At 43.4% G+C, this 144,179-nt stretch overlaps 1 protein-coding gene and 1 long non-coding RNA gene across 3 annotated transcripts; both read right to left on the reverse strand.

The window, feature by feature from the left end:
* Positions 1-20,916: 20,916 nt before the first annotated feature.
* On the reverse strand, positions 20,917-22,478 carry LOC135516935 (uncharacterized). The gene is made up of 2 exons (XR_010451988.1): positions 22,429-22,478; positions 20,917-22,355 (listed from the first exon to the last, which is right to left on the reverse strand). It is a non-coding gene; the product is annotated as an uncharacterized LOC135516935 (long non-coding RNA).
* A 9,262-nt stretch (positions 22,479-31,740) lies between these two features.
* LOC135516936 (lysophosphatidic acid receptor 1-like) lies at positions 31,741-89,451 on the reverse strand. Of its 2 annotated transcripts, none has more exons than XM_064941002.1 (3): positions 89,165-89,451; positions 58,208-58,967; positions 31,741-32,217 (listed from the first exon to the last, which is right to left on the reverse strand). In XM_064941002.1, exons 2-3 carry the CDS (start codon positions 58,944-58,946, stop codon positions 31,910-31,912), a joined length of 1,047 nt encoding a protein of 348 aa, XP_064797074.1. In that variant the 5' UTR covers positions 58,947-58,967; positions 89,165-89,451; the 3' UTR covers positions 31,741-31,909. The 2 variants fall into 2 exon arrangements, with proteins under 2 accessions (XP_064797074.1, XP_064797075.1); XM_064941003.1 differs by lacking the exon at positions 89,165-89,451 and adding an exon at positions 72,089-72,191.
* Positions 89,452-144,179: the final 54,728 nt, after the last annotated feature.

Genomic DNA, 144,179 nt, shown 5'->3' on the forward strand with positions numbered 1-144,179 from the left:
GAATAGGGGATGAGGTGTAATTTGATTCCCTAGTAAATCATAATTGTTGTATCGGTCAACATGTATGTTACAGATCTTGTATGATAGATGGCACTGTTTCACCACAATCACCCTCAGTTCAATAAACCTTTGGTCCATAAAGAAAGTCTAGGGCACATAATTGTTCCAGCATGTGCTCTTTCTCTGAAGTGAACATAGACAACGTGGACACAATAGAACTCTTTACCAAACCGACACACAGGATTCACCACCTCCACCAGACAAACCAACATAAATGTTCCTCTAATGATTTTAACAGTTTGCAAAAAAAACTGGATTCAGAAAGTGAAGAAAAAGGCAACATGCTCAACCATGAGGAATTACTGGAGTTTCTAGCTCTCCGTCGGTTTCCACCACTTGTTAGCTAGCTGAACATCCAAGTGTCTTGGCGAGTTAGTGGACTAGCGGTACCACTGGTGTTTCAGTTAGCAACCTCTTGGCTAAACCTCCATCCGGTTTGTTTGGCTGTTTCTTCAGCATGTTACCCAACCATTCAAACACCTTTTACCTCGAGTTACTTGGTTTACAAACCACGTCTTGCACTTGGTTTCTCATGCTACGGCTCGACTAGCTGGCTATCATCACTCAGGCTAATTATCTAGCATCCCTGTTGGCTCTACTTTAATAATACCGCCACCCTGGTAAATAAAGCTTTCTGGTTCTGCTTCCCTGGCTCCTGGGGTACACTCCATTCTGGATTTACGGCACCTCAACAAGCATCTGAGAGTCTACACATTTCAAATGCCAAAGCATTGCATGCTGTCAGATTGGAACACGTGGTTCACCACAGTAAAGCTTAAGAAGTTTATCCTGCATGAGATATCTAACGTTTCCCTTCAGGGGCATAGCCTACAAATATCTCACCTTACCATTCGGTCTGCCCCTTGACCCATGGACATTCACCAAGTGTGCCGAAGCCCCCTAGCCCCCCTAGCCCCCCTAGCTACCCTACAGGAGAGAGGCTTAAGAGTCCTGACGTACATCGACGACTGGTTGATCTGGACATTTGGGCTCAGGCAACGGAGCACACAGCCCAGCTGTTGTCGCACCTGCTTGCTCTAGGCTTCAGGATAAATTGTGCCAAAGGCTTGCTCTTACCGACCCAGCAGAAAATGATTAGGGGATGGTCTCTGGACTCCGTAGCCTGTCGAGCAGCCCTCACCATAGAGAGAGCCATGGCTTTTCGCCACTTCCTCTGTGTTTTGCCTGGGAACATCAGTCACGTACTGGATGTGTCGTCACAGGCAATCAGTGTGTTTTACAAGTGTCCCATAGTAAGATGTCGAACCGAGTGGACTGAAAGAGTACTTTGGGTTATGGTGTGTAACCCAGGTTCTCTGAAGGAGTTCAGGGAGACATCAAACCAGATCTCTTGTAAGACTCATGTAAGAGGTAGTCCTTAGAATGAGGAAACCAGAGCAGTGCAGGGTGTTATATAGACAAGAGGGGCATACACCCACAATCTCTGATTGGCCTGTTAAAACATTTCCTTTCCTTGTTGATTAACTTTGAAAAAAATCTACCAGTCAAGTTTGGACACCTACTGATTCAAGTTCCTTTTTCTTTTTACTATTTTCTACCTTGTAGAATAATAGTAAAGACATCAAAACTATGAAATAACACATATGGAATCATGTAGTAACCAAAACAAGTGTTAAACAAATTAATGTATATTTTATATTCTTCGAAGTAGCCATCCTTTGTCTTGATGAGAGCTTTGCACACGCTTGGCATTCTCTCAACCAGCTTCATGAGGTCATCACCTGGAATGCATTTCAATTAACAGGTGTACCTTGTGAAAAGTTAATTTGTGGAATTGCTTTCCTTAATGCGTTTGAGACAATCAGTTGTGTTGTGACAAGGTAGGGGTGGTATACAGAAGATAGCTCTCTATTTGGTAAAATACCAAGTCCATATTATGGCAAAAACAGCTCAAATAAGCAAAGAGAAACGATAGTCCATCATTACTTTAAGACATGAAGGTCAGCCAATCGGGAACATTTCAAGAACTTTGATAGTTTCTTCAAGTGCAGTCGTAAAAACCATCAAGCGCTATGATGAAACTGGCTCTCATGAGGACCGCCACAGGAAAGGAAGACTCTGAAATACCTCTGCTGTTGAGGATAAGTTTATTAGAGTTACCAGCCTCAAATGTCAGCCCAAATAAATGCTTCACAGAGTTCAAGTAACAGACACATTTCCACATCAACTGTTCAGAGGTCGAATTGCTGCAAAGAAACCACATCTTAAGGACACCAATAAGCAGAGACTTGCTTGGGCCAAGAAACGCAAGCGATGGAAATTTGTCCTTTGGTCTGAGTCCAAATTTGAGATTTATTTGTTCCAACCACAATGCTTTCAGAAAGTATTCCGATCCCTTAACTTTTCCACATTTTTTTTTAACGTTACAGACTTATTCTAAAATTGTTTTTCCCCCTCATCAATCAACGTATATACCCCATAATGACAAAGCAAAAAAACGTTTTTTAAATATTTTAGCAAATATAAAAATAAATGAAATATCACATTTAAATAAATATTCAGACCCTTTACTCAGTACTTTGTTGAAGCACCTTTGGTGTCGATTATAGCCTCAAGTCTTCTACAAGCTTGGCACACTTGTATTTGGAGAGTTACTCCCATTCTTCTCTTCAGATCCTGTCAAGCTCTGTCAGGTTGGATGGGGAGCGTATCTGCACAGCTATTTTCAGGTCTCTCCAGAGATGTTCGATCGGGTTCAAGTCCAGGCTCTGGCTGGGCCACTCATGGACATTCAGAGACTTGTTCCGAAGTCACTCCTGCGTCGTCTTGGCTGTGTGCTTAGGGTCGTTGCCCCAGTCTGAAATTCTGCGTGCTCCAGAGAAGATTTCCTCAAGGATCTCTCTGTACTTTGCTCCATTCATCTTTCCCTCAACCCTGACTAGTTTCACAATCCCTGCAGCTGAAAAACATCCCCACATTATGATGCTTCCACCACCATGCTTCACTGTATTTGTATTTTGTATGTATTATGGATCCCCATTATTTCCTGCCAAAGCAGCAGTTGCTCTTCCTGTGGTCCAGAAAAATTAAGGCAGTTTATACTATTTTAAAACATTACAATACATTCACCTGTTTCACAAAACAGTGTGTGCCCTCAGGCCTCTACTCCACCACTACCACATATCTACAGTACTAAATCCATGTGTATGTATAGTGCGTATGTTAGTGTGTGTGTGTGTGTGTGTGTGTGTGTGTGTGTGTGTGTGTGTGTGTGTGTGTGTGTGTGTGTGTGTGTGTGTGTGTGTGTGTGTGTGTGTGTGTGTGTGTGCCAATGTTTGTGTTGCTTCACAGTCCCTGCTGTTCCATAAGGTGTTTTTTTAATCAGTTTTTTCAAATCTAATTTTAATGCTTGCATGAGTTACTTGATGTGGAATAGAGTTCCATGTAGTCATGGCTCTATGTAGTACTGTGTGCCTCCCATAGTCTGCTCTGGACTTGGGGACTGTGAAGAGACCTCTTGTGGAAAGTCTTGTGGGGTATGTATGGGTGTCTGAGCTGTGTGCCAGTAGTTTAGACAGACAGCTCGGTGCATTCAACATGTCAGTACCTCTCATAAATAAAAGTAGTGATGAGGTCAATCTCTTCCACTTTCAGCCAGGAGAGATAGACATGCATATTATTAATATTAGCTCTCTGTGTACATCCAAGGGCCAGCCATTATGCCCTGTTCTGAATCAATTGCAATTTTCCGAAGTCCTTTTTTGTGGCACCTGACCACATGACTGAACAGTAGTCCAGGTGCGAAAAAACTAGGGCCTGTAGGACCTGCCTTGTTGATAGTGTTGATAAGAATGCAGAGCATAGCTTTATTATAGACAGACAGACTTATCCCCATCTTAGCTACTACTGCATCGATATGTTTTCACCATGACCGTTTACAATCTAGGGTTACTCCAAGCAGTTTAGTCATACCAATTTGCTCAATTTCCACATTATTTATTACAAGATTTAGTTGAGGTTTAGTGAGTGCTTTGTTCCAAATACAATGATTTTAGTTTTGGAAATATTTAGGGCTAACTTATTCCTTGCCACCCACTCTGAAACTAACTGCATTTCTTTGTTGAGTGTTGCAGTCATTTTAGTCGCTGTAGTAGCTGACATGTATAGTGTTGAGTCTGCATACAGACACTCTGGCTTTACTCAAAACCAGTGGCATGTCGTTAGTAAAAATTGAAAAAGCAAGGGGCCTAGACAGCTGCCCTGGGGATTTCCTGATTCTAACTGGATTATGTTTGAGAGGCTTCCATCAACTTCTTATCGTCTAGGGGACGCTTGCGTTCCACTTGGCCAAAAGCTAGGGAAAATGCAGCGCGGCATATTCAAATAAAATTATATAAAAATCTAACTTTCATTAAATCACACATGTAAGGTACTAAATTAAAGCTACACTCGTTGTGAATCCAGCCAACATGTCAGATTTTAAAAAGGCTTTTCGGCGAAAGCATAAGAAGCTATTATCTGATGTAAGGGAATTCACCCCGTAGTGGACAAAAATGAATGGCAAATTATTGGCATAGGACAAACCATGTACACATTGGCCAATACCACCCAAAGTGGCGTTGATTCATGCAAAGTTTACTTCTATTGCCATATGGGTATTGCCAGTTGTAACACTTCAAAAATCCAACAGGTGGCGATTGCACTCCACCATGGTTTTTCATATTGATATTGGACTCCAAGTCAACATCCAAAAGCCAAATTTTGAAAAAAAACGAATTTTTGAAAAAAACGTATCACCCCTTAAAAAAGTGCTTTCTGGACCGTTTTTGAAATTCTTTCGCTTTTTTGACAATTACACATGTATAAGAACTGTGTGAAAATACTTTTGTCCAATTTTATTATCATAATTTTTTAAATTTTTTTACTTGCGCATATTGCATATGTTTTGTCCATCTGCAATATGATTTCATAGGAAGTCAGAAGTCAAAAGTCAAAAATTATTAAATTTCATAAAAAACTTCACACACCCCTAAAAAAGTGCTTTCTGGACCGTTTTTCGAATTTTTTTTCGCATTTTGTGTCAGTTACACACGTATAAGAACTGTATCAACATACTTTAGTCATATTTTATTATCATAATTTTTTTTTTTTTTTTTACTTGCGCATATTGCATGTGTTTTCTCCATCTGCAATATGATTTCATAGGAAGTCAGAAGTCAAAAGTCAAAAATTATTAACTTTCATAAAAAACTTCACACACCCCTAAAAAAGTGCTTTCTGGACCGTTTTTCGAAATTTTTTCGAATTTTGTGTCAGTTACACACGTATAAGAACTGTATCAACATACTTTAGTCATATTTTATTATCATATTTTATTTATTTTTTTACTTGCGCATTATTGCCTGTGTTTTGTCCATCTGCAATATGATTTCATAGGAAGTCAGAAGTCAAAAGTCAAAAATTATTAATTTTCATAAAAAACTTCACACACCCCTAAAAAAGTGCTTTCTGGACCGTTTTTCGAAATTTTTTCGAATTTTGTGTCAGTTACACACGTATAAGAACTGTATCAACATACTTTAGTCATATTTTATTATCATAATGTTTTTTTTTTTTTGCTTGTGCATAAGGCATATGTTTTGTGGGGGCCAAATGTCATAAGAAATTTGACATGCTCAAAAATCCTTCAGAAATGCAAAATTGACTGGCCTGATGAACTCGGGATGGCCGGGCAGTGATTGTTGTTCCTTTCAATCACTCGTGGTGTTGATTTCATCATGTCCATTTGTTTATGTTTTCTCACTTTTGCAAAGTCACTGTGCATTTGCCATATGGTTAACTGGGCATTCACCATCACCAATTTGTCATGCCATAAAAATCATGCAGGAATGCCAAATTGACTGGCCCGATGAACTCGGGATGGCTGGGCAGTGATTCTGGTACCTCTCCATCGCTCGTTTGGGTTGATTTCAGAATGTCGCTTTTGGTGATGGTACCTCACCGCTTAAACATATTGCTAATGGACAAGAGTCACCTGCAAGTCACCGTCCATCAGTCAATTTGATATCATTCAAAGCTAACTATTGGAGGCACTGTCAGTCTCTACGCACCCCAATGATACGTCCCTCCATCCATGTTGTGTATCTGTGTGATTTAGTTTTCCTTTGAATTTTTATGGAAAAATGACTGATTTACAGTTCATGGGGTTGCCTAATCATATATATGAAGTTTTGGAAAGATCTGATATTTTTAACCCCTCCAAACAGCCCATGAGACACCAATTATGGCACTTCCGGTTGGCACAGGAAGCTGTTGCTCAACATACATCCTCATTGGGGTATTCCATTAGAGAATCCTGAGTTTTAAGTCTTTACCATGAAAACTGACTGATTTACACAGGGTTCAATGCACTATGTCCATCAAATTGCAGGCAGTGTATGGGTATACACTTTTAGGGCGATTTGGACCACTTCCGGTTGGTCCAGGAAGCTTAGAATCGACACAGGTAGACCTTATAGTGGTCTGATGGACTGGTACCAAAGACAGGTTCATACAACATTCATAACCCATATAGACTCCAGGTTGTATTTAGTGGAGCAGCCAATATATTCCTATGGGGAGAGAAGTCAATGAACACTGTTTTTATGTAAACACCTTCTTTTGACTGTGAAGGGTTAATGTCACACGGTCAAGGATAGGCTTGGACAGATCAGGAGGACCTTAGGAACAGTCCTGTGGTTGAATTGTCTTTCTAAACCTAACGGTTCCGCCGCTGTCACCCAAAATCAAATGACGTACTGGTGAAGGCTTCATATTGGGCCTATTTTTCTCATGGTCGCCGCGCTCAGACCGAGCGAGCTACGGTCAAGCGGGGCAGCTCGTTGGACTCGGCACAGTCTGGACACTATGGTCATGCCATTGTTTGTGTTGATTTCAGAATGTCCATTTGGTCATGTTTTCTCACTTTTGCAAAGTCACTGTGCATTTGCCATATGGTTAACTGGGCAGTCACCATCACCAATTTGTCATGCCATAAAAATCATGTAGGAATGCCAAATTGACTGGCCCGATGACATAGGGATGGCTGGGCAGTTATTCTGGTACCTCTCCATCGCTCGTTTGGGTTGATTTCAGAATGTCGCTTTTGGTGATGGTACCTCACCGCTTAAACATATTGCAAATGTTCCTTACTTTTGCAAAGTCACTGAAAATTTTTGCAGGAATGCCAAATTGACTGGCCCGATGACCTCGGGATGGCTGGGCAGTGATACTGGTACCTCTCCATGGCTCGTTTGGGTTGATTTCAGAATGTCGCTTTTGGTGATGGTACCTCACTGTTAAAACATATTGCAAATGTTCCTTACTTTTGCAAAGTCACTGAAAATTTGTGCAGGAATGCCAAATTAACTGGCCCGATGAACTCGGGATGGCTTGGCAGTGATTCTGGTACCTCTCCATCACTCGTTAGGGTTGATTCCAGAATGTCCATTTGGTGATTTTTCTCACTCTTTCAAAGTCACTGTGCATTTGCCATATGGTTAACTGGGCAGTCACCATCACCAATTTGTCATGCCATAAAAATCATGCAGGAATGCCAAATTGACTGGCCCGATGAACTCGGGATGGCTGGGCAGTGATTCTGGAACCTCTCCATCGCTCGTTTGGCTTGATTTCAGAATGTCGCTTTTGGTGATGGTACCTCACTGTTAAAACATATTGCAAATGTTTTCTCACTTTTGCAAAGTCACTGAAAATTTTGCAGGAATGCCAAATTGACTGGCCCGATGAACTCGGGATGGCTTGGCAGTGATTCTGGTACCTCTCCATCACTCGTTAGGGTTGATTCCAGAATGTCCATTTGGTGATTTTTCTCACTCTTTCAAAGTCACTGTGCATTTGCCATATGGTTAACTGGGCAGTCACCATCACCAATTTGTCATGCTATAAAAATCATGCAGGAATGCCAAATTGACTGGCCCGATGAACTCGGGATGGCTGGGCAGTGATTCTGGAACCTCTCCATCGCTCGTTTGGCTTGATTTCAGAATGTCGCTTTTGGTGATGGTACCTCACTGTTAAAACATATTGCAAATGTTCCTTACTTTTGCAAAGTCACTGAAAATTTTTGCAGGAATGCCAAATTGACTGGCCCGATGACCTCGGGATGGCTGGGCAGTGATACTGGTACCTCTCCATGGCTCGTTTGGGTTGATTTCAGAATGTCGCTTTTGGTGATGGTACCTCACTGTTAAAACATATTGCAAATGTTCCTTACTTTTGCAAAGTCACTGAAAATTTGTGCAGGAATGCCAAATTGACTGGCCCGATGAACTCGGGATGGCTTGGCAGTGATTCTGGTACCTCTCCATCACTCGTTAGGGTTGATTTCAGAATGTCCATTTGGTCATGTTTTCTCACTTTGCAAAGTCACTGTGCATTTGCCATATGGTTAACTGGGCAGTCACCATCACCAATTTGTCATGCCATAAAAATCATGCAGGAATGCCAAATTGACTGGCCCGATGACCTCGGGATGGCTGGGCAGTGATTTTGGTACCTCTCCATCGCTCGTTTGGGTTGATTTCAGAATGTCGCTTTTGGTGATGGTACCTCACTGTTAAAACATATTGCAAATGTTCCTTACTTTTGCAAAGTCACTGAAAATTTGTGCAGGAATGCCAAATTGACTGGCCCGATGAACTCGGGATGGCTGGGCAGTGATTCTGGTACCTCTCCATCGCTCGTTTGGGTTGATTTCAGAATGTCGCTTTTGGTGATGGTACCTCACCGCTTAAACATATTGCAAATGTTCCTTACTTTTGCAAAGTCACTGAAAATTTGTGCAGGAATGCCAAATTGACTGGCCCGATGAAGTCGGGATGGCTTGGCAGTGATTCTGGTACCTCTCCATCACTCGTTAGGGTTGATTCCAGAATGTCCATTTGGTGATTTTTCTCACTCTTTCAAAGTCACTGTGCATTTGCCATATGGTTAACTGGGCAGTCACCATTACCAATTTGTCATGCCATAAAAATCATGCAGGAATGCCAAATTGACTGGCCCGATGACATAGGGATGTCTGGGCAGTGATACTGGTACCTCTCCATCGCTCGTTTGGGTTGATTTCAGAATGTCGCTTTTGGTGATGGTACCTCACCGCTTAAACATATTGCTAATGGACAAGAGTCACCTGCAAGTCACCGTCCATCAGTCAATTTGATATCATTCTGACACCAAACTGATACAAACTGACACCAAACCCACTTTTCCCAACTCATTTAGGAGCCAAGTATAACATACTTCAGAGCTGGCCCAAAATTCACAAGGCCTTCGGTACAAAACATTAAAAAACCATAAAACACATAGTTACTTTCTAGCTGCGGGGCCAGTTCGGACATTATGTGTAGTCCTATGTGAGGCGACCCCGAATCCCGAGTTTCGGCTCGATAGGTCATTTGGTGTCCGAGTAAAAGCCTAATTGGTGCTGAAAATCCACTTTTTTCCATGCCTTGCTACGGGGTCCTTGAATGAGCTATCGGACCGAGATGTTGGGTTCTGTCTCTATGGGCCGAGACGGTCACAATGCACCTAGTCTTGTGTCTCTGGGACATTTCTAAATGTCGCCATTTTCGTAATGGTCAAAATGAATTGAAGTCATTGCAAATGTTCGACGCTGTTTCTCGGTCCGAGAACCTCCTAGAGCGCCGTAACTCACCACGCACTATCTACCTGAGGTCTAGAACAGGATTCTAAAGTTTCGGAACTCTAGGTCTGACGGTTCTTTTTTAGCTCGAACAAAGCTAACTATTGGAGGCAGTGTCAGTCTCTACACACCCCAATACGTCCCTCCATCCAAGTTGTGTATCTGTGTGATTTATTTTTCCTTTGAATTTTTATGGGAAAAATGACTGATTTACAGTTCATGGGGGTTGTCTAATCACACATATGAAGTTTTGGACAGATCTGATTTTTTAACCCTTCCAAACAGCCCCTGAGACACCAATTATGGCACTTCCGGTTGGCACAGGAAGCTATAAATACACACATGTCTTGACTGACATAGAAACCTAGGGAATCCTGAGTTTTAAGTCTTTAAGTTAGGAGTCCTGTGTGGCTCAGTCGGTAGAGCATGGCGCTTGCAACGCCAAGCGTCGTGGGTTCGATTCCCACTGGGGCCACCCATATGTAAAAGTAGTGGCCCCAGCCGACTTGTAAGTCGCTTTGGACAAAAGCGTCTGCTAAATGGGATATATTATTATTATTATTAAGTTGAGAATTGACTGATCTACACAGGGTTGAATAATGCAGAGGCCTCGGCACCTTTCGAGGTGATGTACATCCAAATACCTTTTGGGTCAATTTAACCACTTCCGGTTGCTCCAGGAAGCTTAGAATCGACACAGGTAGACCTCATAGTGGTCTGATGGAATGTCATAGAAGACAGGTTCATACAGCATTCATAACCCATAAAGACCCCAGGTTGTATTTAGGGGAGCAGGCAATGTATTCCTATGGGGAGAGAAGTCAATGCACACTGTTTTTGTAAACACCTTCTTTTAACTGTGAAAGGTTAATGCCACACAGTCAAGGTTAGGCTTGCACAGATCGGGAGGACCTTAGGAACAGTCCTGTGTTTGAATTGTCCTTCTAAACCTAACGGTTCCGCCGCTGTCACCCAAAATCCAATGACATTGTGGTGCAGGCATCATTGTGGGCCTATTTTTCTCATGGTCGCTGCGCTCAGACTGAGTGAGCTACGGTCAAGCGGGGCACCTCGTTGGACTCGGCCCTGCCTTGGGATTATGTTTATGCCATTGCCTGCTCTCTGTGTCTTTAAACACCACGCTTTGTCACTCCATCCTTGCTGTGTGTGTGTGTGAGAGCTTTTCTTTGACATCTGTTGGGAAAAATGACTGATTTACAGTTCATGGGTGTTGTCTAATCACACATATGAAGTTTTGGACAGATCTGATTTTTTTAACCCTTCCAAACAGCCCCTGAGACACCAATTATGGCACTTCCGGTTGGCACAGGAAGCTATAAATAAACTCATATCCTCATTGGGGTATGCCTTTACAGAATCCTGAGTTTTAAGTCTTTACGTTAAGAACTGAGTTATTTACGGAGGGTTTAGTGAGTGTGTGTTATTTCAGAAAATCATAGAAAATCACAGAAATGTCGCAGAGCTCCGCAGCACATTTTAAAAATACTCATATGAACACCCTGCAACTGGATCTGTAACCGTTGAAAAAAAAACACCTATATCTGAACATCACGATCTGGTCACCGTACGATTTTCGTAAATGACGATAGATAAATGGCCGATTTTTTTTTTTATTGACACCGGAGGCTCCTTGACTTTGACGTGAAGTGAAAAAATCTTTTCTCTATTTTCATTTTGGACCTTTAATCCCAGAAATATGGCCATAACTCAAAAACCGTTGAGGCCTAGATGCCATCTTGTTCGGGGCCATCTTCCCATAATGCCAAACCTACGCTCACCAAGTTTCGGCTTCGAAATATTTTCAGTTTCCGAGATATGGCACGTCGTGATTCGGGATGTTTTGTCCAATAGCAATATGATTGCTTATGCCCTCTTGTGGGATATTCCGGCATAGCGCAAAAATGGGCTAAAATTTGTTTATTTTATTAAACGAAAACTGAATGTCCGACAAAGTTCATTTGATGACTTCCCGGTAGGTCTGGCCCTACCGCTCGGCCCGACGCCGTCCCGAATTTCTAAAATGTTTTCGGACGTCTAGTAAGGGACCGTACAGTTCCAATAGGGACTTTCTCACTAACCATACGGTGATTGTCGAAATGTTCCCTTAAGGTATGATAGCACAACAGTAAACAAAGAGGGTAGCATATTTCAACTCTGCAGGCGCTACACAAAATGCAGAAATAAAATATAAAACATGCCTTACCTTTGACAAGCTTCTTTTGTTGGCACTCCAATATGTCCCATAAACATCACAATTGGTCCATTTGTTCGATTAATTCCGTCCATATATATCCAAAATGTCAATTTATTTGATGCGTTTGATCCAGAAAAAAACAGCTTCCATATTGCGCAACGTCAATACAAAATATTTCAAAAGTTGCCTGTAAACTTTGCCAAAACATTTCAAACTACTTTTGTAATACAAGTTTGGGTATTTTTAGACCCGTCTACAACATTATTAACGTTTATCTGTGTTCAATACAGGAAGACAACAAACCAAGCTACTTTTCAAGTCTTGCGCAACTCTCAACATTGTTACGCAGTTTCTAGATGGCCTTACTTCTTCATTGCACAAAGGAATAACCTCAACCAAATTCCAAACACTGACATCCAGTGGAAGCGGTAGGAACTAAACACGAGTTCCTAAGAAATATTGTTTCCCAATGAGAACTCAGAGAACAGAAAGAGACCTCAATAAAAAATTATTCTGAACGGTTAGAGTCCTCTGGGTTTTGTCTGCTACATAAGTTATGTTATACTCACAGACATGATTCAAACACTTTTACAAACTTCACAGTGTTTCCTATCCAAATCTACTAATAATATGCATATATTAAATTCTTGGCATGAGTAGCAGGAAGTGGAAATTGGGCACGCTATTTATCCAAATGTGAAAATGCTGCCCCTTATACCTTAAGAAGTTGAAGAACACCTATGTTCTGTTAGACATGTAACTCTTTATCAGCATTATAGCAGGGGGTGTAAAGCCATAACACATACGTTTTTCCAGCAGCAGACTATGATCAATAATGTCAAAAGCTGCACGGAAGTCAAACAAGACAGACCCCACAATCATTTTGTCATCAATTTCTCTCAGTCAATCATCAGTAATTTGTGAAAGTGCTGTGCTTGTTGAGTGTCCTTCCCTATAAGCATGCTGAAATTTTGTTGTCAATTTGTTTACTGTAAAATATCTAATGTATCTGGTCAAACACTATTTTTTTCCAGAAGTTTACTAAGGTCTGGTAACAGGCTGATTGGTCAGCCTTCTGAGTCAGTAAAGGGGGCTTTACTATTCTTGGGTAGTGGAATGACTTTAGCTTCCCTCCAGGCCTGAGGGCAAACACACTCTAGTAGGCTTCAATTGAAGATGTGGCAAATAGGAGTCGCAATATCATCTGCTATTATCCTCAGTAATTATCCATCCATATTGTCAGATCCCGGTGGCTTGTCATTGTTGATAGACAACAATAATACTTTCACCTCTTCCACACTGACTTTACGGAATTCAAAAGTACAATTCTTGTCTTTCATAATTTGGTCAGATATACTTGGATGTGTAGTGTCAGCGTTTGTTGCTGACATGTCATCCATAAGTTTGCTTATCTTGCCAATGAAAAAGTCATTAAAGTAGTTGGCAATATCAGTGGGCTTTGTGATGAATGAGCCATCTGATTCAATGAATGAAGGAGCCAAGTTGGCTTTTTTTCCCCCAAAATGTCATTTAAGGTGCCCCAAAGCTTTTTACTATCATTCTTAATATACTTTATCTTTGGTTCATAGTGTAGTTTATTTTTCTTTTAATTTAGTTTAGTCACATGAGTTCTCAATTTGCAGTGCGTTTGCCAATCAGTTGGGCGGCCAGACTGATTTGCCAGTCCTTTTGCCTCATCCCTCTCAACTATACCATTTTTCAATTCCTCTTCAATCCAAGGGGATGCAACAGTTTTTACAGTCATTTTCTTAATGGGTGCGTGCTTATTAGTAACTGGAATAAGTAGTTTCATAAATGTGTCAAGTGCAGCGTCTGGTTGCTCCTCATTACACACTACAGACCAGCAAATATTCTTCACATCATCAACATAGGAATCACTATGACAACTTCTTGTATGACCTCTTATACCCTGTATTAGGCCCAGCCTTTGGAACTTTGGTTTTCCTAGATATGGTTAATATATTTTGATCACTACATCCTATGGATTTTGCAAATACATGCAGTGTTAGTAAAGATGTCTTAAATCCCATTTGATTTTATTCCTGTGCTGTTTGTAACTACCCTGTTAGGTTGACTGACAACCTGATCTAGGTTGCAGGCTCTAGTTACAGTTTAAAGTTTCCTGAGAGGGCAGCTTGATGATATCCAGTCAATATTTAAATCACACAGAAAACATACTTCTCCGTTGATATCACAAACATTATCAAGCATTTCACACATATTATCCAGATACTGACTGTTAGCACTTGGTGGTCTATAGCAGCTTCCCACAAAAATGGGCTTTAGGTGAGGCAGATGTTTCTCACCATAGAGCTGCCTATGATGACAGCTGGTGATGTTGAATGGGCCGGTCTCTCAGGCAGCCTCACGGTCTGGTGAGGGTGGGAGCTCCGAGGATCTGAACCAAGGTAGAAGCCACCGGAGAGGGAGACAGAGCTGAGGATGAAGACACAGGTACCTCCGGATCCAATCTTGATTGGGAAGCCACTAAGGAAGAAGGCACCAGAACTTCTGGATCCAGGGAGGCAAAGCTGTTTCTGGTCTGTGCCAGCAGTTCCGGGCTCAACATCTCCATTGAGACCCTATTGCCAGGGGACACCTTCTCCGACATCCGCTGCGAGTGACGTATCTACATGGCTGGTCGAGATCAGCTCCGTTCTCCAGGAAAGCGGGAGACCCCTTCAGGGATGGAACCCTGCCAACCACCGGCCAGTCGGCTGTGGAGAGCCAACACGGCGCCTAAACTTCCTCCAGACCAAAGCAGCGTCTGGCTACTGGGAGGAAGAAAAAAAAAGTTGGCGGGTGTCGGTCCTCCAGTAGCTTGTGAAGGTTGCTATCTACTTGCTAAGACTAGCCACTTCACTCCTGTAGTCCTCCGTAAGCAAGCAGTTGCTACATTGAAAATCAGCGCGGTCCACATTGTCCTGGAAAAAAGCAAAGTAAACGTACCTCCTGCAACGTTGGAAATGTTCAATAGCGGCCTCATTTTGACATCGCCGAGCCAGCTAGATGAGCAGGGCTTTCGCGTCTCTCCCCCTATACGGAATCTGGCAGGATCACGGGACAGAGTTTTACTTCCGGCGCCGACAGAGATGGCCGCCTCGCTTTGCGTTCCTAGATAGCAGTTCTCACAGCAATATGACATGCTCAAAGATCAAAACAGTTTTGAGTTTTGTCCCAATTCACCTTCATAACATAACAGCCTGATGGCTGCGTTTACCATTCTATTTCACAACACGTCATGATATCTGAACGAAAGGGAAAGCAGCGATCAAGTTGGTTCCATCATCCAGCACTCTGCGTGGACAGAGACCCGGCACTCTGCGTGGACAGAGACCCGGCACTCTGCGTGGACAGAGACCCGGCACTCTGCGTGGACAGAGACCCGGCACTCTGCGTGGACAGAGACCCGGCACTCTGCGTGGACAGAGACCCGGCACTCTGCGTGGACAGAGACCCGGCACTCTGCGTGGACAGAGACCCGGCACTCTGCGTGGACAGAGACCCGGCACTCTGCGTGGACAGAGACCCGGCACTCTGCGTGGACAGAGACCCGGCACTCTGCGTGGACAGAGACCCGGCACTCTGCGTGGACAGAGACCCGGCACTCTGACTGAACAGAGACCTGGCACCCTGAATGGACAGACACTCTGCATTACCATTTTACTAGACACAGCATTTCCTTGTATTGTATTTTTTTAATGATTCAAGTGAATGTTATTCGTCAATATGGGGAGGGAGAAACCCTGTGTATTCTGAACCAGGATCAGGTATCAGTAAATATGTATTCTGGACCAGGAGGTCAATAGAAACCCTGTGTATTCTGGACCAGGATCAGTCAATATGGGGAGGGAGAAACCCTGTGTATTCTGAACCAGGATCAGTCAATATGGGGGGAGGGAGAAACCCTGTGTATTCTGGACCAGATCAGTCAGGAAACCCTGTGTATTCTGGACCAGGATCAATATGGGGAGGGAGAAACCTGTGTATTCTGAACCAGGATCAGTCAATATGGGGAGTGAGAAACCTGTGTATTCTGGATCAGGTATCAGTCAATATGGAAATCAGTCAATATGGAAACCCCTGCCTGAGAAACCCTGTATATTCTGAACCAGGATCAGGTATCAGTCAATATGGGAGGGAGAAACCCTGTATATTCTGAACCAGGATCAGGTATCAGTCAATATGAGGAGGGAGAAACCCTGTGTATTCTGAACCAGGATCAGTCAATATGGGATGGAGAAACCCTGTGTATTCTGGACCAGGATCAGTCAATATGGGGAGGGAGAAACCAGGATCAGTCAATATGGGGAGGGAGAAACCCTGTGTATTCTGAACCAGGATCAGTCAATATATGACCAGGAGTCAATATGGGGATGGAAACCCTGTGTATTCTGAACCAGGATCAGTCAATATGAGGGAGAGACAGAAACCCTGTGTATTCTGAACCAGGATCAGGTATCAGTCAATATGGGGAGGGAGAAACCCTGTGTATTCTGAACCAGGATCAGTCAATATGAGGAGGACAATATGGTGGAGAAACCCTGTGTATTCTGGACCAGAACCAATATGGGGAGGGAGAAATCAGTATTCTATCAGTCAATATGGGGAGGGATAAACCCTGTGTATTCTGGACCAGGATCAGTCAATATGGGGAGGGAGAAACCCTGTCAATATGGGGAGGGAGAAACCCTGTGTATTCTGAACCAGGATCAGTCAATATGGGGAGGGAGAAACCCTGTGTATTCTGAACCAGGATCAGTCAATATGAGGAGACAGAAACCCTGTGTATTCTGAACCAGGATCAGTCAATATGAGGAGGAGAAAGGTTCTGGACCAGGATCAGTCAATACAGGATCAGGGAGGGAGAAACCCTGTGTATTCTGAACCAGGATCAGTCAATATGGGGAGGGAGAAACCCTGTGTATTCTGGACCAGGATCAGTCAATATCAGAAAGGTATGGACCAGGATCAGTCAATATGGGGAGGGAGAAACCCTGTGTATTCTGGACCAGGATCAGTCAATATGGGGAGGGAGAAACCCTGTGTATTCTGGACCAGAATCAGGTATCAGTCAATATGGGGAGGAGAAACCCTGTATTCTGGACCAGGATCAGTCAATATGGGGAGGGAGAAACCCTGTGTATTCCAGGATCAGTCAATATCAGTCAATATGGGAGGGAGAAACCCTGTGTATTCTGGACCAGGAATCAGGTATCAGTCAATATGGGGAGGGAGAAACCCTGTGTATTCTGAACCAGGATCAGTCAATATGGGGAGAGAGAAACCCTGTGTATTCTGAACCAGGATCAGTCAATATGGGGAGGTGAGAAACCCTGTATTCTATTCTGAACCAGGATCAGGTATCAGTCAATATGGACCAGGAGACAGAAACCCTGATGTATTCTGAACCAGGATCAGGTATCAGTCAATATGGGGAGGAGAAACCCTGTGTATTCTGAACCAGGATCAGTCAATATGGAGAGGAGAGATACCCTGTGTGTATTCTGGATCAGGTATCAGTCAATATGGAAAGTGAGAAACCCTGTATATTCTGAACCAGGATCAGGTATCAGTCAATATGAGGAGACAGAAACCCTGTGTATTCTGAACCAGGATCAGTCAATATGGAGAGGGACAAACCCTGTGTATTCTGAACCAGGATCAGTCAATATGGGAGGGAGAAACCCTGTGTATTCTGAACCAGGATCAGTCAATATGGGGAGGGAGAAACCCTGTGTATTCTGAACCAGGATCAGTCAATATGGGGAGGGAGAAACCCTGTGTATTCTGGACCAGGATCAGTCAATATGGGGAATCAGTCAATATGGGGAAGGAGAAACCCTGTGTATTCTATCAGTTGGGGAGGGAGAAACCCTGTGTATTCTGGACCAGGATCAGTCAATATGGGGAGGGAGAAACCCTGTGTATTCTGGACCAGGATCAGTCAATACCCTGTGTATTCTGGACCAGGATCAGTCAATATGGGGAGGGGAGAAACCCTGTGTATTCTGAACCAGGATCAGTCAATATGGGAGGAAGATTAAACCTGTGTATTCTGACCAGGATCAGTCAATATGGGGAGGGAGAAACCCTGTGTATTCTGAACCAGGATCAGTCAATATGGTGGAGAAACCCTGTGTATTCTGGACCAGGATCAGTCAATATGGGGAGGGAAACCCTGTGTATTCTGGACCAGGAGGATCAGTCAATATGGGGAGGGAGAAACCCTGTGTATTCTGGACCAGGATCAGAATCAGGTATCAGTCAATATGGGGAGGGAGAAACCCTGTGTATTCTGGACCAGGATCAGTCAATATGGGGAAGCATTCAATATGGGGAGGAGAAAGTGTATTCTGAACCAGGATCAGTCAATATGGGAGGGAGAAACCCTGTGTATTCTGGACCAGGATCAGTCAATATGGGGGGGGAGAAATCCCTGTGTATTCTGGACCAGAATCAGATCAGTCAAGGGAGAACCCCTGTGTGTTCTGGGGAGGGAGAAACCCTGTGTATTCTGGACCAGGATCAGTCAATATGGGGAGGGAGAAACCCTGGACCAGGTGTATTCTGGACCAGGATCAGTCAATATGGGGAGGGAGAAACCCTGTGTATTCTGGACCAGGATCAGTCAATATGGGGAGGGAAAACCCTGTGTATTCTGGACCAGGATCAGTCAATATGGGGAGGGAGAAACCCAATATGGGGAGGAGTGTATTCTGGACCAGGATCAGTCAATATGGGGAAGGAGAAACCCTGTGTATTCTGGACCAGGATCAGTCAATATGGGGAGGGAGAAACCCTGTGTATTCTGGACCAGGATCAGTCAATATGGGGAGGAGAAACCCTGTGTATTCTGGACAAGGATCAGGATCAGTCAATATGGGGAGGAGAAACCCTGTGTATTCTGGACCAGGATCAGTCAATATGGGAGGGAGAAACCCCCTGGTGTATCAGTCTGAACCAGGATCAGTCAATATGGGGAGGGAGAAACCCTGTGTATTCTGGACCAGGATCAGTCAATATGGGGAGGGAGAAACCCTGTGTATTCTGGACCAGGATCAGTCAATATGGAGAGGCAGAAACCCGGTGTATTCTGAACCAGGATCAGTCAATATGGGGGAGAAACCCTGTGTATTCTGGACCAGGATCAGTCAATATGGGAAGGGAGAAACCCTGTGTATTCTGAACCAGGATCAGTCAATATGGGGAGGGAGGGAATCCCTGTGTATTCTGGACCAGGATCAGTCAATATGGGGAGGGAGAAACCCTGTGTATTCTGGACAAGGATCAGTCAATATGGGGAGGGAGAAACCCTGTGTATTCTGGACCAGAATCAGGTATGGACCAGGATCAGGTCAATATGGGGAGGGAGAAACCCTGTGTATTCTGAACCAGGATCAGTCAATACCAGGGGGAGGGAGAAACCTGGACCAGGATCAGTCAATATGTATTCTGGACCAGGATCAGTCAATATGGGAAGGGAGAAACCCTGTGTATTCTGGACCAGGATCAGTCAATATGGAGAGGCAGAAACCCGGTGTATTCTGGACCAGGATCAGTCAATATGGGGAGGGAGAAACCCTGTGTATTCTGACCAGGATCAGTCAATATGGGGAGGGAGAAACCCTGTGTATTCTGGACCAGGATCAGTCAATATGGGGAGGGAGAAACCCTGTGTATTCTGAACCAGGATCAGTCAATATGGGAGGGAGAAACCCTGTGTATTCTGTCCAGGATCAGTCAATATGAGGAGGGAGAAACCCTGTGTATTCTGGACCAGGATCAGTCAATATGGGGAGGGAGAAACCCTGTGTATTCTGGACCAGGATCAGTCAATATGGGGGAGAAACCCTGTGTATTCTGGACCAGGATCAGTCAATATGGAGAGGAGAAATTCTGGACCTGTGTATTCTGAACCAGGATCAGTCAATATGGGGATGGAGAATCCCTGTGTATTCTGGACCAGGATCAGTCAATATGGGGAGGGAGAAACCCTGTGTATTCTGGACCAGGATCAGTCAATATGGGCAGGGAGAAACCCTGTGTATTCTGGACCAGGATCAGTCAATATGGGGAGGGAGAAACCCTGTGTATTCTGGACCAGGATCAGTCAATATGGAGAGGAGAAAGCCTGTGTATTCTGAACCAGGATCAGTCAATATGGGGAGGGAGAAACCCTGTGTATTCTGGACCAGGATCAGTCAATATGGGGAGGGAGAAACCCTGTGTATTCTGGACCAGGATCAGTCAATATGGGGAGGGAGAAACCCTGTGTATTCTGAACCAGGATCAGTCAATATGGGGAGGGAGAAACCTGTGTATTCTGGTCCAGGATCAGTCAATATGAGGGAGAAACCCTGTGTATTCTGGACCAGGATCAGTCAATATGGACCAAGGATGAGGGAGAAACCCTGTGTAATCTGGACCAGGATCAGTCAATATGAGGAGGGAGAAACCCTGTGTATTCTGGACCAGGATCAGTCAATATGGGGAGGAGTGAGAAACCCTGTGTATTCTGGACCAGGATCAGTCAATATGGGGAGGGAGAAACCCTGTGTATTCTGGACCAGGATCAGTCAATATGGGGGGGAGTGTATTCTGGAGAGTCAATATGGGGAGGGAGAAACCCTGTGTATTCTGGACCAGGATCAGTCAATATGGGGAGGGAGTCAATATCTGGACCAGGATCAGTCAATATGGGGAGGGAGAAACCCTGTGTATTCTGGACCAGGATCAGTCAATATGGGGGGGAGAAACCCTGTGTATTCTGGACCAGGATCAGTCAATATGGGGAGGGAGAAACGCTGTGTATTCTGGACCAGGATCAGGTGTCAGTATATGAGGAGGGAGAAACATGTTACTATGGTAACCCCATTGCCAGCAGACAGGAAGCAGTATTCGTATCGGCTGGGAATGACAATGAAAGATGCACATTGTTATATAACCAGAACACTTCTTCTATGGTTTTATGTAAAGGGTTGTTTATTCTACATGGAGCTGTTACTACAATTGAAAGTTATCAAAACACTTAGTTTAGAATATCTACATAAATTCAACAATTGCATTCTTCTCATATTACTCTGTAGACTACTGACCTAGTCAAAGCTTCCTCTGGCATCTCACCATACATCTGCCTGTAGTTATTGAACTGAATCTACAGGAGGTTTGTTTGTTGTGAATGAGTGGGGAGGAAACAGCTGCAGGCAAGGTTCTGATAGATGGGTGTGTCTTGGTGGTGGCAAGGACGTCAAACCACACCCCCAAGCCAACTCACGTTTGGTTTCTATCATGGCCGTGAGTATTTCTTCCAGCTGCTTCATTTGTTTATTATCTAGCTGCATTGTATCCAGATCTCCAGGGCCGGCAGTAGCCGTTTGGGGGCCCCACTACTTCACTGCAAAATATTTTAGTGCCCCCCCCTCTTGACGTTGGAGAGAAAAAAACATCTGTTTTATTTCCTGCAATTCTGTGAACTGTCTTGTGCAAGTTTTACATTTCCATAATACCTGTTAGTAAAGGTGTCAGCTTGAGATGACGTGCAGGAACATGCAGGTATTTGTAGTTTTTCACGATCTCTACTTTGATGCTAATTAGTGTTTTCAAATCTGAGAGTAAATAGAGCCAAATATATTGATAAAAGTCATCTTGTCCAAGAGAGATTTACAGGTTAATAAAATGTCACGCCAGGGTAAGCCTACATGAAACACAGACCTTATTTTAAGTGTTTCTAACAATTCCCAATGGGAAGAATGAATGGTGGAAAATAGACTGGAACGATTTCCCTGTTTCACCGCTAGGTTGTATGGGTATTATCACACCTCCAATGTGGGGCTCTATACACAGCATATACAGTTGAAGTCATAAGTTTACATACACTCAGATTGGAGTCAATACAAATTATTTTTCAACCACTCCACAAATTTCTTCTTAACAAACTATAGTTTTGGTAAGTCGGTTAGGACATCTACTTTGTGCATGACAAGTAATTTGTCCTATTCTTTCCAAACATATTATTTCACTTATAATTCACTGTATCACAATTCCAGTGGATCAGAAGTTTACATACACTAAGTTGACTGTGCCTTTAAACAGCTTGGAAAATTCCAGAAAATGATGTCATGGCTTTAGAAGCTTCTGATAGGCATCAGAGTGTGGAGTGTCCACCATAAAGCCCTGACCTGGAGTGGAGTGTCCATCACAAAGCCCTGACCTGGAGTGGAGTGTCCATCACAAAGCCCTGACCTGGAGTGGAGTGTCCATCACAAAGCCCTGTCCTGGAGTGGAGTGTCCATCACAAAGCCCTGTCCTGGAGTGTCCATCACAAAGCCCTGTCCTGGAGTGTCCATCACAAAGCCCTGACCTGGAGTGGAGTGTCCATCACAAAGCCCTGACCTGGAGTGGAGTGTCCATCACAAAGCCCTGACCCCATGACCTGGACCTGGAGTGTCCATCACAAAGCCCTGACCTGGAGTGTCCATCACAAAGCCCTGACCTGGAGTGTCCATCACAAAGCCCTGTCCTGGAGTGTCCATCACAAAGCCCTGACCTGGATCACAAAGCCCTGTCCATTCACAAAGCCCTGACCTGGAGTGGAGTGTCCATCACAAAGCCCTGACCTGGAGTGGAGTGTCCATCACAAAGCCCTGACCTGGAGTGGAGTGTCCATCACAAAGCCCTGACCTGGAGTGGAGTGTCCATCACAAAGCCCTGACCTGGAGTGTCCATCACAAAGCCCTGACCTGGAGTGTCCATCACAAAGCCCTGACCTGGAGTGTCCATCACAAAGCCCTGACCTGGAGTGGAGTGTCCATCACAAAGCCCTGACCTGGAGTGTCCATCACAAAGCCCTGACCTGGAGTGGAGTGTCCATCACAAAGCCCTGACCTGGAGTGGAGTGTCCATCACAAAGCCCTGTCCTGGAGTGTCCATCACAAAGCCCTGACCTGGAGTGGAGTGTCCATCACAAAGCCCTGACCTGGAGTGTCCATCACAAAGCCCTGACCTGGAGTGGAGTGTCCATCACAAAGCCCTGACCTGGAGTGGAGTGTCCATCACAAAGCCCTGACCTGGAGTGTCCATCACAAAGCCCTGACCTGGAGTGGAGTGTCCATCACAAAGCCCTGACCTGGAGTGTCCATCACAAAGCCCTGTCCTGGAGTGTCCATCACAAAGCCCTGTCCTGGAGTGTCCATCACAAAGCCCTGACCTGGAGTGTCCATCACAAAGCCCTGACCTGGAGTGGAGTGTCCATCACAAAGCCCTGACCTGGAGTGTCCATCACAAAGCCCTGACCTCAATCCTATAGAACATTTGTGGGCAGAGCTGAAAAAGTGTGTACAAGCAAGGAGGCCTTGCAAACCTGACTCGGTTACACCAGCTCTGTCAGGAGGAATGGGCCAAAATTCACCCAACTTATTGTGGGAAGCTTGTGGAAGGCTACCCAAAATGTTTGACCCAAGTTAAACAATTTAAAGGCAATGCTACCAAATACTAATTGACTGTATGTAAACTTCTGACCCACATTCTCTCTACTATTATTCTGACATTTCATGTTCTTAAAATAAAGTGATTTTTACTAGGATTAAATGTCAGGAATTGTGAAAAACTAAGTTTAGATGTATTTGGCTCAGGTGTATGTAAACTTAGTTTTAGTAACGTACTGAGCTGATGGAGGAATTTAGTAACGTACTGGAGGATGAAAGACGACACCTGGGCTGTTTTATGCGACAGATTTAAATGATGGACATGAAAGAGGAGAGGGACACAAATCAGATGAAGGCTGCTGGGAAAAACTTCAAAGTGAAAGCCAAACATAATGCAGCAGATGAGAGGCGGAAGATATGTCAGACCAGAGTCTCTCTCTCAGGACATATGTGATGATACCCGAACAGTTAACCCTATGATGACAACGGACAACTAGTCCCACCAATATTTAGTAAGCATGAATAACTGGTTAACATCAATGACTACAACGCATGTCAAAACTACCCAGTGGTGTAAAGTACTTCAGTTAAAATACCTTAAAGTACTACTTAAGTCGGTTTTTTGGGTATCTGTACTTTACTATTTATATATTGGACAACTTTTATTTTTACTTCACTACATTCCTAAAGAAAATACTTTAAAAAACAAAAACGTTTTACTCCATACATTTTCTGGAATACTTAGCAGGACAGGAACCTGGTCCAATTCGGACACTTATCGAGAGAACATCCCCTGGTCATCCGATCTGGCAGACTCACTAAACACATGTTTCATTTGTAAATGATGTCTGAATGTTGGAGTGTGACACTGGGAAACTGTCAATGTAATAAAACTGTGCCATCTGGATTTCTTAATGTAAGGAATATTAAATAATTCATACTTTTATTTTTGATACTTAAGAACATTTAAAACCAAATACTTTTGACTTTTTACTCAAGTAGTATTTTTCCTGGCTGACTTTTACTTGAGTTATTTTCTATTAAGATATCTTTACTTTTACAACAGTATGAAATGACTTTTTCCACCACTGAAACTAACGCTAATAGTATTTCACTAGAACGTTACTGTTCTCAGCCCAGTTACAGCATGTTGCATAACGTCATCATTCTACCAAGGTGTATCATGAGCTCTAATTCAATTACAAAATGGGAAGGTACGTTCTAATAATGAGTTGATTCTCTTAGTTGAGCTGACACCCTGTTGTCGTGGAGAAACAGCAATGCCTGGATCTTGAACTAGCCGGGCCAATTGAACGCACCCCAGAACCCGAGACGAAAACAGCTCATATTGATGTTTTGGCGCTGGAGGGAGAGAAAAATATTCCGCAGACTGAGATTCTGAGTTTACAAAAAAGAGCTCCTGCGAATTCAGAAACAGAAACGCCGTCAGGGAAATAAATGTGGAAAGAATACTAATCTTGTTATTTATTCAAACAATGCTTTCCCAAGCAATGTGGTGCCCCCGCTCATGTTCTGGTGCTTCCAGTTCCCCCCTTTATGATAGAGAATAACAATGACTTAATAATACATTTTAATACAGATAGTCTTATTAAGAATTGCACATGTCAGTCAAAATATAATATTGCTTTTTACATGTTACACTACACACACACTTTAGGCTGCAAAAATGGTTCTCAATCAAGGTTCTCCTCACCGCATTCACATCAACAGCATGTTGCACCTGGCCATCTTCTTCATTCTCCTCGTCCTCCTCAGGTAGGTCCTCCTCATCCTCCACAGGTAGGTCCTCCTCATCCTCCTCAGGTAGGTCCTCCTCATCCTCCTCAGGTAGGTCCTCCTCATCCTCCTCAGGTAGGTCCTCCTCATCCTCCTCAGGTAGGTCCTCCTCATCCTCCTCAGGTAGGTCCTCCTCATCCTCCTCAGGTAGGTCCTCCTCATCCTCCTCATCCTCCTCAGGTAGGTCCTCCTCAGGTAGGTCCTCCTCATCCTCCTCAGGTAGGTCCTCCTCATCCTCCTCAGGTAGGTCCTCCTCATCCTCCTCAGGTAGGTCCTCCTCATCCTCCTCAGGTAGGTCCTCCTCATCCTCCTCAGGTAGGTCCATCCTCATCAGGTAGGTCCTCCTCATCCTCCTCATCCTCCTCCTCATCCTCCTCAGGTAGGTCCTCCTCATCCTCCTCAGGTAGGTCCTCCTCATCCTCCTCAGGTAGGTCCTCCTCATCCTCCTCAGGTAGGTCCTCCTCATCCTCCTCAGGTAGGTCCTCCTCATCCTCCTCAGGTAGGTCCTCCTCATCCTCCTCAGGTAGGTCCTCCTCATCCTCCTCAGGTAGGTCCTCCTCATCCTCCTCATCCTCCTCAGGTAGGTCCTCCTCATCCTCCTCAGGTAGCTCGTCTCATTGTCTCTTGCTGAAGTTAGACAGAACTGCCAGTGATTGTCAGTGTAGTGTCCATCTACATGCAGAGCACCACCTGTAGGGGAGGGAATCTTCCATACTACAAAAACTCTCTATGAGATCTCTTGTCAGGATATGAGAGGTGGTGTGTTCTCTCTCTATGAGATCTCGTCAGGATATGAGGTGGTGGATTGTCTCTCTTCAGGTGTCTGGGGGTTTAAAAGGGGAGTCATAAGGTTCCCATGACAAGAATATCCATTGTTACCTAGTAAGGGGCATTCATATGCTCCCCTTTCCAGCATTGCACACAGACGACTATTGTCAAAGTATCTGCTGTCATGGGTGGATCCTGGCCGTCTAGCTAGGATGTTGGTGAGCTGACCTTTGACATCACAGACAGCCTGCAGGTTGATGGAGCAGTAGGATGTTGGTGGTGAGCTGACCTTTGACATCACAGACAGCCTGCAGGTTGATGGAGCAGTAGGATGTTGGTGGTGAGCTGACCTTTGACATCACAGACAGCCTGCATGTTGACGGAGCAGTAGGATGTTGGTGAGATGACCTTTGACATCACAGACAGCCTGCATGTTGACGGAGCAGTAGGATGTTGGTGAGCTGACCTTTGACATCACAGACAGCCTGCATGTTGACGGAGCAGTAGGATGTTGGTGAGCTGACCTTTGACATCACAGACAGCCTGCAGGTTGACGGAGCAGTAGGATGTTGGTGAGCTGACCTTTGACATCACAGACAGCCTGTAGGTTGACAGAGCAGTAGGATGTTGGTGAGCTGACCTTTGACATCACAGACAGCCTGCAGGTTGACGGAGCAGTAGGATGTTGGTGAGCTGACCTTTGACATCACAGACAGCCTGCAGGTTGACGGAGCAGTAGGATGTTGGTGAGCTGACCTTTGACATCACAGACAGCCTGCCTGACAGCCTGCAGGTTGACGGAGCAGTAGGATGTTGGTGAGCTGACCTTTGACATCACAGACAGCCTGCAGGTTGAGCAGTAGGATGTTGGTGGTGAGCTGACCTTTGACATCACAGACAGGAGGTTGATGGAGCAGTAGGTGAGCTGACCTTTGACATCACAGACAGCCTGCACAGTAGGATGTTGGTGAGCTGACCTTTGACATAGGATGACATCACAGACAGCCTGACGGAGCAGTAGGATGTTGGTGAGCTGACCTTTGACATCACAGACAGCCTGCAGGTTGACGGAGCAGTAGGATGTTGGTGAGCTGACCTTTGACATCACAGACAGCCTGCAGGTTGACAGAGCAGTAGGATGTTGGTGAGCTGACCTTTGACATCACAGACAGCCTGCAGGTTGACGGAGCAGTAGGATGTTGGTGAGCTGACCTTTGACATCACAGACAGCCTGCAGGTTGATAGGAGCTGACCTTTGACAGTAGGATGAGCTGACCTTTGACATCACAGACAGCCTGCAGGTTGTGGAGCAGTAGGATGTTGGTGAGCTGACCTTTGACATCACAGACAGCCCAGGTTGCGGAGCAGTAGGATGTTGGTGAGCTGACCTTTGACATGACGGAGCAGTAGGATGTTGGTGAGCTGACCTTTGACATCACAGACAGCCTGTATGTTGACGGAGGAGTAGGATGTTGGTGAGCTGACCTTTGACATCACAGACAGCCTGCAGGTTGACGGAGCAGTAGGATGTTGGTGAGCTGACCTTTGACATCACAGACAGCCTGCAGGTTGATGGAGCAGTAGGATGTTGGTGGTGAGCTGACCTTTGACATCACAGACAGCCTGCAGGTTGATGGAGCAGTAGGATGTTGGTGAGCTGACCTTTGACATCACAGACAGCCTGCAGGTTGACAGAGGAGTAGGATGTTGGTGAGCTGACCTTTGACATCACAGACAGCCTGCAGGTTGACGGAGGAGTAGGATGTTGGTGAGCTGACCTTTGACATCAGAGACAGCCTGCAGGTTGACGGAGCAGTAGGATGTTGGTGAGCTGACCTTTGACATCACAGACAGCCTGCAGGTTGATGGAGCAGTAGGATGTTGGTGAGCTGACCTTTGACATCACAGACAGCCTGCAGGTTGATGGAGCAGTAGGATGATGGTGGTGAGTTGACTTTGACATCACAGACAGCCTGCAGGTTGATGGGAGTAGGATGTTGGTGAGCTGAGACATCACAGACAGCCTGTATGTTGACGGAGGAGTAGGATGTTGGTGAGCTGACCTTTGACATCACAGACAGCCTGCAGGTTGACGGAGCAGTAGGATGTTGGTGAGCTGACCTTTGACATCACAGACAGCCTGTATGTTGACGGAGCAGTAGGATGTTGGTGAGCTGACCTTTGACATCACAGACAGCCTGTATGTTGACGGAGGAGTAGGATGTTGGTGAGCTGACCTTTGACATCACAGACAGCGGAGCTGGTGAGCTGACCTTTGACATCACAGACAGCCTGTATGTTGACGGAGGAGTAGGATGTTGGTGAGCTGACCTTTTGACATCACAGACAGCCTGACATCACAGACAGCCTGTATGTTGACGGAGGAGTAGGATGTTGGTGAGCTGACCTTTGACATCACAGACAGCCTGTATGTTGACGGAGGAGTAGGATGTTGGTGAGCTGACCTTTGACATCACAGACAGCCTGTATGTTGACGGAGGAGTAGGATGTTGGTGAGCTGACCTTTGACATCACAGACAGCCTGAGCTGACCTTTGACATCACAGACGGAGGAGTAGGATGTTGGTGAGCTGACCTTTGACATCACAGACAGCCTGTACGTTGACGGAGGAGTAGGATGTTGGTGAGCTGACCTTTGACATCACAGACAGCCTGTATGTTGACGGAGCAGTAATCCTTCTGATTACGGAATAGTTCTCCATTCTCACTACCAGGGTTGGGAATAGGAATGTGTGTCCAGTCGATTGCCCATAGTACACCTGGGAATCTAGCTTTCCTGTAAAAATCTAGCTGCTGTTTCCTCTGTAGGACTGAACCTGATGTACTCATTATTCAGGCCGGCAAAAGCACTGGACACTGACTACAATCCTGTAGACAGTTGACTTGTGGAGTCCAGAAAGGTCCACATCCATCCACCATCTGGAAACACCCAGTTCCATAGAACCGTAGAGCCATCAGGAGCTGAAATAGTAGGAGTACATCCTCGTTACCGTCGTTCCCACGCCTGGTTCAATCTTTCTTTCCAGTTGCATTACAGATTCCTTGGAGAAGCGGCATCTCCTTGAAAACTCATCATTATCATAAAAAAACTCAACAGGATACAACCTGTCTCGTAATGTTCTCTGAGGAACTCTGTCGTTCTGGTCTCAAATGGCAGTTCAAAATTAATCTTCAATCTAAGTTGATATTCAAGCTTAAAATTACTCTAGGTTTAAAGTGAAAACTAAAACTTATGATTAGAGGAAGGATTAATTTGAACTAGGATTAATTTAAAAATAGATTTAAAGTTTGGTGCAACAAGATGAAGATGAAACTGGGTTAAATGAAGGCTTATGAGTTCCTCCATGTTGGTGCAACCTACCCTGTATATTGGGTTTTCCTAGATTTTGGCAGATCCCTGTATTTGGCATGACAATGAGTGAAAGGTAGTTGCATGACGGCACCAACAAACTGGCCCTCAGGTCAGCTGTATTAGAGGTGATATCACTCAGGTCAGCTGTATTAGAGGTGATATCACTCAGGTTAGCTGTATTAGAGGTGATATCACTCAGGTTAGCTGTATTAGAGGTGATATCACTCAGGTTAGCTGTATTAGAAGTGATATCACTCAGGTCAGCTGTATTAGAGGTGATATTACTCAGGTTAGCTGTATTAGAGGTGATATCACTCAGGTCAGCTGTATTAGAGGTGATGTATTAGTATTAGAAGTGATATCACTCAGGTTAGCTGTATTAGAGGTGATATCACTCAGGCCAGCTGTATTAGAGGTGATATCACTCAGGTCAGCTGTATTAGAGGTGATATCACTCAGGTTAGCTGTATTAGAGGTGATATCACTCAGGTCAGCTGTATTAGAGGTGATATCACTCAGGTTAGCTGTATTAGAGGTGATATCACTCAGGCCAGCTGTATTAGAGGTGATATCACTCAGGTCAGCTGTATTAGAGGTGATATCACTCAGGTCAGCTGTATTAGAGGTGATATCACTCAGGTTAGCTGTATTAGAGGTGATATCACTCAGGTCAGCTGTATTAGAGGTGATATCACTCAGGTCAGCTGTATTAGAGGTGATATCAGGTTAGCTGTATTAGAGGTGATATCACTCAGGTCAGCTGTATTAGAGGTGATATCACTCAGGTCAGCTGTATTAGAGGTGATATCACTCAGGTTAGCTGTATTAGAAGTGATATCACTCAGGCCAGCTGTATTAGAGGTGATATCATTCAGGTTAGCTGTATTAGAGGTGATATCACTCAGGTCAGCTGTATTAGAGGTGATATCACTCAGGTCAGCTGTATTAGAGGTGCCCATCAATTGCATTAATGCCATCAATACACCTCCTGTAAGCAATTCATCTATAGACCATAACTGCAGATGGAGATACTCCCTTGCCTACGGTCATTGTCCAGGACAGAGTGTTAACCTGAATGTCTGACATTAACACATCTGGAATGCACACGCTTTATGATCAGTGGTGTTTGACAACGACAGACTTTGGGGTGGAATCTGGCCAAAACGAGAGTTGGGTAAAACAGGTCACCAAGATTTCAGTTAATGGATCAACATACTTGGCAACAGAAAGTTACAATTATGTACATGTCTATGTCCCCAATGGAACCCTATTCCCTTTGTAGTGCACTACTTTAGACCATGACCCAATGGAACCCTATTCCCTTTGTAGTGCACTACTTTAGACCAGGACCCAATGGAACCCTATTCCCTTTGTAGTGCACTACTTTAGACCAGGACCAATTTGGGACACAGCCCAGGTCTTGGCAGACTAACGACTTGGTTGGCCCCCTTTGGTCTGGCTCAACAACAGAAACCAGACAGTAACAAGTATCTAAGTCGTGTGGTCACAATGAAGGCCCAAAAGACCTGGGTAACAGCTGTTCAGCCATTTAGTCAGACCCTTCTTCCTATTGTGATGGTAATGTGTTTATAATGATAGTTAAGAAGTTTAGTCAGAGAGAGGGGGGATACAGAGAGCTTCTGCAGGTAAGTCCTTCACATCATCATACATTAAAGTCTTTAAATAGTTCATGTGGTGTCAACACTTTAACAAAATAGAAAACAAATAACTAACAACCAATAAGAGTCTTGCAATGAATCTGCCCTCTGTTCCGACCCGTCTCCATGGCAACACCCCGGTCAATTATAGTAGGTCCAATTGTCCATCTCCTGGCCACCCACCTCCCTGGCCCCAGCCTGCCCTCGTCCCCCCACCCATCTCCTGGCCACCCCTGGGCTGGGCTCCACACTGCAGCCCCCTCTCCTCTGGTCTCTAGCCCCAGTCCTCTCCTCCTGTCTCCAGCTCCTCTTCTGCTAGCTCCGGCCCTTCTCCTCTCCTCCTGTCTCCAGCCCCAGTTCTTCTCCTCTCCTCTCCTCCTAGCTCCAGCCCCTCTCCTCTCCTCTCGTCTCCAGCCCCAGCCCCTCTCCTCTCCTCCTGTCTCAGCCCCCTCCTGTCTCCAGCCCCAGCCCCTCTCCTCTCCTTCTGTCTCCAGCCCCTCTCCTTCTGTCTCCAGCCCCTCTCCTTCTGTCTCCAGCCCCTCTCCTTCTGTCTCCAGCCCCTCTCCTTCTGTCTCCAGCCCCTCTCCTTCTGTCTCCAGCCCCTCTCCTTCTGTCTCCAGCCCCTCTCCTCCTGTCTCCAGCCCCTCTCCCTCTCCTCCTTCTGTCTCCAGCCCCTCTCCTTCTGTCTCCAGCCCCTCTCCTTCTGTCTCCAGCCCCTCTCCCTGTCTCCAGCCCCTCCTTCTGTCTCCAGCCCCTCTCCTTCTGTCTCCAGCCCCTCTCCTTCTGTCTCCAGCCCCTCTCCTTCTGTCTCCAGCCCCTCTCCTTCTGTCTCCAGCCCCTCTCCTTCTGTCTCCAGCCCCTCTCCTTCTGTCTCCAGCCCCTCTCCTTCTGTCTCCAGCCCCTCTCCTTCTGTCTCCAGCCCCTCTCCTCACACCACTGAGTGATCATTGTTTTGTTTCGCTCCACTCAGCACAGTGTGATTGATGGAGGACGCTGAGCGGTCGGAGCCCTCGGCTGCCGTCCCGTTAACGTTCTCCTGGCGCTGACAGCACAGGATCTGCTTGAAGGTGGCGCTCATCTCCTTGTCCCGGTAGCTGTAGATGATGGGGTTCATGGCGGAGTTAAACTCAGCCAGAAGCAGGAAGAACTTCTCAAAGTCAAGGACGTTACAGTTGGCACAGAACACATCGAGGAGGATGAGAACCAGGCCTGGCGTCCAGCACACGATGAACGCACCTGGAGGAGAAGAGAAAAGTGAGAAAGTAAGACTATTCAGTTAGAGAATGAGACTGTTCAGTTAATCTGACCACCAGAAGGAGATGACTGGTTATTTTGACAGCAGCCCTTTTGATTTGAATGAAACCATACACGTTTTTCCATTGTAGAAGTGGTCAGGAAGTGATTTTTGGACCTGAATGGCAAAACATTCAGGAGATGTGCTCAAAGTTGACCTCTTCTACATACCTTACCATGAAACATTGGTCTTCGTCACTGGAAAATATCAACGACTGAAATGGATCTCTATTTTTAAAAGTTTACAAGCAGGGATTATCAAACTGTTTTATCATTTTTTGAGAAACATTTAGTTTTAACTTTTAAGGTTAAGAAATTATCTAAATGTTGTGTTGCATATATGTTGTAGCTTGGACCTTATTTTACATTAGAGGTGTTTGCCATCAGTTGAGGCACAACGTGCACTTGAATATAGGGGGTGTCATATTTTGGCTGACAGTTACTAAAATTAACTTACAAACGGTACCACAAAAAATAGTTGAAGGTCAACACAGAGAATGTTGACCTGCGGTCAACATGCGGTCTCTCCTTCACTGCAGCCGAGGTGAGTAAAACATTTAAACGTGTTAACCCTCGCAAGGCTGCAGGCCCAGACGGCATCCCCAGCCGCGCCCTCAGAGCATGCGCAGACCAGCTGGCTGGTGTGTTTACGGACATATTCAATCAATCCCTATACCAGTCTGCTGTTCCCACATGCTTCAAGAGGGCCACCATTGTTCCTGTTCCCAAGAAAGCTAAGGTAACTGAGCTAAACGACTACCGCCCCGTAGCACTCACTTCCGTCATCATGAAGTGCTTTGAGAGACTAGTCAAGGACCATATCACCTCCACCCTACCTGACACCCTAGACCCACTCCAATTTGCTTACCGCCCAAATAGGTCCACAGACGATGCAATCTCAACCACACTGCACACTGCCCTAACCCATCTGGACAAGAGGAATACCTATGTGAGAATGCTGTTCATCGACTACAGCTCGGCATTCAACACCATAGTACCCTCCAAGCTCGTCATCAAGCTCGAGACCCTGGGTCTCGACCCCGCCCTGTGCAACTGGGTACTGGACTTCCTGACGGGCCGCCCCAGGTGGTGAGGGTAGGCAACAACATCTCCACCCCGCTGATCCTCAACACTGGGGCCCCACAAGGGTGCGTTCTGAGCCCTCTCCTGTACTCCCTGTTCACCCACGACTGCGCGGCAACGCACGCCTCCAACTCAATCATCAAGTTTGCGGACGACACAACAGTGGTAGGCTTGATTACCAACAACGACGAGACGGCCTACAGGGAGGAGGTGAGGGCCCTCGGAGTGTGGTGTCAGGACAATAACCTCACACTCAACGTCAACAAAACTAAGGAGATGATTGTGGACTTCAGGAAACAGCAGAGGGAACACCCCCCTATCCACATCGATGGAACAGTAGTGGAGAGAGTAGCAAGTTTTAAGTTCCTCGGCATACACATCACAGACAAACTGAATTGGTCCACTCACACAGACAGCATCGTGAAGAAGGCGTAGCAGTGCCTCTTCAACCTCAGGAGGCTGAAGAAATTCGGCTTGTCACCAAAAGCACTCACAAACTTCTACAGATGCACAATCGAGAGCATCCTGGCGGGCTGTATCACCGCCTGGTACGGCAACTGCTCCGCCCTCAACCGTAAGGCTCTCCAGAGGGTAGTGAGGTCTGCACAACGCATCACCGGGGGCAAACTACCTGCCCTCCAGGACACCTACACCACCCGATGTTACAGGAAGGCCATAAAGATCATCAAGGACATCAACCACCCGAGCCACTGCCTGTTCACCCCGCTATCATCCAGAAGGGAGGTCAGTACAGGTGCATCAAAGCTGGGACCGAGAGACTGAAAAACAGCTTCTATCTCAAGGCCATCAGACTGTTAAACAGCAACCACTAACATTGAGTGGCTGCTGCCAACACACTGACACTGACTCAACTCCAGCCACTTTAATAATGGGAATTGATGGGAAATGATGTAAATATATCACTAGCCACTTTAAACAATGCTACCTTATATAATGTTACTTACCCTACATTATTCCTCTCATATGCATACGTATATACTGTACTCTATATCATCGACTGCATCCTTATGTAATACATGTATCACTAGTCACTTTAACTATGCCACTTTGTTTACATACTCATCTCATATGTATATACTGTACTCGATACCATCTACTGTATCTTGCCTATGCTGCTCTGTACCATCACTCATTCATATATCGTTATGTACATATTCTTTATCCCCTTACACTGTGTATAAGACAGTAGTTTAGGAATTGTTAGTTAGATTACTTGTTGGTTATTACTGCATTGTCGGAACTAGAAGCACAAGCAATCTGCTAACAATCTGCTAACCATGTGTACGTGACAAATAAAATTTGATTTGATTTGATTGGGAATGGAATATATGTTGTTTTAAATTATACTGTCAATAGTCCATAGGAAACCTATTGAAACATAGATCATGTTTATTCTAACAATGTGCCCTCTACACGGGCCGCTTGGAGACGCATGCGATACGCCCCATTAGTTTGTGGTGTATTAGAGCCACGTTGTTTCTTTCTATGATAGAACCAACAACATTATATCAGCCCCATTTGAATGCAACAAACCAAAACAAATGTAACTTTGCTAGATTGAGTATGATTTTGTTGCAGGCAGAGCCAGAGCGCAACGGTCTTTCAATCATCCGCAAAGTGAAAATGCTTTTCAGATCAGTAAAGATTCAGTTAATAGCCCAATTATAGATGGGGAGTTACTGTTTCCTACAAGAGCACAAAAACCTCTACTGTAGGCCTGTATTCAACACCTCATACAGACTACTGTAGGCCTGTATTCAACACCTCATACAGACTACTGTAGGCCTGTATACCTCATATAGACTACTGTAGGCCTGTATTCAACACCTCATACAGACTACTGTAGGCCTGTATTCAACACCTCATACAGACTACTGTAGGCCTGTATTCAACACCTCATATAGACTACTGTAGGCCTGTATTCAACACCTCATACAGACTACTGTAGGCCTGTATACCTCATATAGACTACTGTAGGCCTGTATTCAACACCTCATACAGACTACTGTAGGCCTGTATACCTCATATAGACTACTATAGACCTGAACACCTCATATAGACTACTGTAGGCCTGTATTCAACACCTCATATAGACTACTGTAGGCCTGAATTGAACACCTCATATAGACTACTGTAGGCCTGTATTTAACACCTCATATAGACTATCATAGAAATCAAAAGCTGTTTCCGTGTGAAAATGTTATGTGCTTTACTCCATTGGTTTTGTTGGTAGGCCGACGTTATGCTCCAATATCCACAACAACCTATTGGCTATTGTCTAAACCTGTCAGGGTTCAGCATATTGGCTACTGTCTAAAACTGTCAGGGTTCAGCCTATTGGCTACTGTCTAAAACTGTCAGGGCGCAGCCTATTGGCTACTGTCTAAAACTGTCAGGGCGCAGCCTATTGGCTACTGTCTAAAACTGTAAGGGTTCAGCCTATTGGCTACTGTCTAAAACTGTCAGGGCGCAGCCTATTGGCTACTGTCTAAAACTGTCAGCCTATTGGTGTCTAAAACTGTCAGGGCCTATTGGCTACTGTCTAAAACTGTCAGGGGTTCAGCCTATTGGCTACTGTCTAAAACTGTCAGGGCACAGCCTATTGGCTAAAACTGTGTCTAAAACTGTCAGGGCGCAGCCTATTGGCTACTGTCTAAAACTGTCAGGGTTCAGCATATTGGCTACTATCTAAAACTGTCAGGGTTCAGCCTATTGGCTACTGTCTAAAACTGTCAGGGCACAGCCTATTGGCTACTGTCTAAAACTGTCAGGGCGCAGCCTATTGGCTACTGTCTAAAACTGTCAGGGTTCAGCATATTGGCTACTGTCTAAAACTGTCAGGGTTCAGCCTATTGGCTACTGTCTAAAACTGTCAGGGTTCAGCCTATTGGCTACTGTCTAAAACTGTCAGGGCACAGCCTATTGGCTACTGTCTAAAACTGTCAGGGCGCAGCCTATTGGCTACTGTCTAAAACTGTCAGGGCACAGCCTATTGGCTACTGTCTAAAACTGTCAGGGTTCATTGGCTACTGTCTAAAACTGTCAGGGTTCAGCCTATTGGCTACTGTCTAAACTCAGGGTCAGCCTATTGGCTACTGTCTAAAACTGTCACAGCCTATTGGCTACTGTCTAAAACTGTCAGGGTTCAGCCTATTGGCTACTGTCTAAAACTGTCAGGGTTCAGCCTATTGGCTACTATCTAAAACTGTCAGGGTTCAGGCTATTGGCTACTGTCTAAAACTGTCAGGGCAGCCTATTGGCTACTGTCTAAAACTGTCAGGGTTCAGTTATTGGCAATCTAAAACTGTCAGGGTTCAGCATATTGGCTACTGTCTAAAACTGTCAGGGTTCAGCCTATTGGCTACTGTCTAAGACTGTAAGGGTACATACAGCCTATTGGCTACTGAAACTGTAAGGGTACAATCTATTGGCTACTGAAACTGTAAGGGTACAACCTATTGGCTACTGAAACTAGGGGTACAGGCTATTGGCTACTGAAACTAAGGGTACAGCTTATTGGCTACTGAAACTAAGGTTACAACCTATTGGCTACTGAAACTAAGGGTACAGCCTATTGGCTACTGAAACTAAGGGTACAGCCTATTGGCTACTGAAACTAAGGGTACAACCTATTGGCTACTGAAACTGTAAGGGTACAACCTATTGGCTACTGAAACTAAGGGTACAGCCTTTTGGCTACTGAAACTAGGGGTACAACCTATTGGCTACTGAAACTAAGGGTACAGCCTATTGGCTACTGAAACTAAGGGTACAGCCTATTGGCTACTGAAACTAAGGGTACAGCCTCCGGAACGCTCACCGGAAGTTGCACACAATTCTCACAACGTTCAAGTTCCCTCTCACAAAACCTACAATTTGCTCATTTCCCCAAAACGTTAGAGGGAACATTGGACATGACCATTTAAAGTTGGCATTTGATGGTGGGTGGACAGGACGCCATCTTCGTGGTAGTAATTACAAATTTGATATTCTATTTAATTTCAATGGTGCACCAGGTAAATTACAGTGTATTGAAGGCATAGGTCCATTCTATGAATTGTGTTTCTATGATTGAAATGACACCCACCCTGTAGTCAAGAGCATGCTGTGTCTCAACCGATGGCGGCACAACACAAAAACCTGGATGTAAATTAGGGTGTAAGCTACAACAGAATAGCATCTGTTTTTACATGCATACTTATTTTCCACCATAAATTGCAAATAAATTCATTAAAAATCCTACAATGTGATTTTATGGATTTTTTTCCTCATTTTGTCTGTCATTGTTGAAGTGTACCTATGATGAAAATTACAGGCCTCTCTCATATTTTAAGTGGGAGAACATGCACAATTGGTGGCTGACTAAATACTTTTTTGACCCATTGTATATCCAACACCGAACGAGAGATTGTCTACCTGCGTTTGTTGGAGGATGGGAAGCCAGTCAAACACATGGTCGGACAACAGACCCTTGAGCACTCTCATGCCATTGGTAAATTGTTCTTCTTTATATGCTTTAGTCTTGTGTAAAGTTTAACCGTTATTCATATTTGTGGATAATTTAATTTAGTTTGTCAGAAAAACTTTTGTATAATTTTTTTTTTTATGTTGTCATTCGAGGCATTTTGGATGCCACCAAGGCCACATGTTGTGCTGTTTGCCCAGAGGAGGATGAAGGGTCATGGTTGAAGAGGTGCATCTCCTTTGGGGCAGATCGTGAACATGGGCCACCGTGGGGGAGTGATTGCCCACCTGCAGAGAGAGGCAGGGGGGCATATAATCCCAATCCACTGTATGCCACATAGGTTTGTAACTAATAAATTCTCTATGATTTAGTGTGTGCATGCGCTAAGTGCTGGAATGGTAAATACCACATAATTATTGTTTTCTGTTGGCACAAGAGACGGGGGAGATTGTGAATTTTTTGGGAAGATTCTGTTCTGACTGGCACTACTGACCATTCAGAAGGTGGCGTGGATGACCTCAAAACCATGTTTGGTGGTTTGCTAAAGGATGAGGGTGTCCAGACCCCAGTGGAGTCTTTCAGAGTGCTAAACTCTGACACATGACCAGGCCAAGCCTCCTCACCTTCGGCGATGATGGTGTGGCAGAACTGATGAGACATTTCAAGGAGCCTCTAGAGGTAAGAATTTATTTGACACTGCATTGCCATATGAGACAATGTTATGTTAGCATATTTTGCAAACTCACTTGCTCTGTTCAATCCTGCAGATCAGGGTGCAACATGGCTGCAATTCAGGATGAGTGGCAGGGGCTGAAAATCCTGGTCAGCCACAATTTCAAGGACAAGTCCTACAGTGGCCTGTGGGAGGCCATGTTGACAAAGGATCCCTACAGGCACGATTACAAGGTCGACTAACAGTCCTGAGTGCTATCCTATGGTTGGTTTGATAAGTTAATGGTAAGAGTTTAAATGAAATTGAAAGATATCATCTTTTCCCTAGAACATACTGGAGTTGGTGCAGCTTATGCAGGTTCTGCCCATTTCAGCTGCCAAGTGAGAGCGAGGCTTTTCTGTGCAGAACCGGATTAAGAATTTGACAAGAAGCTGCCTTGTGATCTCCACCAACGAAGACCTGATGAAGATCAGCCTGGAGGGGAGTTGGATCCCACTCCTGCCGTGGACCGCTGGCTGGCCTCTAAGCGTGCCAGACAGACAACATACAAAACCATCTGGACAACTGATATCCTTTGCGTCTAATAGGCATGGGTCATGGGTCAATGTGTGATTTTGGTGGATTGTGCTGTTCCACAGATGTGTGTCCCTGTTACATTTTTCACTGTGCTCCTACATTTTTTTCATTTAGGAGCACATGTACTCCTTGGGGAGAAAGTTAGCGTAGAGCCCTGTTATACCACCCCTACTTTGTCACAACACAACTGATTAGCTTAAAACGCATTAAGCTCTTTGGGAAAGGTGGAGTGCTGGGAAAGGGTCCCAGCTACATAAATGGTCGTTTTGTTCGATAAAGTCCTTCTTTAGATCCCAAAAAAGTCAGTTTAGTTGGCGCACTTGATTCAGTAATCCACCTGTTCCCCTCGTTCAAAATGCAGACAAAGGAATCCCAAAAGTTACCAATAAACTTCATCCAAACAAGTCAAATAACGTTTCTAATCAATCCTCAGGTACCCTAATATGTAAATAAACAATCAAATTTAAGACGGAGAATAGTATGTTTATTACCGGAGATAAATAACGAAGTGGCCGCCTTTATCCCACACACACCACAAGACGACAGTCAAAACGAGAGCGACCTTGAAACACTACAAATTCTGGTTCATTTTTCAAAACAAGCCTGAAACCCTTTCTAAAGACTGTTGACATCCTGAGGAAGCCCTAGGAACTGTAATCTGAGAGATATTCCTTTGATTTTCCCATTTGAATGGGAAAAGCATTTGAATGGGCAGACACCTCAACAACAAAAGAAACTTGGGTTTTCACCTTCCATATCAGTTCTGTTATACTCAGACATTATTTTAACAGTTTTAGAAACTACTACCAATTATATGTATATCCTAGCTTCTGTGCCTGAGTAGCAGGCAGTTTACTTTGGGCACCTAAAATTAACTTTTAACAAGGCACACCTGTTAATTAAAATGCATTCTAGTCGACTACCTCATGAAGCTGGTTGAGAGAATGCAAAGCTGTCATCAAGGCAAAGGGTGGCTACTTTGAAGAATGTCAAATTTAAAATATATTATGATTTGTTTAACTCTTTTTTGGTTACTACATAGTTCCATGTGTTATTTCATAGTTTTGACGTCTTCACTATTATTCTACAATGTATAAAATAGTAAAGATAAATAAAAAACCCTGGGATGAGTAGGTGTGTCCCAAATAGGACGCATATATAGTTAGTAGTTCTCTGTTAAGGTCAAGGCCTCTCCTTGGTTCCTCTGACACAAAATGATCCTCCTCTTATCTCCAACTAAAGACAACACGTTCTTGACCATCACAGCAACATCATTTACACATATAGCTACAATTCTGCTTTTATCAACATAACATTCTGATTATACCCAAAGACAAAGATGCATGAAGATTTACGCTCTACGATGACATTCAGCTGAAAATCTGTGTTAAAAAAATAACAATATTCAGACTTTGTAAGAGAGCAGATGTTTTGTTAAAGCTTTTCTCTCTGCTTTATGTTCTGCTCAGCGGGTCTGGCTGTACACCTCATGTCTCAGATATTCAGAGAGAGGCTCTCAGGAGTTAAACAAGCTGTAAGAGAAGAGCAAGTGACTCACATGTTCTACCTGGAACCCAAAATAACATTTAGGTTCTCCCAACCGACAAGACCAGACAAGACAGGACCAGACTAGACCAGACCAGACAAGACAAGACCAGGACAGACAGAGAGAGAGACAGAGAGAGAGAGAGAGAGAAGACAGCTGTTGGTTGTGAATGGAATGAGAGAGAAACAATGACATCTGAAATATCTATTTTTTGGGGGGAACTTTGAGTGTAATGTTTACTGTGCATTTTATATTGTTTATTATCTATTTCACTTGCTTTGGCAATGTAAACATACAGTATATTTCCCATGCCAATAAAACCAATTGAATTGACAGCTGTGAATTGTGAATGAGGAGAGAGACATCTGTCAAATGTAATGTTATGTGTCACATGCACTGAATACAACAGGTAAATACCATGAAATGCATAATTACAAGCCCTTAACCAACAATGCAGTTCAGGAATTAGAGTTGAGAAAATATTAGTTCATTTGTACATGTAGGTAGGGTAGTTAATTTGTACATATAGGTAGGGGTGTGTCAAGTGACAATATATAGATAATAAGCAGCGAGTAGCAGCAGTGTAAAAACAAAGGGGGGAGGGGTGTCAATGTAAATAGTCAAGGTGGCCATTTTACTAATTGTTCATCAGTCTTATGGCTTGGGGGTAGAAGCTATTAAGGAGCCTTTTGGACCTAGACTTGGCGCTCCAGTACCGCTTGTCATGCGGTAGCAGAGAGAACAGTCTATGACTGGGGTGACTGCCTTGGATGACAGGAAGCTTGGAAGGCAGGAAGCTTGGATGGCAGGAAGCTTGGATGGCAGGAAGCTTGCCCCCAGCTTGCACCCTTCATATCGCCTTACAGTAAGATGATGAGCAGTTGCCGTACCAGGTAGTAGTGCAACCAGTCAGGATGCTCTCGATGGTGCAGCTGTATAACTTTGAGGATCTGGAGACCCATGCCAAAGGAAAAGGCATTGTTGTGCCCTCTTCACAACTGTCTTGGTGTGTTTGGACCATGATAGATCGTTGGTGATGTGGACACCAAGGAACTTGAAACTCTCGACCCGCTCCTCTACAGCCCCGTCGATGTGAATGGAGGCCTGTTCGGCCTGCCTGTTCCTGTAGTCCATGATCAGCTCATTTGTATTGCTCACGTTGAGGGAGACGTTGTTGTCCTGTCCTCCTCCCTAAAGGCTGCCTCATTGTTGTTGGTGATCAGGCCTATCACCGTTGTGTCGTCAGCAAACTTAATGATGGTGTTGGAGTCGTGTTTGGCCATGCAGTCGTGGGTGAACAGGGAGTACAAGAGGGGACTGAGCACGCACCCCTGAGGGACCCCTGTGTTGAGGATCAGCGTGGCAGACGTGTGTTGCCTACCCTTACCACCTGGGGGGCAGTCCGTCAGGAAGTCCAGGTTCCAGTTGCAGAAGGTGTTTAGTCACAGGGTCCTTAGCTTAGTGATCAGTTTTGAGGGCACTATGGTGTTGAACGCTGAGCTGTAGTCAATGAATAGCATTCTCACATCGGTGTTCCTTTTGTCCAGGTGGGAAAGGGCAGTGGAGTACGATTGAGATTGTGTTATCTGTGGATCTGTTGGGGCGGTATGCGAATTGGAGTGGGTCTAGGGTTTCAGGGATAATGGTGTTGATGTGAGCCATGAGCAGCCCAAGAAAGCATTTCATGGCTACTGGCATGAGTGCTACGGGACGTTAGTCATTTAGGCAGGTTACCTTCGCTTTCTTAGACATAGGGACTATGGTGGTCTGCTTAAAACATGTAGGTATTACAGACTCGGTCAGGGAGAGGTTGAAAATGTCAGTGAAGACACTTGCCAGTTGGTTAGCGCATGCTCTGAGTACACATCCTGGTAATCCGTCTGGCCCTGCGGCCTTGTGAACGTTGACCTCTTTAAAAAGGTCTTTCTCACATCAGCTATGGAGAGCGTGATCAGACAATTGTCCGTAACAGCTGGTGCTCTCATGCATGCTTCAGTGTTGCTTGCATCGAAGCAAGCATAAAAAGGCATTTAGCCCGTCTGGTAGGCTTGCATCACTGGGCAACTCGAGTCTGGGTTTCTCTTTTTATATATACGTTTTATAATAGTTTGCAAGCCCTGCCACATCTGACAATCATCAGAGCCGGTGTAGTATACAGCTGTAGGTTGTGAATGGGGAGAGAGGAGAGAGGCTGTATGAGAGAGGAGAGAGGCTGTATGAGAGAGGAGAGAAACTGTATGAGAGATGCTGTATGATAGGAGAATGGCTGTATGAGAGGGGGAGAGGCTGTATGAAAGGGGAGAGAGGCTGTATGAAAGGGGAGAGAGGCTGTGTGAGAACACTTCTCCCTCCTAGTTACTGAGACCTGGGAAGTTGTGGGAACATGATGAGGACTAATTTATACCAGATGGCAGGGATGAACAGAGACAAACACAACACAGCCCAACCCTAACACAACCCTGAGAAAAGAAAACACACACCAGAGAAAAACAGAAAATTAACATTCACATTGTCTGTCTATTCAGTTAGGAACATTCACATTGTCTATTCAGTTAGGAACATTCACATTGTTTCAAACATATCATATCTCAGTCTAACTCTCTTCAGATGTCAGACTGGGAGAGTTAAAATAACACATCTGTTCCTCTCATGTCCTCTGAAAGCTGTTCTAGTATGCTGCTATAGTACTCTCGCTATTGGCCATTCACTACTCTGTGGTCTGGTGTCCTACTAGGGTATATCACAAAGGTCCCGTATAACAAACAGACGATACAATGTGCTGAAAGGAACAATCTCTGCCTCATCATCATTCTCATCAACAGCATCACGTCCTCATAGAGCTCGTATAGAAATGGTTCTGAATGACTAAATCGTCACCCTCTTCTGCAGAAATGGAAACTATTTCCTGAACTCATTTGGTCTAAAAGGCACTTTCAATAATTCTGTTTGAAAATGGCACTGGGGGTAAATGCAGGAATTAGTGTCCTATTTCTCTATTACAGGAAGCCATTATGATGTTTTTAATATAGTTTCTAATATTTATGTCGACGTCCCAAATGGCACCCTATTCTCTACACCGTGCACCCTATTCTCTGCATGGTGCACTAAAAGTAGTGCACTAAAAGTAGTGCACTATGTAGGGAATAGGGTGCCATTTGGGACACATAGTCTGAGGAGGTTTTGGTTTCAGTCTCGCTGACATAAAAAGCTAAAACGTCAACACAAATTTTCACCCAAGACTGAGCTGAGCCGTGCTACAGAAGACCGTGCTACAGTACAGGAGGCTGTGTTACAGAAGGCCGTGCTACAGTACAGTAGTCCGTGCTACAGTACAGTAGTCCGTGCTACATTACAGAAGGCCGTGCTACAGTACAGAAGACCGTGCTACAGTACAGGAGGCCATGCTACAGTACAGTAGGCTGTGTTACAGAAGGCCGTGCTACAGTAGGCCGTGTTACAGAAGGCCGTGCTACAGTACAGTAGGCCGTGCTACAGTAGGCCGTGCTACAGTAGGCCGTGTTACAGAAGGCCGTGCTACAGTACAGTAGGCCGTGCTACAGTAGGCTGTGTTACAGAAGGCCGTGCTACAGTAGGCTGTGTTACAGAAGGCCGTGCTACAGTAGGCCGTGTTACAGAAGGCCGTGCTACAGTACAGTAGGCCGTGCTACAGTAGGCCGTGCTACAGTACAGTAGTCCGTGCTACAGTACAGTAGTCCGTGCTACATTACAGTAGACCGTGCTACATTACAGTAGACCGTGCTACAGTAGGCCATGCTACAGTACAGTAGGCCGTGCTACCGTACAGTAGGCCGTGCTACAGTAGGCCGTGCTAGTGGTAGAAGCCACCATTTGGAAACACACTTACACATTCAAGGGTTATTCTTTATACTGTAGAATAACAGTTGACTATGAAATAACACATATGGTATCATGTAGTAACCAAAAAAGTGTTAAACAAATCAAAACAGATTTTATATTTGACATTCTTCAAAGTAGCCACCCTTTGCCTTGATGACAGCTTTGCACACTCTTGGCATTCTCTCAACCAGCTTTATGAGGGAGTCACCTGGAATGCATTTCAATTAACAGGTGTGCCTTTTTAAAAGTTGTGGAATATCTTTCCTTCTTAATGCATTTGGGCCAATCAGTTGTGTTGTGACAAGGAAGGGGTGGTATACAGAAGATAGCTCTATTTGGTAAAAGACTAAGTCCATATTATGGCAAAAACAGTTTAAATAAGCAAAGAAAAACAACATTCCATCATTACTTTAAGACACGAAGGTCAGTCAATACGGAACATTTCAAGAACTCTGAAAGTTTCTTAAAAGTCACAAAAACCATCAAGTGCTATGATGAAACTGGCTCTAATGAGGTCCGTCACAGGAAAGGAAGACCCAGAGTTACCTCTGCTGTTGAGGATAAGTTCATTAGAGTTACCAGCCTCAGATTGTAGGTAAAATAAATTCCTCACAGAGCTCAAGTAACAGACACATCAACTGTTCAGAGGAGACTGCGTGAATCAGAATTTCATGGTCAAATTGTTGCAAAGAAACCACTACTAAGTGTCCAATAAGCAGACATTTGCTTGGGCCAAGAAACACGAGCAATGGACATCATGTCCTTTGTTTTGACGAGTCCAAAAGTTTAATGTTTTGTTCCTACCGCCGTGTCTTTGTGAGATGCAGAGTAAGTGATCGGATGATCTCTGCATGTGTTGTTCCTACGGTGAAGCATGGAGGAGGAGGTGTGATGGAGCTTTGCTGGTGACAGTGTCTGATTTATTTATAATTCAAGGCACACTATCAGCATTGCTACCACATCATTCTGCAGCGATACGTCATCCCATCTAGTTTGCACTTAGTGAGGCTATAATTTGTTTTTCAACAGGACAATGACTCAAAACACACCTCCAGGCTGTGTTTATTTTTTATTTATTTATTTCACCTTTATTTAACCAGGTAGGCAAGTTGAGAAGAAGTTCTCATTTACAATTGCAACCTGGCCAAGATAGGGCAAAGCAGTTTGACACATACAACGACACAGAGTTGTAAGGGCTATTTGAGTGGAGTGCTGCATCAGATGACCTGGCCTCCACAATCACCCAACCTGAAGCCAATTGAGATGGTTTGGGATGAGTTGGACTGCAGAGTGAAGGAAAAGCAGCCAACAAGTGCGGTCGTGTGTGTGTGTGTGTGTGGTTCAAGATGGGAGGACATGGTCCATGGTTCAAGATGGGAGGACATGGTCCATGGTTTAAGGCAGGCAGGCCAGAGATGGGAGGGCTTGGCTAGTGGCTGTGCCCCAAATGGCACCCTATTCCTACATAGAGCACTACCCTTGACCAGAGCCCTAGGACCATTATGTAGGGAGCCCCTATGGGCCCTGGTGCCACCTGTGACGCAGCCAGTCGTTTGTTCTGAATTCACAGGGCAGAAACACACAACTCATTGTTTCAAAGGCAGTTTGTCTGAATCTCCTTCTCTCCCTCTGTGTGAAAGAGTGATATAACAGTGAATTAGACAGGGTTATTCAGTAATCTGAAACTTTACATTTGGTTTCATTACAGAGATTCGTTAACAAGGACAATCAATCAGATTCAGGTTACAGTCCTGGGTTGTGAGTGAGTGAGTGAGTGAGTGTTAGTTAGTGTGAGTGTTAGCTAGTGTGAGTGTTAGCTAGTGTGAGTGTTAGCTAGTGTGAGTGTTAGCTAGTGTGAGTGTTAGCTAGTGTGAGTGTTAGCTAGTGTGAGCTAGTGTGAGTGTTAGCTAGTGTGAGTGTTTGCTAGTGTGAGTGTTTGCTAGTGTGAGTGTTTGCTAGTGTGAGAGTGAGTGTTAGTTTGCTAGTGTGAGAGTGAGTGTTAGCTAGTGTGAGTGTTAGCTAGTGTGAGTGTTAGCTAGTGTGAGTGTTAGCTAGTGAGTGTTAGTGTTGAGCTAGTGTGAGTGTTAGCTAGTGTGAGCTAGTGTGAGTGTTAGCTAGTGTGAGTGTTAGCTAGTGTGAGTGTTAGCTAGTGTGAGTGTTTGCTAGTGTGAGTGTTTGCTAGTGTGAGTGTTAGCTAGTGTGAGAGTGAGTGTTAGTTTGCTAGTGTGAGAGTGAGTGTTAGTTAGTGTGAGTGTTAGCTAGTGTGAGTGTTAGCTAGTGTGAGTGTTAGCTAGTGTGAGTGTTAGCTAGTGTGAGTGTTAGCTAGTGTGAGCTAGTGTGAGTGTTAGCTAGTGTGAGTGTTAGCTAGTGTGATTGTTTGCTAGTGTGAGTGTTTGCTAGTGTGAGTGTTTGCTAGTGTGAGTGTTTGCTAGTGTGAGAGTTAGCTAGTGTGAGCTAGTGTGAGTGTTTGCTAGTGTGAGAGTTAGCTAGTGTGAGCTAGTGTGAGTGTTTGCAGGCTAGTGTGAGCTAGTGTGAGTGTTTGCTAGTGTGAGAGTAGAGCTAGTGTGAGTGTTAGCTAGTGTGTGAGCTAGTTAGTGTTTGCTAATTGGTGTGTGCAGTTAGCTAGTGTGAGCTAGTGTGAGTGTTAGCTAGTGTGAGTGTGAGCTAGTGTGAGTGTTAGCTAGTGTGAGTGTTAGCTAGTGTGAGTGTTTGCTAGTGTGAGTGTTAGTTAGTGTGAGTGTTACTAGTGTGAGTCCTAGTGTGAGTGTTTGCTAGTGTGAGAGTAGAGTGAGCTAGTGTGAGTGTTAGCTAGTGTGAGTGTTTGCTAGTGTGAGCTAGTGTGAGTGTTAGCTAGTGTAGTGTGAGAGTGAGTGTTAGTTATTGTGAGTGTTAGCTAGTGTGAGTGTTAGCTAGTGTGAGTGTTTGCTAGTGTGAGTGTTTGCTAGTGTGAGAGTTGCTAGTGTTAGCTAGTGTGAGTGTTAGCTAGTGTGAGAGTGAGTGTTAGTTAGTGTGAGTGTTAGCTAGTGTGAGAGTGAGTGTTAGTTTGCTAGTGTGAGAGTGAGTGTTAGTTAGTGTGAGTGTTAGCTAGTGTGAGTGTTAGCTAGTGTGAGTGTTAGCTAGTGTGAGTGTTAGCTAGTGTGAGCTAGTGTGAGTGTTAGCTAGTGTGAGTGTTAGCTAGTGTGAGTGTTTGCTAGTGTGAGTGTTAGCTAGTGTGAGAGTGAGTGTTAGTTTGCTAGTGTGAGAGTGAGTGTTAGCTAGTGTGAGTGTTAGCTAGTGTGAGTGTTAGCTAGTGTGAGTAGTGAGTGTTAGCTAGTGTGAGTGTTAGCTAGTGTGAGTGTTAGCTAGTGTGAGAGTTAGCTAGTGTGAGTGAGTTTGCTAGTGTGAGTGAGTGTTAGCTAGTGTGAGTGTTAGCTAGTGTGAGTGTTAGCTGTGAGTGTTAGCTAGTGTTAGCTAGTGTGAGTGTGTTAGCTAGTGTGAGTTAGCTAGTGAGTGAGTGTTAGCTAGTTAGTGTTGCTAGTGTGAGTTAGTGTGAGTGTTAGCTAGTGTGAGTGTTAGCTAGTGTGAGTGTTAGCTAGTGTGAGTGTTAGCTAGTGTGAGTGTTAGCTAGTGTGAGTGTTAGCTAGTGTGAGTGTTAGCTAGTGTGAGTGTTAGCTAGTGTGAGTGTTAGCTAGTGTGAGTGTTAGCTAGTGTGAGTTAGCTAGTGTGAGAGTGAGTGTGAGTGAGTGAGTGAGTGAGTGAGTGAGTGAGTGAGTGAATGAGTGAGTGTCCGTGTCAGCCAGCCCAGGTCCCATAGCTCCATCTCTGTCATCTTTAGGAGGTGCTGGGAAACACACCTGGTGCTAATAAAACTCTTGTTTGTTTCACACCTGAGTGGCTCTTCATCACAGTGATACTGGTTTTCCTTAGCCAATAAGAAGTGACAGGTGAATGTGGATGTTCCTGGGTATTATATCTTCGTCCCTTTGTATTACACTTCAGAGCCCTGGTCAAACGTAGTGCACTATTCCCAGAACAGGTTATCATGTGGGGTGTGTTTATGGGCAGATGGGTTGGTGCTAGTTGGGGATCCTTTTCTCTGATAGATGTTCCCAGGAGAAATCAGGACATATTTTAAGCAGAAAGCTGTAATCTGCCCTCATCTGCTTTCCAGATGTGTTACTTGGAAATATGTTATGTTTCCCTCCAACTATTAAACTAAACTCACTTCAGCTGAAGAGAGAGAAAACTTCAAAATCCACCCACCGTGCTTCCTCAGAAATATACACATCATTAGTAAATGGTAGGCAGCTGAAGCAAACAATAGCTTTGAGGAGTGATATATTGTGATACTGAGAACCTCACAACTCATTCTACAAAATACAATAGATATCACTATTGTACCTGGTGGTCAATTTATCTAACTTAGAGCTCTGTCATTTTAGAAAACATATTGTAGTGTTGGTTGATTGCGACAAATCTGACAGAAAAAAACAAAAACAATTGGATATGCTTGACTTTAAATTCTCTTCAGTCTGGTGAGACTGAGATAATGCTGGAATGGTAAGTCTGACAACAACTGGCCTCCTCCACCGTACTGGGGTTCATGGCTTGGCTTTTGCTATGACCTATGACCTGTACTACTGTAAAGACGGGTTCTGGTGCTTCAACAATGTGACGTTATGCCGTGCTTTGCAGACACTGGGGCAGGGCTGCTATGGTGTCAGGCACTGCAGTTGTCCCGGACAATCAGTTGTATTGTTCAACTCCACAACCCTGACACATTAACCACTGAGAAGGAAGCTTAAGAGTCCATCTCTCTTTGCTAGGACCTAACTAAAACGCTATGTAAACGCAACATGCAACAACTTCAACAGTTTTACTGAGTTACAATTCATATAAGGAAATCAGTCAATTGAAATAAATAAATTAGGCCCTAATCTATGGATTTCACATGACTGGGAATACAGATATGCATCGGTTGGTCACAGTTACCTTAAAGAAAAGGCAGGGGGCGTGGCTCAGAAAACCAGTCAGTATCTGGTGTGATCCCCATTTGCCTCATGCAGTGTGACACACAACTTCACATAGAGTTGATCAGATTGTGGCCTGTGGAATGTTGTCCCACAGTGTGAAATTACTGGATATTGGCAGGAACTGGAAAGAGCTGTCATTCACGTCGGTCCAGAGCATCCCAAACATGCTCAATGGGTGACATGGCCTGCATACTCACCAGACATGGAAGAACCGGGACATTTTCAGCTTCTAGGAATTGCGTACAGATCCTTGCGACATGGGGCCGTGCATTATCATGCTGAAACATTTGTACCTTTATTTAACTAGGCAAGTCAGTTAAGAACAAATTCTTATTTTCAATGAGGGCCTAGGAACAGTGGGTTAACTGCCTGTTCAGGGGCAGAACAATGGTGGAACAAACTCCCTCACGACGCCAGGACAGCGGAGTCAATCACCACCTTCCGGAGACACCTGAAACCCCACCTCTTCAAGGAATACCTAGGATAGGATAAGTAATCCTTCTCACCCCCCCCCTTAATGATTTAGATGCACTATTGTAAAGTGGCTGTTCCACTGGATGTCAGAAGGTGAATTCACCAATTTGTAAGTCGCTCTGGATAAGAGCGTCTGCTAAATGACTTAAATGTTAAATGTAAATGTAAGAACAACAGATTTGTCAACTCGGGGGTTTGAACTCACAACCTTCCGTTTACTAGTCCAATGCTCTAACCAGTAGGCTACCCTGCCACCCCATCACATGTAGTGATGGCAGCGGATAAATGGAACGACAATGGGCCTCCGGATCTCTTTATGGTATCTCTGTGCATTCAAATTCCATCGATAAACTGCAAGTGTGTTTGTTTTCCGTAGCTCTTGCTTATTAATCGTTTTTTATTTAACCTTTATTTAACTAGGCAAGTCCGTTAATTAAGACCAGATTATTATGCCTGCCCAGTTTACATTTAGAATGGCCCATTATCAAAATTGGCAGGAACAGGGGAAGGGGGAAATGCATGTTGTCTGTCTGTATAGTGGAATGGAGAACCCCTTGTTTCCCTCATGCTGGGTAGGCCACTCTGGATATTTTGTTGTGCAACAGGTGATATTCCACCTAAACTCTGGATGCCATGGGCTCTCCTACCCTGTTCCTGCAGCTACCCAGTACTCTGTATGCCATGGGCTCTCCTACCCTGTTCCTGTATCTACCCAGTACTCTGGATGCCATGGGCTCTCCAACCCTGTTCCTGCAGCTACCCAGTACTCTGTATACCATGGGCTCTCCAACCCTGTTCCTGCAGCTACCCAGTACTCTGTATGCCATGGGCTCTCCTACCCTGTTCCTGCAGCTACCCAGTACTCTGGATGCCATGGGCTCTCCAACCCTGTTCCTGCAGCTACCCAGTACTCTGTCTACCATGGGCTCTCCTACCCTGTTCCTGCAGCTACCCAGTACTCTGGATACCATGGGCTCTCCTACCCTGTTCCTGCAGCTACCCAGTACTCTGGATGCCATGGGCTCTCCTACCCTGTTCCTGCAGCTACCCAGTACTCTGGATGCCATGGGCTCTCCAACCCTGTTCCTGCAGCTACCCAGTACTCTGTATGCCATGGGCTCTCCAACCCTGTTCCTGCAGCTACCCAGTACTCTGGATGCCATGGGCTCTCCAACCCTGTTCCTGCAGCTACCCAGTACTCTGTATACCATGGGCTCTCCTACCCTTTTCCTGCAGCTACCTAGTACTCTGGATGCCATGGGCTCTCCTACCCTGTTCCTGCAGCTACCCAGTACTCTGTATACCATGGGCTCACCAACCCTGTTCCTGCAGCTACCCAGTACTCTGGATGCCATGGGCTCTCCTACCCTCTTCCTGCAGCTACCCAGTACTCTGGATGCCATGGGCTCTCCAACCCTGTTCATGCAGCTACCCAGTGATTAATGTGGGAAACCAAGTGAAATCTGTTCGGGAACATCAATAGTAACATGTTTTCACAAGGACACATATTTCATTAAACTGTTGACAGCCCTTCTCTGTGTTCTGGAGAAAGGAATGAAGAAGAGGGGAGGAAATTAGAGGTCGACCGAATATGATTTTTCAACGCCGATACCGTAACCGATTATTGGACCAAAAAAAGCTGCTACCGATTAAATCAGCCGATTGTCATTAAATATATATTTGTAATAATGACAATTAAAACAATATTGAATAAACAATTAACTCTTATTTTAACTTAATATAATACATTAATAAAATCAATTTAGCCTCAAATAAATAATGAAATGTTCAATTTGGTTTAAATAATGCAAAAGCAAAGTGTTGGAGAAGAAAGTAAAAGTGCAATATGTGCTATGTAAGAAAGCTAACGTTTCAGTTCCTTGCTCAGAACATGAGAACATGTGAAAGCTGGTGGTTCCTTTTAACATGAGTCTTCAATATTCCCAGGTAAGAAGTTTTAGGTTGTAGTTATTATAGGACGTTGCTCTCTATACCATTTGTATTTCATATACCTTTGACTATTGGATGTTCTATTAGGTACTTTAGTATTGCCATCCTCATCTCAGGAGTTGATAGGCTTGAAGTCATAAACAGCGCAATGCTTGAAGCATTGCAAAGAGCTGCTGGCAAACGCAGTAAAGTGCTGTTTGAATGAATGCTTACGAGCCTGCTGCTGCCTACCACCGCTAAGTCAGACTGCTCTATCAAATCATACACTTAATTATAATAACACACAGAAATACGAGCCTTAGGTCATGAATATGGTCAAATCCGGAAACTATCATTTAGAAAACAAAACGTTTATTTTTTCAGTGAAATACGGAACCGTTCCGTATTGTATCTAACGGGTGGCATCCATAAGTCTAAATATTGCTGTTACATTGCGCAACCTCCAATGTTATGTCATACTTACATACAATTCTGGCAAATTAGTTCACAATGAGCCAGGCGGCCCAAATTGTTGCATATACCGTGACTCTGCGTGCAATGAACGCAGGAGAAGTGACACAATTTCCCCTGGTTAATATTGCCTGCTAACATGATTTTCTTTTAACTAAATATGCAGGTTTAAAATCATATACTTCTGTGTATTGATTTTAAGAAAGGCATTAATGTTTATTGTTAGGTACATTCGTGCAATGATTGTGCTTTTTTCACAAATGCGCTTTTGTTAAATCATCCCCCGTTTGGCGACATTGGCTGTCTTTGTCAGGAAGAAATAGTCTTCACACAGTTCGCAAAGAGGTTAGGCGGCCCAAACTGCTGCATATACCCTGACTCTGTTACACAGAACGCAAGATAAGTGACAATTTCCCAGGTTAAAAGACACCTGCATTGCTTGCTGTTTGGGGTTTTAGGCTGGGTTTCTGTACAGCACTTTGATATATCAGCTGATGTAAGAAGGGCTACATAAATACATTTTTAATATTATCTTCTTCGATATAGGGGGCGCTCATTTAATTTTTGGATAAAAAAACGTTCCCGTTTTAAACAAGATATTTTGTCACGAAAAGATGCTCGACTGCATATAATTGACAGTTTTGGAAAGAAAACACTCTGACGTTTCCAAAACTGCAAAGATATTGTCTGTGAGTGCCACAGAACTAATGCTACAGGCGAAACCAAGATTATATTTCATACAGGAAGTGCCCCAGATTTTGAATGCGCTGTGTTCCAATGTCTCCTTATATGGCTGTGAATGTGCCAGGAATGAGCCTACACTTTCTTTCGTTTCTCCAAGGTGTCTGCAGCATTGTGACGTATTTGTAGGCATATCATTGGAAGATTGACCATAAGAGACTACATTTACCAGGTGTCCGCTTGGTGTCCTCCGTCGAAATGATTGCGCAATCTCCAGCTGCGTGCATTTTTCCATTTGGTTCAGAGGAGAAAGGCAACTGCCACAAATTATTTATCATCGAATAGATATGTGAAAAACACCTTGAGGATTGATTCTAAACAACGTTTGCCATGTTTCTGTCGATATTATGGAGTTAATTTGGAAAAAAGTTTGGCGTTGTAATGACTGAATTTTCGGGGGGTTTTCTTAGCCAAACGTGATGAACAAAACAGAACGATTTCTCCTACACAAATAATCTTTTTGGAAAAACTGAACATTTGCTATCTAACTGAGAGTCTCCTCATTGAAAACATCCGAAGTTCTTCAAAAGGTAAATTATTTTATTTGAATGCGTTTCTTGTTTTTGTGAAAATGTTACCTGCTGAATGCTAGGCTAATGCTATGCTAGCTATCAATACTCTTACACAAATGCTTGTGTAGCTATGGTTGAAAAGCATATTTTGAAAATCTGAGATGACAGTGTTGTTAACAAAAGGCTAAGCTTGTGAGCCAATATATTTATTTCATTTAATTTGCGATTTTCATGAATAGTTAACGTTGCGTTATGGTAATGAGCTTGAGGCTATGATTACGCTCCCGGATACGGGATTGCTCGACGCTAGTGGTTAACTAAATATGCAGGTTTAAAAATATATACTTGTGTATTTATCATAAGAAAGGCATTGATGTTTATGATTAGGTACACATTGGTGCAATGACAGTGCTTTTTTCGCAAATGCGATTGCTAAATCACCAATATGGCAAAGTAGGCTGTGAATCATTGATAAATTAACAGGCACCGCATCGATTATATGCAATGCAGGACAAGCTAGATAAACTAGTAATATCATCAACCATGTGTAGTTAACTAGTGATTATGTGAAGATTGATTGTTTTTTTATATGATACGTTTAATGCTAACTAGCACCTTACCTTGGCTTCTTACTGCACTTGCATAACAGGTAGTCAGCCTGCCACGCAGTTTCCTCGTGGAGTGCAATGTAATCGGGTATGATCGGTGTCCAAAAATGCTGATTACCGATTGTTATGAAAACTTGAAATCGCACCTAATTAATCGGCCATTCCGATTAATCGGCCGACCTTTAGAGGAGATGGAAACGCATGGTGGAGAGATGTTCTGGAGAAAGGAATGAAGAAGAGGGGAGGAGGAGATGGAAACACATGGTGGAGAGATGTTCTGGAGAAAGGAATGAAGAAGAGGGGAGGAGGAGATGGAAACACATGGTGGAGAGATGTTCTGGAGAAAGGAATGAAGAAGAGGGGAGGAGGAGATGGAAACATGGTGGAGAGATGTTCTGGAGAAAGGAATGAAGAAGAGGAGATGGAAACACATGGTGGAGAGATGTTCTGGAGGAAGGAATGAAGAAGAGGGGAGGAGGAGATGGAAACACATGGTGGAGAGATGTTCTGGAGAAAGGAATGAAGAAGAGGAGAGGAGGAGATGGAAACACATGGTGGAGAGATGTTCTGGAGGAAGGAATGAAGAGATGGAAACACATGGTGGAGAGATATTCTGGAGGAAGGAATGAAGAAGAGGAGATGGAAACACATGGTGGAGAGATATTCTGGAGGAAGGAATGAAGAAGAGGAGAGGAGGAGATGGAAACACATGGTGGAGAGATATTCTGGAGGAAGGAATGAAGAAGAGGAGATGGAAACACATGGTGGAGAGAAGTTCTGGAGAAAGGATTGAAGAAGAGGAGAGGAGGAGATGGAAACACATGGTGGAGAGATATTCTGGAGGAAGGAATGAAGAAGAGGAGAAACACATGGTGGAGGAGGAGATGGAAACACATGGTGGAGAGATGTTCTGGAGAAAGGAATGAAGAAGAGGAGATGGAAACACATGGTGGAGAGATGTTCTGGAGAAAGGATTGAAGAAGAGGAGAGGAGGAGATGGAAACACATGGTGGAGAGATGTTCTGGAGAAAGGATTGAAGAAGAGGAGAGGAGGAGATGGAAACACATGGTGGAGAGAAGTTCTGGAGAAAGGATTGAAGAAGAGGAGAGGAGGAGATGGAAACACATGGTGGAGAGATGTTCTGGAGAAAGGAATGAAGAAGATGTTCTGGAGAAAGGAATGAAGAAGAGGAGATGGAAACACATGGTGGAGAGATGTTCTGGAGAAAGGAATGAAGAAGAGGAGAGGAGGAGATGGAAACACATGGTGGAGAGATGTTCTGAATGAAGAAGAGGAGATGATGGTGGAGAGATGTTCTGGAGAAAGGGAGGAGGAGATGGAAACACATGGTGGAGAGATGTTCTGGAGAAAGGAATGAAGAAGAGGAGAGAGAGGAGATGGAAACACATGGTGGAGAGATGTTCTGGAGGAAGGAATGAAGAAGAGGAGATGGAAACATGGTGGAGAGATGTTCTGGAGAAAGGAATGAAGAAGAGGAGAGCAGGAGATGGAAACACATGGTGGAGAGATGTTCTGGAGAAAGGAATGAAGAAGAGGAGATGGAAACACATGGTGGAGAGATGTTCTGGAGAAAGGAATGAAGAAGAGGAGAGGAGGAGATGGAAACACATGGTGGAGAGATGTTCTGGAGAAAGGAATGAAGAAGAGGAGAGGAGGAGATGGAAACACATGGTGGAGAGATGTTCTGGAGAAAGGAATGAAGAAGAGGAAGAATGGAAACACATGCTGGAGAGATGTTCTGGAGAAAGGAATGAAGAAGAGGAGATGGAAACACATGGTGGAGAGATGTTCTGGAGAAAGGAATGAAGAAGAGGAGAGGAGGAGATGGAAACACATGGTGGAGAGATGTTCTGGAGAAAGGAATGAAGAAGAGGAGATGGAAACACATGGTGGAGAGATGTTCTGGAGAAAGGAATGAAGAAGAGGAGATGGAAACACATGGTGGAGAGATGTTCTGGAGGAAGGAATGAAGAAGAGGAGATGGAAACACATGGTGGAGAGATGTTCTGGAGAAAGGAATGAAGAAGAGGAGAGGAGGAGATGGAAACACATGGTGGAGAGATGTTCTGGAGAAAGGAATGAAGAAGAGGAGATGGAAACACATGGTGGAGAGATGTTCTGGAGAAAGGAATGAAGAAGAAGAGGAGATGGAAACACATGGTGAAGAGATGTTCTGGAGAAAGGAATGAAGAAGAGGAGAGCAGGAGATGGAAACACATGGTGGAGAGATGTTCTGGAGAAAGGAATGAAGAAGAGGAGATGGAAACACATGGTGGAGAGAAGTTCTGGAGAAAGGAATGAAGAAGAGGGGAGGAGGAGATGGAAACACATGGTGGAGAGATGTTCTGGAGAAAGGAATGAAGAAGAGGAGAGCAGGAGATGGAAACACATGGTGGAGAGATGGTCTGGAGAAAGGAATGAAGAAGAGGAGATGGAAACACATGGTGGAGAGATGTTCTGGAGAAAGAAATGAAGAAGAGGAGATGGAAACGCATGGTGGAGAGATGTTCTGGAGAAAGGAATGAAGAAGAGGAGAGGAGGAGATTTGAAACACATGGTGGAGAGATGTTCTGGAGCTAGAGGTAAATGTGTCACCCAATTAATTATGAAAATATAAAACAACGCCCTCTCACTAGGTTATACAAAATTAAATACAAATGCGCTATAAATTAAAGCTACATCTGAATTTGTTTAACTTAGGCTAGACCAATTATGTAATAAAGATATTTTAAATCAGTATTTTTGTTGTTGTTAATGCTTATCCGCCACGTGTGATACGCAGTAGGCTATGTATAAAAGGCACAATCATTATTTTAATTAATTTTGGGAGGGGGGGGTTGGGCTCATTTATAGGCTTATACATAAGCCCTAATATGGATGTTTTGAGTGAATCATCACCTTAGAAAGCGCTGTCCATTTCTTTGTGTTGGGCTTTGAAACAACATCCACAACGGCCATGTTTTACAAACCAACCCGCTGTTGCCCTTCGTCCTTCAAATTGATCAATCACAGCGAGGTGAGTTTTAAAAGCACAATACTGTTTTGATAATAAGTGTTTGCAATTTTCAATTTCATTGCTTTCCAGATAAGGTTAGAGGGCCAACAAACCCCTGAGTACCAGGCCATTAGGACCTGAAAGAAGGACAATAGAGCCCTGAGTACTAGGCCATTAGGACCTGAAAGAGGGACAGTAGAGCCCTGAGTACCAGGCCATTAGGACCTGATGGAGGGACAATAGAGCCCCGAGTACCAGGCCATTAGGACCTGATGGAGGGACAATAGAGCCCTGAGTACCAGACCATTAGGACTTGATGGAGGTACAATAGAGCCCTGAGTACCAGGCCATTAGGACCTGATGGAGGGACAATAGAGCCCTGAGTACCAGACCATTAGGACTTGATGGAGGTACAATAGAGCCCTGAGTACCAGGCCATTAGGACCTGATGGAAGGACAACAGAGCCCTGAGTACCAGGCAATAGAGCCCCGAGTACCAGGCAATAGAGCCCCAAGTACCATGCCATAGAGCCCTGAGTACCAGGCCATAGAGCCCTGAGTACCAGGCCATTAGGACCTGATGGAGGGACAATAGAGCCCTGAGTACCAGGCCATTAGGACCTGATGGAGGGACAATAGAGTGGATTACCTGGGCTCAACAGTCACGTAGAATTTTACTGCGGTCATGACTGACGACTTCCAGTGTAGCGGTAATAAGGTCATGACAACATCCCTAATCCTTACTCCAGGTTCTTGACCTCAGTTTTACAGGGATACTGTGTTATGTTATTATGGGATGTCAAGGGTAAGGTCTTACCCAGTACAATCCTGACAGTCTTCAGCAGGCTCATCATGATGTCTCTGTTCCTACCTGGTCCTACCTCTAACCTACCCAGTACCAGTATCTAACATATAGGGTCTGTTGTGAAGGTAGTGGAGGTTCTTACCCAATACGATGACGACAGTCTTCAGTAGACTCATCATGGTGTCTCTGTTCCTGCGTGGCCCAGAGCTGTGTCTGCTCATCCTCATGGTCCTCTGTCTCACGTACATAAAGATGTGAGCGTACAGCACCACCATGACCAGGAAGGTGACCAGGTTGAATACAGCCCAGAACACCAGGTAGGAGTTACAGTACAGCGGCGCCATGCTGGAACACGTGCTGATGTCACAGATACAGTTCCACCCTACCGACGGGATGGCTCCCATGACGATAGACAAGGTCCAGATGACTACAATCACCACCACCACACGCCGGTTGGACATGCGCGTGTGTAGCTGCATGCGGAAAACGGTGATGTGGCGCTCGATGGCGATGGCGAGGAGGTTACACACGGACGCCGTGAGGGACGTGTCGATGAGACCCTGTCGGAGCAGCCACGTGGAGACCGTGAGGCGCCGTGTGTTCGGGCCGGTGTTGAACATCAGGTAGAAGTACGCCAGACCGGCAAAGAAGTCCGCGGCCGCCAGGTTGGCCATCAGGTAGTAAATAGGGAAGTGGAAGCGGCGGTTGACGTATATAGCCACCATGACCAGCAGGTTAGCCAGCATGATGAAGATACATACTGTGATACCCAGCCCCATCACCAGCTTACTGACGGTATTCCACTCTGTAGCCAGGTACTTTCCACTGTGGTTGTAGAAGAAGGCAATGGACTCATTGTAGAAGCACTGTTCCTCCTCCATCTTGAAGGCTGGCTAGGGGATCTGGAGGAGAGGAGACAGGGGTCAGAGGGAGTCACAGTGGGTCAGAGGGAGTCACAGTGGGTACGAGGGAGTCACAGTGGGTACGAGGGAGTCACAGTGGGTACGAGGGAGTCACAGTGGGTACGAGGGAGTCACAGTGGGTACGAGGGAGTCACAGTAGGTTAGAGGGAGTCAAAGTAGGCTGTTAGGGGTCTGGAGGAGAGGAGAAAGGGGTTAGAGAGTCACAGTAGGTTGTTAGGGAGACACAGTAGGTTTTTAGGGAGTCACAGTAGGTTGTTAGGGAGACACAGTAGGTTGTTAGGGAGACAGGGGCTAGTAGTAATCTAGGACAAATAACAACTGGAGGGGCCCTGACCTGTCACTCAGATATCATATTAGCATGGTATAAGTCATAGCAAAGGGTCTGAATACTTACGTAAATAAGGTATTCATGTTTTTACTTTTAATACATTTGGGAAAGGGGTCTAAATACTGTCTGAATGCACTGTATATAAAACAAAGAAAATCACATTTTTGACCGCACTGGGCCTTTAAAACTGCAACATTCTCTATTGTAATTTCTCTCCACCGTCAAGAGGGGAGTGGGGGCAATAAAATAATATTTTGCTGCAAGGTGGGTAAGCAACTCTAGTGTAGATTTGGCCTTGTGTTTTAGGTTATTGTCCTGCTGAAAGGTGAATTCATCTCTCCGTGTCTGGTGGAAAGCAGACTGAACCAGGTTTTCCTCTGGGATTTTAATATGTGCTTAGCGCCATTCAGTTAATTTTTTATCCTGAAAAACTCCCCAGTCCTTAACGACTACAAGCATACCCATAACATGTTGCAGGCAGCACTATGCTTAAAAATATGGAGTGGTACTCAGTAACGTGTTGTATTGGAATTGCCCTAAACATAACACTTTGTATGCATGACAAAAGTGAAGTGTTTTGCCACATTTTTTGCAGTATTACTTTAGTGCAGGATGAATGTTTTGAAATATATTTTTTTATCCTGTACAGGTTTCCTACCTTTCATTATCAATTAGGTCATTTTTGTGGAGTAACTGCAATGTTGTTGATCCATCCTCAGTTTTCTCCTGTCACAGCCAATAAACTCTAACTGTTTTAATGTCACAATTGGCCTCATGGTGAAATCCCTGAATGGTTTCCTTCCTCTCCGGCTACTGAGTTAGGAAGGACGCCTGTATCTTTGAAGTGACTGGATATTGTATCAATTCCCCCAAAGTGTTATTAATAACTTCACTCAAAGGGATATTCAATGTCTTTTTTTAACCCATCTACCAATAGGTGACCTTCTTTGCAAGGCATTGGTCTTTGTGGTTGATAATTGTGGGGTACAGTATGTGTGGGTACAGAGATCAAGTAGTCATTCAAAATGAATGTTAAACACAATTATTGCACACAGAGTCCTTGCAACTTATGTGACTTGTTAAGCAGATTTTTTACCCCTGAACTTATTTAGGCTTGCCATAACAAAGGGGTTGAATACTTATTGACTCAAGACATTTCAGCTTTTCAATTTTTATTAATTTGTAAAACTTTGACAAACATAATTCCACTTTGACATTATGGGGTATTGTATGTAGGCCAGTGACCAAAAAATCTCAATATAATCCATTTTAAATTCAGACTGTAACAACACAATGTGGAAAAAGTCAAGGGGTGTGAATACTTTCTGAAAAGCACATTAGTCAGTCCAAAATTGATTTTTAATTCTGTCATGGAAATATATGTATTTCCTGTTAACAAGTCATTTTCGGTTTCTATGCCTTTAGTATTCCATGTGGGTCAACGTATCAGTGAATTGTGACAATCTATCCAAGGATCGTTCCATAGGGCTGTGTTTGTAGGGAGCGATATTGGTTTCATTTACCTCCATATTGTAGTTAACTATATAGATGTTCATGTTCTCAGCTGTATCCTTTCAAAATAGATATTCTGGGGATGAGTATGTGCATCTTTAATATGTATCCGTTGTTCCTCTTTAGTGGTTTAACTAGATGTCGCAAGTCCCTGGGTGGTGAGTTGATACAATTCCAAATCCAGAAGGGTAAAACCACAGACTCTGGAAGACATAAAACATTCCTATTTATTCGATAAGTTTGATTGAGTTTGATTCGCCCATATAAAAAGTCTTAAGACCGAGTATACTGTTGTTTTTTTTTACGTCTTCGGTATTATCAAGACTAAATCTAAAAACTTGCCATGCCGTTCAAGAGGTTTATTCTACCTTTAAGATTTATGGGAAGAATGTTCCTTTTAATTAGATCTGTTTTCATATTGTTGAGTAAAATGGAACAAAGTTATCTTTATATATTTGTCACTTATTAACCTCTATGGGATCGGTGTCCCTCAACCAGGATCAATCAGCCTGTTACCAGTGCTTAGTAAACTTTTGGGAAAAAATGTATTTGATCAAATAGAAAGTTAATTTACAAAAGAAAATGCTTATAGGAAAGGGCTCATCATGCTCAGCACTGACACAAATGACTGAGGATTGGCTGAAAGAAACGGATAGTAAATATATATAAGAAATATAAAAATACTCGTAAAGGTTTTGATCTTTGACAAAAATGTAAAACATCACAGCACAATTGAAAAATATATAGGGCACATGGAACCCAAACAGGTGGTCTGAGTGGCTGAGGGTTGGGATAAAGAGCTTATGTTCAGTAACGCATTATTGTTATGTGATTGCTGTATAGAGAAGTACAATGTATGTAAAAATGTAGATTTCAAATGTACAGTACCAGTCAAACGTTTGGACACCTACTCATTTATTTTTACCATTTACTACATTGCAGAATAATAGTTAAGACATCAAAACTATGAAATAACACATATGGAATTATGTAGCCAACTCTCTGACCAAGGACCTTCTCCCCTGATTGCTCATCTTGTCTGGGCGGCCAGCTCTAGGAAGCGACTTGATGGTTCTGAACATCTTCCATTTAAGAATGTGTTCTTGGGGAACTTCAATGCTGCAGAAATATTTTGGTACCCTTACCCAGATGTGTGCCTCGACACAATATGGTCTTGGAGGGCTACGGACAATTCATTCTACCTCATTACTTGTTTTTTTCGCTGACATGCATTGTCAACTTCGGGACTTTATCTCGACAGGTGTGCATCTTCACAAATCATTTCCAACTAATTGAATTTACCACCGGTGGACTCCAATCAAGTTGTAGAAACATCAAGGACGATCAATGGACACAAGATGCACCGGAGCTCAATTGAGTCTCGTAGCAAAGGGTCTGAATACTTTTGTAAATGAGGTATATGTTTGTAATTTTCAATACATTTGCAAAAATTTCTAAAACCTGTTTTCACTTTGTCATTATGGGATATTGTGTAAATTGATGAGGATTTTTATTTATTTAACCCATTTTAGAAAAGCTAGAAGTAACAAAATGCTGAAAAAGGTCAAGGGGTCTGAATAATTTTTGAATGCACTGTTTGTTTGATATAGTACCAGTCAAAAGTTTGGACAAACCTACCCATTCAAGGGGTTTTTCTTTATTTTTACTACTTTCTACATTGTGGAAAAATAGTGAAGACATCAAAACTATGAAATAACACATAGATTCTTCAAATAGCCACTCTTTGCCTTGATGACAGCTTTGCACACTCTTGGCATTCTCTCAACCAGCTTCATGAGATAGTCACCTGGAATGTGTTTCAATTAACAGATGTGCCTTGTTAAAAGTGAATTTGTGGAATTTCTTTTCTTCTTAATGTGTTTGAGCCAATCAGTTGTGTTGGGACAAAGTAGGGATGGTAGGGATGGTATACAGAATATATCCCTATTTGGTAAAAGTCCATATTAATGGCAAAAACAGCTCAAATATGCAAAGACCAACAAAAGTTTGTTGAGAGAATGGTGACGCTGGTTGAGGGAATGGTGAAGCTGGTTGAGGGAATGGTGAAGCTGGTTGAGGGAATGGTGAAGCTGGTTGAGAGAATGGTGAAGCTGGTTGAGGGAATGGTGAAGCTGGTTGAGGGAATGGTGAAGCTGGTTGAGGGAATGGTGAAGCTAGTTGAGAGAATGCCAAGAGTGTGCAAAGCTGTTGAAAAATCTCAAATATATTTTGATTTGATTAACACTTTTTTGGTTACTACATGATTCCATGTGTTACTAAATAGTTTGTTTTCACTATTATTCTACAATGTAGGATATAGTCAAATTAAAGAAAAGAAAAACCCTTGAATGAGTAGTTTGACTGGTACTGTATGAATTTCAGCCAATCCTCTCCTCTCATATGTAATACAGCCATACCTCCTCTCCTCTCCAGTCATATGTATTATCCATGTATTACCTTCTGCTGGGCAGATGGAAGTACTGTGTCCCAAATGGCACTCTAGTACCGGTAACAGTCTAAAGTAGTGCACTAAATACGGAAGAGAGAGCCATTTGGGAACGCATCCACTGATTCTCATGGAATGGCTGTGTTTAATTGTATCCCCGACCAGATAAGAGTTCCTTTGTTCTGTCTCTTCTGGGAGCGACAGGATAATAGGCAGGCTGTGACCTCATCAGTACTAGACACAGGGTGCTCCAGGGTGGTCCTGTCTATAAGAGAAGACGAATGGACGTGTCCCAAATGGCCCTGGTGCATCTAGTGAGAAGCAGTGCATTATATAGGGAATGGAGTGCCATTTGGGATGCACACCGCCTGGTCTTTTTATCCCATTGATGGAGAGAGAAAGACAGAGAGAGAGAGAGAGAGAGAGAGGACTGTCTGCACACAGTTAAGCATAGAAGCATTTTTTTCCTCCCTTCACTTCAACACAGTCCCATCAAAAGGTTCACAGACAGGGCCGGCCCTAGCCTTTTGCCCCCATCTCACGACAAAACATATTAGTCGCCCCCCTCTTCACGGTGGAAAGATAATTTAATTTCCTGCAAATCTACATATTTTGCCGTAAAGAAAATGTTTTCTGGAAGTTTTCTGCAATTCCGGAGGGCAGAGAGAACTTAGCAATTTTATAACATAAGAAAAATATATAATGTCCTGCAATTCTATCCATTTTGCCATGGGGTCCTAAAAATACTGAAGTCTTAGTAAATGTATACCCCCTGTACATTCCCTCAATCTCACACAAATGATCAAGGAACCCACCAGGTACAACCCTAAATCTGTAAACATGGGCACCCTCATAGATATTATCCTGACCAACTTGCCATCTAAATACACCTCTGCAGTTTTCAATCAGGATCTCAGCAATCACTGCCTCATTGCCTGCATCCGTAATGGGTCAGCAGTCAAATGATCACCCCTCATCACTGTCAAACGTGTTATAGGGAGCTTCTGCGAGCAGGCCTTTCTAATCGATCTGGCCCAGGTATCCTGGAAGGATATTGACCTCATCCTGTCAGTAAAGGATGCCTGGTTGTTCTTTCAAAGTAATTTCCTCACCATCTTAGATAAGCCTGCCCCGTTCAAAAAATGTAGAACTAAGAACAGATATAGCCCTTGGTTCACTCCAGACCTGACTGCCCTCGACCAGCACAAAAACATCCTGTGGCGTACTGCATTCGCATCGTATAGCCCCCACAATATGCAACTTTTCAGTGAAGTAAGGAACCAATACACACAGTCAGTTTCTAAAAGCGAGCCTTTGCTTTCCTAACAGAAATCTCCAGCTCTAACTCCAAAAAGTTCTGGGACACTAAAGTCCATGGAGAATAAGAGCACCTCCTCCCAGCTGCCCACTGCACTGAGGCTAGGAAACACTACCACCACCGATAAATCCACAATAATCAAGAATTTCAACAAGCATCTCTACAGCTGGCCATGCTTTCCTCCTGGCCACCCCAACCTTGGCCAACAAGAGCCGCATCCCACGCAGCTACTTGCCCAAGCCTCCCCAGCTTCTCCTTCACCCAAATAGCAGATGTTCTGAAAGAGCTACAAAACCTCCATTTAGCTGGGCTAGAAAATCTGGACCCTCTCTATCTAAAATTATCCGCCACCATTGTTGCAACCCCTATCACTAGTCTGTTCACCCTCTCTTTCGTATCATCTGAGATCCCTAAATATTGGAAAGCTGCCGCGGTCATTCCCCTCTTCAAAGGTGACAATCTAGACCTAAACTGTTACAGACCTATATCCATCCTGCCAGTCTTTTCAAAGTCTTCGAAAGCCAAGTTAAGCAGATTTCGACCAGACCATTTCGAATCCCACCGTACCTTCTCCGCAGTGCAATCGGGTTTCCGAGCTGGTCACGGGAGCACATCGGCCATGCTCAAGGTGTTAAACAATATCATAACAACCACCATCGATAAAAGACAGTACTGCGCAGCAGTCTTTGTCGACCTGGCCAAGGCTTTCGACTGTCAATCACCGTAATCTTATTGGCAGATTCAACAGCCTTGGTTTCTCAAATGACTGCCTTGCTTGGGTCACCAACTACATCTCAGATAGATTTCAAATCAGAAAGGCTTGGTCACCGGCCCTCTGGCAGTCTCTATGGGGTACCAGTGTTCAATTCTCCGGCTGACTCTTTTCTATGTATATATCAATGATGTCGCTCTTGCTGCTGGTGGTTCCCTGATCCACCTCTACGCAGACAACACACTTCTGTATACATCTGGCCCTTCTATGGACACTGTGTTAACTAACCTCCAAACAAGCTTCAATGCCATACGCCACTCCTTTCGTGGCCTCCAACTGCTCTTAAAAAGCTAGAAAAACCAAATGCATGCTTTTCAACCATTTGCTGCCCTCACCACACACACACACACACACAACTAGTATCACTACTTTGAACGGTTCTGACTTAGCATATGTGGACAACTTCAAATACCTACAGTGCCTTGCGAAAGTATTCGGCCCCCTTGAACTTTGCGACCTTTTGCCACATTTCAGGCTTCAAACATAAAGATATAAAACTGTATTTTTTTGTGAAGAATCAACAACAAGTGGGACATAATCATGAAGTAGAACGACATTTATTGGATATTTCAAACTTTTAACAAATCAAAAACTGAAAAATTGTGCGTGCAAAATTATTCAGCCCCTTTACTTTCAGTGCAGCAAACTCTCTCCAGAAGTTCAGTGAGGATCTCTGAATGATCCAATGTTGACCTAAATGACTAATGATGATAAATACAATCCACCTGTGTGTAATCAATTCTCCGTATAAATGCACCTGCACTGTGATAGTCTCAGAGGTCCGTTAAAAGCGCAGAGAGCATCATGAAGAACAAGGAACACACCACGCAGGTCCGAGATACTGTTGTGAAGAAGTTTAAAGCCGGATTTGGATACAAAAATATTTCCCAAGCTTTAAACATCCCAAGGAGCACTGTGCAAGCGATAATATTGAAATGGAAGGAGTATCAGACCACTGCAAATCTACCAAGACCTGGCCGTCCCTCTAAACCTTCAGCTCATACAAGGAGAAGACTGATCAGAGATGCAGCCAAGAGGCCCATGATCACTCTGGATGAACTGCAGAGATCTACAGCTGAGGTGGGAGACTCTGTCCATAGGACAACAATCAGTCGTATATTGCACACATCTGGCCTTTATGGAAGAGTGGCAAGAAGAAAGCCATTTCTTAAAGATATCCATAAAAAGTGTTGTTTAAAGTTTGCCACAAGCCACCTGGGAGACACACCAAACATGTGGAAGAAGGTGCTCTGGTCAGATGAAACCAAAATTGAACTTTTTGGCAACAATGCAAAACGTTATGTTTGGCGTAAAAGCAACCCAGCTCATCACCCTGAACACACAATCCCCACTGTCAAACATAGTGGTGGCAGCATCATGGTTTGGGCCTGCTTTCCTTCAGCAGGGACAGGGAAGATGGTTAAAATTGATGGGAAGATGGATGGAGCCAAATACAGGACCATTCTGGAAGAAAACCTGATGGAGTCTGCAAAAGACCTGAGACTGGGACGGAGATTTGTCTTCCAACAAGACAATGATCCAAAACATAAAGCAAAATCTACAATGGAATGGTTCAAAAATAAACATATCCAGGTGTTAGAATGGCCAAGTCAAATTCCAGACCTGAATCCAATCGAGAATCTGTGGAAAGAACTGTAAACTGCTGTTCACAAATGCTCTCCATCCAACCTCACTGAGCTCGAGCTGTTTTGCAAGGAGGAATGGGAAAAAATTTCAGTCTCTCAATGTGCAAAACTGATAGAGACATACCCCAAGCGATTTACAGCTGTAATCACAGCAAAAGGTGGCGCTACAAAGTATTAACTTAAGGGGGCTGAATAATTTTGCACGCCCAATTTTTCAGTTTTTGATTTGTTAAAAAAAGTTTGAAATATCCAATAAATGTCGTTCCACTTCATGATTGTGTCCCACTTGTTGTTGATTCTTCACAAAAAATACAGTTTTATATCTTTATGTTTGAAGCCTGAAATGTGGCAAAAGGTCACAAAGTTCAAGGGGGCCAAATACTTTCGCAAGGCACTGTAGGTGTCTGGTTAGACTGTAAACTCTCCTTCCAGACTCATTAAAACATCTCCAATCCAAAATTAGAAATCAGCTTCCTATTTCACAGCAAAGCCACCTTCACTCACGCCGCCAAACACACCCTTGTAAAAAACTGACTATCCTACCGATCCTCGGCGATGTCATTTTCAAAATGGCCTCCAACACTCTACTCAGAAAATTGGATGTGTATCACAGTGCCATCCGTTTTGTCACCAAAGCCCCATATACCACCCACCACTGCGACCTGTATGCTCTTGTCGGCTGGCCCTCGCTACTCATTCGTCGCCAGACCCACTGGCTCCAGGTCATCTATAAGTCTTTGCTAGGTAAGCTCCGCCTTATCTCAGCTCACTGGTCACCATAACACCCACCCGTAGCACGCGCTCCAGCAGGTATATCTCACTAGTCATCCCCAAAGCAAACACTTCCTTTGGCCGCCTTTCCTTCCAGTTCTCTGCTGCCAATGACTGGAATGAGTTTCAAAAATCGCTGAAGTTGGAGACTCCTATCTCCCTCACTCAGTTTAAGCATCAGCTATCTGAGCAGCTTACCGATCGCTGCAGTTGTACACAGCCCACCTGTAAATAGCCCACCCAATCCACCTACTTTATCCCTATATTGTTATTGACTTTTTTGCACACCAGTATTTCTACTTGCAAATCTATCACTCCAGCGAAGATTTAGCTCAATTGTAATTACTTCGCCACTATGGCCTATTTATTGCCTTACCTCCTTACTCCATCTGCACACACTGTATAAAGACTTTTCTATTCTTGACTGTATGTTTGTTTACTCCATGTGTAACTCTGTTGTTTGTGTCGCACTGCTTTGCTTTATCTTGGCCAGGTCGCAGTTGTAAATGAGAACTTGTTCTGAAATGTAAAGTGTTGGTCCCATGTGTGGACCCCAGGAAGAGTATTTTTATACCATAAGCCGCCTCCAATGTCATTTTAGAGAATTTGTCAAACGGCCTCACAACCGCATACCACGTGTAACCATGGGAACACATCCAGCTTCTTCACCTGCAGGATCGCGTGAGCAGTTAGGATGAAATGATTGAATAGCATGCTTCCGTAAATGTATTTTGCAACGCTCGCACACAATGCTCCCTCAAGACACAGTCCCAAATTGCAACCTATATTATCTGGTAAAAAGTAGTGCACTAGCAGGGAATAGGGTGCCATTTGGGATGTATCTTGATTAATGACAGACGTGTGGATGAAAGAAACACTTTTAACACACACACACACACACACACTAAAATAATGGGGACTGCTCTAAAGTCTTCCTGCTAATTTATTGAGTATTCAGTAAGACAAGCAGTGGAGTGTGAGGTGGCTCATTGATAGAAATGGGAGTCAATACATTCAAGGCTTTCAACACTGAGGTTTTTAAAAGTTAATCCCATAGTTGACTGGTATTCACTGGAGTTCAGAAAGGATGGGGTTGATGTGGGCTGACTCTGGAGAAGTTGTAGCCTCTGAAGTCATTTTTCTGGTAGCCCCCCCCCCGCCTCCGAACAGAGCACTGCCGTAGTCAACCCGGGAGAAGATGAAGGCGTGGATAAGTTTCACAGATGGAAACATTATCTTTAGCAGACATGTTCAATATGAGCATTAAAAGGACAGAAAAGGATCAAACTTGACTCCCAGGTTGGATATGACAGGGAACAGATGGATGTCTTGACCAACAATTGTAGGGCAGATGTTTCCAGCACTGCTGACCTGCTTGGGTGTCTCAAATAAGCATCGCCTCAGGATGGTGTGGTCTAGAGACAGCAGCAGTGTGCTATCTGAGATGCTGCAGGAGGATGCTATAGTCTAGAGACAGCAGCAGTGTGCTCTCTGAGACACTGCAGGAGGATGGTGTTTTCTACGGCAGGGTTCCCCAACTGGTGGCCCGCGGGCCGTTTTATTTATCCCCCCAAAGTTGAGCAAATGTTTTATTTATTTGTTATTGATGGTCAACAGACTGTACACCAGTAAATCAGCTCCAAGTGATTTTAATTAAGAAATATTTTCCCAAGTATTCCAACACGTAATAGAGACACACGTGATCGTATAGAAATGTAAGTTTATAATGACTGTGTTTTAGTCAAACATATCTGTTTGGGCTTCTTGCGGTCAATCTGCAGTCTACAAATTATTTGTAATTATGTTCCAGCCCCCCCGACCATCCGCTCAAGAAAGAAAAACAAAATGAGGATGCTGGGAGATCCAGAATCTGCAGTCAACAGCAGATTGTTAATACCTTCCACAACAGCTGTTTCAGTGTTGAGCAAGGTTGGAAAATTTTACATTATTTTACAAACAGCTGTTAAGAAGGGGGATCTGAAATAGTGTCAGGCCGTACTCATAAAAGCAGAACAGATGGAAATGTTTTACATACTGACAGATATAACACTAAGTTGTGCTCACACACCCAACCCCCAAAGTCCTCCATTTCAGGCACAGCCCATGAATTCCACAGTTTATAGTATTTAGACAGGACCCCCCCCCCCATCCCCTAACTTCTACAGACCCCTGCCGAACCCCTGACATAGCTTAGGAATATACTGAACAAAATGAGCTTCCCTGAGCCCGTTTGACAGTTTGTGTAGAGATGATTAGGTTGTGTAAAACAGTTTCCTGTCCGGGTGGCCGGTCTCACCCCGCAGGTGAAGGAGGAAGATGGAGGTCCTGGGCTGCCGTGGTTACTTGTGGTCTGCAGTTGTGTGGCCAGTTGGACATACTACCAAATTCTCTAAAACAATGTTGGAGGTGGCTTATGGTAGATAATTTAATGTTAAATTATCTGGCAACAGCTCTGGTGGACGTTCCTGCAGTGAGAATACCAATTGTATGCTCCCTCAAAACTTGAGACATCTGTGGCATTGTATTGTGTGACAAAACTGCACATTTTAGAGTGGACTTTTATTGTCCACAGCACAAGGTGCATCCGTGTAATGATTGTGCTGTTTAATCAGCTTCTTGATAAGGTCACACCTGTCAGGTGGATGGATTATCTTGGCAGAGGAGAAATGCTCACTAACAAGGATGTGAACAAATTTTATGCATCATATTTGAGAGAAATATGTTTTTTGGTGCGTATGGAACATTTCTGGGATCTTTTATTTCAGCTCATGAAACACGGGACCAACACTTTACATGTTGCTTTCATATTTTTGTTTATTTAGTATTAATTAGGATCCACATTAGCTGCTGCCAAAGTAGCTACTCTTCCTGGGGTCAAAACAGGGTTAGTTCATATATTTTTTCAGTATAGTTCAAGAATTGTGTCACGCTGCACGCTATAGAGACACTGTAAGGAATGTGAACATATAAGATGACCACACACATCCACATTGCTGTGCGTAAATGATAAGGATTCGATTACAAGACCCACGCTGAGGCTCCAGGCTTTTTCACAAACATGTGCACGTGCTCAAGGCGCAGCCCAGAGGCCCATTACTTCCTGCCAGGGTGTTGGGGGAGAAGAGAATCAGCCAATTCAACTCTAGAGCTCTGGCCTGAATACACTGGACATACACTATGTGTGTGTGTGTGTGTGTGTGTGTGTGTGTGTGTGTGTGTGTGTGTGTGTGTGTGTGTGTGTGTGTGTATGTGTATATGTGTGTGTGAGAGAGCCTGTGTTTAACTCAACCAGTGCATTGCTGACTGAGTTCCTCTGTTGAGTTAAAGCAGGAAAACTCAGAAAAACACAGCCCAGACGGAAAAGTCCCGTTTTCAATACTGCTGGGTGGTAATACAACCTAGTGAGATATCTGTTAGTCACACTGTATGTTTTGTCACTTACCTACAGTGCCTAAAGAAAGTACAGTTGTCAGGAGGTTACATACACCTTAGCCAAATACATTTAAACTCAGTTTCACAATTCTTGACATTTAATCCTAGTAAAAATTCCCTGCCTTAGGTCAGTTAGGATCACCACTTTATTTTAAGAATGTGAAATGTCAGAATAATAGTAGAGGGAATGATTTATTCCAGCTTTTATTTATTTCATCACATTCCCAGTGGGTCTCAAGTTTACATACACTCAATTCACATTTGGTAGCATTGCCTTTAAACTGTTTAACTTGGGTCAAATGTTTTGGGTAGCCTTCCACAAGCTTCCCACAATATTTTGGGTGCATTTTGGCCCATTCCTCCTGACAGAGCTGGTGTAACTGAGTCAGGTTTGTAGGCCTCCTCGCTCGCACACGCCTTTTCAGTTCTGCCCACAAAGGTTCTATGGGATTGTGGTCAGAGCTTTGATGGTCACTCCAATACCTTGACATTGTTGTCCTGAAGCCATTTTGCCACAACTTTGTAAGTATGCTTGGGGTCATTGTCCATTTGGAAGATCCATTTGTGACCAAGCTTTAACTTCATGCGACGAGCAATCCCGGATCCGGGATCCTATTTATAGCCTCAAGCTCATTAGCATAACGCAACGTTAACTATTCATGAAAATCGCAAATGAAATGAAATAAATATATTTGCTCTCAAGCTTAGACTTTCGTTATCAACACTGTCATCTCAGATTTTCAAAATATGCTTTTCAACCATAGCTAAACAAGCATTTGTGTAAGAGTATTGATAGCTAGCATAGCTATAAGCCTAGAATTCAGCCAGCAACATTTTCACAAAAACAAGAAAAGCATTCAAATAAAATCATTTACCTTTTGAAGAACTTCGGATGTTTTCAATGAGGAGACTCTCAGTTAGATAGCAAATGTTCAGTTTCCTGAAAGATTCTTTGTATAGGAGAAATTGCTCCGTTTTGTACATCACTTTTGGCTACCAAAAAAAAAAAAACGAAAATTCAGTCACCACATTTCTGAGGTCTTGGCTGATTTATTTTGATTTTCCCATGATGTCAAGCAAAGATGCAGTTTGAAGGTAGGCCTTGAAATACATCAACATGTACACCTATCAGAAGCTTCTAAAGCCATGACTTAATTTTCTGGAATTTTCCAAGCTGTGTAAAGGCACAGTCAACTCGTGTATGTAAACTTCTGAACAACTGGAATTGTGATACAGTGAATTATAAGTGAAGAAATCTGTCTGTAAACAATTGTTGGAAAAATGACTTGTGTCATGCACAAAGTAGATGTCCTAACCGACTTGCAAAACTATAGTTTGTTAAAACCTCTTTGGGCTAGGGGGCAGTATTCGGAAGTTCGGTTGACTGACGTGCCCAAAGTAAACTGCCTGTTACTCAGGCCCGGAAGCTAGGAAATGCATATAATTGGTAGCATTGGATAGAAAACACTCTGACGTTTACAAAACTGTTAACCTCTTAGACAAAAAATCTTACTACAAAATATTCATATGCTTTACAGCCAAAGCAAGACAAGCATTTGTGTAAGTTTATCGATAGCCTAGCATAGCATTATGTCCAGCAGGCAGCAGGTAACTTGGTCATGAAAATCAGAAAAGCAATCAAATTAAATTTTTGTCCCATAAAGATTCTTTTTATAGCTGAAATACCTCTGCTTGTTCTTCACGTTTTGTTGAGAAATCCACCGGAAATTGCGGTCACAACAACCCCGAAAAATATTCCAAATTAGATCCATAATATCGACAGAAACATAGCAAACGTTTTTTTTTCTAATCAAGCCTCAAGGTGTTTTTCAAATATCTATTCGATAATATATCAACCCGGGACAATTGGCTTCTTAGTAGGAGCGAGAGAAACAATGGCCGCCTTTGTCTATTACGCACAAATCACTCGGAGAGCCACCATCTGACCACTGACGCAATGTTGTCGTTCATGCTCATTTTTCAAAATAAACGCCTGAAACTATGTCTTGTGACCCTAGACACATTAGGGAAGCCATAGAAAAAGGAATCTGGTTGATATCCCTTTCAATGCTCAAATCGGGAGGCACAGGAACACAGAGGTTTCAAAAAAATAAAAATAAATACATAAAAAGAGTCACTTCCTGATTGGATTTTTCTCAGGCTTTCGCCTGCAATATCAGTTCTGTTATACTCACAGGCAATTTGTTACAGTTTTGGAAACTTTAGAGTGTTTTCTATCCTAAGCTGTCAATTATATGCATATTCTATTATCTTGTCCTAAGAAATAGCCTGTTTACTTTGGGAACGTTATTTTTCCAAAAATGAAAATACTGCCCCCTAGTCTCAAGAGGTTTAAATAATGTCTGAGTGTAACAGAACTGATATGGCAGGTGAAAACGCAAGGAGAATCCATTCGGGAAAAAAACATTTGTTGAGGTCACAGGCCATTTCAATGCTTGTCTATGGGATATTCAAAAGACTTCCTCCCAGATTGCAGTTCTTATGGCTTCCACTAGATGTCAACAGTCTTTAGAAAGGGTTTCAGGCTTGTTTTTGAAAAATGAGCAAGTAATTGTAGTTTTTCTGCCTCTGCTGGTTTGAAAAATGTTTTTAATGTTGGTGTATGCGGGGAGCTGTCCTCAGATAATTGCATGGTATGCTTCCGCTGTAAAGAAATCTGACAAAGCCGCTGGATTAACAAGAAGTTAAGCTTTTAAACGATGTGAGACACTTGTATTTTCATGAATGTTTAATATTACGATTTTTGTATTTTGAATTTTGCGCAGTGCGATTTCACCGGATGTTGTCGTGGTGGGTCACTAGTATTCACCCGTCTTGGAATACCTGATGGACAAATGCAGATCCTTCGACCACCCCCCCTAATTCATCGACAAGACCAACTTTAAAATGTTCAGGCAAACCCCAACTTAAAATTCTTTCAAACCTTGATAAAATAAACATTTTTTAAATATGATTTGCATCAATTAACAAAAAATAACTCATGAATAGTTCCAGCCAGAGACAATAAATCAACATGCACATGTTCAGACTATCAAATTCTTAACACATCTTTAACAAATATAACTATACACATTTGCAAAAATAAACTCAACCAACAATAAAACTCTTGAACTGTTCAAGCTACACCAAACAGACTTTCACATGTTCAGGCTATCCTACAAACTGAAAATGGTCCACCCACACAGATAGCTGGTGAAGGCAGCGCAACAACCCCTCTTCAACCTCAGGAGGCTGAACAAATTTGGCTTGGCACCTTAAACTTTTACAGATGCAGAGTTGAGAGCATCCTGTTGGGCTGTATCATTGCCTGGTAAAGCAACTTCACCGCCCAACCGCAGGGCTCTCCACAGGGTGGTGCGGTCTGCCCACCGTATCACCGGGGGCAAACTACCTGTCCTCCAGGACACCTACAGCACCTAATGTCACAGGAAGGCCAAAAATATAATCAAGGACAACAACCACCCGAGCCACTGCCTGTTCACCCTGCTATCATCCAGAAGGTGAGGTCAGTACAGGGGCATCAAAGCTGGAACGAGAGAATGAAAAACTGCTTCTATCTCAAGGCCATCAGACTGTTAAACAGCCATCACTAGCACAGAGAGGGTGCTGCCTATATACATAGACATGACATCACTGGACACATTTATAATTGGAACAATAGTCACTAATAATGTTCACATATTTTGTATTAAATCATCTCATATGTATATACTGCATCTTAGTCTTTGCCGCTCTGACATTGCTCGTCCATTTATTTTAAATATTCTAAAAAATCCATTCCTTTACTTAGATCTTGGACACTCCCTCACGACGCCAGGACAGCGGAGTCAATCACCACCTTCCGGAGACACCTGAAACCCCACCTCTTCAAGGAATACCTAGGATAGGATAAAGCAATCCTTCTCACCCCCCCTTAAATGATTTAGATGCACTATTGTAAAGTGGCTGTTCCACTGGATGTCAGAAGGTGAATTCACCATTTTGTAAGTCGCTCTGGATAAGAGCGTCTGCTAAATGACTTAAATGTAAATGTAAATGTAGATCTGTTTGGGTATATGTGGTGAAATTGTTAGATATTACTGCACTATTGGAGCTAGAAATACAAGCATTTCAATACGAGTTCAAAATATAAAAAACATTTATCAACCATATAAATGTAGAGACACCAAACCAACTTTCTCATGTTCAGGCAAATAACTAATGTAGTCACCACCACAACGAGAACCAGTCAACACCACTTAGAACCAGTCACCACCATACTAGAACCAGTCACTACCAGTCACTAACACTACTAGAACCAGTCACCACCACTACTAGAACCAGTCACTACCACTACTAGAACCAGTCACTACCATTACTATTGTAGTCACTAACACTACTAGAACCAGTCACTACCACTACTAGAACCAGTCACTACCACTACTATAACCAGTCACTACCACTACTAGAACCAGTCACTACCACTACTAGAACCAGTCACTACCACACTAGAACCAGTCTACCACTAGTCACTACCACTACCATTAGTGTAGTCACTAGACACTACTATAACCAGTCACTACCATTACTAGAACCAGTCACTACCACTACTAGAACCAGTCAACCACTACTAGAACCAGTCACTACCACAAAAGTCACTACCACTACTAGAACCAGTCAGCCACTAGAACAAGTCACTACCACTACAGTCACTACCACTACTAGAACCAGTCACTACCACATTGAAAATAAGAACCACTTAACCAGAACAGTTGCCTAGTAGAAAGTAAAACAGGTACTACGAGAACCAGTCACTACCACTAAAACCAGTCACCACCACTACTAGAACCAGTCACTACCACTACTAGAACCAGTCACTACCACTACTAGAACCAGTCACTACCACTACTAGAACCAGTCACTACCACTCACTATAACTCATACCACTACTATAACCAGTCACTACAGTCACTAACTATAACCAGTCACTACCATTACTATTGTAGTCACTACCACTACTATAACCAGTCACTACCACTACTATAACCAGTCACTACCACTACTATAACCAGTCACTACCACTACTATAACCAGTCACTACCATTACTACTGTAGTCACTACCACTACTATAACCAGTCACTACCACTACTACCACTAACCAGTCACTACCACTACTATAACCAGTCACTACCACTACTATAACCAGTCACTACCACTACTATAACCAGTCACTACCACTACTAGAACCAGTCACTGTAGTCACACCACTACTAGAACCAGTCACTACACTACTACTAGAACCAGTCACTACCACTACTGTAACCAGTCATACCACTACTATAACCAGTCACTACCACTACTATAACCAGTCACTACCACTACTATAACCAGTACTATAACCAGTCACTACCACTACAGTCACTACCATTACTATACAGTCACTACCACTACTATAACCAGTCACTACCACTACTAGTAACCAGTCACTACCATTACTATTGTAGTCACTACCACTACTATAACCAGTCACTACCATTACTACTTGTAGTCACTACCACTACTATAACCAGTCACTACCACTACTATAACCAGTCACTACCACTACTATAACCAGTCACTACCATTACTATGTGTAACCAGTCACTACCACTACTATAACCAGTCACTACCATTACTACTCACTACCAGTCACTACCACTACTATAACCAGTCACTACCACTACTATAACCAGTCACTACCACTACTATAACCAGTCACTACCACTACTATAACCAGTCACTACCACTACTATAACCAGTCACTACCACTACTATAACCAGTCACTACCACTACTATAACCAGTCACTACCACTACTAGAACCAGTCACTACCACTACTACTAGTCACTACCACTACTATAACCAGTCACTACACACTATAACTATAACCAGTCACTACCACTACTATAACCAGTCACTCTACTACCATTACTATTGTAGTCACTACCACTACTATAACGTAGTCACTACCACTACTATAACCAGTCACTACCACTACTATAACCAGTCACTACCACTACTATAACCAGTCACTACCACTACTATAACCAGTCACTACCACTACTACTGTAACCAGTCACTACCACTACTATAACCAGTCACTACCACTACTATAACCAGTCACTACCATTACTACTGTAGTCACTACCACTACTATAACCAGTCACTACCATTACTACTGTAGTCACTACCACTACTACCATATAACCAGTCACTACCACTACTATAACCAGTCACTACCATTACTACTATATACCAGTCACTACCACTACTATAACCAGTCACTACCACTACTATAACCAGTCACTACCACTACTATAACCAGTCACTACCACTACTAGAACCAGTCACTACCACTACTAGAACCAGTCACTACCTACTACAGTACTACCACTACTATATCCAGTCACTACCACTACTATAACCAGTCACTACCACTACTATAACAGTCACTACTACTATCCAGTCACTACACTACTACTATAACTATAACCAGTCACTACCACTACTATAACCAGTCACTACCAGTCACTACTACTATAACCAGTCACTACCACTACTATAACCAGTCACTACCATTACTATTGTAGTCACTACCACTACTATAACCAGTCACTACCACTACTATATCCAGTCACTACCACTACTATATCCAGTCACTACCACTACTATATCCAGTCACTACCACTACTATATCCAGTCACTACCACTACTATAACCAGTCACTACCACTACTATAACCAGTCACTACCACTACTATAACCAGTCACTACCACTACTATAACCAGTCACTACCACTACTATAACCAGTCACTACCACTACTATAACCAGTCACTACCACTACTATAACCAGTCACTACCACTACTATAACCAGTCACTACCACTACTATTGTAGTCACTACCACTACTATAACCAGTCACTCACTACCACTACTATAACCAGTCACTACCACTACTATAACCAGTCACTACCACTACTAGAACCAGTCACTACCACTACTATAACCAGTACCACTACTATAACCAGTACCACTACTACTACCAGTCTACTACTATAACCAGTCACTACCACTACTATAACCAGTCACTACCACTACTATAACCAGTCACTACCACTACTATAACCAGTCACTACCACTACTATAACCAGTCACTACCACTACTATATCCAGTCACTACCACTACTATAACCAGTATATCCAGTCACTACCACTACTATAACCAGTCACTACTACTACCAGTCACTACCACTACTATAACCAGTCACTAACTATAACCAGTCACTACCACTACTATAACCAGTCACTACCATTACTATTGTAGTCACTACCACTACTATAACCAGTCACTACCACTACTATAACCAGTCACTACCACTACTATAACCAGTCACTACCTACTATAACCAGTCACTACCACTACTATAACCAGTACTACCACTACTAACCAGTCACTACCATTACTACCAGTCACTACCACTACTATAACCAGTCACTACCTACTATAGTCACTACCACTACTATAACCAGTCACTACCACTACTATAACCAGTCACTACCACTACTATAACCAGTCACTACCACCTATAACCAGTCACTACCACTACTATAACCAGTCACTACCACTACTATAATACTACCACTACTATAACCAGTCACTACCACTACTATAACCAGTCACTACCACTACTATAACCAGTCACTACCACTACTATAACCAGTCACTACCACTACTATAACCAGTCACTACCATTACTACCACTACTATATCCAGTCACTACCACTACTATAACCAGTCACTACCACTACTATAACCAGTCACTACCACTACTATAACCAGTCACTACCACTACTATAACCAGTCACTACCACTACTGTAACCAGTCACTACCACTACTATAACCAGTCACTACCACTACTATAACCAGTCACTACCACTACTATAACCAGTCACTACCAGTCACTACTATTGTAGTCACTACTACATTACTATTGTAGTCACTACCACTACTAGTCACTACCAACCAGTCACTACCACTACTATAACCAGTCACTACCACTACTATACCAGTCACTACCACTACTATAACCAGTCACTACCACTACTATAACCAGTCACTACCACTACTATAACCAGTCACTACCATACTATAACCAGTCACTACCACTACTATAACCAGTCACTACCACTACTATAACCAGTCACTACCACTACTATAACCAGTCACTACCACTACTATAACCAGTCACTACCACTACTGTAACCAGTCACTACCACTACTATAACCAGTCACTACCTACTACTATAACCAGTCACTACCACTACTATAACCAGTCACTACCACTACTATAACCAGAGTCACTACCACTACTATAACCAGTCACTACCACTACTATAACTATAACTACCACTACTATAACCAGTCACTACCACTACTATAACCAGTCACTACCACTACTATAACCAGTCACTACCACTACTATAACCAGTCACTACCTACAGTCACTACCACTACTATAACCAGTCACTACCACTACTGTAACCAGTCACTACCACTACTATAACCAGTCACTACCACTACTATAACCAGTCACTACCACTACTATAACCAGTCACTACCACTACTATAACCAGTCACTACTATAACTATAACCAGTCACTACCACTACTATAACCAGTCACTACCACTACTATAACCAGTCACTACCACTACTATAACCAGTCACTACCACTACTATCAACCAGTCACTACCACTACTATAACCCATAACCAGTCACTACCACTACTATAACCAGTCACTACCACTACTATAACCAGTCACTACCACTACTATAACCAGTCACTACCACTACTATAACCAGTCACTACCACTACTATAACCAGTCACTACCACTACTATAACCAGTCACTACCACTACTATAACCAGTCACTACACTACTACTATAACTATAACCAGTCACTACCACTACTATAACCTACCACTATAACCAGTCACTACCACTACTATAACCAGTCACTACCACTACTATAACCAGTCACTACCACTACTATAACCAGTCACTACCACTACTATAACCAGTCACTACCACTACTATAACCAGTCACTACCACTACTAGAACCAGTCACTACCACTACTACAACCAGTCACTACCACTACTATAACCAGTCACTACAGTCACTACTACTGTAGTCACTACCACTACTACTATAACCAGTCACTACCACTACTATAACCAGACACTACCACTACTATAACCAGTCACTACCACTACTATAACCAGTCACTACCACTACTAGAACCAGTCACTACCATTAGTACTGTAACCAGTCACTACACTACTGTAGTCACTACCACTACTATAACCAGTCACTACCACTACTATAACCAGTCACTACCACTACTATAACCAGTCTACTATAACTACCACTACTAGTCACTACCACTACCAGTCACTACCACTATAACCAGTCACTACCATTACTACTGTAGTCACTACCACTACTATAACCAGTCACTACCACTACTATAACCAGTCACTACCATTACTATTGTAGTCACTACTACTATAACCAGTCACTACCACTACTAGAACCAGTCACTACCACTACTATAACCAGTCACTACCACTACTATAACCAGTCACTACCACTACTACTGTAGTCACTACCACTACTATAACCAGTCACTACCACTACTATAACCAGTCACTACCACTACTACTGTAGTCACTACCACTACTATAACCAGTCACTACCACTACTATAACCAGTCACTACCACTACTATAACCAGTCACTACCACTACTAACAGTCACTACCACTACTGTAGTCACTACCACTACTATAACCAGTCACTACCACTACTACTGTAGTCACTACCACTACTATAACCAGTCACTACCACTACTACTGTAGTCACTACCACTACTATAACCAGTCACTACCATTACTACTGTAGTCACTACCACTACTATAACCATTCACTACATTACTACTGTAGTCACTACCACTACTATAACCAGTCACTACCACTACACTGTAGTCACTACCACTACTATAACCAGTCACTACCACTACTATACTACTAGACACTACCACTACTATAACCAGTCACTACCACTACTACTGTAGTCACTACCACTACTACTAACCAGTCACTACCACTACTATAACCAGTCACTACCACTACTATAACCAGTCACTACCACTACTATAACCAGTCACTACCACTACTACTGTAGTCACTACCACTACTATAACCAGTCACTACCACTACTACTGTAGTCACTACCACTACTATAACCAGTCACTACCATTACTACTGTAGTCACACTACTATAACCAGTCACTACCACTACTATAACCAGTCACTACCACTACTATAACCAGTCACTACCACTACTATAACCAGTCACTACCACTACTATAACCAGTCACTACCACTACTACAGTCACTACTGTAGTCACTACTACAGTCACTACCACTACTATAACCAGTCACTACCACTACTATAACCAGTCACTAACATTACTATAACCAGTCACTACCAGTTACCACTACTATAACCAGTCACTCTACTACCAGTCACTACTATAACCAGTCACTACCATTACTATAACCAGTCACTACCACTACTATAACCCACTACTACTGTAGTCACTACCACTACTACTATAACCAGTCACTACCACTACTATAACCAGTCACTACCACTACTATAACCAGTCACTACCACTACTACTATAACCAGTAGAGTCACTACCACTACTATAACCAGTCACTACCACTACTATAACCAGTCACTACCACTACTACTGTAGTCACTACCACTACTATAACCAGTCACTACCATTACTACTATAACCAGTCACTACCACTACTATAACCAGTCACTACCACTACTATAACCAGTCACTACCACTACTATAACCAGTCACTCACTACCACTACTACTGTAACCAGTCACTACCACTACTATAACCAGTCACTACCACTACTATAACCAGTCACTACCACTACTATAACCAGTCACTACCACTACTATAACCAGTCTACTACCACTACTATAACCAGTCACTACCACTACTACTAACCAGTATAACCAGTCACTACCACTACTATAACCAGTCACTACCACTACTATAACCAGTCACTCACTACCACTACTATACTACCTGTAGTCACTACCACTACTATAACCAGTCACTACCACTACTACAACCAGTCACTACCACTACTATAACCAGTCACTAGTCACTACTACTATAACCAGTCACTACCACTACTACTGTAGTCACTACCACTACTATAACCAGTCACTACCACTACTATAACCAGTCACTACCATTACTACTGTAGTCACTACCACTACTATAACCAGTCACTACCATTACTAAAACTATATCCCGTCACTACCATTACTACTGTAGTCACTACCATTACTACTGTAGTCACTACCACTACTATAACCAGTCACTACCATTACTATAACCAGTCACTACCACTACTATAACCAGTCACTACCACTACTATAACCAGTCACTACCACTACTATAACCAGTCACTACCACTACTATAACCAGTCACTACCACTACTATAACCAGTCACTACCACTACTATAACCAGTCACTACCACTACTATATCTACCATTACTACTGTAGTCACTACCACTACTATAACCAGTCACTACCACTACTAGAACCAGTCACTACCACCAGTCACTACCACTACTATAACCAGTCACTACCACTACTATAACCAGTCACTACCACTACTATAACCAGTCACTACCACTACTATAACCAGTCACTACCATTACTATAACCAGTAGTCACTACCACTACTATAACCAGTCACTACCACTACTATATCTACTGTAGTCACTACCACTACTATATCTACCATTACTACTGTAGTCACTACCACTACTATAACCAAGGTGTAAAAAAAAAAAATAAAAAGTTGGCGCCCAAAAATACCGATTTCCGATTGTTATGAAAACTTGAAATTGGCCATTCGGTTGACCTCTACTACAGAGTAACCACGTGTTATTCTCCCTCCAAGTTGGGCATGGAGTGTGACCGACGTGGGCATATAATACACCAGACAGTGTGAGGGCTATTCCATGTTTACTTGCCCAATGAACATGAAGCCATCCCTGGGAGAGCTGAGGAAGGGGCTGGGGTTGAGGCTGGGACAGGACGCAGGTCTCTCCTGGGACTGACCTGCATTCCATCTGACCTACCGGCCGGTGCAGGCTCTTCCCATCTGGTTGGTTTGACAGCATCAACAATCACTATCACCACTCATCATTTGTCACATTCACAAAAACACAGGGACAGTCCCAAATTGCACCGTATTCCCTATATAGTGCACTACTATAGACCAGGGCCTATTCCCTATATAGTGCACTACTTTAGACCAGAGCCCCTATTCCATATGTAGTGCACAATTATAGACCAGAGCCCTATATAGCACACTACTTTAGACCACACCACTATAAAAAGGCCATTTAGAATACCACTGAGGTGCCTTTAATCTACTTCCTGCCTCACGTCCCTGTGATACTGATGCCCATCGTGTTAACGTGGTGAAACCCATACCAGGGCATTCTTACTATGATGCCCACTGTGTTAACGTGGTGAAACCCATACCAGGGCATTCTTACTATGATGCCCACTGTGTTAACGTGGTGAAACCCATACCAGGGCATTCTTACTATGATGCCCACTGTGTTAACGTGGTGAAACCCATACCAGGGCATTCTTACTATGATGCCCACTGTGTTAACGTGGTGAAACCCATACCAGGGCATTCTTACTATGATGCCCACTGTGTTAACGTGGTGAAACCCATACCAGGGCACTGTGTTCTTACTATGATGCCCACTGTGTTAACGTGGTGAAACCACTACCAGGGCATTCTTACTATGATGCCCACTGTGTTAACGTGGTGAAACCCATACCAGGGCCTTCTTACTATGATGCCCACTGTGTTAGCGTGGTGAAACACATGCAGTGTTTTCGACAAGCGGCTATAAAGCCGATTACAGATACATTTTCAGAAGGCAAATTTTAACACTGAACCTGCTATGGTCGATGTCTCCGCCCCGAGGAAATCTAAATAGCACAATACTAAACAAATGTCTCAATCTGCACATCTGCCTGTATCGCACTTACGCATCTGCTGTGAAAGATGACAGAGCGGTGTCTGCACAGACCATGAGACATCACGAAAAACGGTCTTCTCACAAAATCATCTGGAACGGTTTGTCCTACAAACTGTTCTGCCACGCACGTGACGGCCGGGGAGGGGTGAAGCTCACCGCCATTGGAATCTGGAGCAGTGGAAACACGTTCTCTGGAGTGATGAATCACGCTTCATCATCTGGCAGTTCGACGGACAAATCTGGATTTGGTGGATGGCAGGAGAAGACTATGCGTAGTGCCAACTGTAAAGTTTGGTGGAGGAGGAATAATGGCCTTGGGCTGTTTTTCATGGTTCGGGCTTAGTTCCAGTGAAGGGAAATCTTAAATGCTACAGCATACAATGACATTTTAGACGATTCTGTGCTTCCAAATGTGTGGCAACAATTCCCCCGTGCAGAAAAACGAGGTCCAAACAGAAATTGTTTGTCGAGATCGAAGAGGAAAAACTTGACTGGATTCCACAGAGCCCTAACCCCATCTAACACCTTTGGGATGAATTGAAATGCCACCTGCGAGCCAGGCCTAATCACTCAACATCAGTACCCGACCTCACTAAAGCTCTTGGACCCGCCGCAGTGTTCCAACATCTAGTGGAAAGCCTTCCCAGAAGAGTGGAGGCTGTTATAGCAGCAATGTTCCAACATCTAGTGGAAAGCCTTCCCAGAAGAGTGGAGGCTGTTATAGCAGCAATGTTCCAACATCTAGTGGAAAGCCTTCCCAGAAGAGTGGAGGCTGTTATAGCAGCAATGTTCCAACATATAGTGGAAAGCCTTCCCAGAAGAGTGGAGGCTGTTATAGCAGCAATGTTACAACATCTAGTGGAAAGCAGCAATGTTCCAACATCTGGAAAGCCTTCCCAGAAGAGTGGAGGCTGTTATAGCAGCAATGTTCCAACATCTAGTGGAAAGCCTTCCCAGAAGAGTGGAGGCTGTTATAGCAGCAAAAGGGGGGATGGGGGCAGTCCATAGTGGAAATCCCAGAAGAGTGGAGGCTTTTAGAATGATATAGCAGCAAAGGGGGATGTCCATATTAATGCCAATGATTTTAGAATGATATGTTCAACGAGCAGGTGTCCACATGTAGTCCATGTATTAGATGACAGGATCTGACAAATTCAATTTTCTATATTCAGTTAATTTTAAGGAGTTGTCAGCACCATATCAAATCCATGTACATCTTAATGTATTGGCAAATAAAGGTAGTTCTGATTCAAAGCAAAACAAAGTGAAAAAAAAAAGATTACTTTTGTCCAAACCATTGTTATTGAGACCTCAGACCGGCACCCAGCATTGAACACAGCCCTCTCAGAGCCAGAGAGAGACTACACCAAGGCGTAGACTTTGGGGACATGCCAAAAACCAACAGGAATGTTTGATGACTATCAATCTGTCCTTGCCAATGTTTAAGCAAAAGACTGAAATAATCTGTAAGAGCTACGGGGCAGCATAGAGACTGGGGGATTACAGGACGACAGCATAGAGCCTGGAGGATTACAGGACGACAGCATAGAGCCTGGAGGATTACAGGACGACAGCATAGAGCCTGGGGGATTACAGGACGACAGCATAGAGCCTGGAGGATTACAGGACGACAGCATAGAGACTGGGGAATTACAGGACGACAGCATAGAGCCTGGAGGATTACAGGACAGCATAGAGCCTGGGGGACAGCATAGAGCCTGGAGGATTACAGGGACAGCATAGAGCCTGGAGGATTACAGCATAGAGCCTGGAGGATTACAGGACATAGACAGCAGAGAGCCTGGAGGATTACAGGACGACAGCATAGAGCCTGGGGGATTACAGGACGACAGCATAGAGCCAGGATACAGCATAGAGCCTGGGGGATTACAGGACGACAGCATAGAGCCTGGGGATTACAGCATAGAGCCTGGGGGACAGGACAGGACAGCATAGAGCCTGGGGAGGATTGCAGGACGACAGCATAGAGCCTGGGGGATTACAGGATGACAGCATAGAGCCTAGAGGGGATTACAGGACAGGACAGCATAGAGCCTGGGGGATTACAGGACGACAGCATAGAGCCTGGGGGATTACAGGACGACAGCATAGAGCCTGGAGGATTACAGGGACAGCATAGAGCCTGGAGGATTTGACAGCATAGAGCCTGGGGGATTACAGGGACAGCATAGAGCCTGGAGGATTACAGGATGACAGCATAGAGCCTGGGGGATTACAGGACGACAGCATAGAGCCTGGGGGATTACAGGACAGCATAGAGCCTGGGGGATTACAGACGACAGGACAGCATAGAGCCTGGAGGATTACAGGACGACAGCATAGAGCCTGGGGGATTACAGGACGACAGCATAGAGCCTGGGGGATTGGGGGAGCATAGAGCCTGGGGGATTACAGGACGACAGCATAGAGCCTGGGGGATTACAGGCCATAGAGCCTGGGGATTACAGGATGACAGCATAGAGCCTGGGGGATTACAGGAGACCATAGAGCCTGGGGATTACAGGATGACGGCATAGAGCCTGGGGGATTACAGGACGACAGCATAGAGCCTGGGGGATTACAGGGTGACAGCATAGAGCCTGGGGGATTACAGGACGACAGGACAGCATAGAGCCTGGAGGATTACAGGACGACAGCATAGAGCCTGGGGATTACAGGACGACAGCATAGAGCCTGGGGGATTACAGGACGACAGCATAGAGCCTGGGGGATTACAGGACGACAGCATAGAGCCTGGGGGATTACAGGACGACAGCATAGAGCCTGGAGGATTACAGGCACAGCATAGAGCCTGGAGGATTACAGGATGACAGCATAGAGCCTGGGGGATTACAGGACGACAGGATAGCATACAGGAGACGGCTAGAGCCTGGGGATTACAGGACGACGGCATAGAGCCTGATTACAGGGCATAGAGCCTGGGGGATTACAGGACGAGCATAGAGCCTGGGGGATTACAGGACGACAGCATAGAGCCTGGGGATTACAGGATGACGGCATAGAGCCTGGGGGATTACAGGACGACAGCATAGAGCCTGGGGGATTACAGGACGACAGCATAGAGCCTGGAGGATTACAGGACCACAGCATAGAGCCTGGGGGATTACAGGACTGGGGGATTACAGCATAGAGCCTGGGGGATTACAGGACGACAGCATAGAGCCTGGGGATTACAGGACCACAGCATAGAGCCTGGGGGATTACAGGACCACAGCATAGAGCCTGGGGGATTACAGGACCACAGGATAGAGCCTGGGGGATTACAGGACCTGGGGGACAGGATAGAGCCTGGGGGATTACAGGACCACAGGATAGAGCCTGGGGGATTACAGGACAGCATAGAGCCTGGGGGATTACAGGACCACAGGATAGAGCCTGGGGGATTACAGGACCACAGGATAGAGCCTGGGGATTACAGGACCACAGGATAGAGCCTGGGGGATTACAGGACCACAGGATAGAGCCTGGGGGATTACAGGACCACAGGATAGAGCCTGGATTACAGGATTACAGGGATTACAGGACCACAGAGCCTGGGGATTACAGGGATTACAGGACCACAGCCTGGGGGATTACAGGACCACAGGATAGAGCCTGGGGATTTACAGGACCTGGAGGATTACAGGACAGGACAGCATAGAGCCTGGGGGATTACAGGACCACAGGATAGAGCCTGGGGGATTACAGGACCACAGGATAGAGCCTGGGGGATTACAGGACGACAGGACCACAGGATAGAGCCTGGGGGATTACAGCATAGAGCCTGGGGATTACAGGACACAGGATAGAGCCTGGGGGATTACAGGACCACAGGAGCCTGGGGATTACAGGACCACAGGACAGCATAGAGCCTGGGGGATTACAGGACCACAGGATAGAGCCTGGGGGATTACAGGACCACAGGATAGAGCCTGGGGGATTACAGGACCACAGGATTACAGGAGCCTGGGGGATTACAGGACCACAGGATAGAGCCTGGGGGATTACAGGACCACAGGATAGAGCCTGGGGGATTACAGGACCACAGGATAGAGCCTGGGGGATTACAGGACCACAGGATAGAGCCTGGGGGATTACAGGACCACAGGATAGAGCCTGGGGGATTACAGGACCACAGGATAGAGCCTGGGGGATTACAGGACCACAGGATAGAGCCTGGGGGATTACAGGACCACAGGATAGAGCCTGGGGGATTACAGGACCCAGGTGTTTTATTCTGAATAATTAGTCTACCAAGGATTCATCGAAGAAAAAGTTTAAAGTTGCCCAAATCGATCAACCCAGGTAACAGTTATTCCCATTTTCCAAAGCCCACATTTCATCTGTTTTTTTTTTGTCCATGGAAAAACGAAGATGCATATATTGAACTAACGTAAAAATTCAATAGCTTTACCTGGCACTGCACAGGCGCAACAAGTTATGATTCAGCTGCACGGTTTTCTGCCGTGAAATCCAGACATATTAAATAGACGTTGACCAGGAACACGACATCGGCGGTAACTACCATTAAACAGTTGTCAACAATTGATTGTGAATGATAATACGTGGCCGTGACATTTGAAAACAACCTACCTACATTTGCATAGACACCTGAAGATGCAGCTGAAGGTGCGCGAGGGAGAAGGAAAAACGGACACATCTCGTATATCTATAGGCTACGTGTTGGAGATTAAAATGTTTTATGTTCGAGATAAACAAATAAATTCCTACTTACAGTCGTTCTGTCTCAGCGATATTTACAAACTGTTGCTTGAAACGCCAAAAGATTATTTCGGAGTGAACTCCCAAACTCCAAAAAGTGAATTCCGTTATTGTGTTGGTCATCAGAGTCGCATGTGTTGTTTCTTCCAATCCAAGTTGAGGATGTGTGATCTTTTCATTTTACAGTCCATAGAGACGAGTGTGTTTTTGTGATTGCATAGTTATGGTGGCTCTCTACTTTCCTTGCGTCGTCCTCTGTAGCGTCTCAGAGCCCTGTTCGCCACTCGACGGGACTGGACCGCTGCATGACGTCACACTTTTTTCTTGAGCGCATAATTGAAAACACTCCTTTTTTTGTAGGGCGAGGGGGAGAGACACGCGACTGTATTATTTACCAATTAGCTTCCTATATGTTCTAATTTAGGTAGTTTTATTTTTCTTTGTGATATTATAGGCTAAGGTTAACTATATAGAAAGATTGTTTTTGATAGCGTTGAACTGGCACGCAAACGTTCGGTCTACAGTGATGCTAATGAGCATCACATGACGCAGCATCATAGCTCGTCAAATTGAAAATTAATTTAAGACAGAACTGCTGCTCATGCATGCCTAATTAGTTTAAAATGCATATTTTATTTTTTAATTAACAGGTGACAACAGATATCTGCATGATTTCCTGATAAAGTTTGCTTTGAAAAACATGGCTAGATTTATGTTATGCAACAGTCGGTGACATGTTTTCAGGGATGAGGGGGCATCAGAAAGGTCGTGTAAGTATTTTTGAACACGAGATGTGTTTACATAAACTAGATAAATCTCTTTAGTTGTGTTCTGTTTTGTTTACATAAGAACATTACCTAGATAAATCTTTAGTTGTGTTCTTTAGTTGTGTTCTGTTTGTGTTTACATAAAACATTACATTAGTTGTGTTCCTAGCTAAATCTCTTTAGTTGTGTTCTGTTTGTGTTTACATAAACACACTTATTCCACTTATTCTGTTCCATTACCACGAGCCCATCCTTTTCTATTAAGATACCACCAGCCTCCTGTCTTTAGTACAGTCAGTTTACCTCCACTCATGACTGTATGGGTCAGTAGAGGGGGTGGGGGGTCAGTAGAGGGGCTATGGGCTGGGGTGGTCAGTGGAGGGGCTGGGGTGGTGTGTAGGGGCTGGGGTGGTCAGTGTAGGGGCTGGGGTGCTAGGGTGGTAGTTTATGTCAGTGTAGGGGCTGGGGTGGTCAGTGTAGGGGCTAGGGTGGTCAGTGTAGGGGCTAGGGTGGTCAGTGTAGGGGCTGGGGTGGTCAGTGTAGGGGCTGGGGTGGTCAGTGTAGGGGCTGGGGTGGTCAGTGTAGGGGCTGGGGTGGTCAGTGGGCTAGGGTGGTCAGTGTAGGGGCTAGGGTGGTCAGTGTAGGGGCTGGGGTGGTCAGTGTAGGGACTGGGGTGGTCAGTGTAGGGGCTAGGGTGGTCAGTGTAGGGGCTAGGGTGGTCAGTGTAGGGGCTAGGGTGGTCAGTGTAGGGGCAGTGGTCAGTGTAGGGGCTGGGGTGGTCAGTGTATGGGCTAGGGTGGTCAGTGGAGGGGCTAGGGTGGTCAGTGTATGGGCTAGGGTGGTCAGTGGAGGGGCTAGGGTGGTCAGTGGAGTGGGCTAGGGTGGTCAGTGTATGGGGGGGTGGTCAGTGGAGGGGCAGGGTGGTCAGTGTAGGGGCTGGGGTGGTCAGTGTAGAAGTGGGGTGGGGGTCAGTGAAGGGGGCTGGGGTGGTCAGTGTAGGGGAGGGGCTGGGGTGGTCAGTGGAGGGGCTGGGTGGTCAGTGGGGGGGGGGTGGGGTGGTCAGTGAGGGACTGGGGGGCTGGGGTGGTCAGTGGAAGGGGCTGGGGTGGTCAGTGTAGGGGCTAGGGTGGTCAGAACTGGGGTGGTCAGTGTAGGGGTGGGGGTCAGTAGAGGGGCTGGGGTGGTCAGTGTAGGGGCTAGGGTGGTTCAGTGAAGGGGCTGGGGTGGTCAGTGTAGGGGCTGGGGGTGGTCAGTGTAGGGGCTGGGGTGGTCAGTGTAGGGGGGGTCAGTGAGGGGGTGGGGGTGGTCAGTGAAGGGGGTCAGTGGGGGGTCAGTAGAGGGGTGGGGGGTCAGTGAAGGGGGTGGGGGGGTGAAGGGGTGGGGGGTCAGTAGAGGGGGTGGGGGTCAGTGAAGGGGTGGGGGGAGGGGGTGGGGGGTCAGTGAAGGGGGTGGGGGGTCAGTAGAGGGGGTGGGGGGGTCAGTGGGGGTAGGTGGTCAGTAGAGGGGGTGGGGGTCAGTGAAGGGGTGGGGGTCAGTAGAGGGGGTGGGGGTCAGTTCCTTGGGGAACTAAAGGTACGTCCCATATGACACCCTATTCTCTGGAGAACTCATTCTCTCGGTATCCTGTATTGTTTTCTTCATTTTCCTTCGATTTGCACGTTGCATCCCCAGTGGCCGGCAGTCAGGAATCATCAACAAGTTGAATGTCGGTGTTGTTTCCTTCAGTTTGCTCTGAGTTGCTTGTGGCTTTAGAGAGTTTTATGTAATTACTGTTTTTCAGTCTGTCAGTCTAAATTGCACAGCCCAGATGCTGAAGAGTCAGTGACTGAATGTGTTTCACCTCTTCCCCACCGGTCTGGTCTAATCACTCTCCAGCCAGGAGACGAAGTGATGTCAGGACAGTGTGACATAGTGAAATGGCAACACAATGGAGATGAGTTTACAACCTCCCTGTTCCATTAGACAGCCACAATGACTCAACTCAGAGTAGAGTTTACAACCTCCCTGTTCAATTAGACAGCCACAATGACTCAACTCAGAGTAGAGTTTACAACCTCCCTGTTCCATTAGACAGCCACTATGACTCAACTCAGAGTAGAGTTTACAACCTCACTGTTCCATTAGACAGCCACAATGACTCAACTCAGAGTAGAGTTTACAACCTCCCTGTTCCATTAGACAGCCACTATGACTCAACTCAGAGTAGAGTTTACAACCTCACTGTTTCATTAGACAGAGTAATACCATCAACTCAGAGTAGAGTTTACAACGTCTCTTCCATTAGACAGCCACTATGACTCAACTCAGAGTAGAGTTTACAACCTCCCTGTTCCATTAGACAGCCACTATGACTCAACTCAGAGTAGAGTTTACAACCTCACTGTTCCATTAGACAGAGTAATACCATCAACTCAGAGTAGAGTTTACAACGTCTCTTCCATTAGACAGCCACTATGACTCAACTCAGAGTAGAGTTTACAACCTCCCTGTTCAATTAGACAGCCACAATGACTCAACTCAGAGTAGAGTTTACAACCTCCCTGTTCCATTAGACAGCCACTATGACTCAACTCAGAGTAGAGTTCAGAACCTCCCTGTTCCATTAGACAGAGTAATACCATCAACCTAGCAGTAGCAGTACTGTCATAGGCTCGCCTTAATAGCAGTAACCTAGCAGTAGCAGTAGTGTGATAGGCTAGCCTTGTTAGCAGTAACCAAGCAGTACTGTGATGTGCTATTAAGGCTAGCCTTAACCTAGCAGTAGTAGCACTGTGATAGGCTAGCCTTGTTAGCAGTAACCTCGCAGTGGCAGTACTGTGATAGGCTAGCCTTAATAGCACTAACCTTGCAGTAGCAGAACTGTGATAGGCTAGCCTTGTTAGCAGAAGCAGTAGTGTGATAGGCTAGAATTGTTAGCAGTAACCTAGCAGTAGCAGTACTCTGATAGGCTAGCCTTGTTAGCATTAACATAGTGGTAGCAGTACTGTGATAGGCTAGCCTTGTTAGCAGTAGCTTGTGCTGCTAGGGGACCTAAACTGGGCCATGCTTAGCACCCCAGCCATCCTACAATCTAAGCTTGATGCCCTCAATCTCACACAAATTATCAATGATCCGACCAGGTACAACCCCAAATCCTTAAACACGGGCACTCTCATAGATGTCATCCTAACTAACTTGCCCTCCAAATACACCTCTGCTGTTTTCAACCAAGATCTCAGAGATCACTGCCTCATTGCCTGCATCCGTAATGGGTCTACGGTCAAACGACCACCCCTCATCACTGTCAAACGCTCCCTAAAACACTTCAGCGAGCAGGCCTTTCTAATCGACCTGGCCCAGGTATCCTGGAAGGATATTGACCTCATCCTGTCAGTAGAGGATGCCTGGTTATTCTTTAAAAGTGCCTTCCTCACCAAAAAAATTAAGAACCAGGAACAGATATAGCCCTTGGTTCATTCCAGACCTGCCTGCCCTTGACCAGCACAAAAACATCCTAATAGCACCGAATAGCCCCCATGATATGCAACTTTTCAGGGAAGTTAGGAACCAATATACACAGGCAGTTAGGAAAGTTAAGGCTAAATTTGCATCCTGTAGCACAAACTCAAAAAAGTTCTGGAACATTGTAAAATCAATGGAGAATAAGAACACCTCCTCCCAGCTGCCCACTGCACTGAGGATAGGAAACACTGTCACCACTGATAAATACACTATAATGTCCATGGAGAATAAGAACACCTCCTCCCAGCTGCCCACTGCACTGAGGATAGGAAACACTGTCACCACTTTGATAAATACACTATAATGTCCATGGAGAATAAGAACACCTCCTCCCAGCTGCCCACTGCACTGAGGATAGGAAACACTGCATAGGAAACACTGTCACCACTAACCACCACTGATAAATACACTATAATGTCCATGGAGAATAAGAGCACCTCCTCCCAGCTGCCCACTGCACTGAGGATAGGAAACACTGTCACCACTGATAAATACACTATAATGTCCATGGAGAATAAGAGCACCTCCTCCCAGCTGCCCACTGCACTGAGGATAGGAAACACTGTCACCACTGATACACTATAATGTCCATGGAGAATAAGAACACCTCCTCCCAGCTGTCCACTGCACTGAGGATAGGAAACACTGTCACCACTGATAAATACACTATAATGTCCATGGAGAATACCTCCCTGTGCCCACTGCACTGAGGATAGAAACACTGTCACCACTGATAAATACACTATAATGTCCATGGAGAATAAGAGCACCTCCTCCCAGCTGCCCACTGCACTGAGGATAGGAAACACTGTCACCACTGATAAATACACTATAATGTCCATGGAGAATAAGAGCACCTCCTCCCAGCTGCCCACTGCACTGAGGATAGGGAACATTGTCACCACCGATAAATCCACTATAATTGAGAATTTCAATAAGCATTTTTCTACAGCTGGTCATGCTTTCCACCTGGCTACCCCTACCCCGGCCAACAGCCCTGCACCCCGCACAGCAACTGGCCCAAGCCCCCCCCTGCTTTTCCTTCACCCAAATCCAGACAGCTGATGTTTTGAAGAGCTGCAAAATCTGGACAACTACAAATCAGCTGGGCTTGACAATCTGGACCCTCTCTAAAATTATCTGCCGAAATTGTTGCAACCCCTATTATTAGCCTGTTCCTCCTCTCTTTCGTATCATCTGAGATTCTTAAAGATTGGAAAGCTGCCACGATCATCCCCCTCTTCAAAGGAGGAGACACTCTACTCAACAAATTGGATGCAGTCTATCACAGTGCCATCCGTTTTGTCACCAAAGCCCCATATACTACCCACCACTGTGACCTCTATGCTGTCGTTGGCTGGCCCTCGCTTCATACTCGTCGCCAAACCCACTGGCTCCAGGTCATCTACAAGACCCTGCTAGGGAAAGCCCCCCCTTATCTCAGCTCACTGGTCACCATAGCAGCACCCACCTGCAGCACGCGCTTCAGCAGGTATATTTCACTGGTCATCCCCAAAGCCAATTCCTCCTTTGACCACCTTTCCTTCCAGTTCTCTGCTGCCAATGACTGGAACGAACTGCAAAAATCACTGAAGCTGGAGACTCGTATTTCCCTCACGAGCTTTAAACACCAGCTGTCAGAGCAACTCACAGATCACTGCACCTGTACACAGCCCATCTGTAAATAGTCCATCCAACTACCTCATCCCCATACTGTATTTATTTATCTTGCTCCTTTGCACTCCAGTATCTCTACTTGCACATTCATCTTCTGCACATCTATCACTCCAGTGTTTAATTGGTATATTGTGATTAAATTGCCACCATAGCCTATTTATTGCCTTACCTCCCTTATCTTACCTCATTAACACACACTGTATATAGACTTTTTCTACTGTATTATTGACTGTATGTTTATTCCATTTATACGTTTTACTCCATGTGTAACTCTGTTGTTTGTGTTGCACTGCTTTGCTTTATCTTGGCCAGGTCGCAGTTGTAAATAAGAACTTGTTCTCAACTAGCCTACCTGGTTAAATAAAGGTGAAGTATATATAAAAGTAGCAGTAGTGTGATATGCTAGCCATGTTAGCAGTAACCAAGCAGTAGCAGTAGTGTGATAGGCTAGCCTTGTTAGCAGTAACATAGCAGTAGTGGTACTGTGATAGGCTAGCCTTGTTAGCAGTAACCTAGCAGTAGCAGTAATGTGATATGCTAGCCTTATTAGCAGTAACCTAGCAGTAGCAGTAATGTGATAGGTTAGCCTTGTTAGCAGTAACCTAGCAGTAGCAGTAGTGGGATAGGCTAGCCTTGTGTTAGAAGAAACCTAGCGGTAACTACATTCTCCAGAGTTGAGTCATTCAGTGGGCTGTCTGACTGGGAGACTGAGTGGAGATGGGGTAGAGCAGCAGCTGAAACATGAATCTGATTAGCATCTTTAGCGCCACGCTAAACTGCTACACACACACATACACACACACACACACATACTTTAAGAAAGAACTCCAGCCACCCTCAGATCGGAGGAATGTAAAAGGGCCTATTATTGAGAGAAGCAGGCAAAGAGCAGAAACTTGACACCAGGAAACAATTCTTTCCACACAGACTGGCTGTAAACGCCCACTCTAACTCTCTCTACCTCCCCACGTCTCTCTGCCTCTACACCTCACTCTGCCTCTACCTCTCTCTACCTCTACCTCTATACCCCTTTCTACCTCTCTCTACCTCTACCCCCTCCTCTCTACCTCTACCTCCCTCTACCCCCTCCTCTCTCTCCCTCTACCCCCTCCTCTCTCTACCCCACCTCTCTAACTCCACCTCTATACCCCTCCCTACCTCTCTCTACCCACCTCTATACCTCTACTTCACCTCTACCTCTCTCTGCCCCACCTCTACCTCTACTTCACCTCACCTCTACCTCCTACCTCTACTTCACCTCTACCTCTCTCTGCCCCACCCTCACCTCTATACCTCTACTTCACCTCTACCTCTCTCCCCCACCTCTACCTCTACTTCACCTCTACCTCTCTCTGCCCCACCTCTCTCTCTACCTCTATCCCACCCCACCGCTATACCCCTCCCTACCCCTCTCTACCTCTACCTCTCTACCCCACCTCTCTACCTCTACTTCACCTCTACCTCTCTCTGCCACACCTCTACCTCTACTTCACCTCTACCTCTCTCCCCCACCTCCACCTCTACCTCTCTCTGTCCCATCACTCTCTCTACCTCTATCCCACCCCACCTCTATACCCCTCCCTACCCCTCTCTACCCACCTCTCTACCCCTACCTCTCTCTGCCCCACCTCTACCTCTACTTCACCTCTACCTCTACTTCACCTCTACCTCTCACTGCCCCACCTCTACCTCTACTTCACCTCTACCTCTCTCCCCCACCTCCACCTCTACCTCTCTCTGTCCCATCACTCTCTCTACCTCTATCCCACCCCACCTCTATACCCCTCCCTACCCCTCTCTACCCACCTCTCTACCCCTACCTCTCTCTGCCCCACCTCTACCTCTACTTCACCTCTACCTCTCTCTGCCCCACCTCTACCTCTACTTCATGGCTACCTCTCTATGTCCCACCTCTACCTCTACCTCACCTCTCTCTGCCCCACCTCTACCTCTACTTCACCTCTACCTCTCTCTACCCCACCTCTCTCTCTACCTCTACCTCTATCCCACCCCACCTCTACCTCTACTTTACGTCTACCTCTCTCTGCCCCACCTCTACCCCTCTACCTCTATCCCACCCCACCTCTACCTCTACTTCACCTCAACCTCTACTTCACTCTACCTCTACCTCTACTTCACCTCTACCTCTACTTCACCTCTACCTCTCTCTGTCCCACCTCTACCACTACTTCACCTCTACCTCAACTTCACCCCTACCTCTCTCTGCCCCACCTCTACCTCTAATTCACCTCTACCTCTCCCTGCCCCACCTCTATCTCTACTTCACCTCTACCTCTATCCCACCTCTACCTCTACTTCACCTCTACCTCTATCCCACCTCTACCTCTACTCACCTCTACCTCTACCTCTATCCCACCTCTACCTCTACTTCACCTCTACCTCTCTCTACCCCACCTCTACCTCTACTTCACCTCTACCTCTCTTTACCCCTCCTCTACCTCTACTTCACCTCTACCTCTCTCTACCCCACCTATACCTCTACTTTACCTCTACCTCTCACTGCCCCACCTCTACCTCTACTTCACCTCTACCTCTCTCCCCCACCTCTACCTCTACTTCACCTCTACCTCTCTCTGCCCCACCTCTCTCTCTACCTCTATCCCACCCCACCTCTACCTCTCTCTGCCCCACCTCTTTCTCTCTACCTCTATCCCACCTCTACCTCTACTTCACCTCTACCTCTACTTCTCCTCTATCTCAACCTCTCTGCCCCACCTCTCTCTCTCTACCTCTCTATCACAACCCACCTCTCTACCTCTCTACCCCACCTCTCGCTCTACCTCTCTCTACTCCACCTCTCTACCTCTACCTACCCCCAACTCTACATCTCTCTACCTCCCTCTACCCAACAACTTTCTACCCCACCTCTCTATCCTCCCTGGCCCCTTCCACCCTGGCCCCCCTCTCCCTGGCTCCGCCCCTGCCCCTCCATCCCTGGCCCCTCCCAACCCTGGCCCCCTCTCCATAGCTCCGCCCCTGCCCCTCCCTCCCTGGCTAATGAGCTAACATTGAACCTATTTGATTAACTTTATGACATTTGGTTTGTATTGATAGTAGTCTATGGATTGGGATTGTGGTTGATTGTTTAGCTGGCTAGCTACATGTCTAAACAAAATTCTCAGCTTCGCCAGATGATTACATGACTCATCAAATTAACCAGGTGTGTCTGACGGTGATTACGGCCACCTATTGTATAATAATGACAAAATATTTGTATCTGGAATTTGTCTTTCAGCATCAGTAGAACACACCTGACTCTCCTCACCAGTCATACAAGGAGAATGGTCTAATGCCTCCCATCAGAAAGACCTGTAGAACACACCTGACTCTCCTCACCAGTCATACAAGGAGAATGGTCTAATGCCTCCCATCAGAAAGACCTGTAGAACACACCTGACTCTCCTCACCAGTCATACAAGGAGAATGGTCTAATGTCTCCCATCAGAAAGACCTGTAGAACACACCTGACTCTCCTCACCAGTCAAACAAGGAGAATGGTCTAATGTCTCCCATCAGAAAGACCTGTAGAACACACCTGACTCTCCTCATACAAGGAGAATGGTCTAATGTCTCCCATCAGAAAGACCTGTAGAACACACCTGACTCTCCTCACCAGTCAAACAAGGAGAATGGTCTTATGTCTCCCATCAGAAAGACCTGTAGAACACACCTGACTCTCCTCACCAGTCATACAAGGAGAATGGTCTAATGCCTCCCATCAGAAAGACCTGTAGAACACACCTGTCTCTCCTCATACAAGGAGAATGGTCTAATGTCTCCCATCAGAAAGACCTGTAGAACACACCTGACTCTCCTCAAACAAGGAGAATGGTCTAATGCCTCCCACCAGAAAGACCTGTAGAACACACCTGACTCTCCTCATACAAGGAGAATGGTCTAATGCCTCCCATCCGAAAGACCTGTAGAACACACCTGACTCTCCTCACCAGTCAAACAAGGAGAATGGTCTAATGCCTCCCATCAGAAAGACCTGTAGAACACACCTGCCTCTCCTCACCAGTCGTACAAGGAGAATGGTCTAATGCCTTACATCAGAAAGACCTGTACAAGGAGAAGAATGCCTCCCACACCTGACTCTCCTCACCAGTCATACAAGGAGAATGGTCTAATGCCTCCCATCAGAAAGACCTGTAGAACACACCTGACTCTCCTCATACAAGGAGAATGGTCTAATGCCTCCCATCAGAAAGACCTGTAGAACACACCTGACTCTCCTCACCAGTCATACAAGGAGAATGGTCTAATGTCTCCCATCAGAAAGACCTGTAGAACACACCTGACTCTCCTCACCAGTCAAACAAGGAGAATGGTCTAATGCCTCCCATCAGAAAGACCTGTAGAACACACCTGACTCTCCTCACCAGTCAAACAAGGAGAATGGTCTAATGTCTCCCATCAGAAAGACCTGTAGAACACACCTGACTCTCCTCATACAAGGAGAATGGTCTAATGTCTCCCATCAGAAAGACCTGTAGAACACATCTGACTCTCCTCACCAGTCAAACAAGGAGAATGGTCTGTCTCCCATCAGAAAGACCTGTAGAACACACCTGACTCTCCTCACCAGTCATACAAGGAGAATGGTCTAATGCCTCCCATCAGAAAGACCTGTAGAACACACCTGACTCTCCTCACCAGTCAAACAAGGATAATGGTCTAATGCCTCCCATCAGAAAGAGAGCTGGCCGAAGAAAGCATGGGTAACACCGGATGCATGAGGACGAGCAGCGAGTGGTGACCTTCATCAACAACCACACAGAGGATAATGCCATAGTGTTACCAGGACACCTGAAGCATGAGGACGAGCAGCGAGTGGTGACCTTCATCAACAACTATGCAGAGGATAATGCCATAGTGTTACCAGGACACATGAAGCATGAGGACGAGCAGCGAGTGGTGACCTTCATCAACAACCACACAGAGGATAATGCCATAGTGTTACCAGGACGCCACCCAGGACACCAACACGTTGGTGGAAAGCTGCTGCCGTCCCGTGTGACAAAAGCAGCAGTGTGGCGTCTCTACACGGAATCGATGACAACACTTGGTGTGTAAAGCATAAACAACACGTTTTGATCATATAATTGACCTCCAACATGATTGGCACTACTTTTATGGATCTCACGTCATTTGTACATTTTTAAGAGGTACGTGTAGTCGAGCTGCCTTCCTTCTAGAATCTGTGGAGAGATTGCTGGTGTTGTGAAGGACAGCACTGTGACAGGGGTCAACATCCCACAGCTGGTTGAACTGGAGGATGGTACGGTGCTGGTGGTAAGCTATGACTGGCAACAACACCTGACTCCCTACTTCAGACCGCTGGCACGGATCAAGCATCACTTCAGGTGAATATAGTTTTCATTGTATGAGGTTATTCTTATTATCTCAACTTGAGAGGGCAATCGATGTTATGCAAGGTTGTCATTTTCTATTTTCCTGATTCCTGTGAGACGGATGATCTCTGCATGTGTGGTTCCCACTGTGAAGCATGGAGGAGGAGGTGTCATGGTGTGGGGGTGCTTTGCTGGTGACACTTTCTGTCATTTATTTAGAATTCAAGGCACACTTAACCAGCATTGCTACCACATCATTCTGCAGCGATACGCCATCCCATCTGCTTTGGGCTTAGTGGGACTATCATTTGTTTTTCAACTGGACAATGACCCAACACACCTTCAGGCTGTGTAAGGGCTATTTGACCAAGGAGGAGAGTGATGTAGTGCTGCATCAGATGACCTGGCCACCACAATCACCTGACCACAACCCAATTGAGATTGCTTGAAGGAAAAGAAGCCAACAAGTGCTCAGCATATGTGTGAACTCCTTCAGATACCACTCTACTGTAGCTCTGTCTCCTTTCACCACCGATGGGATGTGTCCTGGTCTGTTCAGATACCACTCTACTGTAGCTCTGTCTCCTTTCACCACAGATGGGATGTGTCCTGGTCTGTTCAGATACCACTCTACTGTAGCTCTGTCTCCTTTCACCACAGATGGGATGTGTCCTGGTCTGTTTAGATACCACTCTACTGTAGCTCTGTCTCCTTTCACCACAGATGGGATGTCTCCTGGTCTGTTCAGATACCAATCTACTGTAGCTCTGGCTCCTTTCACCACAGATGGGATCAAATCAAATCAAATTTATTTATATAGCCCTTCGTACATCAGCTGATATCTCAAAGTGCTGTACAGAAACCCAGCCTAAAACCCCAAACAGCAAGCAATGCAGGTGTAGAAGCACGATGGTTAGGAAAAACTCCCTAGAAAGGCCAAAACCTAGGAAGAAACCTGGAGAGGAACCAGGCTATGTGGGGTGGCCAGTCCTCTTCTGGCTGTGCCGGGTAGAGATTATAACAGAACATGGCCAAGATGTTCAAATGTTCATAAATGACCAGCATGGTCGAATAATAATAAGGCAGAACAGTTGAAACTGGAGCAGCAGCACGGCCAGGTGGACTGGGGACAGCAAGGAGTCATCATGTCAGGTAGTCCTGGGGCATGGTCCTGGTCTGTTTAGATACCACTCTACTGTAGCTCTGTCTCCTTTCACCACAGATGGGATGTCTCCTGGTCTGTTCAGATACCACTCTACTGTAGCTCTGGCTCCTTTCACCACAGATGGTATGTCCCCTGGTCTGTTCAGATACCACTCTACTGTAGCTCTGTCTCCTTTCACCACAGATGGGATGTGTCCTGGTCTGTTCAGATACCACTCTACTGTAGCTCTGGCTCCTTTCACCACAGATGGGGAAGTGTGACACTGGCAGATGCAGTAGATTGATACTCATCCAATGAAAAAACCAACTGATATCTCTTAAACTGACGGATTTTGATGGGGATATTTGTTATGTAATTTAGATTGATGCACCGTACATTAATAGCCTCTAGGGGGTTAAATCACATTATCTGGGCTAACAATCTGTAGCTAAGAAAACTGGTGATCAGCCGATGATGGGAGAGATGGTCATGATGAAATTGGCATTCCATAGAAACATATAGTTAGTTCCGGGAATACTTGTAAAGCTGTGGGAGGAGTGTTGTCATGATCAGACTGCCATTCATTCAGATATGACAGACTCTCTCTCTCTCGATCTCTCTATCTCTCTATCTCTCTCCATTTTATTGGCATGGGAAACATACGTTAACATTGATCTATATTGGCATGGGAAACATATGTTAACATTGATCTATATTGGTATGATCTATATTGGATGGGAAACATATGTTAACATTGATCTATATTGGTATGGGAAACTATATTGGTATGGGAAACATATGTTAACATTGATCTATATTGGTATGGGAAACATATGTTAACATTGATCTATATTGGTATGGGAAACATATGTTAACATTGATCTATATTGGTATGGGAAACATATGTTAACATTGATCTATATTGGTATGGGTTAAAATCTATATTGGTATAGAAACATATGTTAACATTGATCTATATATGTTAACATTGATCTTTATTAGAAACATATGTTAACATTGATCTATATTGGTATGGGAAACATATGTTAACATTGCTAATGCAAGTGATGTAGATCATTTTTATTGTTTATTTCACTTTGTATATTAACAGTAAAAATTACACTGTAATGATGTGCAAATTGTTAAGGTACAAAAGGGAAAATAAATAAAGATAAATATGGGTTGTATATATACAGTGTTGTAACGATGTACAAATGGTTAAGGGTACACAAGGGAAAATTAAATACGGGTTGTATTTACAATGGTGTTTGTTCTTCACTGGTTGCCTTTTTCTTGTGGCAACAGGTCACAAATTTTGCTTCTGTGATGGCACACTGTGGTATTTCACCCAGTAGATATGGGAGTTTATCAAAATTGGGTTTGTTTTCAAATTTTATATGGGTCTGTATAATCTGAGGGAAATATGTGTCTCCAATATGGTCATACATTGGGCAGGAGGTTAGGAAGTGCAGTTCAGTTTCCACCTCATTTTGTGGGCAGTGAGCACATAGCCTGTCTTCTCATGAGATCCATGTCTGTCTACGGCGGCCTTTCTCAATAGCAAGACTATGCTCACTGAGTCTGTACATAGTCAAAGCTTTCCTTAAGTTTGTGTCAGTCAAACGTGGAAAATGTATGCTGATAACACAGACAACTTTTAGAAAAGAGAACAATCACTTATCTTTGACAGTAACAAATATAAATAGTCATTTTTCAAATGTATTGCTCGAGATCGAGGCTACCTGATATGATTTCAGCTGGTTATAATGATAAGTTATATTAGAAGACATACAACATTTGATGGTAGTTTGAAATATAGTTGGTTGTGAAAAGTTGGTTTGTGGGTGTTTTGTCCATATGACTGGGGAAGTGGTGATGTGAACACACACCCAGGTGTGTGTGTGTGTGTGTGTGTGTGTGTGAGACAGAGTTGTTGTATGTGTGTGACATCAAAGCAGCCAGTTTCCCAAGAGGAAAACAATGTATATTTGTATATATTACGAGTATTTGTAAAGTATACTCCAAATTGAAATCATATACTTATTCAAATACTGTACTTTTCAATGTGTTATTTTTATTTGTACTCCTTTATTTAACCAGGTCGGCCAGTTGAGAACACCTTTATTTAACCAGGTAGGCCAGTTGAGAACACCTTTATTTAACCAGGTAGGCCAGTTGAGAACACCTTTATTTAACCAGGTAGGCTAGTTGAGAACACCTTTATTTAACCAGGTAGGCCAGTTGAGAACACCTTTATTTAACCAGGTAGGCTAGTTGAGAACACCTTTATTTAACCAGGTAGGCCAGTTGAGAACACCTTTATTTAACCAGGTAGGCTAGTTGAGAACACCTTTATTTAACCAGGTAGGCCAGTTGAGAACACCTTTATTTAACCAAGTAGGCCAGTTGAGAACACCTTTATTTAACCAGGTAGGCTAGTTGAGAACACCTTTATTTAACCAGGTAGGCCAGTTGAGAACACCTTTATTTAACCAGGTAGGCCAGTTGAGAACACCTTTATTTAACCAGGTAGGCCAGTTAAGAACACCTTTATTTAACCAGGTAGGCCAGTTGAGAACACCTTTATTTAACCAGGTAGGCTAGTTGAGAACACCTTTATTTAACCAGGTAGGCTAGTTGAGAACACCTTTATTTAACCAGGTAGGCTAGTTGAGAACACCTTTATTTAACCAGGTAGGCCGGTTGAGAACACCTTTATTTAACCAGGTAGGCCGGTTGAGAACACCTTTGTTTAACCAGGTCGGCCGGTTGAGAACACCTTTGTTTAACCAGGTCGGCCGGTTGAGAACACCTTTGTTTAACCAGGTCGGCCGGTTGAGAACACCTTTGTTTAACCAGGTCGGCCGGTTGAGAACACCTTTGTTTAACCAGGTCGGCCGGTTGAGAACACCTTTGTTTAACCAGGTCGGCCGGTTGAGAACACCTTTGTTTAACCAGGTCGGCCGGTTGAGAACACCTTTGTTTAACCAGGTAGGCCGGTTGAGAACACCATTATTTAACCAGGTAGGCCGGTTGAGAACACCTTTATTTAACCAGGTAGACCGGTTGAGAACACCTTTATTTAACCAGGTAGACCGGTTGAGAACACCTTTATTTAACCAGGTAGGCCGGTTGAGAACACCTTTATTTAACCAGGTAGGCCGGTTGAGAACACCTTTATTTAACCAGGTAGGCCGGTTGAGAACACCTTTATTTAACCAGGTAGGCCGGTTGAGAACACCTTTATTTAACCAGGTAGGCCGGTTGAGAACACCTTTATTTAACCAGGTAGGCCGGTTGAGAACACCTTTATTTAACCAGGTAGGCCGGTTGAGAACACCTTTATTTAACCAGGTAGGCCGGTTGAGAACACCTTTATTTAACCAGGTAGGCCAGTTGAGAACACCTTTATTTAACCAGGTAGGCCAGTTGAGAACACCTTTATTTAACCAGGTTGGCCAGTTGAGAACAAGTTCTCATTTACAACTGCGACCTGGCCAAGATAAAGCAAAGCAGTTCGACACATACAACAACACAGAGTTACACATGGAATAAACTAACATACAGTCAATAATACAGTAGAAAAAAAGAAAAAAAGTCTATATACAGTGTGTGCAAATAAGGGAGTTAATGCAATGAATAGGCCATGGTGGCGAAGTAATTACAATATGGCAATTAAACACTGGAATGGTAGATGTGCAGAAGATGAATGTGCAAGTAGAGATACTGGGGTGCAAAAGGAGCAAGATAAATAAATAAATACAGTATGGGGATGAGGTAGATAGATGGGCTGTATACAGATGGGCTATGTACAGGTGCAGTGATCTGTTAGCTGTTCTGACAGCTGGTGCTTAAAGCTCATGAGGGAAATACGAGTCTCCAGCTTCAGTGATTTTTGCAGTTCCTTCCAGTCAGTGGCAGTGGAGAACTGGAAGGAAAAGCGATCAAAGAAGGAATTGGCTTTGGGGTTGACCAGTGAGATATACCTGCTGGAGCGTGTGCTACGAGTGGATGCTGCTATGGTGACCAGCAAGTTGAGATAGGGCGGGGCTTTACCTAGCAGAGGCTTGTAGATAACCTGTAGCCAGTGGGTTTAGCGATGAGTATGAAGTGAGGGCCAGCCAACAAGAGTGTACATGTAGGTACAGTGACTATGCATGGATAAAAATGGGGTGTGGGGGGGTGAGGACAATTCAAATAGTCCGGGTAGCCATCTGATTAGATGTTCAGGAGTCTTATGGCTTGTGGGTAGAAGCTGTTTAGAAGTCTCTTGGACCTAGACTTGGCGCTCCGGTAGGCTATATACAGGTGGTACCGGTACAGAGTCAATGTGGAGGCTATATACAGAGAGTACTGGTACAGAGTCAATGTGGAGGCTATATACAGGGGGTACCGGTACAGAGTCAATGTGGAGGCTATATACAGGGGGTACCGGTACAGAGTCAATGTGGAGGCTATATACAGGGGGTACTGGTACAGAGTCAATGTGGAGGCTATATACAGGGGGTACCGGTACAGAGTCAATGTGGAGGCTATATACAGGGGGTACCGGTACAGAGTCAATGTGGAGGCTATATACAGGGGGGTACCGGTACAGAGTCAATGTGGAGGCTATATACAGGGGGTACCGGCACAGAGTCAATGTGGAGGATATATACAGGGGTACCGGTACAGAGTCAATGTGGAGGCTATATACAGGGGTACCGGTCCAGAGTCAATGTGGAGGCTATATACAGGGGGTACCGGTACAGAGTGAATGTGGAGGCTATATACAGGGAGTACCGGTACAGAGTCAATGTGGAGGCTATATACAGGGGGTACCGGTCCAGAGTCAATGTGGAGGCTATATACAGGGGGTACTGGTACAGAGTCAATGTGAAGGCTATATACAGGGGGTACCGGTACAGAGTCAATGTGGAGGCTATATGCAGGGGGTACCGGTACAGAGTCAATGTGGAGGCTATATACAGGGGGTACCAGTACAGAGTCAATGTGGAGGCTATATACAGGGTGTTACGGTACAGAGTCAATGTGGAGGCTATATACAGGGGGTACAGGTACAGAGTCAATGTGGAGGTTATATACAGGGGGTACCGGCACAGAGTCAATGTGGAGGCTATATACAGGGTGTTACGGTACAGAGTCAATGTGGAGGCTATATACAGGGTGTTACGGTACAGAGTCTATGTGGAGGCTATATACAGGGGGTACCGGTACAGAGTCAATGTGGAGGCTATATACATGGTGTACCGGCACAGAGTCAATGTGGAGGCTATATACAGGAGGCACCGGTTAGTCGAGGTAATTGTGGTAAAATGTACATGTAGGTAGAGTTAAAGTGACTATGCATAGATAATAAATAAGAGAGTAGCAGTAGTGAAAAACGGTGAAATGTGGGGCAATGCAAAATGTCTGGGTAGCCCTTGATTAGCTATTCAGGAGTCTTATGGCTTGGGGTAGAAGCTGTTTAGAAGCCTTTTGGACCTAGACTTGGCGCTCCGGTACCGCTTGTGGTGCGGTAGCAGAGAGAACAGTCCATGACTAGGGTGGCTGGAGTCTTTGGCAAATTTTTGGACCTTCCTCTGACACCGCCTACTATTGAGGTCCTGGATGGCAGGCAGCTTGGCCCCAGTGATGTACTGGGCCATATGCATTACCCTCTGTAGTGCCTTGCGGTCGGAGGCCGGGCAGTTGCCGTAACAGGCGGTGACGCAACTAGTCATGACTCTCTTGATGGTGCAGCTGTTGAACTTTTTGAGTATCAGAGGAGCCATGCCAAATCGTTTTAGTTTCCTGAGGGGGGATAGGCGTTGTCGTGCCCTCTTCACAACTGTCTTGGTGTGTTTGGGCCATTCTAGTTTGTTGTTGATGTGGACACCAAGGAACTTGAAGCTCTCATCCTGCTCCACTACAGCCCCATTGATGAGAATGGGGGTGTGCTGGGGTGTGTGTAGTCCACAATCATCTCCTTTGTCTTGATCATGTTGAGGGAGAGGTTGTTGTCCTGGCACCACACTGTAAGGTCTCTGACCTCCTCCCTATAAGCTGTCTCATCGCTGTCGGTGATCAGGCTGACTACCACTGTTGTGTCGTCAGAAAACGTATTGATGGTGTTTGAGTCGGGCCTGGCCATGCTGTCATGGGTGGACAGGGAGTACAGAAAGGGACTGAGAAAGGACCCCTGAGGGGCCCCCCGTGTTGAGGATCTGCGTGGAAGATGTGTTGTTACCTACCATCACCAACTGGGGGCGGCCCGTCAGGAAGTCCAGGATCCAGTTGCAGAGGGAGGTGTTTAGTCCCAGGGTCCTTAGCTTAGTGATTTGCTTAGACGGCACTATGGTGTTGAATGGAGTCAATGAATAGCATTCTAACGTAGATGTTCCTTTTGTCCAAGAGGGAAAGGGCAACGTGGATAATAGAGATTGCATCATCTGTGGATCTGTGCGAAAAAGCATGTCCTCGTCAAGTTTTCCATCAAAACTGTATCTGATGAACACAAGTTGACTCATCGAGCCGGAAAACATGTTGTTTCCCTCCCTTCACCCTGTCAATCATGTCATTAATACACTGAGCAACAATGTCATTATACAGCAGGACTGTTTAAGCTCACAGGCTATTTTAGCACCATACATGGCCACTGCAGCGGGCTTGATTAGGGTTTTCCCCATTGTATGTGGCTTTTTGGACTGTGGTCTTGAACTTCATAGGATGTCTTTTCAGCTCTGGTGGGGATTGTGGTTTGCTGAGTTATCCTTTGGCCCCACAGCCTTCCAGCTCTCCTTCCTTCCTCTGGTAAAAGTCTATTAATTCATCGGCATGGTGTTTCTGCTTTCAGAGCCCAGAACAGATTGAATGAGAATGGCGACAAAGGAGATGGCAGCCATTTTTTACAATCCCGATATTGTGCTGTTTTGTGTGTTTTTTTGCGTAATTTGGAAGTTATTTTGTACATAATGTTTCTGCCACCGTGTCTCATGACCGAAAAGAGATTCTAGATATCAGGACAGAGATGACTCACCCCATACTGGAGGAATACTTCTTCTTCAACGAGTCGGATTTACTTCAGACGCCCGACAAGGCCCTCATCCCCATCATTCGCAGGAGAAAGAGACGGAGGTATTGAGGATGAAGATCCGGGTGCCTTGTAAGGATCCTTCGCCGAGAGTAATTTAAATTGATTTTTATTTGGATTTTACGTAATGGACATATATACAATAGTCCAAATTGGTGAAGTGAAATGAAAAAAAATAACTTGTTTAAAAAATAACAAATAAAAAACAGAAAACTTCCTTTGCACATGTATTCACCCCCTTTGTCTATGTATTCACCCCTTTGCATATGTATTCACCCCTTTGTCTATGTATTCACCCCTTTGTCTATGTATTCACCCCCTTTGTCTATGTATTCCTCCCTTTGCATATGTATTCACCCCTTTGTCTATGTATTCACCCCTTTGCATATGTATTCACCCCTTTGTCTATGTATTCACCCCCTTTGTCTATGTATTCACCCCCTTTGTCTATGTATTCCTCCCTTTGCATATGTATTCACCCCCTTTGTCTATGTATTCACCCCTTTGCATATGTATTCACCCCTTTGTCTATGTATTTTACCCTTTGCATATGTATTCATCCCTTTGTCTATGTATTCCTCCCTTTGCATATGTATTCATCCCTTTGTCTATGTATTCCTCCCTTTGCATATGTATTCACCCCCTTTGTCTATGTATTCACCCCTTTGCATATGTATTCACCCCTTTGTCTATGTATTTTACCCTTTGCATATGTATTCATCCCTTTGCATATGTATTCACCCCTTTGCATATGTATTCACCCCCTTTGTCTATGTATTCACCCCCTTTGTCTATGTATTCACCCCCTTTGTCTATGTATTCACCCCTTTGCATATGTATTCACTCCCTTTGTCTATGTATTCACCCCCTTTATCTATGTAATCACCCCCTTTGTCTATGTATTCACCCCTTTGCATATGTATTCACCCCTTTGCATATGTATTCACCCCCTTTGTCTATGTAATCACCCCCTTTGTCTATATATTCATCCCTTTGCATATGTATTCCTCCCTTTGCATATGTATTCACCCCTTTGCATATGTATTTTCCCCTTTGCATATGTATTCATCCCTTTGCATATGTATTCACACCTTTGCATATGTATTCCCCCCTTTGCATATGTATTCATCCCTTTGCATATGTATTCATCCCTTTGCATATGTATTCAACCTTTGCATACGTATTCACCCCTTTGCATATATATTCATCCCTTTGCATATGTATTCACTCCCTTTGCATATGTATTCCCTCCCTTTGCATATGTATTCCCCACTTTGCATATGTATTCATCCCTTTGCATATGTATTCCACCTTTGCATATGTATTCACTCCCTTTGTCTATGTATTCAACCCTTTGCATATGTATTCATCCCTTTGCATATGTATTCAACCTTTGCATATGTATTCACCCCTTTGCATATGTATTCACCCCTTTGCATATGTATTCACCTTTGCATATGTATTCACCTTTGCATATGTATCCCTCCCTTTGCATATGTATTCACCTTTGCATATGTATTCACCTTTGCATATGTATTCAATCCCTTTGCATATGTATTCACTCCCTTTGTCTATGTATTCACCCCTTTGCATATGTATTCAGCCCTTTGCATATGTATTCCACCCTTTGCATATGTATTCACCCCTTTGCATATGAAGCCCCTAAATAGATCTGGTGCAACCAATTACCTTCAGAAGTCACATAATTATTGAAATAAAGTCCACTTGTGTGAAATCTAATTGTCACATGATCTGTCACATGATCTCAGTATATATATAGCTGTTCTGAAAGGCCCCAGAGTCTGCAACACCACTAAGGAAGGGGCACCACCAAGCAAGCAGCATAATGAAGACCAAGGAGCTCTCCAAACAGGTCAGGGACAAAGTTGTGGAGAAGTACAGATCAGTGTTGGGTTATAAAAAATATCAGACACTTTGAACATCCCAATGGAGTACCATTAAATCCATTATTTAAAAAATGGAAAGAAGATGGCACCACAACAAACCTGCCAAGAGAGGGCTGCCCACCAAAACTCACAGACCAGGCAAGGAGGGCATTAACCGGAGAGGCAAGAAAGAGACCAAAGATAACCCTGACAGAGCTGCAAAGCTCCACAGCGGAGATTGGAGTATCTGTCCATAGGACCATGTTAAGCTGTACACTCCACAGAGCTGGGCTTCACGAAAGAGTGACCAGAAAAAATCCATTGCTTAAAGAAAAAAACAAGCAAACACATTTGGTGTTTGCCAAAAGGCATGTGGGAGACTCCCCAAACATATGGAAGAATGTACTCTGATCAGATGAGACTAAAATTTAGCTTTTTGGCCATCAAGGAAAATGCTATGTCAGGCGCAAACCCAACACCTCTCATCACCCCGAGAAAACCATCCCCACAGTGAAGTATGGTGGTGACAGCATCATGCTGTGGGGATGTTTTTCATCAGCAGGGACTGGGAAACTGGTCAGAATTGGAGGAATGATGGATGCCGCTAAATACAGGGAAATTATTGAGTGAAATATGTTTCAGTCTTCCATAGATTGGAGACTGGGACGGAGGTTCACCTTCCAGCAGAACAAGGACCCTAAGCATACTGCTAAAGCAACACTCAAGTGGTTTAAGGGGAAACTTTTAAATGTCTTGGATTGGCCGAGTCAAAGCCCAGACCTCAGTCCAATTGAGAATCTGTGGTATGACTTAAAGATTGCTGTACACCAGCGGAACCCATCCAACTTGAAGGAGCTGGAGCAGCTTTGCCTTGAATAATGAGCAAAAATCCCAGTGATTAGATGTACCAAGCTTATAGAGACATTCCCCAAGAGACTTGCAATACTATATAATACTATATAAGGTGGCTCTACAGAATACTGACTTTGGGGGGGTGAATAGTTATGCACGCTCAAGTAAAAAAAAATTGGGGTCTTATTTCTTGTTTATTTCACAATAAAACATATTTTGCATCTTCAAAGTGGTAGGCATGCTGTGTAAATCAAATGATACAAACCTCCCAAAAATCTATTTTATTCCAGGTTGTAAGGCAACAAAATAGGAAAAATGACAAGAGGGGTGAATACTTTCGCAAGCCACTATACCACCACAAACCAATGCTGGCACTCAATGAGCTGTATAAGGCCATAAGCAAACAGGAAAACGCTCATCCAGAGGCAGCGCTCCTAGTGGCCGGGGATTTTAATGCAGGAAAACTAAATTCTTTTGACCTAATTTCTACCAGCATGTTAAATGTGCAACCAGAGGGAAAAAAACCTCTAGACCATCTTTACTCCACACATGTACAAAGCTCTCCCTCGCCCTCAATTTGGCAAATCTGACCATAATTCTATCATCATGAATCCTGCTTATGAGCAAAAGCTGAAGCACGAGTGAGTCGGTCAACAAGAAATTGGTCAGATGAAGCAGATGCTAAGATACATGACTGTTTTTCTAAGGGGTGCGTGCTTAGTCCACTCCTGTACTCCGTGTTCACTCATGACTGCATGGCCAGGCACGACTCCAACACCATCATCAAGTTTGCCGACAACACAACAGTGGTAGGCCTGAGCACCAACAATGATGAGTTAGCCTATAGGGAGGAGGTCAGAGACCTGGCCGTGTGGTGCCAGGATAACAACCTCTCCCTCAATGTGATCAAGACAAAGGAGATGATTGTGGACAACAAGAACATGAAAAACATCAATGGGTGTTGCAGTGGAGCAAGTTGAGAGCTTCAAGTTCCTTGGTGTCCACATCAACAACAAACTATTATGGTCCAGACAGTAGGGAAGTGGGCATGACAAAGCCTATTCCCCCTCAGGAGACTGATAAGATTTGGAATGGGTTCTCAGATTCCCAAAAGGTTCTACAACTGCACCATCGAGAGCATCCTGACTAGTTGCACAACTGCCCGGCCTCCGACCGCAAGGCACTACACTACAGAGGGTAATGCGTATGGCCCAGTACATCACTGGGGCCAAGCTTCCTGCCATCCAGGACCTCTATACCAGGCGGTGTCAGAGGAAGGCCCTAAGAATTTTCAAAGACTCCAGCCACCCTAGTCATGGACTGTTCTCTCTGCTACCACACTGCAAGCGGCACCGGAGTGCCAAGTTTAGGTCCAAGAGGCTTCTAAACAGCTTCTACCCCCAAGCCATAAGACTCCTGAATAGCTAATCAAAGGGCTACCCAGACATTTTGCATTGCCCCACATTTCACCGTTTTTCACTACTGCTACTCTCTTATTTATTATCTATGCATAGTCACTTTAACCTACATGTACCTACATGTACATATTACCACAATTACCTCGACTAACCGGTGCCTCCTGTATATAGCCTCCACATTGACTCTGTACTGGTACCCCCTGTATATAGCCTCCACATTGACTCTGTACTGGTACCCCCTGTATATAGCCTCCACATTGACTCTGTACTGGTAACCCCTGTATATAGCCTCCACATTGACTCTGTACTGGTACACCCTGTATATAGCCTCCACATTGACTCTGTACTGGTACCCCCTGTATATAGCCTCCACATTGACTCTGTACTGGTACCCCTGTATATAGCCTCCACACTGACTCTGTACTGGTACCCCCTGTATATAGCCTCCACATTGACTCTGTACCAGTACCCCTGTATATAGCCTCCACATTGACTCTGTACTGGTAACCCCTGTATATAGCCTCCACACTGACTCTGTACTGGTACCCCCTAGCCTCCACATTGACTCTGTACCAGTACCCCCTGTATATAGCCTCCACATTGACTCTGTACCAGTACCCCTGTATATAGCCTCCACATTGACTCTGTACCGGTACCCCCTGTATATAGCCTCCACATTGACTCTGTACCGGTACCCCCTGTATATAGCCTCCACATTGACTCTGTATCAGTACCCCCTGTATATAGCCTCCACACTGACTCTGTGCTGCTACCCCCTGTATATAGCCTCCACACTGACTCTGTACCGGTACCCCCTGTATATAGCCTCCACATTGACTCTGTACTGGTACCCCCTGTATATAGCCTCCACATTGACTCTGTACTGGTACCCCCTGTATATAGCCTCCACATTGACTCTGTACCAGTACCCCCTGTATATAGTCTCCACATTGACTCTGTACCGGTGCCCCCTGTATATAGCCTCCACATAGACTCTGTACCGGTACCCCCTGTATATAGTCTCCACATCAACTCTGTACCGGTACCCCCTGTATATAGCCTCCACATTGACTCTGTACCGGTACCCCCTGTATATAGCCTCCACATTGACTCTGTACTGCTACCCCCTGTATATAGCCTCCACATTGATTCTGTACCGGTACCCCCTGTATATAGTCTCCACATTGACTCTGTACCGGTACCCCCTGTATATAGCCTCCACATTGACTCTGTACCGGTACCCCCTGTATATAGCCTCCACATTGACTCTGTACCGGTACCCCCTGTATATAGCCTCCACATTGACTCTGTACCGGTACACCCTGTATATAGCTTCCACATTGACTCTGTACCGGTACCCCCTGTATATAGCCTCCACATTGACTCTGTACCGGTACACCCTGTATACAGCCTCCACATTGACTCTGTACCGGTACCCCCTGTATATAGCCTCCACATTGACTCTGTACCGGTACCCCCTGTATATAGCCTCCACATTGACTCTGTACTGGTACCCCCTGTATATAGCCTCCACATTGACTCTGTACCGGTACCCCCTGTATATAGCCTCCACATTGACTCTGTACCGGTACCCCCTGTATATAGCCTCCACATTGACTCTGTACCAGTACCCCCTGTATATAGCCTCCACATTGACTCTGTACCGGTACCCCCTGTATATAGCCTCCACATTGACTCTGTACCCCCCTGTATATAGCCTCCACATTGACTCTGTACCGGTACTCCTGTATATAGTCTCCCCCTGTACCAGTACCCCTGTATATAGCCTCCACATTAACTCTGTACCGGTACCCCCTGTATATAGCCTCCACATTGACTCTGTACCAGTACCCCCTGTATATAGCCTCCACATTGACTCTGTACCGGTACCCCCTGTATATAGCCTCCACATTGACTCTGTACCGGTACCCCCTGTATATAGCCTCCATATTGTTATTTTATTGTGATTTTACTGCTGCTGTTTAATTATTTGTAACTTTTGTATTTTTTTACTTATTAACACTTTTATTTCTTAAAACTTCTTAAAGCGTTGTTGGTTAAGGGCTTTTACGTTAGCATTTCAAGGTCTACACCTGTTATTTTGGCACATGTGACAAATACAAATTGATTTGATTTGGATGATTTACCTACTGGTAAATTCCTCCTGATATTTCCCACGCTTGGATGGCTGGTTAGACCCTTGCAGTTGTCATTCCCCATTTTTTTTTATTTTGAGTTGGAAATTCTGCAGTTGTTTGAGACTCTCGTTTCAGTGGGAATGTGAATTCCGGTGGGTTGCCCCCTTCCAGGTAGTGGCAGTGCTGGCAGCAGAAAAGGATGGGGAGGGGGCAAATCAGAGAGGGGGCAAATTATTGTTGCCCTGGTGGGAAATGGTCACAATGGGGGACCAGTGTGTGTGTGTGTGTTTCTGGAGAAGGGGATGTATCTTTTCTCCATCAGCTAGGACTTAACATTGGTTAATCAAATCTCCCCATTCTTGCTGAATTGTGCATACCCTCTCAAAAAGCTACAGCTGTATATGCATTCAGACATGAAGTCTTCTGTTGAGGCTCCGGATGGGCTCAGGATGGAGCAACTGTTGAACATCTGAGCTTGTCGTTGTTTGTGGGGGAAGGGTGGTGAGTGTGTGTGTCATACAACTGTTGCTATGGGTAATGATGTCATGGTATATGTTGTATGTATCCAACATCTGTTGCTATGGGGTAATGATGTTAGGGACAGTATAGAATGTATTCTACATCTGTTGCTATGGGGTAATGATGTTAGGGACAGTATAGAATGTATTCTACATCTGTTGCTATGGGGTAATGATGTCATGGTATATGTTGTATGTATCCAACATCTGTTGCTATGGGGTAATGATGTTAGGGACAGTATATAATGTATTCTACATCTGTTGCTATGGGGTAATGATGTTAGGGACAGTATAGAATGTATTCTACATCTGTTGCTATGGGGTAATGATGTTAGGGACAGTATAGAATGTATTCTACATCTGTTGCTATGGGGTAATGATGTCATGGTATATGTTGTATGTATCCAACATCTGTTGCTATGGGGTAATGATGTTAGGGACAGTATAGAATGTATCCTACATCTGTTGCTATGGGGTAATGATGTCATGGTATATGTTGTATGTATCCAACATCTGTTGCTATGGGGTAATGATGTTAGGGACAGTATAGAATGTATTCTACATCTGTTGCTATGGGGTAATGATGTTAGGGACAGAATATAATGTATTCTACATATGTTGCTATGGGGTAATGATGTTAGGGACAGTATAGAATGTATTCTACATCTGTTGCTATGGGGTAATGATGTTAGGGACAGTATAGAATGTATTCTACATCTGTTGCTATGGGGTAATGATGTTAGGGACAGTATAGAATGTATTCTACATCTGTTGCTATGGGGTAATGATGTTAGGGACAGAATAGAATGTATTCTACATATGTTGCTATGGGGTAATGATGTTAGGGGCAGTATAGAATGTATTCTACATCTGATGCTATGGGGTAATGATGTCAGGGACAGTATAGAATGTATTCAACATCTGTTGCTATGGGGTAATGATGTTAGGGACAGTATAGAATGTATTCTACATCTGTTGCTATGGGGTAATGATGTTAGGGACAGTATAGAATGTATTCTACATCTGTTGCTATGGGGTAATGATGTTAGGGACAGTATATAATGTATTCTACATCTGTTGCTATGGGGTAATGATGTTAGGGACAGTATAGAATGTATTCTACATCTGTTGCTATGGGGTAATGATGTCAGGGACAGTATAGAATGTATTCTACATCTGTTGCTATGGGGAAATTATGTGAGGGACAGTATAGAATGTATTCTACATCTGTTGCTATGGGGTAATGCTGGAATGTATTGGATGAATCACAGTAGTTGTTTGCCAACAAATAATAATTGCTTGCCAAAAATGTTATTTTTTAATACCAATCCCGGTTATAGGTCAAAATAAATCCTTTGTATGAACTGCCAACATTATTATTCGTTAATTGTGGAAATAAATGAAGCTATGCAAGCAAAACATTTTTCCTCCCCAATTTTGTGACATCCAATTGCGATCCAACTATAATCTTGTCTCATCGCTGCAACTCCCTAACGGAAACATTCTGCAGCATTGAAGGTCCCCAAGAACACCGTGTTTTCCATCATTCTTAAATGGAAGAAGTTTGGAACCACCAAGACTCTTCCTAGAGCTGGCCACCCGTTCAAACTGAGCATTCGGGGGATAAGGGCCTTGGTCAGGGAGGTGACCTAGAATCTGATGATCACTCTGACAGAGCTCCAGAGTTTCTCTATGGAGATGGAGAACCTTCCAGAAGGACAACCAACTCTGCAGTACTCAGGCCTTTACGGTAGTGGCAAGACTGAATTCCCGTCGAGCAGATGGTATAACCAGGAACATGTGGGTGATGATGTCAGATAACCAGGAACATGTGGGTGATGATGTCAGATAACCAGGAACATGTGGGTGATGATGTCAGATAACCAGGAACATGTGGGTGATGATGTCAGATAACCAGGAACATGTGGGTGATGATGTCAGATAACCAGGAACATGTGGGTGATGATGTCAGATAACCAGGAACATGTGGGTGATGATGTCAGATAACCAGGAACATGTGGGTGATGATGTCAGATAACCAGGAACATGTGGGTGATGATTTCATCAATACCTTGTTTTGTTAATCAGATCAACTACTATATAGTATGAGGAGAGGTATTTGGTTGAGCATTATGTCAGCCCCATGCTCATTACAGGAAAATAACACCCTGAATTGTAATGTATTTGACCTAAATGACATCCCATGGAATCAGCAGGATACCACTCTCCCCAGGTTGGGAGGAAGGTGGTTACTGTCTGTAGCCAAGCCCAGTCAACAGGTCGGACCCCTGGACAGAATAGAGCAGTGTTACACCCTCTCCTATCCCCATACTGGCTGCACTGTAGAAAGGTTGGGAGGAAGGGGATAAAGTAAGATATCTGCCCTACCGTGACATCCTCCCTTGGTACTAGGAGTTCCCCTGCTACAGCACAGTTAGACATGTTTCCACCCAGCCTCAGCTTTGCTTTCAAGTAGTGTTTGTTTTCTTTCAAAATACTCAGCCTGCCTGGAAGTGTCAGATGGGGAGGTTTTGGAACTGTTCCATCGATTCTATTTCAACAGGAAAGCTCGATAAGAGCGGCGGCTAAGGTATTGAGGTATTTGAAAGTAAACAATTACTTCTTGAACCCAGGTTGGTCGGGTTTCAAGCCAACCTTGACCTGATCCATCTCTGGCAGTCATACACAGCAGCAGCTAGGAGAGGGGGGAAGGAGAGGAGCCTGCCCAGGTTTAGTGGGTTGGAGTGGGCCTCCCCCCTTGTAATCATACAATTAGCCTACATGTAGAATCCCTATTCATTTAATATAATCTCTACGGGTTTAGTAGCCCTGATATGTTGTTTAACTTTTAAAATGTATTAGCCTACCTTTTAACGTGGCATAAACACAACCAGTCATGACTGTAAAATCAATTACAAAACAAAACGCCTCATGTAGGCCCTTGATCATGACTATCTGATCTTTTACATCACGCACAAAAGTCATTGGCCGAAGGCGTCTTCTGTAGGGGAGATTTTTGATCAGAGCAACGCTCCGTCTGAACATTATTAGCACGCATCGTGACGGTTTTGGAAGCATAAGGAACGTATCTTTCATGTCAGTGAGAAATCATTTCCAGAAAACAAAACATTTAATTGATACACACCTTTATGGGGTTAGGGTTAGTGTTCCCACATGCCGATATCTCGATGTTACAGCGAGTGTTTACCAAAGACAGAGGGACCACCTGTGCTAATTAGCTATCTAACATGCTACAAACACTTGTGGTAATTGGTTATCTGACATGCTCCTAACATCTGTTAAATTAGCTATCTAGCATGCTACAAACGCCTGTGGTAATTAGTTATCCAACATGCTCCTAACACCTGTTAAATTAGCTATCTAGCATGCTACAAACGCCTGTGGTAATTAGCTATCTAGCATGCTACAAACGCCTGTGGTAATTAGTTATCTAACATGCTCCTAACACCTGTTAAATTAGCTATCTAGCATGCTACAAACGCCTGTGGTAATTAGTTATCTAACATGCTCCTAACACCTGTTAAATTAGCTATCTAGCATGCTACAAACACCTGTGGTAATTAGCTATCTAGCATGCTATTTAGCATGCTACAAACAAACACCTGTGGTAATTAGTTATCTAACATGCTCCTAACACCTGTGGTAATTAGCTATCTAGCATGCTACAAACACCTGTGGTAAAGCTATCTAGCATGCTACCAGCTATCTGCATGCTACAAACACCTGTGGTAATTAGTTTTCTAACATGCTCCTAACAACTGTTAAATTAGCTATCTAGCATGCTACAAACACCTGTGGTAATTAGCTATCTAGCATGCTACAAACACCTGTGGTAATTAGTTTTCTAACATGCTCCTAACAACTGTTAAATTAGCTATCTAGCATGCTACAAACACCTGCGGTAATTAGCTATCTAGCATGCTACAAACACCTGTGGTAAATATACTATGTACACCATGTTGTCACAGAGTGCTGTTGAGGCTACTGTAGACCTTGCAAAACAATGTGTTTTAATAAATCATTTGGTGACATGAATATATTTAGTATAGTTTTATCTAAAAAGTATAACTTTTTAATTGTCTCACTATTTTTATGAAATTCACTGAATAGGAATGTCCTCCCCTTCCTCCTCTGAGAAACCTCCAGTGGTCTGTAAAGTCCCTCAATCGATTAGTGAATTTCAAGCACAGATTCATCCACAAAGACCATGGAGGTTCCTCAGTGCCTTTGTGAAGAAGGGCACCGATTGGTAGATGTGTACATATAAAAAAACAAACCATGAATATCCATTTGAGTAAGTTTATCCATCGTCAAGGACCAGGGAGTTGTTTTGGATGAAAATAAATGGAATACAGCTAAGCACAGGCTAAATCCTAGAGACAACCTGGTTCAGTCTGCTTTCCACCAGACACTGGGAGACCCATTTACCTTTCAGCAGGACAATAATCTAAAACACAAGGCCAAATCTACACTGGAGTTGATTACCAAGACAACATTGAATGTTCCTGAGTGGCGTAGTTACATTTTGGACTTAAATCAGCTTGAAAATCTATGGCAAGACATGAAAATAGCTTTCTAGCAATGATCAACAACCAACTTGACGTACCTTGAAGAATTGTAAAAATAATAATGGGCTAAAATTGTGCAATCCAGGTGTGGAAAGCTCTTACAGATTTACCCAGAAAGACTCACAGCTTTAATCCCTGCTAAAGGTGTTTCTAACATGTACTGTCTGAGGGAGGGGGGGATACTTATCTAATTAAGATATATGAATGTTTTTATTTGTAAGGATTTGTTTATAAAGGTTAGAAGATTTCTTCCACTGTGACAGAATATTTTGTGTAGATCGTTGACACACACAAAAAAGACAATTCAATCCATTTTTAATCCCACTTTGTAAAAACAAGATGGGGAAGAAGTGGAGGGGTGTGAACCCTTTCGGGAAGGTAGTGTACCTTAACAACTCCCTGGACCACACAGGAGATAAACATTCATTTATTTTGTCTAACGCTTGACTAAAAATATATCTAACCATAACACTACTACCAGAGTCATACATGTAAGAGAGGAAACTGAGTAATGGTGTCTCCCTCTGACCTTCACCTTCAGTTGAAGCTCTTCTCTTATAGAGCCCACAGTGGAAGCACTATAGAGGGGAACGTCTAGCGTAGCATTGGGTACAAAGTGGGATTGTTCTGGTGCTGGGTGTTAGCTTACTGCACAGGAAGTGCACGTCAGGGTCGTTGGGGTGCAGCGGAGATGGGGGGAAGGAGGGGGGGCGCTGTGTCTGGCCACATCTGTTCAAATAAGAGAGACCTTTGAGTTGGACAGGAAGCATAAAGAGGAATGGAGTCTATTCACAGAACTAGCTGTGTGAACACCCCTCCACTATCATAATATGGAGGTTGGGAAAAAGTAAAGGATAGGATTGAATGTGTAATGCATCCATTACAATAAAGACAGGAGTGGAGTCATTCCACAGAACTAGTTGTGTGAATGTAGACCGTACAACTACTCTTCACAGAACTAGCTGTGTGAATGTAGACCTTACAACTACTCTTCACAGAACTAGCTGTGTGAATGTACACCTTACAACTACTCTTCACATAACTAGCTGTGTGAATGTAGACCTTACAACTACTCTTCACAGAACTAGCTGTGTGAATGTAGACCTTACAACTACCTTCACAGAACAACCTACTCTTCACATAACTAGCTGTGTGAATGTAGACCTTACAACTACTCTCTTCACAGAACTAGCTGTGTGAATGTAGACCGTACAACTACTCTTCACAGAACTAGCTGTGTGAATGTAGACCGTACAACTACTCTTCACAGAACTAGCTGTGTGAATGTAGACCTTACAACTACTCTTCACAGAACTAGCTGTGTGAATGTAGACCGTACAACTACTCTTCACAGAACTAGCTGTGTGAATGTAGACCGTACAACTACTCTTCACAGAACTAGCTGTGTGAATGTAGACCGTACAACTACTCTTCACAGAACTAGCTGTGTGAATGTAGACCTTACAACTACTCTTCACAGAACTAGCTGTGTGAATGTAGACCGTACAACTACTCTTCACAGAACTAGTTGTGTGAATGTAGACCGTACAACTACTCTTCACAGAACTAGCTGTGTGAATGTAGACCGTACAACTACTCTTCACAGAACTAGCTGTGTGAATGTAGACCGTACAACTACTCTTCACAGAACTAGCTGTGTGAATGTAGAGTACAACTACTCTTCACAGAACTAGCTGTGTGAATGTAGATGTACAACTACTCTTCACAGAACTAGCTGTGTGAATGTAGACCGTACAACTACTCTTCACAGAACTAGCTGTGTGAATGTAGACCGTACAACTACTCTTCACAGAACTAGCTGTGTGAATGTAGACCGTACAACTACTCTTCACAGAACTAGCTGTGTGAATGTAGACCGTACAACTACTCTTCACAGAACTAGCTGTGTGAATGTAGACCGTACAACTACTCTTCACAGAACTAGCTGTGTGAATGTAGACCTTACAACTACTCTTCACAGAACTAGCTGTGTCACAGAAATGAATAGACCTTACAACTACTCTTCACAGAACTAGCTGTGTGAATGTAGACCGTACAACTACTCTTCACAGAACTAGCTGTGTGAATGTAGACCTTACAACTACTCTTCACAGAACTAGCTGTGTGAATGTAGACCGTACAACTACTCTTCACAGAACTAGTTGTGTGAATGTAGACCGTACAACTACTCTTCACAGAACTAGCTGTGTGAATGTAGACCGTACAACTACTCTTCGCAGAACTAGCTGTGTGAATGTAGACCGTACAACTACTCTTCACAGAACTAGCTGTGTGAATGTAGACCGTACAACTACTCTTCACAGAACTAGTTGTGTCAATGTAGACCGTACAACTACTATTCACAGAACTAGCTGTGTGAATGTAGACCTTACAACTACTCTTCACAGAACTAGCTGTGTGAATGTAGACCGTACAACTACCCTTCACAGAACTAGCTGTGTGAATGTAGACCGTACAACTACTCTTCACAGAACTAGCTGTGTGAATGTAGACCGTACAACTAACTACTGCCTTCACAGAACTAGCTGTGTGAATGTAGACCGTACAAACTACCCTTCACAGAACTAGCTGTGTGAATGTAGACCGTACAACTACTCTTCACAGAACTAGCTGTGTGAATGTAACTACCTTCACAGAACTAGCCGTACAACTACCCTTCACAGAACTAGCTGTGTGAATGTAGACCGTACAACTACTCTTCACAGAACTAGCTGTGTGAATGTAGACCGTACAACTACTCCCTACTGCCATAATATTCACAGAACTAGCTGTGTGAATGTAGACCGTACAACTACTTCCTACTGCCATAATATTCACAGAACTAGCTGTGTGAATGTAGACCTTACAACTACCCTTCACAGAACTAGCTGTGTGAATGTAGACCGTACAACTACCCTTCACAGAACTAGCTGTGTGAATGTAGACCGTACAACTACCCTTCACAGAACTAGCTGTGTGAATGTAGACCGTACAAACTACCCTTCACAGAACTAGCTGTGTGAATGTAGAGACTCCCTACTGCCATAATATTCACAGAACTAGCTGTGTGAATGTAACTACAACTACCCTTCACAGAACTAGCTGTGTGAATGTAGACCTTACAACTACCCTTCACAGAACTAGCTGTGTGAATGTAGACCTTACAACTACCCTTCACAGAACTAGCTGTGTGAATGTAGACCGTACAACTACCCTTCACAGAACTAGCTGTGTGAATGTAGACCGTACAAACTACTGACCTTACAACTACCCTTCACAGAACTAGCTGTGTGAATGTAGACCTTACAACTACCCTTCCAGAACTACTGCCATAATTTTCACAGAACTAGCTGTGTGAATGTGACCTTACAACTACCCTTCACAGAACTAGCTAGAGACCGTACAACTACCCTTCACAGAACTAGCTGTGTGAATGTAGACCGTACAACTACCCTTCACAGAACTAGCTGTGTGAATGTAGACCTTACAACTACCCTTCACAGAACTAGCTGTGTGAATGTAGACCTTACAACTACCCTTCACAGAACTGCCATAACTACCTTCACAGAACTAGCTGTGTGAATGTAGACCTTACAACTACCCTTCACAGAACTAGCTGTGTGAATGTAGACCGTACAACTACCCTTCACAGAACTAGCTGTGTGAATGTGTACAACTACCCTTCACAGAACTAGCTGTGTGAATGTGTACAACTACTCTTCACAGAAGCTGAGACCGTACAACTACCCTTCACAGAACTAGCTGTGTGAATGTAGACCGTACAACTACCCTTCACAGAACTAGCTGTGTGAATGTAGACCGTACAACTACCCTTCACAGAACTAGCTGTGTGAATGTAGACCGTACAACTACCCTTCACAGAACTAGCTGTGTGAATGTAGACCGTACAACTACTCTTCACAGAACTAGCTGTGTGAATGTAGACCGTACAACTACTCTTCACAGAACTAGCTGTGTGAATGTAGACCTTACAACTACTCTTCACAGAACTAGCTGTGTGAATGTAGACCGTACAACTACTCTTCACAGAACTAGCTGTGTGAATGTAGACCTTACAACTACTCTTCACAGAACTAGCTGTGTGAATGTAGACCTTACAACTACTCTTCACAGAACTAGCTGTGTGAATGTAGACCGTACAACTACTCTTCACAGAACTAGCTGTGTGAATGTGTACAACTACTCTTCACAGAACTAGCTGTGTGAATGTAGACCTTACAACTACTCTTCACAGAACTACTCTTCACAGAACTAGCTGTGTGAATGTAGACCGTACAACTACTCTTCACAGAACTAGCTGTAGACCGTACAACTACTCTTCACAGAACTAGCTGTGTGAATGTAGACCGTACAACTACTCTTCACAGAACTAGCTGTGTGAATGTAGACCACAACTACTCTTCACAGAACTAGCTGTGTGAATGTGACCGTACAACTACTCTTCACAGAACTAGCTGTGTGAATGTAGACAACTACCCTTCACAGAACTAGCTGTGTGAATGTAGACCGTACAACTACTGCCTTCACAGAACTAGCTGTGTGAATGTAGACCTTACAACTACCCTTCACAGAACTAGCTGTGTGAATGTAGACCGTACAACTACTCTTCACAGAACTAGCTGTGTGAATGTTTACAACTACCCTTCACAGAACTAGCCTTACAACTACCCTTCACAGAACTAGCTGTGTGAATGTAGACCGTACAACTACTCCCTACTGCCATAATATTCACAGAACTAGCTGTGTGAATGTAGACCTTACAACTACCCTTCACAGAACTAGCTGTGTGAATGTAGACCTTACAACTACCCTTCACAGAACTAGCTGTGTGAATGTAGACCGTACAACTACCCTTCACAGAACTAGCTGTGTGAATGTAGACCGTACAACTACCCTTCACAGAACTAGCTGTGTGAATCTAGACCTTACAACTACCCTTCACAGAACTAGCTGTGTGAATGTAGACCGTACAACTACTCCCTACTGCCATAATATTCACAGAACTAGCTGTGTGAATGTAGACCTTACAACTACCCTTCACAGAACTAGCTGTGTGAATGTAGACCGTACAACTACCCTTCACAGAACTAGCTGTGTGAATGTAGACCGTACAACTACCCTTCACAGAACTAGCTGTGTGAATGTAGACCTTACAACTACCCTTCACAGAACTAGCTGTGTGAATGTAGACCGTACAACTACCCATAATATTCACAGAACTAGCTGTGTGAATGTGAATGTAGACCTTACAACTACCCTTCACAGAACTAGCTGTGTGAATGTAACCTACCCTTCACAGAACTAGCTGTGTGAATGTAGACCGTACAACTACCCTTCACAGAACTAGCTGTGTGAATGTGTACAACTACCCTTCACAGAATGAATGTAGACCTTACAACTACCCTTCACAGAACTAGCTGTGTGAATGTAGACCGTACAACTACTCCCTTCACAGAACTAGCTGTGTGAATGTAGACCTTACAACTACCCTTCACAGAACTAGCTGTGTGAATGTGACCTTACAACTACCCTTGAATGTGAACCGTACAACTACCCTTCACAGAACTAGCTGTGTGAATGTAGACCGTACAACTACCCTTCACAGAACTAGCTGTGTGAATGTAGACCTACAACTACCCTTCACAGAACTAGCTGTGTGAATGTAGACCGTACAACTACCCTTACCCTTCACAGAACTAGCTGTGTGAATGTAGACCGTACAACTACCCTTCACAGAACTAGCTGTGTGAATGTAGACCGTACAACTACCCTTCACAGAACTAGCTGTGTGAATGTAGACCGTACAACTACCCTTCACAGAACTAGCTGTGTGAATGTAGACCTGTGTACAACTACCCTTCACAGAACTAGCTGTGTGAATGTGTACAACTACCCTTCACAGAACTAGCTGTGTGAATGTAGACCGTACAACTACCCTTCACAGAACTAGCTGTGTGAATGTAGACCGTACAACTACCCTTCACAGAACTAGCTGAATTTCATTGCACCCTATTATTCCCTGTTACCGATGTAGTGTGCTACTTTTGACCCGGGCACATAGGGAGTAGGGTGCTATTTGGAATGCAGACTATGTTCCCATCTTTCCCAAGATGCTGTAAATGTAAATACAGCAGCTGACATCATGACTAAACCCAAGACATAATCTCTGTCATGACTAGACACAAGACATAATCTCTACATCATGACTAAACCCAAGACATAATCTTTACATCATGACTAAACCCAAGACATAATCTCTACATCATGACTAAACCCAAGACATAATCTCTACATCATGACAAACCCCAGACAAAAAACTCTACATCAAGACTAAACCCAAGACATAATCTCTGTCATGACTAGACACAAGACATAATCTCTACATCATGACTAAACCCAAGACATAATTTTTACATCATGACTAAACCCAAGACATAATCTCTACATCATGACTAAACCCAAGACATAATCTCTATATCATGACTAAACCCAAGATATCAACTCTACATCATGACTAAACCCAAGATATCAACTCCACAGTAGACTCACATAAAACATTTCAAAGGTGTTATAAATATATGAAGTGAAATAGATTTGCAGGGAACCAGGTGCTGCTGGGGGTATTAGCTTGAACTGATCTTTCAAGAGGCAATTCCACGGTAAATTGGCATTCAAGCAGCTGTTTCACTGTAAAATGGATGCCAAACAAAAAACAATGTTTTCAAAGTGTATCAAACCATATAACTATATACACAATGACTGCTTTTAACAAATTAATCTGAAACATTTTCAAAAACAATTTAGTGTAAGACCTGTGCAGATGCAAACTTCGATAAGCGAATTACGGACAAATCTCCCTCAGGTTTTTATGCGCCCACGTTTACCAAAAAACGCCAAAATATCCTCTCTGAACTAAGAGTCAAAGATGTCTGCAGAAAGAATGAGGTGTCAGCTATGATACGACACCTTGAGTTTGAAAACAAAATCTATTTTGATTATTGAACTACAGTAAGTGAAGTGGATTTGCACCCGGTAATTAAATTACAGTAACAGTCCCTGATCTATATACAAATGTATAATTACGGGTATGAATGTCAATCTTCTCACGTTTCACAAGTTTGGATGTCACAGCGCAGTACAGTACAATAGAATACAGCACATCAAGGCAGAGCAGGGTTGAGTTTAATACAGTGCAGTAGAGATTGATACAGTAAAGTTGAGTATACTTCAGTACAATATACTGTACTACATTCTACTGTACTTTATTCTACCTTTCCTTACTGTACTGTATTGTGCTGTACTACTGTATTGTCTTGTACTACTGTATTTTATGTTACTACATGTATTGCACTACTGTATTGTATTGTTCTACTGTATTGTACTGTACTAATGTATTGTGCTGTACTAATGTATTGTATTGTACTACTGAATTGTGTTGTACTATACTACTGTATTGTATTGTACTACTGCATTTTATGTTACTACATGTATTGTACTACTGTATTGTACTGTACTACTGTATTGTATTGTTCTACTGTATTTTATGTTACTACATGCATTGTTCTACTGTATTGTACTTTAGCACTGTCCTACTGTATTGTACTGTACTAATGTATTATATTGTATTGTACTACTGTATTGTACTGTACTACTGTATTGTATTGTTCTACTGTATTTTATGTTACTACATGTATTGTACTACTGTATTGTACTGTACTACTGTATTGTATTGTTCTACTGTATTTTATGTTACTACATGCATTGTTCTACTGTATTGTACTTTAGTACTGTCCTACTGTATTGTACTGTACTAATGTATTATATTGTATTGTTCTACTGTATTGTACAGTTCTACTGTACTATATTGTACTACTTTATTGTTTTGTATTACTGTTTGTACTCTCATACTGCATTGTACTGTACTTCTGTATTGTACTGTACTACTGTATTGTATTGTACTACTGTATTGTACTGTTCCACTGTATTGTATTGTACTCTATCATACTGCATTGTACTGTACTACCGTTTTGTACTACTGTATTATACTGTAGTACTGTATTGCAGTGTACTGATGTATTATATTGTACTATTGTATTGTACTGTCCTACTGTATTGTATTGTACTGTACTACTGTATTGTATTGTACTGTACTACTGTATTGTATTGTACTACTGTATTGTATTCTACTGTACTACTGTATTGTATTGTACTACTGTATTGTACTGTACTACTGTATTGTATTGTACTGTACTACTGTATTGTATTGTACTGTACTACTGTATTGTGCTGTACTACTATATTGTACTGTACTACTGTTTTGTATTGTACTGTACTACTGTATTGGATTGTACTACTGTTTTGTATTGTACTACTGTATTGTACAGTATTATTGTATTGCATTGTACTGTACTACTGAATTGTATTGTACTGGCAATTTGAGATCCTGAGGCCCATTGTCGTGCCATTCATCCGCTGCCATCACTTCATGTTTCAACATGATAATGCATAGCGTCATGTCACAAGGATCTGTACACAATTCCTGGAAGCTGAAAATGTCCCAGTTCTTCCATGACCTGCATACTCACCAGACATGTCACCCATTGAGCATGTTTGGGATGCTCTGGGTCTAACCCCATCTAACAGCTTGTTCCAGTTCCCGCCAATATCCAGCAACTTCGCCCAGCCATTGGAGAGGAGTGGGACAACATTCCACAGGTCACAATTAACAGCCTGATCAACTCTATGTGAAGGAGATGACGCGCTGCATAAGGCAAATGGTCCCACCAGATACTGACTGGTTTTCTGATCCACACCTTTTTTTTTTGGTATATGTGACTAACAGTATTCCCAGTCAAGTGAGAGAGGAGGAAGGATTGTCCAGACACAGACTGCTATAACACTTGGTTTGACTACCAGACATCTTCAAGACAAAGAAAAGAGCTGTATGCTGAACATAACAGGATGCCAGTGGAAGGGAGGTATGAAGCGATTTCAGTGCCAACAAAATTTGTATTTGAGTTTTATAATTTTGAATCTATGTTAGGGTATTGAATTTGAATTCAATATATTTGAATTCATAATGCACAAATTGAATCATTAAATTCTTAAATATGTTACCAAATTGGTTACAGAATTACCAAAAACCAGTAATTGGAGTACTGCAGCTGAATTGGCTACAATGGGACATCATAATAGTCACAAACCACAGTTTGGTCACCTGCTACTGTCCTCCCTATTGAGCGATTTCAGTACCAACAGAAATTGTTTTTGAATTTTATCATTTGGAATTTATGTTAGGATATTGAATTTGAATTCATAAAGCACAATTTGAATCATTAAAGTTTAATAAAGGTCATATTAAAAACAATTAAATATATAATACTTACTAAATTGAACTTGTATTCCATGATTTGAAACTAAATTGAATAAAAATGTCATTTCTATTTAATTCAACTTCCTTGTACTTTTCCAGCAAAGGTAGAAGAACAATGATAATTCTAACTCCTTTCCAGTCAATGTTAAAGTAAAAGGCTACCTCATGACCTCATTAGTGGCTGTTACATTGACTACCTCATGACCTCATTAATGGCTGTTACATTAACTACCTCATGACCTCATTAATGACTGTCACATTGACTACCTCATGACCTCATTAATTGATGTTACATTAACTACCTCATGACCTCATTAATGGCTGTTACATTGACTACCTCATGACCTCATTAATGGCTGTTACATTGACTACCTCATGACCTCATTAATGGCTGTTACATTGACTACCTCATGACCTCATTAATGGCTGTTACATTAACTACCTCATGACCTCATTGATGGCTGTTGCATTAACTACTTAATCACCTCATTAATTGCTGTTACATTGACTACCTCATGACCTCATTAATGGCTGTTACATTGACTACCTCATGACCTCATTAATGGCTGTTACATTAACTACCTCATGACCTCATTGATGGCTGTTGCATTAACTACTTAATCACCTCATTAATTGCTGTTACATTGACTACCTCATGACCTCATTAATGGCTGTTACATTGACTACCTCATGACCTCATTAATGGCTGTTACATTAACTACCTCATGACCTCATTGATGGCTGTTGCATTAACTACTTAATCACCTCATTAATTGCTGTTACATTGACTACTTCATGACCTCATAAATGGCCGTTACATTGACTACCTCATGACCTCATTAATGGCTGTTACATTAACTACCTCATGACCTCATTGATGGCTGTTGCATTAACTACTTAATCACCTCATTAATTGCTGTTACATTGACTACCTCATGACCTCATTAATGGCTGTTACATTGACTACCTCATGACCTCATTAATGGCTGTTACATTGACTACCTCATGACCTCATTAATTGCTGTTACATTGACTACCTCATGACCTCATTAATGGCTGTTACATTGACTACCTCATGACCTCATTAATGGCTGTTACATTAACTACCTCATGACCTCATTGATGGCTGTTGCATTAACTACTTAATCACCTCATTAATTGCTGTTACATTGACTACCTCATGACCTCATTAATGGCTGTTACATTGACTACCTCATGACCTCATTAATGGCTGTTACATTAACTACTTAATGACCTTATTAATTGCTGTTACATTAACTACCTCATGACCTCATTAATGGCTGTTGCATTAACTACTTAATCACCTCATTAATTGATGTTACATTAACTACCTCAGGACCTCATTAATGGCTGTTACATTGACTGGTTTTGCTGGTAGAAGAAGCAAGAGACAATATTGATCACTGAGTGGTCATATTGACTAACTCTTCTCTGTCGTCATTTCATAGTTAATCGATATTATGACAAATGAAACACAATGAAAGTCTGGTGTTTCTATGTTAAATCACTACGAGTCATTTATAGGTCTACCTTTACGTGTAACTTCTGAGAACTTTAATCATCATGAGGGAGAATATGTCTTACAGATATGTGGGTTCGTGATAACAGAATTACAAGGCACTTGACAATATCTCTTCAACATACAAAAGGTAAACAACTTCTCCTAAACTAAACGTAAGTGTTGATGTCAGTTGGGTATTTACTTCAACATGAATGTGTTTTGATGTATTTCTAATACAGTTAAAGACTTTTTCTGGCAGATGTGTTCTAAGTCCCCTTTCCGTTTGTTTGAACAGAAATCAAAGTCTTGACTGAAAATGGTTGAGAAATGCATCTGTGCCTGTATCCAATGTTGGTACACACACACACACACACACACACACACACACACACACACACACACACACACACACACACACACACACACACACACACACACACACACACACACACACACACACACACACACACACACAACGAAAGTTTAGTAATAATTACAGTTGTCTGTACTAAATCTCTCTGCACAAAGTTCTCTTCACTTATAGAACAGTTTCTCTAGCCAGTCTGTGTGGTTCTTGCTTCAGTCTAAGTGCTTGGGTTGTAATTTGGCAGAGATCCAGGGTGTGAACATTAGAGCTGTTAACTGCTGCTGTTAGCTTTCTCCTCCTTTCTCTCCTCTTCTTCTATCCTAGGGGAGGGAAGGACTGAGGGAAGGACTGAGGGAAGGAGGGGCGTGATGAAGGAAGGAAGGATGGATGGAGGGAAGGAGGCAGCGAGGGAGGGTGTGACCATTTGGTATTTAAACGTATCATGAATAAACATGTCATTTGTCAACAGCCTTTAAAATATCACAGCTTTTAAACAAAGACAGCGAGCTCCACAAAAATAAAGAAAACATCTGCAGTTTGTTCTCCTGGCTCCTGGCAGTGTCCCCATCACTGCTGCCACGTTTACTGTAGCCAACTGGAGCCTCTCTCGGTTCTGGTTGGGCTGACGAGAGAAAGAAAAGCACCAATGAGAGGGCTCCATAACTCGGTTCTGGCTGGGCTGACTAGAGAAGGAAAAGCACCAATGAGAGGGCTCCATCACTCGGTTCTGGCTGGGCTGACTAGAGAAAGAAAAGCACCAATGAGAGGGCTCCATAACTCGGTTCTGGTTGGGCTGACTAGAGAAAGAAAAGCACCAATGAGAGGGCTCCATCACTCGGTTCTGGCTGGGCTGACTAGAGAAGGAAAAGCACCAATGAGAGGGCTCCATCACTCGGTTCTGGTTGGGCTGACTAGAGAAAGAAAAGCACCAATGAGAGGGCTCCATCACTCGGTTCTGGCTGGGCTGACTAGAGAAAGAAAAGCACCAATGAGAGGGCTCCATCACTCGGTTCTGGCTGGGCTGACTAGAGAAAGAAAAGCACCAATGAGAGGGCTCCATCACTCGGTTCTGGCTGGGCTGACTAGAGAAAGAAAAGCACCAATGAGAGGGCTCCATCACTCGGTTCTGGCTGGGCTGACTAGAGAAGGAAAAGCACCAATGAGAGGGCTCCATAACTCGGTTCTGGCTGGGCTGACTAGAGAAAGAAAAGCACCAATGAGAGGGCTCCATCACTCGGTTCTGGCTGGGCTGACTAGAGAAAGAAAAGCACCAATGAGAGGGCTCCATAACTCGGTTCTGGCTGGGCTGACTAGAGAAAGAAAAGCACCAATGAGAGGGCTCCCTCTGGTGGTTTAACATGATTTCACCTTCAGCCTTCTGTCGGTAATTTACACATACTTCATTCACAGTAAAGTATTATCCATTGCAAAACACACATATATATATATATAAAATGTATATACAAATGTATACGTACTGTAAAATGTAAACTATGTAAACTGCATACAACAAAACTGAGGGTAATTGACAGGCTCCTGAGACTATAGGACGTTAAACTGACTGACCGACACAGGTTGTGTGTCTACTCATGTTGTACTGTGGTTAGACCATGTCAATCCAGTAGTGAACAAATCCAACTGAAAATATTCATCACAAAAGTAGTAGCCTTGGCTGTTTCACCACTTAACAGTTGTGACAATGTCTTTGTTTTCTGTTTGTAAACCTATAAATAATCTGTCTAATCTGTATCTCTAACCCAGATTATATTTGATTTTCCTGTGGAAAACAGTGGGACATGTTATTATATTGATGGGCCATGACAGGTTACCCCTGAATAGATGTGTGTTGTGGCTAGTGCCATCTAGTGGATACAATCTGTATTGCAGTTATTTTTGTTAGTGTTGTCTTACAAACCAGCTCTGACAGTCTCATGTCAGAATTACATGTTTATCCATGTTTCTCACACAACAGATTTGGAAGAAATGTTTACGGTCCGAGTTAAGTTTAGCAAACAGAAACCTACTTGAAGGTAACAGCGCTCACTGCTGCCCCAAGTGGCCGGTCATCTCCTGATGTCCTCAGATAGAGGTGGATGTGGAATATTAACTAGTAAAACAAGTGACCTGTCTAGTCTCCATTCAGAACAAAGGCTTGGTTGTATCCCAATTCTGCACCCTTCCCCAGAAGTGTGCACTTGCACACTTTCTCACATGGATTTGACAATGGTGAAAACTCCTTCCAGCTAGTGCTTACACCAACAAACAACCAGATAGTGCTTACACCAACAAACAACCAGCTAGTGCTTACACCAACAAACAACCAGCTAGTGCTTACACCAACAAACAACCAGCTAGTGCTTACACCAACAAACAACCAGCTATAGTATCAAACCTCCAATAAACAACCAGCTATAGTATCAAACCTCCAATAAACAACCAGCTATAGTATCACACCTCCAATAAACAACCAGCTATAGTACCAAACAACCAGCTATAGTATCAAACCTCCAATAAACAACCAGCTATAGTATCAAACAACCAGCTATAGTATCAAACAACCAGCTATAGTATCAAACAACCAGCTATAGTATCAAACCTCCAATAAACAACCAGCTATAGTATCAAACAACCAGCTATAGTATCAAACAACCAGCTGTAGTATGAAACAACCAGCTATAGTATCAAACCTCCAATAAACAACCAGCTATAGTATTAAACAACCAGCTATAGTATCAAACAACCAGCTGTAGTATAAAACCACCAGCTATAGTATCAAACAACCAGCTATAGTATCAAACAACCAGCTATAGTATCAAACCTCCAACCAACAACCAGCTATAGTATCACACCTCCAATAAACAACCAGCTATAGTACCAAACAACCAGCTATAGTATCAAACCTCCAATAAACAACCAGCTATAGTATCAAACCTCCAATAAACAACCAGCTATAGTATCAAACAACAAGCTATAGTATCAAACAACCAGCTATAGTATCAAACAACCAGCTATAGTATCAAACCTCCAATAAACAACCAGCTATAGTATCAAACCTCCAATAAACAACCAGCTATAGTATCAAACCTCCAATAAACAACCAGCTATAGTATCAAACCTCCAATAAACAACCAGCTATAGTATCAAACCTCCAATAAACAACCAGCTATAGTATCAAACCTCCAATAAACAACCAGCTATAGTATCAAACAACCAGCTATAGTACTAAACAACCAGCTATAGTATCAAACAACCAGCTATAGTACCAACCAACCAGCTATAGTATCAAACAACCAGCTATAGTTTCAAACCTCCAATAAACAACCAGCTATAGTATCAAACCTCCAATAAACAACCAGCTATAGTATCTTACCTCCAATAAACAACCAGCTATCGTATCAAACAACCAGCTATAGTATCAAACAACCAGCTATAGTATCAAACAACCAGCTATAGTATCAAACAACCAGCTATAGTATCAAACAACCAGCTATAGTATCAAACCTCCAATAAACAACCAGCTATAGTATCAAACAACCAGCTATAGTACCAAACAACCAGCTATAGTATCAAACAACCAGCTGTAGTATCAAACAACCAGCTATAGTATCAAACAACCAGCTAAACAACCAGCTATAGTATCAAAAACAAGCTATAGTATCAAACCTCCAATAAACAACCAGCTATAGTATCAAACAACCAGCTATAGTATCAAACAACCAGCTATAGTATCAAACAACCAGCTATAGTATCAAACAACCCAGTATCAAACAACCAGCTATAGTATCAAACAACCAGCTATAGTATCAAACAACCAGCTATAGTATATCCAATCAAACAACCAGCTATAGTATCAAACCTCAACCAGCTAAACAAAACCAGCTATAGTATCAAACAACCAGCTATAGTATCAAACCTCAGTATAAACAACCAGCTATAGTATCAAACAACCAGCTATAGTATCAAACAACCAGCTATAGTATCAAACAACCAGCTATATCAAACAACCAGTATCAAACCAACCAATAAACAACCAGCTATAGTATCAAACCTCCAGTATCAAACAACCAGCTATAGTATCAAACAATATAGTATCAAACAACCAGCTATAGTATCAAACAACCAGCTATAGTATCAAACAACCAGCTATAGTATCAAACAACCAGCTATAGTATCAAACAACAACCAGCTATAGTATCAAACAACCAGCTATAGTATCAAACAACCAGCTATAGTATCAAACAACCAGCTATAGTATCAAACAACCAGCTATAGTATCAAACAACCAGCTATAGTATCAAACAACCAACTATAGTATCAAACAACCAGCTATAATCAAACAACCAGCTATAGTATCAAACCTCCAAACAACCAGCTATAGTATCAAACAACCAGCTATAGTATCAAACAACCAATAGTATCAAACAACCAGCTATAGTATCAAACAACCAGCTATAGTATCAAACAACCAGCTATAGTATCAAACAACCAGCTATAGTATCAAACAACCAGCTATAGTATCAAACAACCAGCTATAGTATCAAACCTCCAATAGTACCAAACAACCAGCTATAGTATCAAAAACCTCCAGTATCAAACAACCAGCCATAGTATCAAACAACCAGCTATAGTATCAAACAACCAGCTATAGTATCAAACAACCAGCTATAGTATCAAACAACCACCAGCTATAGATTCAAACAACCAGTATAATATCAAACCAGCTATAGTATCAAACAACCAGCTATAGTACCAAATCAGTATAAACAACCAGCTATAGTATCAAACCTATCTATCAAACCTCCAATAAACAACCAGCCATAGTATAAAACAACCAGCTATAGTATCAAACAACCAGCTATAGTATCAAACAACCAGCTATAGTATCAAACAACCAGCTATAGTATCAAACAACCAGCTATAGTATCAAACAACCCTCCAATAAACAACCAGCTAACCAAACAACCAGCTATAGTACCAAACAACCAGCTATAGTACCAAACAACCAGCTATAGTATCAAACAACCAGCTATAGTATCAAACAACCAGCTATAGAACCAAACAACCAGCTATATCACCAAAGAACCAGCTATCATATCAAACAACCAGCTATAGTATCAAACAACCATCTATAGTATCAAACAACCAGCTATAGTATCAAACAACCAGCTATAGTATCAAACAACCAGCTGTAGTATCAAACAACCAGCTATAGTATCAAACCTCCAATAAACAACCAGCTATAGTACCAAACAACCAGCTATAGTACCAAACAACCAGCTATAGTACCAAACAACCAGCTATAGTATCAAACAACCAGCTATAGTATCAAACAACCAGCTATAGTATCAAACCTCCAATAAACAATCAGCTATAGATCCAAACAACCAGCTATATCACCAAAGAACCAGCTATCGTATCAAACAACCAGCTATAGTATCAAACAACCATCTATAGTATCAAACAACCAGCTATAGTATCAAACAACCAGCTATAGTATCAAACAACCAGATATAGTATCAAACAACCAGCTATAATATCAAACAACCAGCTATAGTATCAAACAACCAGCTATAGTATCAAACAACCAGCTATAGTACCAAACAACCAGCCATAGTATCAAACAACCAGCTATAGTATCAAACAACCAGCTATAGTATCAAACAACCAGCTATAGTATCAAACAACCAGCTATAGTATCAAACAACCAGCTATAGTATCAAACAACCAGCTATAGTATCAAACAACCAGCTGTAGTATCAAACAACCAGCTATAGTATCAAACAACCAGCTATAGTATCAAACAACCAGCTATAGTATCAAACCTCCAATAAACAACCAGCTATAGTATCAAACAACCAGCTATAGTATCAAACAACCAGCTATAGTATCAAACAACCAGCTATAGTATCAAACAACCAGCTATAGTATCAAACAACCAATTATAGTATCAATAAACAACCAGCTATAGTATCAAACAACCAGCTACCAAACACCCAGTAGTATCAAACAACCAGCTATAGTATCAAACAACCAGCTATAGTATCAAACAACCAGCTATAGTATCAAACAACCCAATAAACAACCAGCTATAGTATCAAACAACCAGCTATCGTATCAAACAACCAGCTATAGTATCAAACAACCAGCTATAGTATCAAACAACCACTATAGTATCAAACAACCAGCTATAGTATCAAACAACCAATTATAGTATCAAACAACCAGCTATAGTATCAAACAACCAGCTATAGTATCAAACAACCAGCTATAGTACCAAACAACCAGCTTTAGTATCAAACAACCAGCTATAGTATCAAACAACCAGCAGTATAAACAACCAGCTATAGTATCAAACAACCAGCTATAGTATCAAACAACCAGCTATAGTATCAAACAACCAGCTATAGTATCAAACAACCAGCTATAGTATCAAACAACCAGCTAAGTATCAAACAACCAGCTATAGTATCAAACAACCAGCCATAGTATCAAACAACCAGCTATAGTATCAAACAACCAATTATAGTATCAAACAACCAGCTATAGTATCAAACAACCAGCTATAGTATCAAACAACCAGCTATAGTACCAAACAACCAGCTTTAGTATCAAACAACCAGCTATAGTATCAAACCTCCAATAAACAACCAGCTATAGTATCAAACAACCAGCTATAGTATCAAACAACCCAATAAACAACCAGCTATAGTATCAAACAACCAGCTATAGTATCAAACAACCAGCTATAGTATCAAACAACCAGCTATAGTATCAAACAACCAGCTGTAGTATCAAACAACCAGCTATAGTATCAAACACCACTATAGTATCAAACAACCAGCTATAGTATCAAACAACCAGCTATAGTATCAAACAACCAGCTATAGTATCAAACAACCAGCTGTAGTATCAAACAACCAGCTATAGTATCAAACAACCAGCTATAGTATCAAACCTCCAATAAACAACCAGCTATAGTATCAAACCTCCAAAAAACAACCAGCTATAGTATCAAACAACCAGCTATCGTATCAAACAACCAGCTATAGTATCAAACAACCAGCTATAGTATCAAACAACCAGCTATAGTATCAAACCTCCCATAGTATCAAACAACCAATTATAATAAACAACCAGCTATAGTATCAAACAACTCAGCTATAATAAACAACCAGCTATAGTATCAAACAACCAGCTATAGTATCAAACAACCAGCTATAGTATCAAACAACCAGCTATATTATCAAACAACCAGCTATAGTATCAAACAACCAGCTATAGTATCAACCAGCTCCAACAAACAACCAGCTATAGTATCAAACAACCCTCCAATAAACAACCAGCTATAGTACCAAACAACCAGCTATAGTATCAAACCTCCAATAAACAACCAGCTATAGTATCAAACCTCCAATAAACAACCAGCTATAGTATCAAACAACCAGCTATAGTATCTAAGTATCAAACAACCAGCTATAGTATCAAACAACCAGCTATAGTATCAAACAACCAGCTATAGTATCAAACCTCCAATAAACAACCAGCTATAGTATCAAACAACCAGCTATAGTACAAAACAACCAGCTATAGTACCAAACAACCAGCTATAGTATCAAAAAACCAGCTGTATTATCAAACAACCAGCTATAGTATCAAACAACCAGCTATAGTATCAAACAACCAGCTATAGTATCAAACAACCAGCTATAGTATCAAACAACCAGCTATAGTATCAAACAACCATCTATAGTATCAAACAACCAGCTATAGTATCAAACCTCCAATAAACAAGCAGCTATAGTATCACAACTCCAATAAACAACCAGCTATAGTACCAAAAACCAGCTATAGTATCAAACAACAAGCTATAGTATCAAACCTCCAACAAACAACCAGCTATAGTACCAAACAACCAGCTATAGTATCAAACCTCCAATAAACAACCAGCTATAGTATCAAACCTCCAATAAACAAACAGCTATAGTATCAAACCTCCAATAAACAACCAGCTATAGTACCAAACAACCAGCTATAGTATCAAACAACCAGCTATAGTATCAAACCTCCAACAAACAACCAGCTATAGTACCAAACAACCAGCTATAGTATCAAACCTCCAATAAACAACCAGCTATAGTATCAAACCTCCAATAAACAACCAGCTATAGTATCAAACATCCAATAAACAACCAGCTATAGTACCAAACAACCAGCTATAGTATCAAACCTCCAATAAACAACCAGCTATAGTATCAAACCTCCAATAAACAACCAGCTATAGTATCAAACAACCAGCTATAGTATCAAGCAACCAGCTATAGTATCAAACAACCAGCTATAGTATCAAACAACCAGCTATAGTATCAAACAACCAGCTATAGTATCAAACAACCAGCTATAGTATCAAACCTCCAATAAACAACCAGCTATAGCATCAAACCTCCAATAAACAACCAGCTATAGTATCAAACAACCAGCTATAGTATCAAACAACCAGCTATAGTATCAAACAACCAGCTATAGTATCAAACAACCAGCTATAGTATCAAACAACCAGCTATAGTACCAAACAACCAGCTATAGTATCAAACAACCAGCTATAGTATCAAACAACCAGCTATAGTATCAACAAAAACCTATAGTATCCAATAAACAACCAGCTATAGTATCAAACAACCAGCTATAGTATCAAACAACCTATAGTATCAAACAACCAGCTATAGTATCAAACAACCAGCTATAGTATCAAACAACCAGCAATAGTATCACACCTCCAATAAACAACCAGCTATAGTATCAATAAACAACCAGCTATAGTATCAAACAACCAGCTATAGTATCAAACAACCAATTATAGTATCAAACAACCCAATAAACAACCAGCTATAGTATCAAACAACCAGCTATAGTATCACACCTCCAATAAACAACCAGCTATAGTCAAATCAAACAACCAGCTCAAACAATAGTATCAAACCAATAAACAACCAGCTATAGTATCAAACAACCAGCTATAGTATCACACAGCTATAGTATCAAACAACCCAATAAACAACCAGCTATAGTATCAAACCCTATAGTATCAAACAACCATATAGTATCAACCAGCTATAGTATCAAACAACCAGCTATAGTATCAAACAACCCAATAAACAACCAGCTATAGTATCACACCTCCAATAAACAACCAGCTATAGTATCAAACCTCCAATAAACAACCAGCTATAGTATCAAACAACCAGCTATAGTATCAAACCTCCAATAAACAACCAGCTATAGTATCAAACAACAGCTCCAATAAACAACCAGCTATAGTATCAAACAACCAGCTATAGTATCAAACAACCAGCTATAGTATCAAACAACCAGCTATAGTATCAAACCTCCAATAAACAACCAGCTATAGTATCAAACAACCAGCTATAGTATCAAACAACCAGCTATAGTATCACACCTCCAATAAACAACCAGCTATAGTATCAAACAACCAGCTATAGTATCAAACCTCCAATAAACAACCAGCTATAGTATCAAACAACCAGCTATAGTATCAAACAACCAGCTATAGTATCAAACAACCAGCTATAGTATCAAACAACCAGCTATAGTATCAAACAACCAGCTATAGTATCAAACAACCAGCCATAATATCAAACCTCCAACAAACAACCAGCTATAGATTCAAACAACCAGCTATAGTATCAAACAACCAGCTATAGTATCAAACAACCAGCTATAGTATCAAACCAGCTGTAATAAACAACCAGCTATAGTATCAAACAACCAGCTATATATCAAACAACCAGCTATAGTATCAAACAACTCCAATCAAACAACCAGCTATAGTATCAAACAACCAGCTATAGTATCAAACCTCCAATAAACAACCAGCTATAGTATCACAACCTCCAATAAACAACCAGCTATAGTATCAAACCAATAAACAACCAGCTATAGTATCAAACAACCAGCTATAGTATCAAACCTCCAATCAAACCTCCAATAAACAACCAGCTATAGTATCACACCTCCAATAAACAACCAGCTATAGTATCAAACCTCCAATAAACAACCAGCTATAGTATCAAACAACCAGCTATAGTATCAAACCTCCAAAAAACAACCAGCTATAGTATCACACCTCCAATAAACAACCAGCTATAGTATCAAACCTCCAATAAACAACCAGCTATAGCTATAGTATCAAACAACCAGCTATAGTATCAAAACCAATAAACAACCAGCTATAGTAAACAACCAGCTATAGTATCAAACCTCCAATAAACAACCAGCTATAGTATCAAACCTCCAATAAACAACCAGCTATAGTATCAAACCTCCAATAAACAACCAGCTATAGTATCAAACAACCAGCTATAGTATCAAAAACCAGCTCCAATAAACAACCAGCTATAGTATCAAACCTCCAATAAACAACCAGCTATAGTATCACACCTCCAATAAACAACCAGCTATAGTATCAAACCTCCAATAAACAACCAGCTATAGTATCAAACAACCAGCTATAGTATCAAACCTCCAAGTATCAAACAACCAGCTAAACAACCAGCTATAGTATCACACCTCCAATAAACAACCAGCTATAGTATCAAACCTCCAATAAACAACCAGCTATAGTATCAAACAACCAGCTATAGTATCAAACCTCCAATAAACAACCAGCTATAGTATCACACCTCCAATAAACAACCAGCTATAGTATCAAACCTCCAATAAACAACCAGCTATAGTATCAAACAACCAGCTATAGTATCAAACCTCCAATAAACAACCAGCTATAGTATCAAACCTCCAATAAACAACCAGCTATAGTATCACACCTCCAATAAACAACCAGCTATAGTATCAAACCTCCAATAAACAACCAGCTATAGTATCAAACAACCAGCTATATTATCAAACCTCCAATAAACAACCAGCTATAGTATCAAACCTCCAATAAACAACCAGCTATAGTATCAAACCTCCAATAAACAACCAGCTATAGTATCAAACCTCCAATAAACAACCAGCTATAGTATCAGCCAATATATACACAATTGTATTTCCCATAACAAATGAGCTTGCAACAAGGTAACTTCCTTTTCGACCTGTCCACAAATTAATATAGTTGTTTCAGAGTATGTTTTCATATTTCAACCTGTGTGCCCTGATCCATCTGGTATGGGTGGACAAATCAACCTGTGTGCCCTGATCCATCTGGTATGAGTGGACAAATCAACCTGTGTGCCCTGATCCATCTGGTATGGGTGGACAATAAACATCCAGCATAGTATCAAACCTCCAATAAACAACCAGCTATAGGGTCAAACATGTTAGCATAACCTTAAACAACCAGGGATTCACACAGTAAACATTTTCATTCATCCGTCTAAAAATGGACCTTTGAATTTGTTCTGAAAAACGCTCTCTCCACCAGTGTGCCGATTATGGCTATAACAACGTGGATATGGATAAAAGCGTCTGCAAAATGACAAACATGTGATTCTAATGTAAACAACCAATTGAGAAGAGCAGGAGGAAGAGGACAGCCATGCCAGTACTCTGACCCTCTCATGTTATGATCTGCCTTGTATCTACAGCAGAGACTCTGAATCTGAAATGGCACCCTATTCCCTGTGTACTGCACTGCTTTAGACCAGGACAAATGGCACCCTATTCCCTATGTTCTGCACTGCTTTACACCAGGACAAATGGCACCCTATATTCCCTATGTACTGCACTGCTTTAGACCAGGACAAATGGCACCCTATATTCCCTATGTACTGCACTAACTTTAGACCAGGACAAATGGCACCCTATTCCCTGCCCTGTACTGTATGGGTGGACTACCTTTAGACCAGGACAAATGGCACCCTATTCCCTAAGTACTGCACTACATTTTAGACCAGGACAAATGGCACCCGATTTTAACCCTATGTACTGCACTGATTCTTTAGACCAGGACAAATGGCACCCGATTCCCTATGTACTGCACTGCTTTAGACCAGGACAAATGGCACCCTGTTCCCTATGTACTGCACTGCTTTACACCAGGACAAATGGCACCCTATTCCCTATGTTCTACACTGCTTTACACCAGGACAAATGGCACCCTATTCCCTATGTACTGCACTACTTTAGACCAGGACAAATGGCACCCTATTCCCTATGTACTGCACTACTTTAGACCAGGACAAATGGCACCCTATTCCCTATGTACTGCACTGCTTTAGACCAGGACAAATGGCACCCTATTCCCTATGTACTGCACTGCTTTAGACCAGGACAAATGGCACCCTATTCCCTATGTACTGCACTGCTTTAGACCAGGACAAATGGCACCCTATTCCCTATGTACTGCACTGCTTTAGACCAGGACAAATGGCACCCTATTCCCTATGTACTGCACTGCTTTAGACCAGGACAAATGGCACCCTATTCCCTATGTACTGCACTGCTTTAGACCAGGACAAATGGCACCCTATTCCCTATGTACTGCACTGCTTTAGACCAGGACAAATGGCACCCTATTCCCTATGTACTGCACTGCTTTAGACCAGGACAAATGGCACCCTATTCCCTATGTACTGCACTGCTTTAGACCAGGACAAATGGCACCCTATTCCCTATGTACTGCACTGCTTTAGACCAGGACAAATGGCACCCTATTCCCTATGTACTGCACTGCTTTAGACCAGGACAAATGGCACCCTATTCCCTATGTACTGCACTACTTTAGACCAGGACAAATGGCACCCTATTCACTATGTACTGCACTGCTTTAGACCAGGACAAATGGCACCCT

The sequence above is a fragment of the Oncorhynchus masou genome, chromosome 28 (genome assembly GCF_036934945.1).
Source record: "Oncorhynchus masou masou isolate Uvic2021 chromosome 28, UVic_Omas_1.1, whole genome shotgun sequence".
In the NCBI taxonomy this organism is placed as follows: Eukaryota; Metazoa; Chordata; class Actinopteri; order Salmoniformes; family Salmonidae; genus Oncorhynchus; species Oncorhynchus masou.

Bases quoted from the DNA above. Each gene is read 5' to 3' on its own strand.
- LOC135516936 (XM_064941002.1), bottom strand. From the start codon at position 58,946: ATGGAGGAGGAACAGTGCTTCTACAATGAGTCCATTGCCTTCTTCTAC. The intron at 32,218-58,207 runs GTAAGAACCTCC...CTTCTCCTCCAG, and splicing joins GACTGTCGTCATCGTATTGG to GTGCGTTCATCGTGTGCTGG.